Raw genomic sequence first — 129,026 nt, forward strand, 5'->3', positions numbered from 1 at the left:
AGGACTGAAGAAATAAGAGGAGAACTACAGCACTTAGAAACATGCAGGTAAGCTCAGCTGGGTAAGCATCTGACTCTTGATTTCAGCTCAGGGCATGATCTCAGCGCTGTGACCTCAAACAGTCTGGGGCTCTGTGCTGGGCATGGAGTCTGCTCAAGATCCTCTCTCTTTTAAAAAAAACAGCATGAAGGTTAATATCAAGAAACAGCAGGGTTGCCAGGGGCCGGGGGGCAGGGAGAGGGTGGTTGGGTTATGGACATTGGTGAGGGTATGTGCTATGGTGAGTGCTGTGAAGTGTGTAAACCTGGCGATTCACAGACCTGTACCCCTGGGGCTACTAATACATTATATGTTAACTTAAAAAAAAAGAAACAGCAATAAGTAAATTTTTTTTGACTTTTGTATGTTCCCAGTATTATTTGGGTTAAAGTTAAATTTTTGAGAGTTTGCCCTAAGCTAAAGCTATGCTTATAATATATTAGTGTTTCTAGCCCTTTTCCAGTGAAATAACTGAAGAATGAGGAGAGTTTTCTAGAACTCCAGGGGGAATCTAGAGGGATAGATCAAAAAGAATCTGTTCCAAGCATAATGATCTTTTAAGTCTCCTACTGTTTTTTTTTTTTTTTAAAGATTTTATTTATTTATTTGACAGAGATCACAAGCAGGCAGAGAGAAAGGCAGAGAGAGAGGAGGAAGCAGGCTCCCTGCTGAGCAGAGAGCCTGATGTGGGGCTCGATCCCAGGACCCTGGGATCATGACCTGAGCCGAAGGCAGCGGCTTAACCCACTGAGCCACCCAGGCGCCCCAGAGTCTCCTACTGTTTTTAAATGTTTACACACATTTTGCATTCTGGTGGCTTTGTTGAGAAGCAGGACCTGAGTGCAATCAAGAGCCAGGTGAGCACTGATGGTGGCCTGGGTGAGAGGATTAAGTTGGGGTCCTTTCTGGGCGGTGGGTGTAGGAGGGGGTTCCCAAGGAAACCATCAGAATTTGCTGAACTGGTGGGAGGGAAGGAATGACATGTCAAGGGGACTCCTAGGTGCTTGCCGAGCAACCAGGTGCTGCCCCTCATTGAGACGAGCAATTTTGGAGAGGACGAGACCACTAATTTTGAAATGGCCTGCTTAATCTGGGCCTGCTAGACTTCAGTGGGTCTGAAATGTTGAACACACCGTTGGATACACAATTCTGTGCTAGACATCCAACTTGGGACCATAGCCTGTGATTAAAGCCAAGAGCTTTTCATGAATTCACTAGAGTGAAAGAGGGAACGAAAGGGAAAGGACCCTTCTGGAGGCATCAGCAGGGCTACTTCTGCTCTGGAGGTCTGCTCCAGGAGCAGGCACCGGCAGAGAATGAGAAGGAGGGAGGCTAGGAGAGTCAATTGAGACAAAAGCTGTTTCAATTAGAATTTAGTTCTGCTGCAGAAAACTCAAAATAACTGTGGCTTAAACAAGATAAAATATCTAGTCAGCAGGCCCCGATCAGAATGGTGATTTCACAAAATCATCAGGGACCCAGGTTCTTTTCAGCTTTTAGCTCCACTACCCCCAGGGTATAGCCCTTGTCCTTAAGATCCAAGATAGCTGCTAGAGCCCCAGCCATCACACTCAAGTTTCAAGCAGCTGATGGAGGTCAGGGTACAGATGTATTCTTTCCCTTTAAGGAGATTTCCCAGAAGCCCCACATAGCACTTTCCATTTTTTTCCTCCCTAAGAGCACTCTATGCCTTTACAACAACCAAGCAGGCTACTTGAGGGGTTTGAAGCAGGAGGAGGGGGTGGCCCCAAGGCTAGGCCGACTTGCTTCCCAGGATTATAGGTGGTGACTGATCATCTTGGGATGATTCCCACCTGGTCGAGGGTCTTGCTCTCGTAGAAGCCCACCATGTCCATGTCCATGTCCATGTCCATTAGGATGATCTTGTCCCGCAACACTTGTGTTTTATGGACAAAGTTTTGTCATCTTGTCACTCTTAACTGCAGTGGAAGCTGGGAGTTCAAGCTGGGTGTGCGGCTGCCTCAGAGACATCCGGGGACCTGTTCCAAGCGGGGAGGGTAGCAGCAGAATTGTGCAGGGGGAACGGTCTGCACACTCCGCCATAGAAGCCAAGAGAAGAAAGAACCTCAAAGAGAAAGTGGTCCTGACCGTGGTTGAGAGGGGAGCCACGGGGTGTGTGCTTTCCTGGAACAAGTCTGTTTGCAGGTGAGAGACGGAGAGGGGCCTCCAAGAGAAGGATGGCCCTGGGGGTCCCAGGGGGGTCCCAGGGGGACGGGCTGACCTAGGCAAGAGCAGGGACAGCTAGGCCACTGCACCTGAGGGGAGGCAGGGCGAGGGCACAGAGGGCCGGGAGGTCTCTGCGGGAAGGGGGTGCCAGCGGGAGGGCCGGAGCTGCAGGCCGGGGAGAACTCGAACTCACGGCCCAGCTGAGCGGTGCCGCAGTCAACAACTGTGCCTCCTCGTCTGCTGCCAGGGCCGCAGCCGTGCGACAAGCTCTCTGCTGGCTTCCGCCAGGACCAGGGTGCTGCTGGGTGACTCGGCCGACTGGGGCAGTTCCGGGCTCTGGGAAACAACAAGCGGGACGGGCTGTGGAACGTGCGCTCCGCCCGAGAGAGCGGAGGCGGGGAGGGAAGTGAGGAATAGAGGTGAAGTAGATGCATCTTGTCTGTTCGGAGGCCGGTGGTGAAGCGTGTGGTCTTGGCCGAGACCCGGAAGTGGGGGGCCAAGCGGACCGGTGGGGTGACACTGGGGAGGGTTGGGAGGGGGACAGACGGGTCTGAGAGGATTCGAGAGTGACTGGGTTGGTGACTGAAGCGGGGAGCCCCGCCGAGACCCGGGTCAGGCTGGGGCGAAGGGATGGGAGGGCCGGTGCGGAGGAGCCGGAGGCGCGGATGCTGGGCAAGATGGCGGCTTCGCTAGGGTGTGTTGACCTTGAGAAGCCCAAGCCTTCTGAGACGACCTTTGCTCGGGAGGCAGGCCCCAGATCTGAGGCTCTGAGGGAAAGCCAGGGCTGGGAGTAGGGATCTGGGCGTCACCGTCCTGTTGAAGGCAGTGACATTGTGAATGGAAGCGGCCCCGAGATGACTTGGGCGGGTTGAGGAGCGAGGAGGGCCACGGCAGATGCGATCTCGTAGGGGCAGAAAGGCCAAGCGGAGGCAAGCTCGCCCGGGGACTGGCCAGCTCTGGAGGCCAGTGTGTGGGGAGGACAGGGACTGTGAGGACATAGGAGGGGAGGGGGAGAGTTGCCACCCAGGCCCTGTCCTTCGGGGAGGGAGGGTGAGCGCTGAGCGTGCCCCTGGCTGGAGGGCAAGGGCGGGGGCATAGAGAACGAGGTCCCGGGTGGGCAGTGGGACTGCTGGTCATGGCCTCTACTTCCCAGTGAGGCCGGAGAGACTTTCGAGGAGTGAGGGTAGCACAGCCCCAGCCTGGGCACTCCTGGGCAGGTTTCATTCCCTCCAAGCTTTGGAAAATTCCACTTGGGAGTCCATAAACAGGAACAGCCAATCCTCGCTCAGAGATAACGACTCTGACTCACAGACCTCCATCCTCCTGGGTCCTCCCAAATTGAGGCCCATTTTATAATTGAGTTCGTCGCCTTCAGTAAGCTATCAGGGCAGTGGGTGCGGAAGTCGGTCCAGCTGACTCGGCACCCTCCTGCTCACTCACTAGTACTGCCCCTTGGCCTCAGAGGTAGGTTCTGTTAGCATCTCCAGGGGAAGAAATTGAGGCTCCAGGGGGGAAAGAATGTGCTCAAGTAAGAGGCAAAGCTACTTTGGGCCCATGTCTCTCCTGTAAAGGAGCAGACAGAAGCTCCAAGACGAATGTACCTGCTCACACTCTTAACTGGTGGCCACTGGGCGGGGCTGCTCCCCTCCTGTGGGATGGGCCAGCCGGGGTCAGCCACTCTGCCTTTTCTCAGGCCCAGGAGTCCTGGGCAGAAGCATCCAAACAGCAGGAAGCCGGGGCAGTGGGGAACATGAGCTTCACTATGGGTGAGACTCTTACCCTAAGCTGACTGTTTCCCCAACCACCCCAAACAGTCCTTTGGCATCTCCTCTGCACCCAACAGCAGAGCTTGGCCCAGATCCCGTCTCTGCACGTGGTCTAGAGGGGAGGCAGACCCCCCCCAGACCTGGAGAAATGGCATGTGAAGGCCCAGAGGAGAGGTCCTCACCCCGCAAATATTTACCCAGCGAGCACCTTCCACGTGCTACGCTCTCTGGGTGCTGGCATAGAGCAGGAACCAAACACACAGAAAGTGCTGCCCTTAAGGGGCTTGAATGTTAGTGGGAGAGAGAAATAAAGTAATTTTTGTAATAATTTTACGCCATATGGAACTTAAACCCACAATGGGATACCGCTGCACACGCCCCAGTGTGGCTAGACTTAACACAACCGGCCACACCGAGTGTTGGCAAGGATGCAGAGCTGCTAGAACTCCCATACCACGTGGATAGGAATCTAAGGTGGAACCACAGCTGTAGAAAAAGATCTGGTAACTTCTTATAAACACAAGCCTACCCCATAAGCCAGCAATTCCAATCCCAGATCTTTGTCCAAGTGGAATAAAATGAGTATGTCCATGCGAAGACTCTTAAAGGAATGTTCATAGCATCTTTATTACAATCGCCAGAAGCTGGACAGTCCGGGTGTCCATCGGTAGGAGAGTGGATAACCAAACCAGGTACATCCATACGATGGAAACTACACAGCAATATAAAGACATGGTCTCCTGGTGTGTGCGGTGACAGGAACCTCCAAATGTTTCTATTGAGGTAAAGAAGCCAGATGCAGAAGCATGTACTGTGTGGTTCTGTTTATGTGAAGTTCTAGATCAGCCCAGACTAATCTTTTCTAAAGAGGTGATGGTGGTGTTATGTCTCTTTGCAGGAGTTTGGGTTGTACAGGTGCCAATACTCCTCAAACACACACTTAAAATCTGTGCTTAGTTGTATGTAAATTTTATCCCCACAATGGAAATAAAACAAAACAAAACCACACATTGATATGGATGTGAAGGGTTTAGGGATAAAGTGAACTGAAAGGTAACTTACTGGGGTTTTTCCTTTTCTCTATTGAGACATAATTGACATATAACATTTCTATTACTTTCTGGTGAACAATATAATGATTCAATATTTGTGTATATTGTGAAATCACCACAGTAAATTTGGTTAACAACTATTAGCATACATAGTTACAATATTTTTTTTCTTGTGATGGGAACTTTTAAGACCTATTCTTTAGCAACTTTCAAATATACACAAATATACATTACTAACCACAGTCACCATGCTGTACATTACATCCCCTTGCCTCGCACCCCGCCTGCCCCCACTGCATATTTGCGGCTCGATCTCATGACCCTGAGATCATGACCTGAGCTGAGATCAAGAATCGGACCCCCTGGGGCACCTGGGCGGCTCAGTGGATTAAGCCTCTGCCTTCGGCTCAAGTCATGATCTCAGGGTCCTGGGATTGAGCCCCACATCGAGCCCCACATCGGGCTCTCTGCTCAGCAAGGAGCCTTCCTCTCCACCCCACCTCTACCTGCCTCTCTGCCTTCTTGTGATCTCTCTCTGTCATAAATAAATAAAATCTTAAAAAAAAATAAAAAGAATCGGACCCCCAACCAACTGAGCCACCTAGGTGGCCCCCCCTTGACTTATTTATAACTGAAAGTGTCTTTGACCCCTTTCACTCATTTTGCATGCCCCCCCACTCTTTAGCCTATGACAACCATCAATCAATTTTTTTTTAAGAAGAGAATCTTTTTTTTTTTTTTTAAGATTTTATTTATTTATTTGACACACAGAGAGAGAGATCACAAGTAGGCAGAGAAGCAGGCAGAGAGAGGGGGGAAGCAGGCTCCCCACCGAGCAGAGAGCCCTACGGGGGGCTTGATCCCAGGACCCTGAGATCATGACCCGAGCCAAAGGCAGAGGCTTAACCCAATGAGCCACCCAGGTGCCCCAGCAACCATCAATCTATTCTCTGCAGCTATGAGATTGTTCCTTTTTTAAGATACCACATATCAGTGAGACCACGATCCATCAATGTCACAAATGGCAAGATTTCATTCCATAAAAATGGAGTAATAATATTCTTGTGTGTGTGTGCCACATTTTCTTTATCCATTCATCTATCAGTGGACACTCAGGTTGTTTCCCTATTTTGGCTATTGTAAATAATGCTGCAATAAACATAGGGATACATACATCTATCTTTTCTGGAGATTTTCATTTTCCTTCAGATAAACACTCAGAGGTGGAATTGCTAGATTTTTATTTTTTAATTTTTTGAGGAAATTCCATACTGTTTTCCACAGTGGCTGCACAAATTTACCTTCCCACCAACAGTGCACAAGTGTCCCCTTTTCTCCATATCCTTGCCAATGTTGTTGTTTCTTGGCATGATAGGTAGTCAAGTGTGAGGTGGTATCTCATTGTGGTTTTGATTTGCATTTCCCTGCTGATCAGTGATATTGAACATCTTATCATGTGTCTATTGGCCTTCTGCATATCTTCTTTGGAAAAGTGTCTATTCAGGTCCTCTAATGATTTTTAATCAGATTGTTTTTTTTTTTTTCTGTTTGTTTGTTTTGTTTTGTTTGCTGTTGACTTGTATGAGTTCTTTATATACTTGGGATTTTAACCCCTTATCAAATATATGACTTGAAAATATTTTCTTTTTCTTCTTCTTCTTTTTTTTAAAGATTTTATTTGTCAGAATACAAATAGGGGGAGCAGCAGGCAGAGGGAGAAGTAGGCTTCCTCTGCAAGGAGCCTGATGCAGGACTCAATCCCAGGACCCTGGGACCATGACCTGAGCCTAAGGCAGATGCTTAACCAACTGAGGCACCCAGAGGTCCTGCAAATGTTTTCTGTTCGGTAGTAGGTTGTCTTTTTACTGTATTGATGGTTTCCTTTGCTGTGCAGAAGCTTTTTAGTTTGATGTAGTCCCACTTATTTTTGCTGTTGTTGCCTTTGCTTTTGGTATCAAATCCCAAAATCGTCACCAAGACCAATGTCAAGGAGTTTACCACCTATGTTTTCTTATAGTTTTATGGTTTCAGGTCTTACATTCAAGTCTTTAATTCATTTTTGAATTAGTGGTCATCGCGGTGCAAGTAGTGCTCCTTTACTGAAGGGACTGTCCTTTGCTCCATGTGCATTCTTGGCTTCTTATAATTTCATTGATCATATATGCATGGGCTTATTTCTGGGATCTCTATTTTACTCCACTGATTTATGTGTTTTGAATGCCAATACCATACTGTTTTGATTACTGTAGCTTTGTAATATAGTTTGAAATCAGGAAGTGTGAGGTCTCCAGCGTTGTTGTTCTTTTCCAAGACTGCTTTGGCCATTCAGGATCTTTTGTGGGTCCATACAAATTTTAGGATTGTTTGTTCTATTTCTGTGAAAAATGCCATTGGAATTTTAATAAGGATTGCATTAAATCTGCAGGTTGCTTTCAGTATAGACATTTTAATATTTTCTAATCAATGAGTACAGAATATCCATTTATTCATGTCTTTGATTTCTTTCATCAATGAAGTATACAAGTCTCTCACCTCCTTTGTTAAATTTATTCCTAGGTATTTTATTCTTTTTGATGCAATTTTAAATGGGATTTTTTTCTTAATTTCTCTTTCTGATAGTTCATTATTAGCATATAGAAACAACAGATTTTTAAAATTTTTATTAACATATAATGTATTATTAGCCCCAGGGGTACAGGTCTGTAAATCACCAGGTTTACACGCTTCACAGCACTCACCATAGCACATACCTTCCCCATTGTCCATAACCCAACCACCCTCTCCCTATCGCCCTCCCCCCTACAACCCTCAGTTTGTTTTGTGAGATTAAGAGTCTCTTATGGTTTGTCTCTCTCCCAATCCCATCTTGTTTCATTTATTCCTTTCCTACCCCCCAAACCCCCCACGTTGCCTCTCAACTTCCTCATATCGGGAGATCATATGATAATTATCTTTCTCTGATTGCCTTATTTCGCTCAGCATAATACCCTCTGGTTCCAACCACATCATCACAAATGGCAGGATTTCATTTCTTTTGATGGCTGTGTAGTATTCCATTGTGTATCTATACCATATCTTCTTTGTCCATTCATCTGTTGATGGACATCTAGGTTCTTTCCATAGTTTGGCTATTGTGGACATTTTGCAACAGGTTTTTTTATATATTGATTTTGTATCTTGCGACTTGACTCTTCAGGACTTTCTATATATATAATATCCTATCATCAGGGGAACCTGGGTGGCTCAGTCAGTTACCTGCCTTTGGCTCAGGTCATGATCCCAGGGTCCTGGGATTGAGCCCCACATCGGGCTCCCTTCTTAATGGGGAGTCTGCTTCTCCCTCTCCCTCTGCTTGCTACTCCCCCTGCTTGTGCGCTCTGTCAAATACATAAAATCCTGAAAAATAATATCCTGTCATGTATAAATAGTGAGTTTTATGTCTTCCTTTCTGATTTAGATGCCTTTTATTTCTTGCCTAATTGCTCTGGCTAGAACTTCCAAGATGGTGTTGAATAAAGGTGGAAGAGTGGGCATCTTTGTCTTGTTCCTGATTTTGAAGGAGAAGCTTTCAACTTTTTACTATTGAGTATGTTAGGTGTTAGCTTGTCATAAATGTAGCCTTTATTATGTTGAGATATGTTTCCCCTATAACAACTTTGTTGAGTGTGTTTATCATAAATGGATGTTGGATCACAGCTTACTCTGAAATGCATAAAAAGGATCGGGTAGATGGTTGGATGTACAGATAAGGCAAACAGAACTAGCATTAAGCGTAGAATGTAACTGGTGGGTATATTGGTGATCGCTGGACAATGACTTCAGGAGTACCGTGTACCTGAAAGCTTTCACAATGCTTAGAAAAATTCCGGCAAAATATTAAGCAAGGCATTTGGAGGGAGAATAGGGAGTGACTGGGGTGGGGGCCGCAACATTATAAATAAAGTCATTCAGGAAATCCTCCCTGAGGAGTTCTGGGAAATGAGCGAGTGAGATGCAGAAATCCTGGGGAAGAATGTTCTGGGCAAAGGGAACAGCAAGTATAGAAAAGCCGGGGGGCGCAAGTATGTCTGGGCCTCCCAGAACAGCGAGGAGGCCAGTGTAGCCGAAGCCGAGGGGTGAGGATGAGGGTAGATGAGGCCCCAGGAGTAGCAGGCCCCGTGGGCCTCGTGGGGCACTGTTGGGCTTTGACTTTTGCTCTGAATGCGTGGGGTCCACAAACCACTGACCCAAGTCCTGTGCAAGCAGGAAAGCTGCTGTTCCCTGTAGGGAGACCAAACGGGGGCTCGCAAAACCAAAGACAGGAAACCAGAGGGGAGCTGCCAGCGACAATCAGGCAAGCGAAGATGGCGGCTCTGGCCTAAGGGTAGTGGTGGAAGTGGTGAGAAGTGGTCAGATTCCGGAGCTGTTTTGAAATGTTGGACATCAGGGTTTGGGTGTGGGTTGGGTGTGTGGGTAGTGAAAGAAAGGAAGGAGACAAAGATGACAGATGGAGACCGGGACGATTACAAGGGGAACACATTTTAGAGGAAGGACCTAGGTTCATTTAGGGGAGGTTAAATTTGAGATGTCTGCTGGGCTTTCAAGTAGAGACATGGGGTAGGCCAGACCTTTGCATTCGAGGGAGATGGGGGTGAGGACGACGTCCTGGAGAGAAAAACCAGAGCATCGGAGGAGGGAGCGTCGGTCCTGCTGACAGGTCAGGTAAGAGGAAGAGGGAGCACAGATCCTGGGATTTGGGGGATGGGCACCTCCCCCACTGTAGCCTCAATCTAGGGCTTAGTCAGACGAAAGAGAAGTGTAACCATTTCCCCAAGGCCATGGCCAACCTAGTTCTTTGAGCCGCACTTAGTAGTTCTGACCACACTATCCTGTAACTTGGTGAGAAGTGTCCATTTTGACACTGCTGTAGATCAAGAGTCAGTGAACTAAGGCCTGAGGCCAGATCTATTTTAGCAAATTTTTATTGGGATACAACCATGCCCATTCAGGGCCTAAGGCTGCTTCCACACTCCAACAGAATTGAGCAGCTGCTGGGAATCAAATGGCCTGCAAATCCACACCTATCTGTCTGGCCGGTCAAGAGGAAGTTTGCTGACCCCTGCTCTCTCACCGTGCGTTGCTCTGTTAAAGGAATACCCAAGACATTCAGTAGGACAGTTAGATGGTCCCAATTTTCTGCTCTTGTGAAAATGCTCCAATAAACATACTTAGCTGTGCTCCCTTGAGTTCATATGGTACACACAAGTGGCATTCCTGATCTGGAGGATACAGGCATCTTCCATTTCAGTAAATTTTGCCAAATTGCTTTTTAGTGTGGCTAAAAAGATTTATACTCCCATCAGCAGTGTGGAGAGTTCCTATTTCCCCATCTTCTTCTAAGACATGGTATGATATTAGTTCATATGAGTTACCAGTCTTCTATTGTTAGTGGATTTTTCTAAATCTTCTGGATGTGAGTGATCATTATGTTTCTCCTTTCTTTTTCTTGGCCTGGGGCTCTGGCTGGGACCTTGATACAATGTTGCTATGTATTCAGTGACAAAATTCAGAATTTTGTTCCTGGCTTTAAAGAGAATAATGCTTAATTAACACTTTACCATATAGTATCTAAGTACAAACATTAAGTATGATGTTTGCTGTGGGGTGTTTTGTGTGTGAGTGTGGGGTGGGGGAGAACTTACCTAGAAAGCCATCTGGATTAGCTTTTTGAAGATCGTGGCTACTCATTTTGTCTATTTCTTTTTGAATTAGTCTTGGCAAATTACCTTTTTCGAGGAAATTGTCCATTTCATCTAAGTTTTAAATTGGCATAAAGTTTGTAACATTCTTATTTTTATCACTTCTGCTAGAAACAATAGTTATGTCCCTTTTGCACATTAATGTTCATTTTATTGGTCTCTTCAAAGATCCCACTTTGTTTTGTGGGACAAACAAAGTGCTTTTGTGTTCTATTCCAATTTCTGCTCGTCATTATTATCTTCTTTCCACTCTCTTTGGGTTGACACTATTACTCCTTTAAAAAATTATTTAGGGGCACCCTACTCCTGGGGTGCTCGTGGGGCCTCGTGTGGCTCAGTCCGTGAAGCATCTGAGTCTTGATTTCAGCTCAGGTCATGCTTTCAGGGTCATGAGATCAGCTCGCATCAGGCTCTGTGCTCAGCTGGGAATCCGCTAGAGATTCTCTATCTCCCTCCCTGCCCCTACACTTCACCTCTAATAAATACATCTTTTGATTTATTTGAGACTGTGTGTGTGTGTGTGTTTGTGTGCATGAGCAGGGGGAGGAGCAGAGGGAGGGAGGGGGTAGAGGAAAAAAGGGAGGGGGAGAGAGAATATGAATCTCTAGCAGACTCCCTCCTGCACGCAGAGCCCAACACAGGGCCCAGCAGCAGGACCCTGAGATAGCAGGACAGCCTGAGCTGAAACCGTAAGTCAGCTGCTTAACCCACTCAGCCACACAGATGCCCCTCTAATAAATAAATCTTTTTTTTTTTTTTTTTTTTTTTTTAGATTTTATTCATTTGAGGGAGTGTGCGAGCAGGGGGATGGGCAGAGGGACAGAGAATCACAAGCAGACTGCACCCAGTGTGGACTCGACGTAGGGCTCAATCCCATGACCCCAAGATCATGACCTGAGCTGAAATCAAGAATCGAACACTTAACCGACTGAGTGCCCCAAGTGCCCCTAATAAATAAATCTTTTAAAAAAAATTCTTTAAGAGGCACCTGGGTGGCTCAGTGGGTTAAAGCCTCTGCCTTTGGCTCAGGTCATGATCTCAGGGTCCTGGAATCGAGCCCCAAATTGGGCTCTCTGCTCAGCAGGGGGTCTGCTTCCCCCTTTCTCTGCCTGCTTCTCTGCCTACTTGTGATCTCTCTGTCAAAGAAATAGATAAAATCTTTAAAATAAATAAATAAATAAATAAACAAACAAACAATTCCTTAAGGGGCACCTGGGTGGCTCAGTGGGTTAAGGCCTCTGCCCTCGGCTCAGGTCATGATTTCAGGGTCCTGGGATGGAGCCCTGCATCAGGCTCTCCGCTCAGCGGGGAGCCTGCTTCCTGTTCTCTCTCTCTGCCTGGCTCTCTGCCTACTTGTGATCTCTGTCAAATAAATAAAATCTTTAAAATTCCTTAATCTCTGCTTGTAAATTTTCTGTATTGCTTGCCTACTATAATAAGACTATAAATCTGCCAAATGCCGCTTTAGTTGCCTTTCCCCTATCATGTGTTTTTATATATATTTTATTTTTTGATCTAATAGTTTTCATTTCTATAGAATTTCATCTTTGAGTAAAAAGCTTTTTAGATGTTTAAACATCCAAGCAGGGGCACCTGGGTGGCTCAGTGGGTTAAGCCGCTGCCTTCGGCTCAGGTCATGATCTCAGGGTCCTGGGATCGAGTCCCGCGTCGGGCTCTCTGCTTAGCAGGGAGCCTGCTTCCCTCTCTCTCTCTCTCTGCCTGCCTCTCCATCTACTTGTGATTTCTGTCAAATAAATAAATAAATCTTAAAAAAAAAATCCAAGCATTTGGAGTTTACTTGGCTCTGGTCTGTGGTCACAGAAATTTGGTCTGTATGAAATGGATGAACTACTTGATACCTTTGAGATTCATCTTGGGGCCATTTTTCAGGTCATTTTTTGGTAAATGATTCTTGTGTGCTTTAAAGTAATATTGGGTTCAGGGTTCTATCGGTTTCATTTATTAATATCTTCTATACCCCTTTGTTTTGGCTATTGGGTATATCAGCTATTGAAAGAGGTCTTCTGTCTCTCACTGTGATGGAAGATTGGGCAATTTCTCCTTGTATCTTACCCCTTTTGTTGTATACATTTTTAGCCTTTTAAATCTCTAACTTATATGTTTTATAAGACATATTACATCTTCTTAAAAGTTGTACTTTTTATCATTTTGTGGTCATCCTCTTTATCTCTAATAATGTCTTCTGGCTTTAAGCTTATTTGGTCTGATTTTGCTATAGAAACACCTTCTGGTTCAGTTTTCTCTAGTAGACCTTTCCCCATCATTTTACTGTTGGTGCACTTACATTGTAAGTGTCCTCTTGTAAACAGGATATACAGTTGCATTTTGTTGTTCTTGGCCAGTCTGATCATCTGTTTTAATAGGTGAAGGTAAAACCTTTTTTACCTCTGGTTTTGTATTATACACCATTCTTTTTACTACCTTTTTCTCCTTCTCTGCATTGGCAGGTTCACTTTCCATTCTTTTAATGATCCCTTGTAAGTGTCTGAAATACACACTTGGATTTACAAAGCTGGACAATTACCAGTGTCTTTATCCTGCTCCCTTAAGTATGTCAAGCCTCGGAGCACTTGAAATGATTACCCTCTTCAGCCTGACATGTTGCTGTGTCCTCTCCTCCTTGTTTTGTACTCCACAAGTTGATCATCACTGTTCATGTTCTGCCTGTTTTAGATCTACTAACACATTTACCAGTTGCACTGGTCACCATTTTCCTAGCTTCTCTTTAGAGTTCTGCAGATTTTTTACAATGTGCCAAGATGCTACTTTTATACTGCTCTGCCTTTTATGTGAGGATCCTGGTCTTTAATCAAGTTTGGAAGCTCTTCTCCAGGAACTGCTTCTCCCACTTTTTTCCTCTCCTTCTGGAATTCTGACTGAACCTGTGACTCCTCTCTCTTCACCAGTCCTTCCCTTCCCCTTGTACATTATCCATCACCTTGTTTATCTGCTAAGTTGCTTCGATCTTTCCTCCAGGTCAGTGACTTATCTTCTGCTGTGTCTAATCTACTTTGTCTCATCCTTTGAGACCTGAATTCTAATGGTTTTTCTTCTAGAATTCCTTTCAAAACCCGTGTTCCTTTTTAGCGTCTTGCTCTCTCACGTTTTGATCCCCGCTCCCAGCCTTCTTCCTCCTCTAACCATAAGCTCCACGAAGGTGAGGAGGTCTTTAGGTTCACTGCTGTCACATTACCCACCCCCCCACCCAGTGCTTCGCACCATCGCTGGAAAGGAGCAGACTCCGAGTGTGCTGTGGGATGACAGCACCAGTGGGAACAGAAAGATGCTGGGCCCGGGACTGGCCCACGCACAGCGATTCGGCCCGCTCAACTGCCTGCAGGCCTGCCAGTCTCTCAGCCCCGACCTCGAGGAGAGGGGCCGGCGGCCCGTGACGTCACAGAACTGTGACGCGCCGGGAAGCCCCGCCCCTTCGCGGCGTTGGCTCGGAATCCAGCTCTCTGCGCCGTGACGTCACGGGTCCGGGCGGGCGGGTTTTGCGTCGGCCCAATGGGAGCGGCGAGTCGGCCTCCCCTTTAAGGAATGTTGTGACCTGACGTCACCCGGGCGAGTTACCTCCCCGAGCCACCGCCGCCAGGCTCAGCTCACAGCCCCGGAGCCCTTGAGCGCGAGGCGCGGAGCCCCCGAACCTCAGACAGAGCCCCAAGCCGCGCGCCCCGGAGCCCCGGCCTGCGCGCCCCGCCGGGCCCGCGCGATGCCCTCGGACCGGCCTTTCAAGCAGCGGCGGACCTTCGGTGAGGCCCGGCGGGCGGTCAGCGGGCGCGGGGTGGGGACGCTGCGACTGACCCTGACTGCCGCAGGCCACGTCAGCCCCGTGACGTCAGACTTGGGCTAGACCCCCGGTCCGGGAGGCAGGTTCAGGCCTGGGCCGGGGCCTCGCCTCCCAGCCCGGTAGGTGCCAGGCCCTGGGGCCTGACGGCCCTGGGGGCGGGGGCTCGGGGGGGCGGGGCCGGGGACAGGCGGGGCGAACGCCGAGCGGGACCTCTCTTGGCCTCACTGCCCGCCCGCTGTCCGCAGCCGACCGCTGTAAGGAGGTGCAGCAGATCCGCGACCAGCACCCCAGCAAGATCCCGGTGAGTCCCGCCGCCCCCTCCCATCCCCGCGGCCCCAGGCCCCGCACTGCTCACGCATTCGCCCCCCACACCCCACCCCTAGGTGATCATCGAGCGCTACAAGGGTGAGAAACAGCTGCCGGTCCTGGACAAGACCAAGTTCCTGGTCCCAGACCATGTCAACATGAGCGAGTTGGTCAAGATCATCCGGTGCGTGGGCAGCAGCAGTCAGAGGGGACTTGGGTCCGTTTGGGGAGGGCGGGGCCTTTGCCAGGCTGGGCTGAATCCCTGTTCTGGGGAGGTTGTGAAAAGTCAAGGTCAGGGCTCGGGTCAGTGTCAGGTCAGAGGTGAGGCCTTCTAGCAGGGTCTGGGATGGGTGTAAAGCGGCCTCAGAATCAGTTTGGAGAGCGGTAGGTGGGGGTCAGGGCTCCACCCACCCAGCAGCCAGGCCCCCTCACCATCAGCTTGCTCTTCTGCCCACCCCAGGCGCCGCCTGCAGCTGAACCCGACTCAGGCCTTCTTCCTGCTGGTGAACCAGCACAGCATGGTGAGCGTGTCCACACCCATTGCGGACATCTATGAGCAGGAGAAGGACGACGACGGCTTCCTCTACATGGTCTACGCCTCCCAGGAAACCTTCGGCTTCTGAGCCAGCAGTAGGGGGGGGTTGGCTTGGGAGTGGGGGGGGCCCTGTCAGGCTATGCCCAGGGAGCTCCTGGCTCCTGGACTGAACTGCCTCTGCCCAGGATGGGCTAGGCAGGGAGGCCTCCCCCCCTAGTCAGGGGGGCACCAACCACGCCTACTCTGCCCCTGGGTGGATGTGTGCCAGCCATTGTTAGGGTTGCCCCCCCCCCGCCCCCTGGGGTGCTGGCTGGGATGGGGGAGGGTAGGGAACAGCCCCCAGCACCCCTGCTCCCTGTGATTTGTCTTTTTTTTAGGCCCCTGCCCATCTGCCCCTCCCTCACCTGAGGCGCTGCCCCCCCTGCCTGGACCTGCCCACCCCTGAAGGACTGGCCCCTGGCTCACCTGGTCTTGATATGGTGTATGGATCTGTGGTCATTGTCCCTCTGCAGAATAAAGATTGCTCAGGCCTGCCTGGCCCTTTGCCTCCAGCTACTTGGGCATGGGGAGGGCTGCTGATGGGGCTGTCTCACACGTCTCAGCTCACCCGGGAACAGATTTGCGTGCTGTGGACCTGGGGCTCATTCTAGAAACCCACAGCAGTGTGTAGTATACCCGGGGGCGGGAGTGTGTGGCGGGGGGAGGATGTTTGAGGCTAAGCCCACCCTTTCCAGGAGTTCAGTGTGCGCCCAGGACCGATTTCTTCATAACAAAAAACATTTATTAAGTAACCACAGCTTAACAAATCCTGCTCCCCTGCTTCTTCCCCTCTCCATCATTGGAGGGGGCTCCCCGGTATGCAGAGCCAAAAATTGGGGGCCAGGGGGAGGTACTCCTGGCTATTCCCCACAGGACTTGCTGCCAGCCATGGTTCCCCTCTGGTGCCAGGGATTCGTAACCCTGGACTTGAACCTCGTTTGCCTGTGGACTCCTCTGCTTGGCAGCTCTGGCTAGAGGGCTGGGCCCAGCTTCCGGCCCTTCCATCCCCTGAAGTCCATGCAGCCCTGTGCCCAGCCTGGCCTACTTGAGCACGAGCATGGCCTCTGTGCCGTCCTTGGCAGTCAAGTAGAGCCCATGGGTGAGGTAGTACTCCCGCCGCAGGAAGGCATAGAAGTAATCCGAGATGAGCAGGATCTGTTGGGAGACAGAGGGGTGAGCAGTGCTGAGGAACCGCCCCGAGTCCTGGGTCGCTGAGGGGCTAGGCAGGTGTGGGGGAGAGAGACCCTGCAAGGTCTTGCACTTCAGAAGCTGCCTGGACTGTTCCATCCCCCCCGCCCCACCCCTTGGGGTTCTGTCCCCCTCCCAAGCTCTGGGCTCAGAACCCCAGAATGGTCCTGTGGCAGCCAGAGGCCTCTCCTCCGCCTCACCGCTTGGGTGCCCTCCGGCTCCTCCGCGGTACAGCCGAGCCTCCATCAAAGCTGCTGCCCCCACTGGGAGCCCAAACCCCCCGTCCTCCTTCCAGGTGCTGAGGCCACAGAATCACCCGATGCTTAGCCTGCCAGACAGGCTGCTAAGTCCTGGCGGTTCTCTCTCCCAGACTCTCTCGGATCCACCCATTTCTGCTTGTCCTTAGAGCTGCCACCCTGGACAAAGCCACTGTCACCTAACAACAGCAGTCTCCTCTTCAGGCTCCCTGGTCCAAAGCCTCCAGCCCCTCCAGCAACCCTCCCCCACTCCTGCACCCACCCCCACCCCACCCCCTTCCCGGCCCATTCTCCCTAGCGTCAGAGTTTGCTTTTCAGAACAAATCCTGTTACTTCCCACCTGAAAGGTCCTCTAAAGGCTTCCTAGGGCTCTTAGGTAAAGATCAAACTTCACGAGGCCTTGTGCCTGGTCCCTGCGCATGTGTGTGCCTCACCGTCTCTCCTGCTCCGCCTCACTCAGCTCCAGCCACGCTGGCCTCCTTCGTCCTGCTGCAGCATCTCTGCAGTACCCTCTGCCTGGAATGTTCTCTTCCCTTTCATCTGCTGGTCAACATCTCCTTACCCCTTCAGGTCTCAGGAAGGATCACTTCCTTAGAGAAGCTCCCCCAGTGCTCCCCAGGTTGGGTCTTGGCCCCCAATTAACCTCTATTTCTTAACATAAATTCATCCAAATTAGTTTTTCATCTGTGCGACTGCCTGGTGACTGTGGCTTCCTCCCCTGGGCTGGGAAGGGTCCCCAAGGGGTTCTGTCACCCTGGTACCCATGCCCAGTTCAGTCTGCCTTTCCTGTATGGGCCACAAAATCAAAAGGGCCCTAGAAGCTCAGGCTACCTTCCCCCTCACGGAGGCACAGAGAGAAACAAGGACTTGCACCGCCTTATAGTAATCCCATTACCTCCCAAGACTCCCACGGCCCAGGACAGGAGGGGCAGGAGGAGGGCAGAGGGGGTCATAACCCCAGGTCTCAGGCACTTAGAGGCCTCTTAGACCATCAGCACCAACCACCTGTTGGCACAGATGAGAAGATGGAAGCCTAGAGCAGGGGGAGCACCGGGCTAGGGTCTACAGAGCAGATGACTGGCTGAGCTGATTCTGGGATCTTGACCTTTGACCCCCAGGGACCCCTGTCCTGGGCAGCCTCATACTGTGGGCAGGAAGAACACGGAGGGGCCTGAAGGAAGAGCTGAGGACCAATACCGAGGCTAGCCTCAGGACAGGGTCCTGCCATTTTATCACCATCTGGAAGACTCCATCTGGAAGGCTGATGGTCTCCATCTTATAAATAAGGAAACTGAGGCACAAAGGGTTTAACAGCCTAAGGCTACACCAGGAGAGCTGGCCTAGTGGCCATGGCCCTGCAAGGCGACGCACTGGGGGCCCGGTCTGCCATGGGACATAGAACTTGCAGCTGAGGGTATCAGTGGAGCAGATAGCACAGGGAGCCCCAGAGGCCTTGCCCCACAGCCACAGGTGGGGGGCAGTCACCAGAGCAAAGGCTGGTCTCACATTGTGCAGCCCCTTTCTCACACAGGCCTAAGGTGCTGGGCCTGGGGATGGAAAGCCTGGCGCTCTGGCTGAGCTGGTGGGGGCTGACCCACCAGGTCTGATGAGACCCAGACCCAGGTCTGATGAGGGTTAAATCTAAAATCACAATTCACAATAAAACAAAAGGAACCAACTCCAATGTCATGGTCATCTGCGTTAAGGATTAGAAAAATCAAAATAATACGTATTAGGTTGAACCTTATGAAATGGCCATTTCTGCAGATCAAAAATGGCTGAATACTGAAAATTTCATACGGTTCAATCTAGTATAAAATGGAAAAAAAAATCAAATACAAATAGCAGAGTACACGTGGTATTTAGAAGAACCAGAACAAATAACTCTAAGGCCTTAGGGAGCTATTCCTGTTCCTTATAATCCTTAACATTGTAAAGTATGTATATGTATTCTATTGATTAAAATATCAATTTTTAAAAACCAGCCAATAAATGAGTAAATAAATAAATGAGGGAGAATTCCTTTTGGAATCCTTACAGAATAATTCCAGATAACATACACAGACTTTCTTCCTCCAGGAGTTGGAGCTTAATTCTTGCCTGCCTCCCCCCGCACGCCCCACACCCTGGCGGGTGGGCCAGATGCAGTAGGTCACTTCCAGAGAACAGTGCAGGGAGAGAGAGAATAGTAACTTACACCGCGGAAGCCCCGCAAACACTGTCTTGAGCAAATGACGAAGGGTAACATCCGTATGAGATCAGGAGGTTAGCATGTACTACCGGAGCATTCCAAAAATCCTAGCCCCAGTCTTATGATGGGAAAAGCATTCGGCAAACCCGAAGTGGGGACACTTTACGGGCTACTTGGCCAAGTGCTCCTCAAGACTATCCAGGTCATGAGAAATTAGGACAGAGTAAAAAAGTGGGCAGAGGACAAGGGAGAGGCAGGACACTTTAATAGAGTCCCCTAGCTTGGATCCTGGGTGAAGGGCATATGGGAACTTTCTGTATCTAAAGTTATTCTGAAATTTAGAAGTTTATTTAAGGGGCACCTGGGCGGCTCAGTCAGTTAAGCGTCTGCCTTCACCTCAGGTCATGATCCTGGCTCCTGGGCTCCCTGCTCAGGGGGGAGTCTGCTTTTCCCTCTCCCTCTGCCCACCCCCAGCCCCCAGTTTATGCTCTCTGTCCAATAAAATCTTTTTTTTTTTAAGTTTATTTTAAAAAAGCAGTGTACTAGAGTGCTTGGGTGGCTCAGTTGGTTAAACATCGAACTTTTTTTTTTTTTTTAAAGATTTATTTATTTATTTATTTGACAGAGAGATCACAAGTAGACAGAGAAGCAGGCAGAGAGAGAGAGAAGCAGGCTCCATGCTGAGCAGAGAGCCCGACATGGGACTCGATCCCAGGACCCCGAGGATCATGACCTGAGCCGAAGGCAGCGGCCTAACCCACTGAGCCACCCAGGCGCCCTAAACATTGAACTCTTGATCTCAGTTCAGGTCTTCATCTCAGGGTTGCGAGTTTAAGCCCCACACTGGGGTTCCCTCTGGGCATGGAGTCCACTTTAAAAAAAATTTTTTTTAAACCAATCTACTATTGTTATTTGCAACAATATAAATGAACCTCAAAAAATATGTTGCTGAATGAAAGTCAGCTTTGGAAAATGTACATGTTAAGAGTCGTGTTTCTCACTGTATGTAAATTTCATAAGAAAAATATAAGTAAGTATTGAACTCGGTTAATGATATACATGCTGAGATGTTTAGTAGGAAACGTAGTGATATCTGTACTTCACTTTGAAGTATATTTTAAAAATAAGATGGACTGAGGAATGGATAATTTGTGATTACCAAAGTATAGTACAATGTTAATGGTAGAGTCTAGTTGGTAGGTATGTTTGTGTTCAATGTTCAGTCTTTCCACTTTGCTGTGTCTGTGAAAATTTTCATGATGAAGTGTTGGGGGAGAGTGGCATGGAAGGAAAGAGCCCTGTGCCCTGTGTGGGGCTTGGTCTGTGTGGAACCAAAGTCACTAGTCCTGACTGGGTGCCCTGCCCCCACAGGGAAGGCATCCTGTGGACACCAGGTTGGCCTGGAGGCTCGGCCCTTTCAGAGAGATGCCCCCAAGCTGGTAGCAGGCTGGCCGAGACAACCTCTTCTGACCTAGAGGCTTTCCATCTGGGCTGAGGAGAAGGGATTTCCCAGAGGCCCTGAGATTCAGGCAACACAACAGCTGTGGACACAGAGCCCCTTCACTGACTGAGCCCCCCAGGCGCCCCAGGCAGTGCATTCTTTAAGCTGCCCCCAAGGACTATGACTGGACTCCTCAGCCACTCTCCTGCCATCAACCACCAAGTCCTGCCTCAGACTTACAACTCTGCCTCCTCGTCTCCTTCCCACTGCCAGCTCTCGCTAGAAGGCCCCCTCACCACCCTGGCTTCTCTTGACCTCTGTGTCTGTCTCTCTCAATCTCTTGGTCTCTCTCTGGGAGTCTCTTACAGTCTCTCTCTCTCTCTCTCTCTCTCTCTCTCTCACACACACACACACACACAAGTGCACATGAACCCTTCACTTGACTGCTCAGAAGCCTCCAGTGCCACACGCTGCCCTGCCCGCCCGCAGGCCCCCCCCCCACGCCCCAGGAGCCTGACAGCCTGTCCTGCAGACAGCGCAGGCCCAGCCTCACTGCCTCTGCCCCCGCTCAGCCCCTCCCACCAGAGCTCCTGCTTATCCCTGGAGAGGGATCCTCTGCGTCTCCTGCCCAGTCTCCCCTCATCCCGTGCTCAGTCATGCCATGCGTGGGATGAAGCCACTTCCTGCTGGCCTCACATCCAGATGGGGCGGCACCTGCTCCAGCTCTGGGACCCCGGACCCGGCCAAGGGCTGGTGCTCTGGGAGCGACCTGTGGGTCCCCGGCCCTCAGCGTGACCCCAGCAGGGGCCCCAGGCCGCCCTCCTCTCACTGGCGGCCGTGAGGGTTGCAGGACTACTTTCTGGGCCACAATGAAGATGGAAAGAGGCAGCGGATAAAAGGCCGGTCAGGGACAGGGAGGGCGGCTTCACACGTGGAGTAAAAGGGCCAGAACGTGTTCCGTCACGGGCTGCAAAAGCGGAGAGACTGGGAAAGCAACAACTTCTGGGTAGCTGCCCTGGCCTGGCCCTTTAGCAAAAAAACATCATGAGGGGGATAAGGGATGGACAGAACAGGTGGAGGGGAGGGGGCAGGCACAGGCCTCCCGCTGGGAGCAGGTCATGAAGGGTCGCTGCCCCCACCCCCACCCCCACTGGTGGTACTGCAGGAGCGCTGTGCGGGGACAGATGCCAGATGCCCTGGTAGTGGGCACAGCACAACAGATCCGGCCTGTCACACTGTACACCTGAAACCAACGTGACCCTGTGTGTCAACTATACCTCAATTAAAAAAAAAAAAAAAAGTGTATCGCTGAACCTTCACAACATTCTGGGGTATGGTTTACAAGCCCCACTTACAGATGAAGATGAGCAAACTCCAAGGTCAAGGGTCTTGCTCAGGGTCACGGTGGGGGGCGGGTAAGGGAAGCTTTAGGCTGCAATGCTAGTCCTGCCTGAGGCCCAAACCTGAGTTCTCCATCGCCCACACAGCCCTCACCCCCCAGTTAAGGATTCTGGGAGGGGGTGAAAGGAGTGCACCACACATGTGGGTCCTGTTATGGGCCCATGCTAACTAACCTGTGACCCACAATGACAGCCCTGTCACTAAGCCAAGAAGACTGCGTTTTTTGGGGAAAAGGCAAAATAAGCATCAGAGACCTCCGAGCCAACGTAGGCTGCTAATTTAGTATGTCTAGAAGCTGGGGGTCTCAGAACAGCAGCCTCAGCCGACACGGCCCCTGGGCTGCAGCAGCTTCCCAGAGAAGCGGGTGCTCTCACTGTAGATGTGCCCCAGTTCCCAGGTCTCTTGCTGGGGCTGGAGATGCGGACCCTCGATAGCACAGCTGCAATTGGGGGAGCTCACGTGGTCGTCACCATGAGAAAGCAGAGCACAGCACCCTCTGCCCGTCTCGGATCTCGGAATATGGGAGCAGGAGGGGCTGATGGCCGCCCTGTGGAGCGTGATGGGCTTTGGCGTGACCCAGCTCCGGCCTGAATGGTGCGTGTGGGAGGTGATGGTGGAGAAACCGAGCTCCACCCTCTAGCTCTAAAGACACAGAACAGTGGGAAAATCACCGGACCTCCTCTCAGGGTCTAGAGGTCACAACGTAAGATCCAGGTCGGTTTGATGGTAACTGTCACCTATGCAGCACTTTTCAATTCACAGACGCTTTGTCCCCCCCAACTCCTTACTGAGTCCTCACAGCCATCCTTCCAGGCGGAGGAAACAGAAGCCACCAGCACCTCTCGCCTGCTTTCAACAGCCTTCCTGTGCTCCAGATTCTGGCTCACACCCCTCACCTTCTCCCCTCCTGGCATGAGGAGGTTTTCCAAGCAGGAATGGGATCACAGTTATCCTCAGTCTTGTCCTCGGCGTAACAGGGCTCCTGCTCTCCAGCGGCGCACGGCAGGCCTGTGGGACGGCCCTCCGCACCCACTCGCTCCCACCTTCCTCCCCACAGGTGTCACCCCAGAGAGCCCAGTCAGCTCCTCCGGCCCCCAGGCACCCTGTGTACGGGCTGCCTCCCCACAAAGGCAAGTTGCCCTTACCCACGGCAACTCCAAGCGCCCCGGCCTTTTTACCCCATTCACAGCGCCCCGGGGCTGCCCCGGCCCTGCTGGGTTCCTTTCCTTTCTCTCCCTCAGACCATGGGCTCCTAGGAAGCAGGGCTGTTTCTCCTTCACTGCTAGCAGAGTGCCTGGCACATTAGCAAGCGCCCAATACTGTAAATAAATCAATTAGGCCCAAGGAGTTAGGAGACTTGCCTAAGGCCAGCGTGCTAGGAGAGATGGGGCTGAGAGTCACTGCAGAGGCCGGGCCTCCACAGCCCAGGCTTTCTGCTGGCCTTGCCTCCCTATATGTAGCTCAGGCTTCTCCTGTCACTCTGGTTGCAGGCAGGGAAGAGCCTGGTGAGAGCCACGCTTGGGATGCTGGGTACCGAGCTCAAGGTCTGAGGATAGGAAGGACAAAGGAATGAACGAAGACCTGGCCAAATGCCACCAGTGCGGAAGGCAGAGCCCAGGCAGCTGGACGCGGGCAAGGCCTCCAGCCTGGCCGCTGGCGCACACCTCTTCCCGCACAGCATTAAGCCTGAAATGCGCCCTGGCTATCCAGAAACGGGATACGCACCACCTCACCACTGATGGTCTGCCCCACGTCCCCATACATCTACTTCCTCAGTGTCCCAGTCCCCAAAAGGACATACCAGACCAACTGGAAGGCAATTCCAGGAGACAGGACTATGCATTCCTGTGTGGAGTAAAGAAGCAAGTCCTGAGCAGGACGCAACACGAGAGGCTGGCACCCAGATCCCAGGGCTCCAGGGCTCCAGGGCTCCCTGGAGACTGAAAGCAGAATGGCCAAAGCAAGGCCAGCTTGGATCTATAGGGTCTGCACTACAGGGAGAAGGGATCAGAGCTGGCACCTCACGGTGAGGAGGTAGCAACTCATGGAATGTTCCAGACACAGCTGGAAGACTCTTTTGGACAGTATGGAATCTATTTTAGACACAGAATAGAATAGGAGTGGGGCTCTCAGGGTCAGCTACAGGGGAAGACGGGAAGGGGGCTCTGGCTCTGGCCCCCTACGAATCCAGCAGGCCCTGGCACAGGCGCAGCTCTGTCCTAACAGATGCTAGAACTGGGAGGTTAGGGTACACAGGATTAAATGGGATCACAGGTCACAAAATACAGTTCTGGATCCCAGCTCATTCCATTCATTCATCAATAACAATCAACTGAATGTTCTGGGTGCTGGGGATACAGTCCTGAGCAAGAGAGACCCGGGGCTGCCCTCACGGAACCCGCCGTCTAGTAAGAGAACATGAGAAACAAGGGCATGAAACCCCCCCCCCCCCCCCCCAGAGCGTGAGGACGTGCAGGCCTCCGCTCCCTCACGGGTGCCGGGAGAGGAGAATACTAGTACTTCCTTCAAGGGCTGTTAAAAGGACTAAGTGAATTCCTCATGATAAAAACAAGGGAAGAAGCTTATAGGGCCCTCAGGAGGGGGTAGCTGTGTCAACTGTGGTGAGGAGCCTCCTTACAAAACAGGGAAAGATCACCCAGATGTTTTATTAAAAGGAAAAAGTCCTATTCTCATCATGATGCCAATAATAAAACACACACAATAAACCTGTTTTCCAGGAGCATACGAGTACACACGAAGGCAGAGGAAAAGGTTCAGAAGGCCACACAAGCACATGATCCAGAAGATTAAAGGGCCTGGCCCCTCGCAGGCATTCTGTATACATGAGCCACTATTAATTATAATTTTAGGAAGAGATTTCCTTGTGTTCCCTATTTTTAAGATAAAAGGGAGTGAGTGGGATGGTGGATCTTACCCTTTTAAAAAAGCTCAATTTAAACAACCTTACTTTTTTGTTTGTTTGTTAAAGTCGGCTCCACCACACCCAGCATGAAGCCCAACATGGGGCCTGAACTCACAACCCTAAGATCAAGACCTGAGCTGAGATCAAGAGTCAGATGCTTAACCAACTGAGCCACCTACGTGCCCCTCAACATATTACTTTTGGTTTATATGTAATCCATGAAGACTATTTTTCTTCCGCTGGTCACTGACTTGCAGGAGAAAAGAGTTTTAAAAAAGGAAGAAGTTTGATCTCCTTCCTTCCGTTGGTCGGTCTGAATGTTTCCCTGCGCATTTGCTCTGGCTGTCTGAAGAGCAGGTCACTGGCGCTACTTTTCATAGCAACATATGGGTAATAGCAACAGGACCCACACATGCCCAGTTCTTTCAACAGCTAGGGAGGGTTATCAAGCCTGGTTTTAAGAAAATTGCAACTCAGAGAAGTCACGTGCTAAAGGTCACACAGAGAAAAAGTAAAAAAGGACCTCAACTAACAAATCTATATCAATCCCTCCTTCTCCCTAGCCTTTCAGTGCACATGCATGCACGTGTGCACACACACACACCCATGGGTGTTTTACTGTTGTCATTTCCTGGTTCCTGACTCTGAGGCACAATTCTAATTAACAAATGATCCACGCCACAAGCAGCAAACTACTTAGTGGCCCCAGGGGGAAAGGATGGCGTGTAAGTCACTGGTTTACCTGCCAGTACGACTAAGACTTTATCAGTAGTTTGTCGTTTCACAGAGTGCGGCACTGACCGACTCAGACAGAGCAGGACTTAAAATCTGTGGATCAAGATGTTCTCCACGCTCAGTTCCGTGCTCACAGCGACAGACCAGGCTTCAGAGGCCTCCTGCAAATCCATGCTCATCTGGTCCCCAGGACAGCTCTGGTCTGTCCTGCCCACAGAGGGGAGAGGGAGTACTGGGGGACTTTAAGGCATTGTCCCAGCTATTAGAGCTGAGAAAAGCCAGCCGTGGGACTGAAGACAGGTCCCCAAATGCCACACATCGCCATGAGAGCAAGTCAGATGGAGGCAGCGGCTGGCTTGATCTGGGGAGGACACTCTGTGGAGCCACAGAGACCAGGCTCTGACAGAAGCCAGAGAAGGGTTAGGGAGAGAGCTGTGACCACTAACCTCAGCCGGTGGGGGCAACTTGGCCCCCCACCTGCCCACCCCCGGACCTCTCGTTCTCCAAGTCTGGAAGGCCCAGCTGCTTCTCCTTGCTCCCAGGGCTTTCCCTGACCACTCACAACAGGAAAGGCCATCTCGTTCCTGCTAGATTCTTCCAGGGGTTACTCTGCACACTGGGCCCTTCATCATGCCATGTTCTCCCTGACCATCTCTGGTTCCTTCATTCATTCAGCAACTGTACAACTGCCCTATGCCAAGCACAAAGCTGGTAGCTGGGGGCCCCGTAGCGGGAAGGACGGGCCAATCCCTGCTTGCATGAAGCTCCCAGGCTCGTCAGGGAGGCAGAGAAAGAGACAATAATATAAAGGTATAAACTGGGTGAGTGCTAGGAGGGAAACACACCAGCTAAGGAGGAGACAGGGGAGCAGGGAACCTCATGGAAGGCCTTTTTAGGGAGGGGACACTTAGCAGCTACCAAAATTCGAACTATCTCATATTCGCACCCTGGCTCACAACTGCCTGAGGCAGGCGTGCCTAACCTCATGACGGGTGCTCTTCTGCCTCAGTCAACGCTCTGGGACAGTGACAGGACTTGAGCGACTGCCTTGGTGAGTAAGTGACCCCATGTGATATGTCCCTTCAGTAATTTGGCAGCAGCCACCACAGAGCCCAAACAAAGCCAGCAGTCCCCGAAAACATCTGACCCAACAAAGCTGTCTGACTCAAGAGTCCAGACACGAGGTGGCCGATGACACAGGTGTGTGATGTCCACACCAGCTGACGGGCACTTGGGCCACAGCTGGGAGGCCTGGAGGTTGGTAGGACCCGCCTGAAGGGTGATGTGGCAATATCTATCAAAATGCACAAGGCCATGTCCTCTGACCCAGTAAATCTCACCACCAGGAGTCTGTCCTGAGAAAACGCTGGCCTGTGTGTACGAGGTTACGCAGAGGGACACCCAAGGGCTCTTCCACTTATAGCAGAACCACCAGAAGCAGCCTCGATGTCCATCAGTGGGGGCCTACCTAGTCAAATCAATCAAGTTCCTCCTGCCACAGGCTCTCAGAACCAGCAGCAAGAGGAGATCATCAAGGAAACACTGCGAGTAGGAGCCATTTCTCCATCTATCTGAGCAAGCTTGAGGTGCATGCATGCGTACTGACAGCCATGGTAAATGCACAGACAACATCTGCAAAGACACCCCACATTGATCCCCGTCATGATGTCTGCCCTGGGGCGGGAAGAGACGGGGACCCTGGTAGCCCTTTTCATTCCGTACACTTTTATGTTGTTTGATTTCTTTTCCCAGCAATAATGAATTCATTTATTACTTGTCTGATTAAAAGCACATTTTAAAAAGAGATTAAAAGGTAAAAAGACAACACCAAGAACTCAGCCTGGTTTTTTTCCCACAGCTCAGCCACCAACTAGCACACTCCATCTAGCTGGCCTTTCGTTCCCACCCCCAGCCCCGTTTTCCAACAGCCCAGTCTCTCGTCCCTCCGATGGCCCGAGCACTTGCAAACGTCTCCCCTCCCATCGATGGAGACCCTTCCCTCATATAGGCAGGCAAAGGGAAAGCAGCTGTTATCTGGTAAGTTCCAGGAATACCTCAGAAGCACTGCAGCTGTATCGCTGACCCACACCTGACACTCATGACCTGACAACAAGCTGTGAACCATTTCAGAGGAGCTTTTGCCAAGCCCCATAGGGGCTCAGGGCAGGACCGATGCCCTCACATGCCAGCCATCACTTTCCAAGGATAATTAAAGATATTTCAGCAAGAAGAAAGGGCGAGAACAACTTTTTGGATTTCCTCGAGTATTAAGTTGAATCCTGTGCATTTCCGTTTCCACAGGACACAGGAGGATCTGAGCGTCCACCGCGAATAACCTGTGTGTGACAGATAGGATGGACCCTCTAGGACAGTCCCTCCCAGGGTACAGGGCCCCCCATCTCCCTTCCTGCTGTTCACAAACCAGGATAAATAGCCAGGCTGAACATTAATTGTCCAGAAAGGTCTGTACAGGAAATACCAGCCCCATCACTCACTCCGACAGCCCAAACTCCTCCCCTCTTCTTTCCCAGCAGCTAACCTTGGAGGCAAGGCTCTCCCTGGGGACCAGTCACTGGCATCATTAGTCTCTCCAGCTCGCCTGGCTTCCCATCCGGTCCATCAAGCACAGGAAATGCCTGGCTGTGCCAACAGCAATTGAAATGGAAATGGTACAACTGATTCTCATAAGACCCCACATGGAATATGGAGCTGACCCAAGGGGGCTTCAGGGAAATTTGCTGGGCCACCTGTAGCAGAATCACTGTGGAAACTTATTAAAACAAATTCCTGACCCTGTTTTCCATATCCGTTGGCTCAACATTCTTGGGATGGGGGTCAGGGAATCTGGTTGGTTGGTTGGTTTTTTTGGACAAAGCCACATAATTGTGATAGTCACCACCTAACTATAGGATTTACACATTAACAGGGCATCTGCACTCTTAACAACTTCCCCTTCACCCTGATGCTCAGAACCACCGCTCTGTGGCCCCCAGGGAGGAAGCCCCTGGGTCAGAGGAAGATCGGAGCTCCTAGCTGGTACCTGTCCTCTGACACCTGCTGCCTCCTCACCCACCACTCCCAGCCCCACGATTTGTGCTCTGACAGACCCAACAGCTAGACCGAACTAGTTCTCGTCTCCCTGCCTTTGCTCCTGCTGTCCCAGTCTCGGAAGTCTCTCCTCCACCTCCCCCTACCCTCCGAGCGCACTCCCCCTACAGTGCCACGCAGCTCAGGTGGGATTACAGAAAGAGGGTAGCCTCATAAATGGAGACTTCCCTTAATTTGGTTCTTGACTCCTCCAACGACCTTGGGCAAGAGACAACCTGTGTGAGTGAGCCTAGGTTGCTGTTTGTAAAGTCGTGATAACACTATCTCACAGGTTTGCTGGGAGAATTCACGGGGGTGATGGCTCAGCACGGGGCCCAATAAATGCTGGCTGAATTCAGCTTTTCTACTGTTCTCTTTTTTTTTTTTAATATTTTATTTATTTATTTGACAGACAGAGATCACAAGTAGGCAGAGAGGCAGGCAGAGAGAGAGAGGAGGAAGCAGGCTCCCTGCCAAGCAGAGAGCCCAATGTGGGGCTTGATCCCAGACAGAGGCTTTAACCCACTGAGCCACCCAGGTGCCCCCACCCCACTTTTTTTTTTTTTTTTTTTTTAAGATTTCAGTTATTTATTTGATAGAGAGTGAGAGACAGAGAGAGCATGCACACAAGCAGGGGGAGGGGCAGAGAGAGAGGGAGAAGCCGAGCAAGGAGCCTGATGACTGGGGGTTCCATCCCAGGATCCTGGGATCATGACCTGAGCTGAAGGCAGCCGCTTAATTGAATGAGCCACCCAGGCGCCCCCTACTGCTCTCTTCTTTAATCTCTGCTGGACCAGGAGCTAATTCAGGGAAAGAAGGGTCCTCTCCCTCACATCCAAACACCTAGTTTGCAGAACCCATGGCCTTCGTTGTATGTCTGAAGCTACAAAATGAATCCCCGTGCCCGTGCAGCGCTGGACTCTTACCTGCCCAACGTTGAAGGTCAGCGTGATGGCATAAAAGAAATTAGAGTTGGCACTTCCTGCATAAATCCAGAGGTGCCACAGGACAGGGAAGAGCAGGGAGCAGACGATAATGATGCAGGCAAGGACAAAGATGTTTCTCAGGACTGCAAAGACAGACGGTCACAGTTAGCCCAATGCCGATTCTTCTTGGCACCCTTTCTTGGGGGGATGGCCCCACAGGACAGAGAGGCCCCAGGCAGAGCCTGGTGTAGCTCAGAGGCAGAAATCTCTCCAACCCTCCGACCCCCAGACTCAGAGGCTCCGGGGTGCCAAGATGCCCGGGGTGCCCTTGAGTTAATGGCTGTCCAGGCCCAAAGCCGGTAGGAAGTCCTAGGTTTGGTCTCTGCACCTTCCAGTGGTGCAGAGGGCTAGATGGGCCTAGATGGTTAGAGTCCGTGAGTCTGTGATGGCGTCTGGAGACCTCAACTGGGGCATTTCAGTGTGACAGTGCCCTCTACCCCCCCACTCTGGGAGTCCAAGGGTAATCGCTTCCCTCCACCGAAGCAGGGTGCTGTCTGTCCTTATGGTATCACAGACGAAACAGCAGCGGGAACGCATGGAAATTAGAGCACCTCGCCGCCTCCCGGAGCATCTCTACGGTGCCACAGCCCTGGGTCTTAAGAACACGTTTTTCCATTTTCCTTAATTCATGTCTTAGGTTCCCTGCCATTCTCTTCAAATGTCCTTCACTTTTCCTTACATGATTTGAAAAACTCTTCTGATACCCTCTCTGTCTGACTTGGTCCCCCAACATCCCCAGAGGGATTACAGAATTCCCACCAGGGAAGAAGCTCTCTGAGAGGCCCAGACCCTCCTGTTGGTACCCGCAGGTGGAGGGGAAGGATCAGGACAGCGTGCCCAAACTTGGCCTTAGAAAGACAAAGACTTTGGTTAAAGTCATTGCTCTGACACTAAGCCTCTCTGAGCCTCAGTTTCCCCATCTCCAGAGTAGGGCTAAAACGCCTACCCTCCGGTGGCTTACAGAGATTGAACAAGATGTGCAAAAAACCTGGCGCAGATGTATTCCTGAGTATTTTCTATGGCTGCTGTAACAAATCATCACGACCTAAGTGGCTTAAACAGTATACAGTTGGGGTTGAGTTTGAGCCCCACATTCAGTACAGAAATTATTAAAAAATTAAAAAAAATGTATAGTTTATCTTACATTTCTGGAGGTCAGAAGTCCAAGATGGGTCTCATAGGCTAAATTCAAGGCATCCGCAGGGCCCTGGGCCCTCTTGGAGGCTCCAGGGGAGAAGCTATCCGCGGGCCTGCGCAGCGAGGAGGGGCCGCCTGCATTCTAGCCTCACAACCCCGTTCCCGCTTCATCTAGCAAGGCCAGAGTAAGTCCTTCCTCTGCCACAGCAGGCTGACCTCTTTTGCTTCCCTCTTCCACTTTTTTTTGGAAAACAGACTTTAGTTTTTGGAGCAGTTTTTGGTTCACAGCAAAACTGTGGAAGAGATCCCCACCACGTGCCCCCTGCCTCCAAGCCCTTCTACTTTTTTAAGGGCCCTTGTGGATTACACTGGGCCTCCCTGCAGATAAGCCTCCAGGCTAATCTCCCCATCTGAACATCCTTAACTTTAAATCCTTTTGCCACATAAAGTAATATATTCACAGGTTCTGGGGACAATGTGGATATCTTTGTGGGGAGGGGAGCATTAATCTGCCTGTCGCACTGCGATCCCCCCCCCTTTAACTTATTAAGGGGAATCTAACAGTAGGATTATATGCTATGTTTATCTTTTTCTTTACACGTTATTGTATTTTTAAAGAAACTAGTAAGTATTACTTAAACTAATGAAAAGAATGCCTTTAAAACAAACAAACAAAAATTTACCAATGGATCTGTATCCCAGCAGACACTTAATGTACAGAAGTTCCCTTCCCCTCTCTGACCCTGACCTTCAGGAAATCCCTTCTTCCAAATCAGAGTTTGGGGAGATTTCAGAGATGGGGAACCTCCCAGAACATTTAGGTTGTTTGTCTTGGTTGTACAGACACTTGGTAGAACTGCTATACCAGGGGTTCATGCATCGGAAGGGGGACTGGATTGCACATGCAAGGCTCAATTCTGGCTGCAAAGTAAGATCACGGGGGAGCCCCACCTGGTCTGAGTCAATCAGAGTCTCTAGGGGTGGGGCCTGGGCATCCATAGTCCTTTGTAACAGCTTCCCTGGTGATTCCAATATGCAGCCAAAGCTTCAAACCACGGGATTACAGCTGCAAACCCTTGGCAAATAAGAGGCCCAGACCAGTCTGCAACAGAGATTTCACTGGTCTGTGTCATGGTGATGATAACCAGAACTAAGTAGTTCAGAGTTCTAGTTAAAGGTGAATGTTTCGAACTCAAGACTCAGGAGAAGGGACAGGTATCTCTTTGTTGCTGGTTGTTGTTCTTGTGGAAAAAGTCTTTTCTTTCGTGAAACAGGGATGAATGGCTGGCAGTTGACTAGTCTAATGTCTTCAGCAAAATAAGAAGTTGGCAACTCTGTCACCAGAGTTTTAAAAAAAGTATTAGTGGTCTGTGAACTCCCACAATTTGGAAACACTGGCCTGGAGGGCTTGTGGGGTCCTCTTTTCTGTCCTGAGCTGAGAGGGTAAAGCCCTGACTCAAGCCTTCCTGAGACTTATTTGCTCCCATCGGGAAGTCTGGGAAAAGGGATACTTGCATTGAGAATTACTATTAGAAAACACGTTACAATCTCAAGAAAGGAGAACAAACCTTTTTGCCATTCCTCTACTCCCACATCACTATGTACAGTTCTTAGTGGTTCCTTTTTTTTTTTTTTTAAGATTTATTTATTTATTTTAGGGGAGAGGGCTAAGAGGCAGAGGTTTTTTGTTTTTTGGGTTTTTTTAATGATTTTATTTATTTGACAGAGAGCACACAAGCAGGCTGAGGGAGAGGAAGAAGGGCCCCTGCAGAGCAGAGAGCCCTGAGCTCCATCCTAGGACCCCAGGATCAAGCGCCGAGCTGAAGGCAGATGCTTAACCAACTGAGCCACCCAAGTGCCCTGGCAGAGAGTCTTAAGCAGACTCCGTTATGAGTGTGGAGCCCAAGGCAGGGCTCAATCCCACGACCCTGAGATCACAACCTGAGCTGAAACCAAGAGTCAGATGCTCCTTTCATCGGTTCTTTCTGACCCCCTGGAAATTAGTTTGCTGAAAAAGATATATATTACTCCTCAAACAAAACTCCTGTGGCCTGACCGCCCAGGTAGGTCATCGTTCCTTGCCTCTAGTCACTCTGGATTTCAGACAGGTCAACGAGAAGGTGACAAAGTGCACAGAGTCTGGGAGAGGCTCCCATGCAGCTCCTGGCTGCAATTACAGACAGCTGCAAAGATACATTCCCATGTGCCTGGAGGAACTGTCACCAGCATCCAGCTGGCTTCTGCCCTGTGGTGACCTTTGCAGGAACAGGGAGCTGCTACTCACTCTTGCTGGCTGACAGGCCAGAGGATTAAAGCCATACGCCAGAGCACACGGTGCTGGGGGCCTGGGGCACAGGACAGCTTGTTCCAGGCACCAGGTGTCAGAGATGTCAGAGATGACCTGGGCCTAATGAGACGGAAGGCTCACCCTTCATTGGACTTATGGGGTCAGATGGAATCGGAGTCCTCACCACACTTGCAGGGTGGCTTATCCAGTCTCTGCCTCTGTCACTGGCAAACTGAAACTTCAGGCAAGTCCCCTTCCCTCTCTGAGCCTCAGGCGTTTAGGAATAAAATTCTAGGGCTCAGTGGGTTAAGCGGCTGCCTTCGGCTCAGGTCATGATCTTAGGGTCCTGGGATGGAGCCCCCTGTCAGACTCAGCAGGGAGTCTGCTTCTCCCTCTCCCTCCCATGCACCACTGCTCGCCCGCTAGTGCTCACTCATTCTCTCTCTCCTCTCTCAAAGAAAGAAAGAAAGAAAGAGAAAGAAAGAAAGAAAGAAAAAGAAAGAAAGGAAATCTTCTAACAAAAAAAATTCCACTTGAATCCAATCCCACTGGGAGGAGCACAGAAGGGACCTGGGAGCTTCAAAGGTGCTTATTGTATTATTATTATTCTCTAGATTTGTATGTTTTTTAATCCATATGCTTTTATCTTTATACAAAAGTTAATAAAAACAAAACAAAACACACACACACATACACACAAGCTCTTTGAGCCGGACCATCGCAGGCCAGCATGGGCTCTGCCAGCAGGCTGCTCCCTGACACCACGATTGTGTGTCCCTATGACTCATCCTTGCCCCAAGCACCAGAGTCCCAGCCTCTGGGGCCTCCATTCCTGGCAGGGCCCACACACCTCTTCTCCTCCCACTGGCTGGGATAGGAAAACAAAAAGGTGTGTGTGAGCAGGCCTGTTAGCACTGGCAACTAATGTTTAAGCTGAATTTTAACCACACTGTAAGTCCAGCCTAGACTTACAGACTGCTCCAAGTCTCGGCGCACAGGTCGGGAGGACTCGGCTGGCGGTGCTCCGGGCTGAATGCAAGGCGCATGGACGTCCTGCCCCACACGGGTACCCTGAGCACAAGTATTCCCTGCCACATGGGCCAGCCATCGAGGCGGGCAGCCAGTGCTCTGTGTGGGACCTTCTATCAAGCTGAACTGTAGACTGCTTGCCCAACCAGCCAGCTACAGCAGCGATTAGATCATCAAAGTTTCTAGAAACCTCATCCTTATTTTCTCTGCCTCAACCCCGAGGGGCATAAAATAGCTTATTTCAAGTTTTGAAAAAATATGTTTATTCCAGTGACTTGGAGTGACTCTGACTACTTAGCTTGAAGCTTTGATCATGGAAGAACGCAGGGGGCCCCTGCATGATTATTATCGGAGATAACCGGAGTGCTCTCTGTACATATATCCTTTCTCAAACTTAAAACACCCATGGAAGATATTCTCCCTATCTGACAGATAAAAAAACCAAGAGACTCAGAAAGGTTAGGTGATTTTCCTAAAAACAGATAGCTAGTAATGCGAAAACCAGGATCCAGATTCAAGTCTTTCTGGCTCCAGGCTGTGTTCAGCAATCAGGGATGAAGGATTAACCAAGGGCAAGAAGTATCCTGTGTGGGACAGACAGCCAAGAAAACAAGGACTCTACTTTTGGGGAAAGAGGATCAATGTACCCAAGACCCACCCTGTCACAATCTGGGGCATGTTGACATGTTTGGTGGCCTCATGACTTGTCACTGGCCACTCTGCTGAGGGGCACCAGGCTGACTCTGAGCCCACTGGACTGGATGATTCTTATCTGTGCAATGAGGATGTCACAGGCAGAAGATGCCACTTCCTTCTCCCGGTCAGTCCAGACTGGTCACCGCCCCACAGATCACCACCTGCAAGGGCAGCCCAGGCTTAGCCCGCCCACTCTGCTGTTTACCTTCGCTCAGAGGCCCCGACTTACAGGTAAGTTTCTTTCTAGCAGTTGGTTGGTTTCACTTCCTGGTTGACACCGAGACAGCCCCAAATAACAAGGAAGATTTACTTCCTCTGAAGCCAGCCTCCCCAAGTTCATTCTTGACATCTTGCGGTGCACCCACTATAGGCAAGGAAAATCCCACAGCTCTTCTCCCATTTTAGTTTAGAGAATCAAGTGGCGTTGGGCCACTGATACTGCTTCTTTATTAGGGGGGGCCTAAAAATCCATCCAGAAACACCTGCTGAGCTGTGTGGGTCAGGTCTGATCCTGGGGGGCTGGGGACACAGAGTAGAGTGAATCATAAGCCTACCCTCAGGAAACTCATTACACTGAAAAGAACCCTCACAGAGGTCTAAGAATCCAACTGCGGGGAGCACCTGGGTGGCTCAGTCATTAAGCGTCTGCCTTTGGCTCAGGTCATGATCCCAGGGTCCTGGGATTGAGCCCTGCTTCAGGTTCCCTGCTCAGCGGGAAGCCAGCTTCTTCCTCTCCCACTCCCCCTGCCTGTGCTCCCTCTCTCACTGTGTCTCTCTCTGTTAAATAAATAAATAAAATCTTAAAAAAAAAAAAAAAAAAAGAGTCCAAATGAGGAAAATACTTGGGGTCTAGGGAGGAGGAGTAGCTCACTGCACACCCTCTTTGGGGGAGGGGATGGCTAGAGCCAAACAGGTCTTCAGAGCAGGCAATGGGTAGTGTTGTCATCTGTCTTTTGTGGACATTTTAGATGCAGTGCTGGGAAATGGTTCAAAGCCCAAGATCTAGTGTTCCACTATCCAATACAGTAGCTACCAGCCAAGTGTGACTTCTTAAATTTAAATAAATTTCAATTAAAAATTGAGTTTCTGAGTCACACCAGTGGCTGTTCTATTGGACTATGCAGATACAGGATGTTTCCATTATCACAGTCCTACTGGACAGGACTAGCTAGAGGCTCATAGCCAGCCCTTCCACTTACCTATCACATAACCTTGAACAAGTGACAATATTTTCTTTCTTTTTTTTTTTTTTAAGATTTTTATTTATTTATTTGACAGAGAGAAATCACAAGTAGATGGAGAGGCAGGCAGAGAGAGAGAGAGGGAAGCAGGCTCTCTGCTGAGCAGAGAGCCCGATGCGGGACTCGATCCCAGGACTCTGAGATCATGACCTGAGCCGAAGGCAGTGGCTTAACCCACTGAGCCACCCAGGCGCCCTAAGTGACAATATTTTCAACCAAGGCTGGTGTGAAGATGAATTGACCTAATGCACGTAACACTCTTAGAACCACAGTGGCCAGCTGGGTACCGAGTAGGTGCTCAAAAAATGGTGGTTATTTTGGGGTGCCTGGCTGGCTCAGTCAGTTAAACATCAGACTCTTGGTTTCAGCTCTTCTGCTCAAATCATGATCTTATAGGTTGTGGGATCTATACTCAGTCTTTGACAGGCTCTGTACTCGGCACGGAGTCTGCTTAAGATTCTCTCCCTCTGCCCCCCCGCCCCGCTCTCTCTCTCTCTCTCAAATTAATATTTTTAGAAATAAAATAAGCAGCATTTTAAAAAGGATTTATTTATTTGAGAGGGGCGCCTGGGTGGCTCAGTGGGTTAAAGCCTCTGCCTTTGGCTCAGGTCATGATCTCAGGGTCCTGGGATCGAGCCCTGCATTGGGCTCTCTGCTCAGCAGGGAGTCTGATTCCTCCACTCTTTCTCTCTGCCTGCTTGTCTGCCTACTTGTGATCTCTGTCTGTCAAATAAATAAAATCTTTAAAAAAATTTTTTTTAAATATAAAAAGGGTTTATTTATTTGAGAGAGAGAGAGTGAGCATGAGTGAGCTCGAGCAGAGGGTTGAGGGGCAGAGGGAGAGAAGCAGACTCTCTGCTGAGCAGGGAGCTGACCCGGCCGATCCCAGGACCTGGAGATCATGACCTGACCAGAGCTGAAAGCAGTTGCTAACCGACTGAGCCACTCAGGCGCCCCCGAAATGCTGCTTACTATTATTACCAACACAAGTCTATCGTACCTAGCAGGCAGACAGACACTCAGGTCACTGTTGCTCTCCTGGTGCTGCTAGCACAGCAGATGCTAAGCAAATGCCTATCAATTTCTTTTTCCCTGGCCATTTCATCCAGGGACCAGGCTGACACAAATCTTCCACCAGAGGTTTGGAGGTAGGAGTACTCACATCTGTAGAGATGGTTCCACACGGGGAAGAAGGCCATGTAGAGGGCCACATCCCCCACCGTTGGGTAGGACTTGAAGATGGAGATGATAGCAATCTGGATGAACATGAAGAAGATAGGGTGCTCCCTGGGGAGGGGCAGGGCAGGCAGAGAGAGAGGGAGAGATGAGTCAGGAACCAGGTCCACCCCAGGGACTCGTAACCCCATCCCTTGAACCCAAAAATACTCTCCAGGGAACTTCAGGCTGGGGCTGGCTCTGCTGCCCACAAGACATGGGGGCCAGACTGAGTAGTACAGCAGAAAACCGTGGGGACCCAGAGATATCCAGAAGTGGGGGTATGAGGGCCCAGCAAACACTAGAGAAACAGCCCATCATCCTCCTACCCCCATCCCAGCTCCGGGCCTTCCCCCAGGAGCCACTGAGGAAGAAAACAAATGAAGTCAGCTTCATTACTGGGCTCTAATGGCTGCTTGTCAGAGTCATCCAGCAGCCTCCCTCGCCAGAGGCTTCTCCGACAACCGGACCAGGGCAGGATGTGCCTCCTTGCTGACACTCTTCTCCTCTAACAGTACCGTCAGTCTAGTCTCCAGACGCTTAGCTATGAAGAACTCCCTTCCAGAAAGAGAACTGATTGCTGAAGGCAGCTTTTCAGCCCTTAGGTGCCGGAAGATCTTGCTACCTTAAACTAACAAAAATGGCTACCATTTCCTAAACCCTCACTCTGCCAAGTTCCGTCCCAGGGGCCCTTCCCTTGTGCCATCACGTGTGATCCCTATTGTGCATCGGCTACTCCTCAAAGTAGGCAGTACCGTCACCCACACTTGGCAGACGAGGAAACGGAAGTTCCGAAAAGGTAGGGGAGTTAGTAAGCAGGGGGGCTGTTTATTTCCAGAACTCTTAAGCATCACCAGTACTGTTCTCCTGAGTGCCTAGCCGATCACAGCTCTCGACAGGAAGGGTGGGGACAGAGCTCCATCTCCAGTGTTCCGCCGAGAGCTGACCAAGTGCTAAAAGGAAGCCAACAGAAGAGGCCAGATCTACATCCTCCTCAGCTGTACCTGAACAACTGCATATGGCCTGCTTCTGCGCAGTAACCTGGGTGTCCAGCTCATTAAGGTTTTCTTCAGAGATTAGTGGTATTCTTGTCTTGCAGGTCAAAGGTCAGGGTGACTCAGTGGGTGTCAGTCTGAGATGTGGAGACAAACATGTCCACACCCTAAACACTTGAGCAGTTTTACCCAGCAAATGCCTCAGACTCAGCTTGGCGAAGTCTCACAGTCCTGTAGGCTCTAGAAGGGTCCAGCTAGCTCAGTGAGCATCTTCCTAAAGATAAGCCAAATCACTGGCTGTGGACTTTTTAGATAGCTGGTAAGAAAGAATTGCAACATTTCTATGAAAGGGCCTGTGAAAATACAGTGACAAGAAATATGGAGACCCAAACCTCCTGCAGGATTGTCTGGAGAGAGGCGGCCCGAAGGGCTCTGCTCCCACAAGGCTGGCACTGGAAGCAATTACCACAGGGGGCTGGAGAGTTAGTAGAGCTTCCGTTCCAGGCTCAGGAGGGCGACAACAGGGGAGGTCACTTCATACTCTCTGTCTGTCCCTACACCCTTGAAGCCCTGACCAGGGGCAGGTTGCGGTGGGGGTCACATGCCAGTGGTGCAGTTGTGTACCCAGGAGCCGCCTGTGGCCTTTCACATGCAGACAATGAAACGGGCTACACAGAGTGAGGAGAAGTGTTCCGGGCTCCTTGCTTCTCTCAGCCCAGCGGCTAGCCCTGACCAAAACAAAGGCAGCGACTGGGGACAACAGACGGCTGGAGAGCTTGGCTCGGCAAGGCTGCCAGAGTTCTGGAAACTGCAAGGCCAAGGAAGGTTTTCTGTCAGATGCCAGGCCAAGGCTATATTACGGGAAGGAGGCATGAGCTCTGAGCTTTTATAGAATGGGAGCCATGTGCATTGGTACACTGGCCAAGAAGACTGGCAGGAAGGTTAGAACAGAGAACTCAGGCTCTTGAACTCTAAACCAAATTCCCTTCTAGGCTCCCTGGACCAGGAGCCAAGGACAACTGCCCCCACTGAGATCAGAAGGTGAGGGGCTCTTCAGGCACCCAGGACCATCATCTGGACTATGTGTCAGCGCCTGTTTTCCCTTCTCTGAAGCCAGGATAATAGAGAAATTTCCAGGGGCGCCTGGTGGCTCAGTGGGTTAAAGCCTCTGCCTTCGGCTCAGGTCATGAGCAGGGTCCTGGCATGGAGCCCTGCATTGGGCTCTCTGCTTAGCGGGGAGCCTGCTTCCTTCTCTCTCTCTCTGCCTGTTTCTCTGCCTACTTGTGATCTCTGTCAAATAAATAAAAATCTTTAAAAAAAAATAGAGAGCAATTTCCAGATGCTAAGTGATCTCTCTCAGGAGTTTGGCACGGTGCAGGGAGACGAGTATAGATTTTGGAGATAAACAAACAGAGGTCTGAATCCCAGCTCCCCTACTTCCTAGCTGTGTGACTCTGGGAAAATTGTTCCACTTCTCTGAATGTCCATTTCTCAACTATAAAATGGAAGTGATGATAATAAAATGATGCCTACTTCCAAGAAATGCTTTTCAGAAAGCCTAAAAAGGGGGCACCTGGGTGGCTTAGTCGCTTGGGCTGCTGCCTTCAGCTCGGGTGGTGCTCCCAAGGTCCTGGGATGGAGCCCCGCATTGGGCTCCCTGCTCAGCGGAGGGCCTGCTTCTCTCTCTCCCTCTGCCTGCTGCTCTTGCACTTATACTCTTTATTTACTTGTACACTTCATCTCTGTGTCAAATAAATAAAAACCTTAAAAAAAAAAAAGCCTAAAAAGGGCTGGGCTGGAGTCAGGCTCAATACATGTTAGCTTTCTTACACTACAAAAGAGAGCTCCACAGACAAACTTTTTGAAGGACATTGATCAGAAGATTAAACAGAGCTACAGGTAATACATCCTGAGTCCCCACTGTCCCTGGGATACCGATGGAGGACACCCAACAAGATCCATGTTTTCCAAAGACATTTTCCAACACCAAAGCCTTCCTCTTATCCAAAATAAGAAGTGGGCTCAGTAGCACATGGGCTCAGAGTGAAGCCTGGGGAAACACCAGGGTGCTACGAAGCATCCTTCCTGCAGCCTGTACTTGTGTGTGGCTCTACTGCTGGCTATGGCTATGGGAACCGGAGCCCATTAAGGGCAGGGTCCCCTGGACAGAGATGGCATAACCCTGACAGCAGATGCTCCCCGGTTAGAAAGGCACCTGGTAAGACTACCAATGGCTCATGGACAAAGCAGCAGCAGGTCCAACCACTTACTTTAGCTTTATGGCTAAGGGGATGGTGTAGAAGAAGACGTTGATCTGGAACACACATACAAAGAAGAGGCTGAAGTGCTCAAACATCTCCGCAAAGAAGTACCAAAAAAGACCAATGTTTGGAGTGAGATCTGGAACAGAAAGTCTGGAATGAAGAGAACAAAGGGAGAGAAAAAAAGAAAGCCAAATTGTAAATGGTTTGCTTTGACCTGGTCTTCTCCTAAAGATTTTGGTCACCACTGGGCAGCCAAGGATGACTGTCCCCACTGAGATCAGGATGTGAGGCGCTCTTCAGGCACCCTGGATATAGATAATTAATAAAAACAAGAGGCAGAGAAACAGAAAATAATAACCCTTAACAAATATCAGCTGAACCAAACTCTGGTGTGCATCAAAGATCTGAAATGAGGCAGCATTCAGGCTAGAACTCAAAAGACCAGTCCTTCTTTTAGGGACTAAAATACATATGTTTAAATTTAGGAGATATTCAGGACTGTAACAAAAGAGGAATGGGTTTTAAGCAAACAATCTCTATTTGGGGGCATTCCAGAGACTTCTCTACAGGAGCAAGCTCAAGACCCTGCTGCTCCCCATTTTTGCTCTGCAGCCACACGGCAGGAGCCAGAAACCGAGGGCCTGATACCACAGTGACTTCTGGGGCCTTGCAGAAGCGTCAGCAGGTTCCAGCTAGGATCCCAGATTTCATTTGAGGAAAAAAGGGTTTCACTGGAAAACTTTTTGTCTAGTTATATCAGATAAAGACTGGTTGTCACTCTGGCTCTTCTAAAAATTTACATGATATGTTTTATTTTAAAAAACAGAGCTGAAACTAAGGTCAATTCACAATTTTAAAAGGGCAACAAATAGAGCACAGAGAAGGGAGAAATATGCCCTGGCTCATGGTCAGAGTTCACTGACCCCAAGGCCTCCACCCAAGGCAAGTCTTTGCCTCCTGCTGTGACCACATTTCCTTTTCTGTAAAATGAAATAAAGAATACAGTAAAAAAACAAAACAAAACAAAACAAAAAAACCACCGTTTATGGGTCAGCAAAAAACTAGGGAATGCTTTTTACCAGCAATACAAATTCCTATCTAAGAAACAGAATGGAGAGCTAATAGTCATGCTCCACCAGGATTTAACACAAATTAGCAGTCCAGAATCCCAAAGCAGAGTCTGCCACTCCATATACCTTCCCCACCCTGACAGGTTTAACTGTCTAACACCTAACTGGGCTGTATGTTCCCTGAGGTCTGGGCAGCGACCATCCTCCTCAGCATACCATACAGAGAGCACTGGGAAATGTCTGCAGAATTCATACTTCATTCTGATTCTCTCTACAAGTTTGGTGCATGGGAGGTGGCTTTATTTTAAAACTGTTTGAGACCCTCTTGCAGGAGAGGAATACATCCATTCCTGTTGGGGACTGAACCAAACCCTTCCAGGCAGAGGCTGGTCGTTGCTTCAGATGTTGCTAGAGAGTGATCTTTAATCTCACTAGATTGAAGGTGGTTCTCGAAGTGTGTTCCAGTATTAGCATCACCTGAAAACTAGTCAGAAATGTAAATTCTTGGTTCCTATCCCAAATTTACTTAATCAGAACCTCTAGAGTTTGGGCTCAGAAATCTGGTGTTAAGAAGCCCTGCAGGTGATTCTGGTGCACGCTGAAGTCCAAGGACCACTGTGTCGAGATGCTCCCTGTGGTTGCTCACCCTCTGACTCCAGCTGGAGCTGAGAAAAACAAATTAGCTTCTAGAGTTTTCTAATGAAATCATTACTTACATGAAGCCGTAGACTGCAGGGATGAAATCCCAGGAGCTGAGAAGGAAGAAGGAGAGGCAAATGATTACCACTAGACTTCCCACGTACATCATGGCATATTCCCAAGAGAAGATCCAGAAGGCTTTGCTCTTCACTTTCACAGGTATGTACTGCCGCTAGGAGAGAAGGCAAAATGGTCTATTTAGGGATGTCAAGGGCAGAAGGAAAGTATCAGCTTAAACTCCAAAATCCCTTCTGCAAAGCACAGGACACAGAAAAATTTTGAAAATCAAAGGACTGAAAAGGGGGTTGCCTGGGTGGCTCAGTCGTTAAGCATCTGCCTTCAGCTCAGGTCATGCTCCCGGGATCCTGGGGTCAAGCCCTGCATCGGGCTCCTTGTTGAGCAGGAAGCCTCCTTCTCCCTCTCCCTCTCTCCCTGCTTGTATTCCCTCTCTCACTGTCTCTCTCTCTCTCTGTTAAACAAATAAATAAAAAATCTTAAAAAAAAAAAAAAGACTGAAAAGGATTTACTTATGCTAGGTAAATACTAACCAAAAGAAAACTAGTCTAGTTATACTGTTACCAGATAAAATAAACTTTAATGTATAAAGAACTGCAAAAATAAAGATGTTCCATAGTGATGAAAGTTTCATCAGAAAGATGTAACAGCTCTAAACTTGTATGTACCTAATAACACAGTCTAAAAATATATAAAACCAACACGGACAGGTCTTCAAAAGAAAAATAGACATAACCATCATCAGAATGGTAGATCAGATAAAATCAGTAACCAAGTAGGAAATACGAATAGCACATTTTTAATAAATTTGTAACTTCCCTGAAAATGAGTCAGTAAAGAAAAAAAGAAGAAAAGTCTATATATCTACATAAAGAAAACGTGGCAAAATAGGAACTGGGTCATCTAAATAAAAGGTACTCATTATATTAGTTTTTAACTTTTCTAAAGCATGAAATAAAAGATTATGGAAAAACTAATTCAAGAAACAGAAAATTAGAACAGTCCTATAAACATTTAAGAAATTGAATTAGTAATGAATAATTCTCCCATAAAGAAAAGAGCAGGCCCAGCCAGTTTTACAGGAAAGTTCTACCAACATTCAAGAAGCAGGTTATCCTAATCTTACATTAACTCTTTCACAGCAAATATCATAAGCTTTATACCAAAACCCTTTACCAACACAAATACAGAAATGCTAATGAAATATTATCCATCACAATTCAGCAAAACATGATAAAGTTGGGTTATGACCAGGTTGGATTTATTCCAAAAACTCAGGGTTATTTCAACATAAGAAAAGCTATTAATATATGTAACACAAACTGGTTAAAAATAAGGAATCATATTAGTGTCTAGATATATGCAACAACAACTTATGACAAAAATAACAAGCAATAAAAGAATTCAGTGAAGGAGCAGAGTACAAAATTAACATACAAATAACCTTTATCTGCACTAATAATAAACAATTAGAGGACACAATAGTAAGGAAAACCACATTTACAGTAACACCAAGGAAAAGAGAACTTAGAATTAAGCTTAACAGGAAATGTGTAAAAACCGATTCATGGAAAATTTTAAAACACTACTGAAAGACACTAAGGTGGACTTGAACAGATGGACAGATATCCCCTGTCCTTGTTTAGGATGACTTAATATTATAAAGAGGGCAGTTCTTCCAAATTTAGTTTATAAATTCAATGTAATAATGCAATACCAATAAAAATGTTGCAAGCTATTTATGGAATTATACAAGATTAAAGTTCAATAGAAATACAAACATGCAAGGAATGAAGTACTAATACATGTTATAACAGGGATGAACCTTGAAAACCTCATGCTAAGTGAAACAAATCAGTAAAAAAAGACCACATATTGTATGATTCCTTTTATATAAAATTTCCTATAAAGACAAAAAGCAGAATATTGATTGCTTACGGCTAGAGGGGGAAGAGGCATTGGGGAAAAACAGAGTGACTACTTAATGGGCATGAGGTTTCTTTTTGGGTGATAAAAATGTTCTAGAACTGATTGTGGTAATGGCTGCACAACTTTGTGACTATCCAGAAATCACTGAATTATATATTTAAAGTAGGTAAGTTGTATGCTATGTAAATTGTATCTTGATAAAAATAAAAGCTGTTAAAAGAAAAACACCATAAGTAAAAAGACAAATGAGAAACTGGAAGAAAATATTTGCAGACAAAGGGTTATAATATATAAAGGATTCTTAAAAATTGAGGAAAAACAGACTTAAATCCAACAGAAAAATGAAGAGGAAAAAATGAAGAGGTAACCCACAAACATGAAAAAATGTTCCAACTTATTCCTATTTAGAGAAATGCAAATTAAAACAACACTGAGATACCATTTCTCATAATCAGATGGCAAAAATTTTGTAATGTGACAATACATTCTATTAGCAAGGCTGTGGAAAAACAGGCACTATCCTACATTATTGGTGGGAATAAAAAATTTGTACAATCCCTGTGGAGGGAACTGTGAAAAGACCTAAAAAAAACTACATATATACTTACCTATGGATCAGTAATTCTACTTCTAGAAATCTACCTTGAAGATACCTTTCTGACAATATGAAAATACATACACACAGGGTTACTCATTAAAGCATTAATTGTAAAAAAAAATAATAATAATAAAAATAAAGCATTAACTGTGACTGTAAAATAGTAGAAACAATCTAAATTCCCAAAAGGAAAAAGCTGAACAAACTAAGGTATGTCCATATAATGGAGTACTACGCTGCTGTAAAAAAGAATGAAGATCTCTATGTATCAATCGGCAGTGACCTTCAGGAAATAAGAGTAAAAAAAGCAAAGCACATTTGTGCAAAAGAAACACACGAAGGATAAATCAGAAACTAAAAACAGTTACTTAGGCTGACAGAGAAAGAAGGAAAAAGGAAAGAACAAGATAGCGGGGATGAAGGTAGGGTAATATTTCTCTGAATATATTTTTTCTGTAGTTGATTCTTAGAACCATAGCAATTTCTTAGTCCTTTCACATACCCCATAATAAAAAATTAAAACTAACCAAGGTGTAGGGGAAATCCCAAATCATACAAACAGTAATACATGAGCTTAACTACATCACAAATTAGATAACTACGCTGAAGGACCACACAGGAGAAGAAAACAACTAACCTTAGTGAGTGATTCTGAGAAACAGTAACCTGACAGAACACTGTCATGCTAACGACAGAAAGGACCACACGTACATGTTATAATCAAGTCAGGAGATAATATCTCTGATACGGGTATTTCTCACAGCAATTCTAGAACAACTTTGCGCGTGTTCTAGAACTGAACATACTAGCAAATGAACTGCAAATAATGAAAGCTGGGCTTCTAAGCATTAGAGGAAGAAATTATACACAAGGAAAAGGAAGACTCTCTAAAGTGAACTCTGTGGTATTGGACAGAATCACAGGTATCAGTATAAACAGATACTGGTAGGAAGAGACAGAAAGATAGAGAATTACAGATATGTTGGGGGGGCAGTTAGTGTACATGCATGTAATTTCATAGCTCTGTTTGCTAGAAGTATACCTATAACCTTGGGTTTCTAAGTAGCATCCACCAATAAAAGGAACCAGGAGTCCCCGAAGAAGCAGTTGATTCCAGGGATGGGACAGGAAAAATGCAAGATGAGCCTGGGACGTCTTGCGGTACCAGAAAGAAAGGAAGGAAAGGCTCAAAAAGATGAGGCTTGTCAAAAGAACACAAGAACTGATTTTTTAAAAATTTTATTTATTTATTTGACAGCGAGAGATCACAAGTAGGCAGAGAGGCAGGCAGAGAGAAAGAGAGGAGGAAGCAGGCTCCCCGCCAAGCAGAGAGCCCGATGCTTGACTCAATCCTAGGACCCTGAGATCACGACCTGAGTCGAAGGCAGAGGTTTAACCCACTGAGCCACCCAGGCGCCCAACAAGAACTGATTTAAAGAAACCCCTTTTTCTAGGTCAAAGCCAGAAAAATGTGAGCAATGGGCTAATATTAGTATTGGATTTTGTGTGTGTGGGGTGTGTGAAAGTTACACAACATACATTTAAGTATTTGGAAGTATGCAGTTCAGTTGCTTTAGTGGTTGCCATGAAATAAGTTTGAGGTGGATGAGGGTTAGCTCCCGCTCTAGACTCTGGCTGCAAAGAAAGCAAGTTCTAGACCAGATTCTGGTATACTTAACAAATTTATTAAACAAATATTCATCAGCAAGTAGGCACAAAGCACTTCACACAAATCATTCTAGAAGGTCCATTAAGTCCCAGCTCCCTCCCCTTTTAGCTGTTTCAGTTACCCACTATAAAAAAGCTTCATTTGGGGAGCCAATCTGGCTCAGCTGGAAGAACATGTGGCTCTTGATCTCGGGGTTGTGAACCCCACGTTGGGTGTACAGCCCCTTGTTGGGTGTAGAGATCACTAAAAAATTAATAATAAATAAAAAAAGCTTCACTCAAGGCAGAAATGACAGTATGATAACATCCCAGAGGCGAAGATCTGTTGTCCTTGGAGTCACACCAGGCAACCAGAAATCCTCCCAAGAAGGTTAGAGGATGGATTAGGAATGAAGCCTCGGGCACCATGTCCAAGGGAAGAAGTTACAGGCCTTCCTAGATTCTTTTTTTTTTTTTTTAAAGATTTTATTTGTTTATTTGACAGACAGAGATTACAAGTAGACAGAGAGGCAGGCAGAGAGAGAGAGAGGGAAGCAGGCTCCTCGCTGAGCAGAGAGCCCGATGCGGGACTCGATCCCAGGACCCTGGGATCATGACCTGAGCCGAAGGCAGCGGCCTAACCCACTGAGCCACCCAGGCGCCCGAGGCCTTCCTAGATTCTTATACCCCTTTTGTGCAAGTACAATAAGCATCTCTAAAATAGTTCAATCAGGGGCGCCAAAATAAAATCTTTAAAAAAAAAAATAGTTCAACCAATTCCATTTCTTTTTTTTAAAAGATTTTATTTATTTCTTTAACAGAGAGAGATCACAAGCAGGAAGAGGCAGTCAGAGAGAGAAGGGCAGGCTCCCTGCTGAGCAGAGAGCCCAATGCCCATGAGGGGCTCGATCCCAGGACCCTGAGATCATGACTTGAGCTGGAGGAAGAGGCTTAACCCACTGAGCCACCCAAGTGCCCCTCAATTCCATTTCTTTTGAATACTTCAACTGCACCTACTTCTTTTTTTAAAGTTTATTTATAATTTTGACAATGGACAATATACAGATACAGAACATTTCCACCATCCCAAGAAGTTCTATTGACAATGCTGCTCTAAAACAACAAAGTTTCAAGAGAATGTTGTATTTTCTAGGGATGGAAAATGGATTCCATAAAGGGGAGACATCCACAGATAAAGTCAAAGAAGAAGGCACTTCAGGTTCTGAGTTCCCTATAGAGGGGATCATCCTCGTCCTTTCTTCCTGAAAAACACTGCCCTCTAGCATAGAGGGAAGGGAGGAAGCGAAGGAGGGAGGAAACCACAGCCCAGGGATGGAGGGAAAAAAACCCTCAAAAGTGAAAACGTTCCTTTGATTTGTTTTTCCCTTCTTCCCTGCTTAATGGTATTTAAGAAGGGAGGAGGGAAGTGAAAAAGACAGCCATGAAGAACTGATCAGGTAGACTGTTAAAAGCCACTCTCTGAGGAGAGTCCTAAGCACAGACCCAGAAGACAAGGTTTCACTTTTCACAAATCCATTAGCAGCCCCCCAATTTTGGTTTGCTGCCATGTTCTCAGGGCTTTATTGGACCTTAAGTGTTACTGTCGATGCTTGAGTGGAAACCGATTTTTTTCCAGGCAAATCTGTGATGTAAAAATTAATGTATAATTTTTACATTTCACATATTTTAGGCATTAAATTTTAGGTATAACTTTGTTTAGACTTGGTCTACGGGTCAGGTTTGCTTTATGAAACAGAGAATACAATGTCATGTGGAATGTTTCCCGAATCTACTTATAAAACCTGGGTCTGATTAAAGATTAAGTAATCTTTCAGGACCATTCCCATTACACCAAGTGAGGCACGCCGGTGAAATGCTTAAAAAAGAAACTCAAGTGATCCTTCCTTTGATGGCTTGTTATTTATAAACCCTGGAGCCAAACTTAATCTAGAAGTCCACATTGCACAGTTCCCAGTGAGCAGATAAGCATTCATTTTCCCCACCTTTTTTTCTCAATAGCAAATGCTGACTTAAAATGAAATGATTAAGTTGAAGAGTTGGGAGAATGGTGCCTTAAACATTTGGATCATTTTTTTTTAATCTTTTCATTGTAAAATAAAATACAAAATACAGAAAACCACATAAAACAAATACATAACCTAGTGAATGAGACAAACATCCATACGGTTATAACAAAGAACTATCCTGCCACTCTCCAACTCTCTCTCTGGTGCCCTGCGCCAAACATAGTCTCTTCCTGCCTCCAAAGTCACCACTGATCCTGGCTTGTAGAGTACTCACTTCCTTGCATTTCTTAATGGTTTTCTATCAAAATGTACATCCCTTGTCTATTTTTTTTTAATTTAATACAACTTCTTAAGTCTCTCTCTCTCTCTTTTTAAAAAAATTTATTTATTTGTCAGAAAGAGAGAGCACAAGCAGGCAGAGTGGCAGGCAGAGGCAAAGGGAGAAGCAGGCTCCCCGCTAAGCAAGGATAGCCCAATGTGGGACTTGATCCCAGGATCCCTGGGATCATGACCTGAGCTGAAGACAGCCACTTAACCGACGGAGTCACCCAGGTGTCCCAATTTTTAAGTCTCTTAATTTACAGATCCTCCAACTCATTCCACTCATGCCCCCCTTCAATTCATAGGTTGAAGAACCTGTATTTAACCTAGAACTTCCCACAGTTTGGTTTTTGCTAATTACATACTTTGTCTTTGTCTTCAGTATTTCTTGCAAGTTGGCAGCTGGATCCTGAGGCGTGATCAATTTCAGATTTTATCCCTTTGGCAAAACCCTGGTGGTGGTGTGTTCTTTTCTCAGGAGGCCTGATTTTTGTTTGTTTTTCATGTTAGTAGCTATTAACACTCAATGCCTAGATCCACTGGTGTTGGAAAATGATGCTATGCTATCAATCTGTCTCCATTTGCAAGCTCCGAAATATACAGTAGCTCACCTACTATATGGTTGCCTAATGGTATAGGAAAGACAGGATAAATGCTTAATTTTTTCCTTTTCGTTTCAGTTTTCAGAAAGGTAATGAATTGGTTCTCTATCAATTCTCGTAATTTGACCAACTGCCAATTGATCTTTTTAATATCACTATGAATATCTGGATTTAAGTGTAATTATGGATTTCAATCCATTGCACTTCTAATCCTAACGAAACTCAAACTGTCCATCTTTGGTCAGCAGGAGCCTCTTCAAGCTGGATCCTGAGTTCTTTTGAGATGACCCTAGAAGCCTTTCATAGCTTCCTTATTATCTGGTCTTACAATGGTCTAGGATTATCCTATGTATTTCCTGCCCTAACACAGAATCAGCCATTTCTCTGAGAAACTCATTTCTTTTAATGGGTAAAAATGATATTGTAAGGTCACAATCTGAACCCCAAGGATACTCATTGACACTGGGTTGGTCATTGTTTCTAAACCTTTTAGAGGACATAAACACACACACACACACACACACATTCAAACTTCTACAGGAGCCATGTAGGTAACAAACGAGTGAAGGGTAATAGAAATGAAGCATAGGGCCTATGCCTAACTGTGAAGACGGCATACCTTGTCTAAAGGAGACAGATCTCCCAATTTTCTAAAAGAAGCCAGAAATATAAATTTTTAACATGAATTTTTAAAATGCTGACAACTAATTAAAATAATTAAACAGCATGGTCGAATAAAACACCTCTGTGGGCCAGATGGAGTCCATAGTCTGTATCCTCTCAACCTGCAAAATATAACCTATAGTTATGTCCCAGAAGTTTTATGGTTGCTAATGTATAAAGAAATTTAGGGAAGTAAGAGAGTTCTCAGACTGCTTAAGAAAAGCCTAACTGTAACAAGAAAGGGGAGAAATGTGTAATTATCTCCCTCCCCCAACTCTCTAAGGCACTAGGAAGAAAAGCATTTTCTAGGGGCGCCTGGGTGGTGCAACTGGTTGAACATCCGACTCTTGGTTTCGGCTCAGGTTGTGATCTCATGGGTCGTGAGATTCAGCCTCGCATCGGGCTCTGTGCTCTGTGCCTAGTCTGTTTCAGATTCTTTCTTCCTCTCCCCCTACCTCTCCTGTTCATGCTCTCTCTCAAATAAATAATAAATCTTTAAAAAAAAAAGAAAAGAAAAGAATTTTCTATACAGAAACCATTTCTTTCTCAGATATGGTGAAAAAGGCAAAAAGTCAATTAGCAGGAAAAAAATTTCAAAACTCTTAAGGAGGTTGAAATCTAACCAAAGTTTTTATACCTAAGTTCTTAGACTAACAGGAGGAGACCCAAGAGATGTCTTTTACATGATAGGTATATTAGAGGCAACAAAGCTGGTGGAAAAGTTCATTGCAATTGCATGGTCACGCACGCACACTCATTGTCATCTGTTCTAAAGAGAAAGGAAGCTAACAGCATTGCCACCTTTGCCTTGGCCCCCTCCTGGAAGCAGCAGAGACAACAGGATGTTGCTGGGGAAAGAGAGTAAGATATGAAAATTCCAGATAAGGTCCCAAAGAAGGCTTGGGGAAGGACACAGTTATCAAGAAAGAGCTGGTTGGGGGCCACCCAGGCGGCTCAGCCAGTTAGGCATCTGGTTCTTTTTTTTTTTTTTTTAATTTTTATTTATTTGTCAGAGAGAGAGAGAATGAGAGCGAGCACAGGTAGACAGAGTGGCAGGCAGGGTCAGAGGGAGAAGCAGGCTCCCTGCCAAGCAAGGAGCCCGATGTGGGACTCGATCCCAGGACACTGGGATCATGACCTGAGCTGAAGGCAGCTGCTTAACCAACTGAGCCACCCAGGCGTCCCAGGCATCTGGTTCTTGATTCTGGCTCAGGTTGTGATCCCAGGATCATAGGATGGGGCCCTGCATTCGGCTCAGCTCACAGCGTGGAGTCTGCTTGGGATTCTCTCTCTCCCTTTGCCCCTCTCTTCCCACCTTCTCACCTCCTCCTGCCTGTGCTCCAGTACACACCCACACTCTGTCCCTCAAGCAAATAAACAAAACATTAAAAGAGAGAGGGAGAGAGAGAGAAAGAAAGGAACCAAGAAAAAAAGAAAGAAAGAAGGAAAGAAAGAAAAGAGAAGAAAAAAAGGAAAGAAAGGAAAAGAAAGGATGGAAGAGAAAAGAAAAGAAGACCTGGTTGGGTCTGGCTCCTTTGGTGCAAGTTAATATCATGTGACCTGCTGCTCCAGGCTCCAGAAAGTATAGAAATCACAGGACTTCTGACACAGTTCAGACAAAAGAAGGTCAGATTGGGTTAAAGCACAAACCATAAGAACACTCATAAGCAATTTCCTCCTGGTTTCTATTACTTTCTTTCAAACAAACTAAGAACCTCAAGCCATTGAAGGGGGGCCCAAGACTTAGGAATCCCAAGCAAAAGGAAGGAGGGAACAAGAAACTTCCCAATTTGCACCATCAGCCTCCCTCTGCCAGCCCCATAGCTTCAGCCTGGAGGTCCTATGCACTTGGCATATCCTTCACTGTAGCCTCTAGGTGCTGTGCCCTAAAGTGACTCTATTTTATTCTGAATGCTATCAAATCATAACAGTTTAGCTTCTCTCCAATTTGAAACCAGGCCATAAGCCAAGGTCAGAAATAAAGTTGTTGGGGACAGGAAGAGATGAGCGTAAGCTACCATTCTCATAAGTGACCCACCAGGGATCCGGATGCAGCATCCCCTGCCTTTGACCCTGAAGCCTTCCTGGGTCTCTTCCTGGGAAGAGAAAAACAACTTTGCCTCTGGCACTGATCAGACATTAGCTTGTCTGCAACCTGCCTTCGGTACCCTCTAGAGATTTCCACCAGAAGAATGGAGGTAGGTTTATAGTATCAAAGGAAGAAATACAAACTAGTTTTTATAGTTTCTTTGACTCTAGAAAATGAATTATTTTCTTTCCCTCTCTTATCACCCCACATACCCTCAGACTGATGACCATGTCCTTTCCATGAACTCTTATACTCTGTTTTACTACTTGATGTGTTAACCCTCTGCAGTAACTAGTATTATATTATCCCCATTCTAAGGCACAGAGAAGAGACTGAATAAGGTGACTGACTCAATTCCATGACTCAGCTGTACTGACTATTGATGTCAGGAGGAAATATGAGTTTTAAACAAAAATGATTTTACAAAAGGCAATATTTAGAAATTGGCTTAACAAACCATTTTAAGGGGCACCTGGGTGGCTCAGTCGTTAAGTGTCTGCCTTCGGCTCAGGTCATGATCCCAGGGTCCTGGGATCGAGCGCTGCATCGGGCTCCCTGCTTGTCAGGAAGCCTGCTTCTCCCTCTCCTACTCCCCCTGCTTGTGTTCCCTCTTTCGCTGTCTGTGTGTGTGTGTCAAATAAATAAACAAAATCTTAAAAAAAATTTTTTTAAATTTTTAGTCAGTTCATGCATACAAATAAATATATTTTTAATAGTATTTATTTGATAACTAGTGGCACAAAAATTCTGGTTATATGCATTCCTCTTAGGGCTCGGACTTTGTAAAGAATGAACTGTAAATATGAATAAAGGAAATGCAAACAGCATATTGTTATGTGGAAAAATTCTTGGATTCAACAGAATCAAGAACAAGAACAAAGCAAAACTTCACAGTGCAATGATACATCTAGTAGACTAGCAATCATAAGTCAAATTTGAAGAGCCAGTGCTGGCAACCTGAGAGGAAATGGTTCACTGAATTTCATTTCATTTTTTTTTAAGATTTTATTTTTAAGTAATATCTACACCCAACATGGGGCTTTAACTTACAACCCAGAGATCAAGAGTCACGCCCTACCGACTACCAGCCAGGCGCCCCTGATTTAAAGCACTCTAGACGCTGATGGTGGCACTACGGATTGGCTCAGGCTTTCTGGTGAACACTCCAATCTTATGTAATAAGGACTATGAAACTTCTCACACTTTTGGGTCCAGTGAGTCAGCTGGAGGATACACCTTAAGGAAATAACTTAAAGAAAACCAAATTACTCTACTATTTATACCAGTGACAACCAGGGCACATCTCGAATTCCCCAAACAGGACAGAGAACAAGCTAATCATGTATCACTGTGTACATCAACACAAAAACATATTATAAGTCACTTAAAATGACAAGTAGATAGCCTATTTCAATAAATGAAGGTATATACCCAGTTTTAGCAACAGTGTTTATAATTAAGAACAAAGGCTTGGGACGCCTGGGTGGCTCAGTTGGTTAAGCAGCTGCCTTCGGCTCAGGTCATGATCCCAGCGTCCTGGGATCGAGTCCCACATCAGGCTCCTTGCTCAGCAGGGAGTCTGCTTCTCCCTCTGCCTCTGCCTGCCATTCTGTCTGCCTGTGCTCGCTCTCTCCCCCCACCCTCTGATAAATAAATAAAATCTTAAAAAAAAAAATGTTTAAAAAAAGAACAAAGGCTCTGCCCTCCTCTCTCTCTGCCTGCTTCTCTGCCTACTTGTGATCTCCGTCTCTGTCAAATAAATAAATAAAATCTTTAGGAAAAAAAAAAGGGGGGCACCTGGGTGGCTTGGTGGGTTAAAGCCTCTGACTTTGGCTCAGGTCATCATCATCCCAGGGTCCTGGGATCGAGCTCCGCATCGGACTCTCTGCTCAGCAGGGAGCCTGCTTCCTCCTCTCTCTCTGCCTGCCTCTCTGCCTACTTGTGATCTCTGACTCTGTCAAATAAATAATAAAATCTTAAAAAAAAAAAAGAAGAACAAAGGCTCTGAAATCAGACATTTCTTGGTTTGAATCACGGCACTGTCCCCTGTATACTTTCACAAAATGTTTCTCTTTTAAGAATGAACTTGGACCACGCAAGACCTGCAAGTGGTCACTTGCTCTTGAGGAGACGCGTGTGTTCTCAGTGACGTGGAAAAGAGAGACCGATGGCAGGCTCTTGCATCGGGCTGTCCGAGTTCATATCTCAGCACTGTCACTTGCCAGCCATGTCACCTTAGGCAAGTGACTACATTGCCCAACACTTCAGTTGCCATTCATGTGTCTAATATGGCTAATATTAGATGAACGCATGCCTAATAATATGACCTGCCCCATAAAGTTCTTATGAGGCTGAGATGAAATGATGCCTGCAGAGTGCTCAGTAGAGTACCAGACACAGTGGGTTCTCAGTAAACACCAGCAACCTGTATTCTTCAATTACTAGGTACTGATCACCCACCATGGTCTTATTAGCACTGCATGAGGGACACCCACTACATTTAATCCCTAGAAAAACCTTACAAGGTGAGTATCCTTATACAGAAGTTTAAAAAAAACAAACAAACAAACAAAAGGAGTTCATGAGTGTTGCTGGGGGGTTGGGGGGTGAGGGATGGAGTGGCTGAGTGATGGACATTGGGGAGGGCATGGGCTACGGTGAGCACCGTGAATTGTGTAAGACTGATGATTCACGGACCTGTCCCCCTGGGGCAAATAATACATTTTATGTTAATTTTTAAAAAATGAGCTCAGAGAGGGGTCTATGAATATTAGAGGAGAGAAGGAGAATGCAAGATGGTTGGTAGATCCCAACTACAAACATGTAAAATGAAATACGCTCAGACCTTGGCAATGATATGCATAATTGGAACTTAATGGTCACAAGGCCCGTTTTGTTTCAAGTTAGTCAAGTATCTTTGTTCATGCTTTCAAGTAGAAGCAAGTAAATGTGAGATAGGGACCCAGTCCCACTGCTTTAACTGAGCCATGCCCTTCCTTCCCGCAGGCAGTGACCAGGGGAGGTATTAAATGTCACTTGAGTGCTGGCTTCCGACCAGCAAGTGCTTACCTGGAGGAGATAGAGGAGTCCTGGAACGAACAAGGTGAGTGGGTATAGAGACTGGTATGTTGCTAAGGCAAGAAAAATAGCACTGAGGAAGGCACTACCTGTAAAAAGAAATAAACATAGGCAATAATTCAGCCTCAGCAATCAAGATTAGACTTGGCAAGTCCCCCAAACGAGAAACTTTTCGTAACTGGTCAAATAAGTTCTTGTCATGTGTCTCCCTGTGTACAAGACACTATGCAAACTCACACATTGAGAGCTTCTCTGTTTGATTTCCCATGAAAGGAATCTGAGTAAGTCCAAACTATTTACCTTTAGCAACCTAAGACACCTCAATTATGTTTCCTTTACATTTTCAGACCAAGAAAGATTTCACAAAACTTTGGCCTAGGAGCACCTGGGTGGCTCAATGGGTTAAAGCCTCTGCCTTCGGCTCAGGTCATGATCCCAGAGCATGACTTTCTGCAGAGACTGGGATGGGGAGAGAAGAGGCCCTTTGGTGGAGGAGGGAGGCTAACGGTCCAACTCCATCCATTCTTACAAATGTATGGAAAACAAACACGTGACTTTCACCCCTCTCTCTCCCGGGAGACGCCAGGGAGCCAAAAAAAACACAGCCCCCTTAATTGCCGCAGATCAGTAATTACTGTCTGGAGCAGCTGACTATCTATAAGGCCCAAGAGAGAAGAAACGGCTCATAGCATCATCGAATGGACTTGTGAGTTTCAGAACACCTCCTCCCAAGGTCGGGAAGAAGCAGTCTTCCTTCTTTAGATGAAATCATTTGGAAGGAAAAACCTGTTCCTTCTGCCATTCTCTACCGTAAGTGGCATCAACATTGCCCTGGCCCCCACACTCCCTCCAGCAGTCATCACAGCCTGCGGATGGACGTCTGGAACACCCACCGAGGCAGTCCCTGCTCTCATCACCTGTTGCTTCTTTCCTCAGTGCTCTCCGCGCCTCCTCCCATCTAGTTCTCCAGAGAAGTACCAGAAGGACCCTTCTAAAACACAGATTACATTGTGACAAACCCCTCTTTAAATGCTTCTGATGCTTCCATTTCATCTAGTGGATTAAGTCCAAACTCTAGCTGCAAACAAGGCTTCGCTCTCTGGGTGTTAATTCTCCAGCTTCGCCTCTCACTGCTCTCCTACACTCACCCCATCCTCCAGCTACTCTGGCCCTTTCCCTAGTTTCTGAAAACACCATGACCTTTCATTCCTGTGTCTGTTTCATTCTGTTCTCAGCCTATTCCTTCTGCCCAAGTTGTCCTTCCTTGCCCCTCTGATGGAGACGCAACCTCCAGTGGCCAATTGAAATGTTACTTCCACTATGAAGCCTAAGCAGAGAGGATAACAATGGTGATTATAGCTAATGGTGGTCACTTATAGGATAGGCCAGGTGCCTACCCTCTACATCCAGAACAATGCTGGACTTAAAAAAAAAAAAAAAAAAAAGCCCTTAGTAAATGTCACAAGTACCTTGTGAAAGCTCTATTTTTCTACCCGTTTTTATTCCACCCATTTTACAGGTAAAGAAACCAAGGTACAGAAACAGAAGGTTAAATAATGTATCGTCTTAAGTAATGGAATCATTCATGATTCCAGTGCCCATTCTCTTAGTTTATTCAATACCCTCATTCAATGCTGAGATTGTCTCATAATAATTTGCTAATGGTGCTCTCTCTCCCCATCTGTTTGTAACTTTCTCCAGGGCAATAATCTCTCTTCACTCTAAACCTCCAGCACCTAGCACAGTGCCTGGCAAACTTGATGAATGAATGAGTATCATTCACTGATACATACGAATAAATCCCTTTGAAAAATCCTGGCACGTTAAAGAAAACCAGTGTTTCTTTTTTACTGAGATATAACTGACATATAATATCGTATCAGTTTCAGGTGCACAGTACAATGATTTGATACTTGTGTATATTGCTAAATGAGCATCACCATCAGTCTAGCTGAAACCAAATTCTTGAGGAAGGAAAACTCAGCAAGTGTTAAAACACAGGTAATGGGGGCGCCTGGGTGGCTCAGTGGGTTAAAGCCTCTGCCTTTGGCTCAGGTCATGATCCCAGGGTCCTGGGATCGAGCCCTGCATCAGGCTTTCTGCTCAGCAGAGAGCCTGCTTCCTCCCCTCTCTCTCTGCCTGCCTGTCTGCCTACTTGTGATCTCTGTCTGTCAAATAAATAAGTAAAATCTTAACCCCCCCCCCAAACACAGGTAATGAAACATGGGCAAAGCACAAAAGAAATCTGACTCTTGAACACAGCTGAGCCTGCTGATGAGAAGTTGAGGACTTGTGGCAGGGGGCTGGGACCAGAGAAGGCTCAGTGTGGAATAACCTACTGGAGGGCAGAGGCCTGCGGTCTGGCAGCAGAAACGCAGTTCTCCGACAGGCAGGAGCCTGGTTGTGGGATGCCGGGCCCAGTGTGGATCGTGTGTGTGCACAAAGTGAGGGGGAGTATGGAGACCCACAAGAGACTCAGGGCTGTATTGTTTTGAAAAAAGCTAGAAGGGGCAGGATGAATGGATTAGGAAGGCAAAGGGATGATGATATGTGCTTAAAGCAAGGTCAAGAAAGACAGAGAAAAGTAAAAGGCAGGGCACCTGCCTGGCTCAGTTGGTAGAGCAAGCAACCCTTAATCTCAGGGTCGCAAGTTCAAGCCCCATGCGGCGTGGAGCCTACTTAAAGAAAAAAAAAATAAAAGAGGGAGAAAAATGAAAGGTGACTTCAAATATTTTAGATAAACTGTGCAATGTGCAAACCTGCTCTATGCCAAGCCTGTGCTGGGTGCCAGGAAGACTGGTAACTGAGATAGCTTCAGCCTTAGGGAGCACCCAGTAATCAAGGGCAAAATACAGAGGGAGGTAAGGACGAAGCTAGCCCATCCGGGGAAGCTGACACCTAAGTTTTGAACAATGATAGGCAAGGCCCAGCAGTCCTAGGGAACAGTGAGTGCATAGGCAGGAGGGCGACGGACAGCAGGGAGGAGGGGGGCTATAATTAGCTCGATGGGCAAAAACAGGGCTAGAGTAGGGAGGAATGACTGGGAAAGGGCACAAAAGAGACTCTTGTGGATGTTGGTAACATTCTGTTCCTTAATCTGAATGCTGATTACTCATCGTTTTGTGAAAATTCATGGAACTGTACACTAGCAATTTGTGTACTTTCTGTATATATCTTATATACACTTCAAATGAAAAGCTGTAATCTACGATGTCTTAGCATGCAGGCAGGTAGGGGTCAGGCGGGAAATTGCACAATTATCCCAAAGCATTGACCCACAGGGCCTAGAATGACGGGTCAAATAATGCCTAAAACTGCAGCCTCATCTTGACCAGAGCTAGGGGACCCCACTCATCTAACCGGGAGGAGCTACGCCAAAAGGACAGTGAGTTTTACCAAAACAAGATAACCTACTATTTATCTGCTAGGATGACCCAGATACTGGGATACTAGGTTTTCTGGCCAAGCCCTAGTCTTCGGCCTTATCATGGGACTATTAAAGGAAATCAGTCACACATGTATGTGCCCTGGCTATACTAAGAATTTCATTATCTACTCATCTAGCTTTGAGTATGTTTTCCAACCCTCTATTTGTATCAGGGTGGGGGCCAAAACAAGCTGTGGCAAGACCTGGAGTAACAATGCCTCCAGGGACTCCACCTTGAAGCCATATGGGCCCAGGGAGGTGGTGGAGCTACAGGACAGAGGAGGAATGCAGCCGAGGTGGGGCTCTGGAGGCTCGTTGAAGATCAGGTCTACAAGTGGAATAAGCAGAGAGGGGTCACAGATAGTGACCTGTACTAGGACAGGCAGTGGGACAGACTGGAACGTGATGGGAAGGGCTGAGATCCCACAGGATACTCAGAAGAGGAAGTTGCACTAGAACCTGGGCAACAAGCAAGATCCCTGGGAAAGAGGAACTGATGCTGGGGGCGGGCCCATGGACTACGTTCCTTGCCAAGTGCTCTGTTAACAGGGCAGGCGCTCTGGGAGTAAGTCCTTCCCTATCAGTGATGATGATCATTTATTGAGCACATACTCTGTTCTGACATAGCTGTAAGCACTTTACATGTACTAAGTCCTTCCAATAACTCCATCAAGTGGGTACTATTACTCCTCCCATTTTACAGAAAAGAAAACTGAAGGACAGAAAGGTTGGTTTGCCCAGGGTCACAAAACTCATGAATCCTAATAATAGGATTTGAATCCAGACAGTCTCGATTCTAAACCCCACACTCTTTAACTACATCACTATGCTACCTTCTTGATCTCTATCCATAAAAATGACGATATGCAGAGCAACTGTTTCTTGAATGGATTCTGCTAAGGAAGCATGCTAAGCAGTTTATATTTCTTGTTTATTCTTTCACTAAATCTATGAGGCAGACATGATCTCATACAGAAGTTCCAGAGGCCTTGTGATTTGCCCAGGGCTACAGAGCTGATAACTAGCAACTAGCAGGTTTTGGAGCTGGGGTAATCTGACCAAACCTCAGGCTGCTTTGTCATAGGGTCCTCTGTGACTTTCCTCATGGGTGGGGCTTTAAAAGTCCCATATGGAAGTGGTGGGCTCAGGCCAAAGGATGGTTGTTCTGCCATTGCTCTGCCAGGGCTGAGCTCCAGAAAAAGACCCTCTCATTTTGATCTCCAAGTCCTCCCCAAAAGGCTCAGGGAGCCCCTATCAATCCTAGGGGATCTTTTAAAAAAGAGCGCATTATTAAGAGTAATAACCAGCATCACTATTCACTGAGCTCTTAGTACCTCCCCCACACTATGCTGTGTTTTACACGCACCATCTCATTGTTCATCATCTTTGTTCTGCACAATAGGGACCTTTCAATCCCCATGCTATACCTAAGGAAACTGAGGACCAGAACAATTAAGTGACTTGGTCAAGGGGATATAACCCGGAAATGGAGGAGCTGGGATTAGCTACCAGATCTGTGCCACATCATAGTGGCCTGAGCTCTTAATCTTTGAAAAGCAAGTCCTGTCACACACACACACACACCCTCTTGGTGGAACAAGGAGAGTTGGAAGGGTCCTTAGGTGGCAAACCTCAAGAATTCCTAGTTTGGGACATCTCATTATTGACAAACACCAACAGTGAACAAGCAAGACTAACCATTAACATCTGTTTGTTTTCTTTTTTAAAGCCTAATGAAGATTATTTCACAGGGACGGAATATTTTAATTAGCCACTGAAAGGCAGACTACCCCTTGACCGAAAGCCCCAACCTTTGAAGTGAAACCCAAACTGCTCCACTAAAATAACATCAACCCTGACCTTAGACCTGTTGGCTGGCCAACTCCACAAAAAGGACATCACGATACAATGGCCTTGGCCTTGTCCTGGCCTGTAGCTCTTGATGTGTCCCAGGCAACCCTGGACTGCCACAAAGGAGGCCATGGGAGGGGACAGAGCCAATGAAGACACTCTGTTCTGTCGGACACTAGCTCCATGGAAATCTGGGGAGACAGTTGCCAAGTTTACTTCCACTATCCCTAACTTCTTATCAATCAAGTAAATTTGTTTTTAATTATGTGCTCATTGAACCAATTTTGGGCAAAAAGATATGAAAAGGAAACAGAAACATGAGCTTACTCTACAGAAACAAGTGTTATGCTTTAGGAATCTATTTTCTATCTATTTTTGTTGTTTTAACATAGTTAGGATTATATTTTATTTAAATATACAATCTTATATTCTGCCTTAAAAAATAAGTATCCTCACATAGTTTGCAATTAGTTTTTTTAAAGATTTATTTATTTGAAAGAGAGTATGAGCAGGGGAGGGGCACAGGGAGAAGGAGAGAGAGAATTCTCAAGCAGATTCCCTGCTGAGGACGGAGCCTGACCCAGGGCTCAATCCCAGGACCCTGAGATTGTGACCTGAGTCCAAATCAAGAGCCAGTTGCTTAACCAATTGAGCCACGCGGGCACCCCTACAATTATTTTTAATCATACGGGCAAACCGTGCTTTATGTAGCCATTCTTCTATTTTGAGATTTATTTTTTTCAGGGAGAGAGAGAGAGAGAGTAAGAGAGAGAGTACTCTCACTCACATGCAGGCCTATGCAAGTGGGGGGCAGGGGCAGAGGGGCCTCTCTCTGTTTTGAAGTATTTTCCATTTTTTTCTAGTCATAAATAATCCTGCAGTTAATGGCTTTGTATCATAAAGCTTTGTCTATATTTCTGCACTGCTTTTGGATAAGTTCTCAAAAGTAGAATCAATAAATCAAAAGTACAAACATCTTAAGACTATTGCCAAACTGTTTCCCAAGAGGCCTGTACTAATTTCTAAGTCAACTCCCCATGTAGGAGAATGCCTATTTGACAGCACCTTTGTCAGCACTGAGCAATTATCTTCTAAAATCTTTGCCAAATTGAAGGGGAAAAAAAATAAGATAAGCCACTCCTGTGTTATTCCAATTTGCTTTTATTGATTATCTATGGAGATGAATATGTTCCCATATTTTTTAGTCATTTATATCCCTTCTGTGGGAATTCTCCCAACTGTTTCTTTTTAAAAAATGTTTTAAAGGGGCGCCTGGGTGGCTCAGTGGGTTAAAGCCTCTGCCTTCAGCTCAGGTCATGATCCCAGGGTCCTGGGATAGAGCCCTGCATCAAGCCCTGCATGTGTGTGGGGGGTGTAAGGGGATGGGGGGGTGTGTCTGCTCAGCAGGGAACCTGCTTCTTCCTCTCTCTCTGCCTGCTTCTCTGCCTACTTTTGATCTCTGTCTGTCAAACAAATAAATAAAATCTTTAAAAAAATTTTTTTTAAAGATTTTATTAAAAAAAAATTTTTTTTAAGATTTTATTTATTTGAGAAAGAGAGAGACAGAGTAGGGTGGGGGTGGTGGGGAGAGAGAGAAGCAGATTCCCACTGAGCAGGGAGCCTGATGCAGGGCTGGATCCCAGGACCCTGAGATCATGACCTGAGCTGAGGACAGATGCTTAACTGATTGAGCCACCCAGGGGTCCCCTAACTGATTTTTTCTTTTTTTAAGATTTTATTTATTTATTTGACAGACAGAGATCACAAGTAGGCAGAGAGGCAGGCAGAGAGAGAGGTAGAAGCAGGCTCCCTGCTGAGCAGAGAGCCTGATGCAAGGCTCGATCCCAGGACCCTGGGATCATGACATGAGCCGAAGGCAGAGGTTTGAACCCATTGAGCCACCCAAGCACACCCCAACTGTTTTTCTTCCTTAAATAAAGAGTGAATTATTCCTTTATAAATGTTATTAAAATTTAATTATGTGGTACAAATATTAGATGTAGAAAAATGACTCGCAGATTTAAGTGAACCAACTTTATTGTATATTCTGTTGGTAGAGATTATTAATACACTCAAAGAGAGTGGTTCAGAGAACCAACTAAAATAGAATTCTTCAAATATTTAGACATATTTTAACAGATTACTACTTGTGATGGTCTCTGTTTATAGCTGCCAACAATGGAAAATAACTTAAATGTCCAAAAAAAGGGAAAGTCTGGGACCCCACAACAAATATACCAAGGAATGGAAGTGGAGCTGGGGCTGGGTGATAAAAGACTTTTACTTCTCATTTTACACGTTTGAATTTCTTTTATTCTACCAAGTACTTCAACTACTTATATGAACTACTCCTAAAAGTTTAAAAAAAAACCCAAAAAACCTAAATTTAGATTTAAAGAAACTGACATGTGACCAATGTCACACAATTCACATGAAGTAAGTGATAAAAGTAAAACAAAATGGGAGTGCCTGGGTGGCTCAGTTGGTTAAGCATCTGCCTTCAGATCGGGTTATGATCCTAGCTAGGGTCTTGGGATTGAGCCCCACATTGGGCTCCCTGCTCAGGGCTCAATCCCAGAGCTTTGGGATCATGACCTGAGCCAAAGGCAGATGCTTAACCGACTAAGCCACCCAAGTGCCCTTAAATATTCTTGTAGAAAAGTAAAATAAAATTGTGTGTATAACATTATAAAAATGTCTATGCATTCATCTAACAGAGATCTGGATCAATATAACAAAAAGGTTTTGTTCTGTGGAACCAAAAACAAAGTGGCCACAAAAGGGATACGCAGTTGTTTTTTTTTTTCATGTTTCCCCCCAAAACAAAACCTTTCCATTGACCTAAAGAAACATAAAAAAGACATTTTTACAGGCACCTGAGTGGCTCAGTGGGTTAAGCCGCTGCCTTTGGCTCAGGTCATGATCTCAGGGTCCTGGGATCGAGTCTCGAATCAGGCACTCTGCTCAGCAGGGAGCCTGCTTCCTCCTCTCTCTCTCTCTCTGCCTGCCTCTCTGTCTACTTGTGCTCTCTCTCTGTCAAATAAATAAATAAAATCTTTAAAAAAAAAAAAGACATTTTTGTAAATGGAATATTTCACATTCTTGTGTGAGACTTTTATTGCGTGCACCTTCAGAGCCCATGTCTTCTGTCTTTGCACTTGGCTTATTTATTTATAAAGTTTATTTATTTAAAACATTTATTTATTTATTTATTTAAGAAATCTCTACACCCGACATGAGGCTCAAACATGACCCAGAGATTAAGAATTGCATGTTCCAGGCTTCCTTGCACTTGGGCCTTTTTTTTCCTTTTTGAAGATTTATTTATTTATTTATTTATTTGAGAGAGCATGTACATACCTATGCACGCATGTGTGCATGTGGGGGGATGGACAGAGGGAAAGAATCTTCAAGCTCACTCCCTGCTCAGCATGGAGCCCAACATGGGGCTCGATCCCAGGACCTAGATACCAGGACCTGAGCCGAAGTCAAATGCTGGACTCTTAACCGACTGAGACACCCACGTGCCCCTGCCCTTGGGCTATTTTCAAGTGGCATTTCCAAAGGCTGGTGCTCAATCCCTTCTGCCAGGCTGCAGCATAGAGTCCTTATTTTAATGAAGGCCAGGCACCTTGATGAATGGGTCTACCAGAGCCTGGCATTCTGGAAACAGGGACCGAGAGAGGGAGTATTCACAGACAGCAAAGAGTCCTCATTATCTTGAAGTTGTTTCTAACAAAATGATCACAATTTCCAGAACAAGAAAATTCAGGTTATGCAGTATCTAGTCACGAATAATAAGTTAAATTAAACAGCCTACAGAAAGACCACCCATGACCACTGCAAGAGAAACAATGTGTTAGGAAGACCTTGTTGGGAATGAAGTCATTCCCATGCCACCTTAGAAAGGAAAATGTAAAATGTAAAAAATGTAAACTCTAAGTAAAAGGTTCTATGTGTAACTTTTGATTTTCTATTTCCTGAGTGTGCAAACTATTCAGCAACAAGGTAGCAAAATAAAGACTCTCATACACTTGTTATGGGAGCATAAGTTAGTAAAAGTCTTAAGCCAATTTAGCAACAAATTTCAGAAATCCTGAAGAAGGTACATACCCAGTGATATAATAATTCTATTGCCAAGACTTCACTGTAAGAAAATAACTGTATTTCTGTAAGAAATAATCTGTATTTCTGTAAGAAAATAATTTCCACATGGGTGTGGAAATTACTATACAGCAGAAAATTGTATTATTTAAATAGCTGAAAACTGAAAAACTAGCTAAGTATTTAACAGTAAAATTTGGTTAAAGAATTTCTAAACATTTCATCCATATAATGGAATAGTATGCAGCCATTAAACATGGCTGATCTATGTGTAGATTATATTATTGACCCCAATTCTCCACCCTCCCGGCTCTTTGTCACATAACTTTGCATTTCCTATTGTGGACAGGATGGAAGTCTCCACCACAAGCTCTGCCATGTGTTGTTTTTATTCATGGGACGTTAGCATGTGTGATGCAACCAGAAACTTAAAAAGTGCATGCCTGGTAAGGCTTGTTCATCGTTGTGCCTCAGTTATCACTATGAGAAGACCATGCCTAGTTTAATCCCCTGGTCCAGGAGGATGACACACATGTGGAAAGAGCCCAGCCTAGATGAGCCAACTATAGCGAGCCACTGATGGATGAATGAGCTCCAGTGAAACCAACAAACTGCCTAGACGAGTCTAACCTAGATCAGCTGATGCCTAGCGGACTTAAAGATATATGAATCAAGTAAAGACTTATTATTGTTTTAAGCCACTGCATCTTGGAGTAGTTTGTTAAATAACAGTCTTGTGGCAACAGCTGATTGATAACAGTATTTAAAAGTCGGAAAGAGGAGCACCTGGGTGGCTCAGTGAGTTAAGCCGCTGCCTTCGGCTCAGGTCATGGTCTCAGAGTCCTGGGATTGAGCCCCACATCGGGCTCTCTGCTCAGCAGGGAGCCTGCTTCCTCCTCTCTCTCTGCCTGCCTGTCTGCCTACTTGTGATCTCTCTCTGTCAAATAAATAAAATCTTTAAAAAAAAAAAAAGTCTGAAAGAAAAATGAGGGAAAAAAATCTGGAACTACATACCCCAAATGCCAACAGATTTCCTGTTAAAGCCAGTAGATTGATCACATGCATATCCCTCACTAACATGACAATAAAGGAATAAAACTTGTCTTAAACAACAAAGCAGAGGAGATTATAGCAAAATAAGGTTTAATGCAATAGAGGAAACATAAAACAATGAAAATCAATCTGAAAGTTTGTATACAGACCAATCAGAACCCCAGGTCATATCTCATTTATGTGCAGCCAGTGGACAATCCCTACATAACTCATCTTTCTATCTACTACTTCACCTCCCCGACACTACAGTTCTGGAGAGCACCCACTAAAGAGGCACAGATCTAGAAGATACTATGCACAGTAATGGGCTAAGGTGAAGTGTAATGAGATTACATAAACTCTATTGTAATCAGCCACATCCCCCATTCCTGCTCTCTCAACTCTAGCAATTGGTCACATGAGCCCCCTACCCCGCCAAAACTCCATCTTGGTTATTCTTAGGCAAGACGCTGGAGGAGTCCTCTTTGGAAAAACTAAATCATTTCAGAGAAAAAGAAAACCTATAAATGATGACATTTAGGGTTACCTCCAAGAAAAAAGGCCAGCCCACTGCCTGATCTCCTTATAGTAAGACTGATTCCGCTCATTCACAGCGTCTCAAATCAACACGTTAGTGCCAGTTTTAAATAAAAGACAGACAGCCAAGGATCATTATAAATAAGAGAAAACCGGGGCACCTGGGTGGCTCAGTGGATTAAGCCTCTGCCTTTGGCTCAGGTCATGACCTCAGGGTCCTGGGATCGAGCCCCACATCGGGCTCTCTGCTCAGCAGGGAGCCTGCTTCCCCCTCTCTCTCTGCCTGCTTCTCTGCCTATTTGTGATCTCTGTCAAATAAATAAAATCTTAAAAAAAAAAAAAGAGAGAGAAAACCCTCCCATGTGAAAGACAGACCCCAAATCAAACAGGAAACAAAAAAGGTGGTGGTGGGGGGACAAGGAAGACAAAGGGACTATTTGTAGATTTGTAGAAATGATGGGAACTAAAAACAACAAAAACAAAAACTCAGATAAAAGAGGATATTGTGGGGGCACCTGGGTGGCTCAGTGGGCTAAAACCTCTGCCTTCAGCTCAGGTCATGATCCCAGGGTCCTGGGATAGAGCCCCACATCGGACTCTCTGCTCAGCGGGAAGCCTGCTTCCCCCTCTCTCTCTGCCTGCCTCTCTGCCTACGTGTGATCTCTGTCTGTCAAATAGATAAATAAAATCTTTAAAAAAAAAAAAAGGATATTGTGGTGATAAGATAATAATAGGATGCTTCAAAGAAACAACTGGAGATGAACAAAGAACTTCAAAATATAATTAAAAAATCAAGGGTGCGGGGCTGGCTCAGTCCGTAGCGCATGCAACTCTTGATTGTGGGGTCATGAGTTCGAGCTCCACACTGGATGTAGAATTTACATAAAAAATAAATGTAAAAATATAAAAACAGATTAAAATATATATACATATAAAATTTTAAAATTTTTAAAATTCAGTAGAAGAGTTGGAAGATGAAAACATAGTAGTGTCCCACCAAAAGGAAGAGGAAGTCAGCAAAAGATAAAGTCCACTGAAAATAAAATATGCAAATTAGGTCAGTCAAGAAAGGCCAATATCCAACAGAGGTCCCAAACATGAGGACAGAGAAAACAGAGAGGACAGAATTGAAAAACAGTAAAACAATACCTTCCAGAACTAAAGGACACTGGTGTCTAAACTGAAAGGGCCTATCAAGGGCCCAGCATAATAAATGGAAAAAGACCCATGTCAAGACATGGCATCATAAAATTTCAAAACACTGAGGATAAAAAGAAGATTCTAAATCTTTCAGGAAACATTAGATTACACATAATGGCATCAAACTGCTTAAATAGCAACCAGGATACTAGAAGACAGTGAAATGAAGCCTTCAAAATTCTGAAGGAAAAGTTTTCCGGTCTAGAATTCTAGCCCTTGCCCCAACTATTAATTTGGTGCTAAACTAGAATAAAGACATTTTTCAGACAGAGAATAACTGAAAATAGGACCATCTGGCTCCCTGTGCTAGCCACCGATATTTGGAGTTCTTAACAACGTGGCAGACATTGACAACAAAGAACAGTCTGAACCTGATCAAGATTTGGATGATGTTGAAGAAGTAGAAGAAACTGGTGAAGAAACAAAAATCAAAGCGTGTCACCTGACTGTTTAGATGATGCAAAATCCTCAGATTCTTGCAGCCCTTCAAGAAAGACTTGATGGGGTGGGGGGTGCCTGAGTGGCTCAGTGGGTTAAAGCCCCTGCCTTCGGCTCAGGTCATGATCCCAGGGTCCTGGGATCAAACCCTGCATTGGGCTCTCTGCTAAGCAGGGAGCCTGCTTCCCTTCTCTCTCTGCCTGCCTGTCTGCCTACTTGTGATCTCTGTCTGTCAAATAGATAAATAAAATCTTAAAAAAAAGAAAGAAAGAAAGAAAGAAAGAAAGAAAGAAAGAAAGAAAGAAAGAAAGACTTGATGGTCTGGTAGAAACACCAACAGGATACATTGGAAGTTTGCCTAGGGTATCTAAAAGACGAGTGAAAGCTCTCAAAAATCTTCAAATTAAATGTGCACAGGTAGAAGCCAAATTCTAAGAGGAAGTTCATGATCTTGAAAGAAAGTATGCTGTTCTCTCTCAGCCTCTATTTGATAAGTGATCTGAGATCATTAATGCAATTTTGGAACCTACAGAAGAAGAACGCAAATGGAAACCAGATGAGGAGGATGAAATTTCGGAGGAGCTGAAAGAAAAAGCCAAGATTGAAGATGAGAAAAAGGATGAAGAAAAAGAAGACCCCAAGGGAATTTCTGGATTCTGGTTAACTGTGTTTAAGAACATTGACTTGCTCAGTGATATGGTTCAGGAACATGATGGACCTATACTGAAGCAGTTGAAATATATTAAAGTGAAGTTCTCAGATGCTGGCCAGCCAATGAGTTTTGTTTTAGAATTTCACTTTGAACCTGGTGAATATTTCACAAATGAAGTGCTGACAACGACATATAGGATGGGGTCAGAACCAGATGATTTTGATCCCTTTTCTTTTGGTGGACCAGAAATTAAGGGTTGTACAGGGTGTCAGAAAGATTGGAAAAAAGGAACGAATGTCACTGTGAAAACCATGAAGAAGAAGCAGAAACACGAGGGATTTGGGACAGTTCGTAGTGTATCCAAAACAGTTTCCAATGACTTTTTCTTTAATTTTCTTGCCCCTCTTGAAGTTCCTGAGCGTGGAGATCTGGATGATAATGCTGAAGCTATCTTTGCTGCAGACTTTGAAATTGGTCACTTTTTACGTGAGTGTATAATCCCAAGGTTAGTGTTTTACTTTACTGGAGAAGCTCCTGAAGATGATGATTATGATGAAGAAGGTAAAGAAGCAGATGAGGAAGGGGAAGAAGATAAGGAAAACAATCCAGACTATGACTCAAAGAAGGATCAAAACCCAGCAGAGTGCAAGCAGCAGTGAAGCAGGATATATGTGGCCTTGAGGATAACCTGCACTGTAATAGTCTAAACACAACTATGATTTACTTACAGCCTTATGTTTTTGTATTTTCTTGGTAGACTCAGTAACTTTTTTTAAAGGAAAGGAACTGATAATTTTAAAGATCAATTTGTTCTACTTAGCATTTTAACTCTAGTTTTTCTTCCAGACCTGTTGATTTCACAAATTCTTTCATACATGTTCATTTATTACTAGGTGGTTTGGTTCTTCTGGAGTAATTTTTATCATGTAACGAATATTTTAGATTACAGCTATGAAAGTGAACAGAACTGTTAAAAGAAACTTTTTTTTTTTTTTGGCTTTGCTAATTTTTTTCCTGAAGAACCAAAGTAAAAAAAAACAGTTTTTTTTCAACTGGGTTTACACTTGCTTGCACTAGCCGTGCTTTTCATTACTTTGTTTTAGAAATGCAGTGACTAAGACAATTCCTCATTTAAAAAACAGAAACAAAACTTGTTGAGACAAATATATGGTTAAGAATTTCCAGTAAGGGCGCCTGGGTGGCTCAGGGGGTTAAAGCCTCTGCTTTCAGCTCAGGTCATAATCCCAGGATCCTGGGATTGAGCCCCGGATCGGGCTCTCTGCTTGGCAGGGAGCCTGCTTCCTCCTCTCTCTCTGCCTGCCTCTCTGCCTACTTGTGATCTCTGTCTGTCAAATAAATAAAAAAAATCTTTAAAAAACAAAAAGAATTTCCAGTAAGACCACAACTGATAACTGGGATTACTAATGGTTTTTTATTTTAGGTGACATAGTTAGAAACCTAGTAAGGAAACTGTAGTAAAGAAACCTAACTCATAGTGTGGTTTTTGATTACTGTAGGGAGGTGAATAAAACCTGTTTTCAGAAGAAAAAAAAAAAAAAAAGAGTAACTCAAAATATGTGTCTCATACACCTCCCTCCCTTTTTAAAAAAGATTTTTATTTTTAAGTCATCTCTACACCCAACATGGGGGTCAAACCTACAACCCAGGATCAAGAGATGCATGATCTGCTGAGGGAGCCAGCCAGGCACCCCTCATACACCGTTTTATTGGAAACTACTAGAGGAAATACCTTAGCAAAACAAAAATCAAAGGAGAGAAGGAATCCAGGAAAGAAAGAAAATGACATAAAAGAATTATAAAGGGAAGTCCCAGTATGACAGCTTTGCACCAGGCCCAGAAAACACCAGGGTAGACTGGGGCATGATGGTGGATGTGTGAGAGAGGTCTTTGGAAAAATAATGGAACTGAAAGACTCTTTGATGTATTTAAACATTTTTTTTTGAACTGTTCGGCACTAGGGGCGATCGGGTGGCTCAGTGGGTTGGGCCTCTGCCTTCACCTCAGGCCATGATCCCAGGGTCCTCGGATCGAGCTCCAAGTTGGGCTCTCTGCTCAGCAGGGAGCCTGCTTCTCCCTCTCTCTCTGCCTGCCTCTCTGCCTGCTTGTGATCTCTCTCTCTCTGCCAAATAAATAAATTTTAAAAATATATTTAAAAAAAACAAAAAAACCTGTTCAGCACTTGATAGTCTGCCAGAACAACTGGGGGGGAGGGGAAGGAATTGTTACAAAAAAGACTAAGAAAAAACAAAACAAAACAAAAGCAAAAAAAAAAGATTAATTATTAACCCCAGGAAAAAGAAAAGGTTATACAAGAAAGAGAAAGTAATCATAGTTATTACTATAGTTATTACTTTGCCCAACAATGAACAATATATACAGTATCATAAACTATAGGTACTGACTACTGATTAATCAAAGCTGTGATATAACTACTCTAAGAAAATTAGGCAAAGGGGAAGTGATAATAAAAAGAGCTGAATCTTTATCTCCCATTAGAGGAGTGCAATAAATAATGTCTAATATTTATAATTCAGGAAATAGCAATATGAGCTCTTACTTAGAAATATCAAAGTACCTGTACCCCTGGGGCTAATAATACATTATATGTTAATAAAAAATTCAAAAATTATTAAAAAAAAAAGAAATAAAAGTAGGAGAGACTGGGTGGCTCAATTGGTTAAGTGTCTGCCTTTGGCGCAGGTCATGATCCCAGGGTCCTGGGATCAAGCCCCACATCAGACTCCCTGCTCAGTGGGAAGCCTGCTCCTCCCTCTCTTTCCCCCTCCCCTCTGCTTGTGCTTTCTCTCACTATCTCCCTCTCTCAAATAAATAAATAAAATCCTAAAAAAATATATACAGAAGTAGGGCGCTTGGGAGGCTCAGTGGGTTAAAGCCTCTGCCTTCAGCTCAGGTCATGATCCCACAGTCCTGGGATTGAAACCTGCATTGGGCTCTCTGCTCAGCAGGGAGCCTGCTTCCTCTTCTCTCTCTGCCTGCCTCTCTGCCTACTTGTGATCTCTGTCTGTCAAATAAATAAATAAAATCTTTTTAAAAAATGTGTATATATATATGTATATATACACATGTATATATGTACATATATACATATGTATATGAGCTTATCTGAGCTTATCTAAATTTCCTATAACAATCTCGTATTACTTGTATAATTAAAAGAATATATGCACATACATATATACATATACATGTGTGCATATATATATATATATACATATATATAGAAGTAAATACCAGCAAACACCAGAAAGTAGTTCTTTCGAAGTTGAACTAGGCATGGGAAGAGAGTCAGAGGGCTACTATTTTCATAACCCTTTTCCCAGATTTTCTGTTTGTTTTTTTAACTTTTATTTATTTATTTATTTTTTAAAAAATAATCTCTATACCAACTCAGGGCTTGAACTCCCAATCCCAAGATCAAGTGTCTCATGCTCTTCTGACTGCCCAGCAGGCATCCCATTGTTTATTTTTTCCATCTCTATTAACAATAACTCTCTGAGTAGTAGAATTTCAGCATCTTTTAATTAAGTTTTTTCTCTGAGCTTATCTAAATTTCCTGTAACAATCTCGTATTACTTGTATAATTAAAAAAATATATTCTTAAACATTTGGATGGTTTAAAAAAAAATCCACAGCAGTAGTATTACAAAACCCTACACACACCAGGGACTGAGATTTGTGTTTTCCTTTGAAGCCTTACCTTTTATCGTGGTCAAAATGAAGAAAGCAATGAGGGTGTTGTTGATGGCACAGGTAGACTTGGCAACACAAGACAAGACCGTGTAGGGATTTAAGAGGTAGCTGTGGAAAAACATGCAATGTTGGCATTAGTAATCTCAGTCAGAGCACCAGGGAGTCCTGGCCACCACAGGCCACGATTCAAGAGATTTACTAAAATTGAACTCAAGGGAAGGCAACTTCTTAGAAATGAGTTAAGTAAAAGAGAACAAAATGGGCTTGGGACCAATGAGTATAAGATGTTGAACATCCACTGCCTATCCTGTGCTACACGGAAGATCATCATAGAGATCCAGTAAGCTAGCAACACCATTATTCCTCCAATGGAAAAACTGGGACTCAGTGGTTAAGAAACTTGCTCAAGGTTTTATAAGTTAATCAATACATTCAAAATTAGGACTTTCTGGCTCGAAAACTTATGTTCTTTTTATTACTTCAGATCTCATAAATGATAAAATTTTAGCAATTCCCACAGAGTCATATATTTTTAGGAATGGCTACAGTTGTCTTTGAAAACCAGGAAAGTAACTTTTCTTCAACCAGGCTCCTAAGCTCTGATGCAGGCTACCCCTCCCTCTTTCCTCCAAGAGGTCAAAGCAGCTTGGGGTTATCCCTCTTGATGGTCAAGCTGTATCCACCAGTCAGACTCTAAGGACGGGATATGTATCTGCTGAATTCAATAAGCTGGTTGCCACAAAACTTCAAGACAGGACACCTTGAACTTTCCCTGGGAAGGAATTAAGCTAGGAAAAACCTAGTCTCTGCTTGAGATGGAAAGGAATGGACTGAGAAATGAATTTAAAATGCTGATTAGGGAAATTTTATATCATCATAATGGATGATTATTTTATTTATTTCCATCCTGCTTCCACAAAAGATTTGAGGAAGCTCAAATGAGAACAGATAATAAAAACTAATAGCAAAATAAAAATAGAAATAAAAAAGCAAGACCAGGAAAAATGTAGACAGAAAAAAAATAAGGGCCAAGGGGAAAAAAGACTAAATGGGTCTTCTACAGCACTGTGATAATCAGCTTCAAATCTGGCTCTGAGTTTCCTGGCAGACAGAGTGAAAAGGGAGACCAGTTACATAATTCTGATTGTTAGATAGTAAGAAACATACCAGCGTCTCAGGGACAGATTATAATTATTATTCACCAATAAAGACCTTAAATTCAATACCTCCCAGGGCTGTAAGATTAGCAGCTCTAAAGCCAAAGGCCCAAAATTGTTGGTATTTTTTTTCCAACAACCACAGATAGGCCTGTTACACAACCTTTAAAGAAATGGCTGCTGCTATTAAAAAAGAATCCCCAGGAGATATATGAGTCCATAAGGGATTCATAATGTTGCTACACCTCTGGTTCTATTAGGCAGTTCCTGCTAATATTTCTGAAATACATAGCTTCGAAAGTTGGTGGGAGAGGGGGAAAAAGCCATTTCCAAATAGCAGGTGGATGTTCGAGAAGCAGCTGCTTGGCCACCTATACGGAATACTGAACAGGAGATTCAACACAAAGCAGAGGGTTGAATAAAATGTCCTCACAAGGCCCCTTCTAATTCTGAAGTGCCAAGGTCAGGTTTTCCCATGCAGAAACCTGTCCGTCTTGTTTATGGTGTATCCCTCAAAGCTAGTATATTATTAATATTCAGTGACTATTAGTTTGACTGAATAATTATTCAGATTTGCCTATCTCCAGAATATAAACGGGAATAACCTGACAGAATTAAATTTACTGTCAGCCCAGAGCAAGTTCAGAGAAATCTCTTACAGAGCTTTGGTAAGTTCCACTCTCCCACACTGGTCTCCCAGCTGGGATGGGTCTATTTGGCTCTAGTTTTCTAAACTACAAATGCAGGACTTATGGGGTACATGAACTCCTCGAGCTGCTCAAAATAATGGCCACGTAAAGCTCAGAATTTTATTGAATCCAAATACACAATTAAAGAACTTTTTTTTTTTTTTGAAACACTGGTTACAAGTAGGCTGGAGCCCAGATCAGCATAGAGTGAAAAAGCGTTTGTGAAGGGTTGATTGTGCATGTCCCTGTGTGAGGCTTTGTCCCAACAGAAACAGAATGCCTCTGTCTCCTTTGCTGGCCAGGACCCCAGTTGTGCAACAGAACCACAGCAAGTACTTGATGACTAAGACTGCAAATCTCCAAAAATACAACAAACAACATGAGAAAGTCTCATCAGATTTTCCTTGCGTTCATTGGCACTGAGCCCTGTTTTGTCAAAGAATACTTACAACAGGGCCACTTTCAGAGGGATGTAACGCATTTCCATCGGGGTTCGGATGAGCTCGGCCACATCTGGGGCATACTGGTCTAGTTCAAGGAGGAGTTTCTGCTTTTTAAACTGGCAAAAAGAAATGACAAAACGTATTACTTCCCCTTGCTTTTAGAATGAAGACAGCAGTCCTTCTGTGGCCCACATGGCCCTACCTGTCCAGGCTTACCTCACACCCACCTCACTCCCTGGGTTCCAGCACCATGAACATGCCGTAACTGCTGTGAACAACCTCTTCTCTTTCCCTACTTAGCTCCACATCGCCTTTAAATCTCTGTTAAATCATTTCTTCCTCAGGAAGGCACACTCACCACCCCTTCCAGTGAAATCTCCCTGTAACACCTTCTTTCACAGCACTGTTCATGGTTACAACTTTCTTATCTATGTGACTAATATCTGTCTCCCTCACTAGACTATGAGTTCCATGAGGACAGGGACAATGTTTATTTGCCAGGACCTGGTACAGTGAGCAAACAGTAAACATCTATTGAATGGCTGAATGAATAGTGGCAAATCAATGTTCTTGGCCATTCTGAATGGTTATCACTGGGGAGCCTGGGTGTGTGAAGCATCTGCCTTGGGCTCAAGTCACTGGGATCAAGGCCTCCTGCTCAGCAGGGAGTCTCTTTTCCCTCTCCTTCTGCCCCTCCCCCTGCTTGTGTTCTCTCTGCCTCTCTCTCTCTAATAAAATCTTTTAAAAAAAAAAAAAAAAGAGTTATCATGAGTGGCCAAAGGACTCCAAAATTCTATCAGCAAAGTGAAATACTTTCATACAAAATGAAATGATCCCCTGAATGTCACCGTATCCCGGGTTTTCTTCCAAGCTCTCCTGTTTCAAGTTTTTGCCTTCCACAGAGGAAGTGGGGAATGGCCAGGATGAAGAGAAGTAGGAGGGCTGGGTATGGCTGGGCAGCTATAGAGTCTAGAGGGAGTGAGATGGGGGTGGAAAGCTCTTGTCTTCTCCTGTTGTGTCCCAACAAATTCATGGGTGTGCTCCAGAATGAAAAAAAGTTAGGTAACCCTATAAGCAAACACGAGTCAGCCTATAGGCGGAAAAAGCCTCTGAACCCAAAATGGGTAGCTTTTATGGTAGATTTAATTTAATGGTCAGAGAATCTTATTTCAAGAGTATAAAACCAATGCTGCAACCAATTATAAAACAGTGTATTGCTGAGGAGCTAAATGAGCAAGGGCTTCACTCTCTGTGCAAGACAGAAGATTTAATAATGAAAAAGCACATACAGAATACATATGGTATTGTGCCATTCATACAAAGTTCAAAGCATACAAAATAATACTACATGTTATTTAGGATCCATACAAACAGCAAAAGTTAAGGCCACGTGAGGTAACAATAAACACTAAATCCACAACAGTGGTAACTGGTGAGAGGAAGAATAAAGAGATGAAAATTGCAGAAGTGAGTACAAGTGTAATATTTAATTTATTTATTTATTTATTTATTTATTCGCGACAGCGTGCAAGCATGAGTCGGGGAAGGGCAGAGGGAGAGGGAGAGAATCTCAAGCAGATTCCCCACTGAGCGCAGAGCCCTACACAGGGCCCCATCCCACAACCCCAAGATCATGACCTGAGCTGAAACCAAGAGTTGGACACTCAACCATATGAGCCACCCACGTGTTCCATGTAATGTTTTATTTTTGAACCTGAAATAAGTTCACAGTAGGTATTATTCTTTACATATTTCTGCATGTCTTAGGTATTTCAGAATTTTTTTTAATGGAAAAGTTTTTTAGAAATGTTAAAGATAGATCTTTCAGTTCAAAAGAAAATTGAGGAGTTATCACAGGAATACAGGTAAGTCCAGATTTCTTGCACAGATTTAGAAGCTTAATCAGAAAACATGAACCAACTTCAAAAACCTCCTTTGATCATCTCTGAGAGTTCAGGTTAGACAGCAGGGAATTATCATCTGTAAGAGTTAGGCTACCATTCACAGGTGGGGTTGTGTAATTAAAAAGACAATATATAAAGTAGGTGCTTTTATCAGAAGGGCTGGCTGGGCAGATAAAGCACTTACTGAGGTCAGCTGCAGCAGTGGTTGAAAAAGGAGTCCAGGCCCCGCTACCTAAGGGTCCTGGAGTTCCTGCAAAAAGGCGGCCACCTGTATGGGCTGAGACCCACAAAGAAGGCTACTGAGAGGAAACAGGGGTTGACCCAGGAGGAGCCAGAGGACAGGTGGAAAGACGGACCTATTCCGCAAGCTGGTCAGCAGGACTACAGAAGGAGAGGGGGGCAGCTCAACGGACACCTACGCAGAGGTGACACTGTGCCAACGACCAAAGAAAAGTACTTCCTTGTCACCCCACTCTTCCAAAATAATTTGAAACAGGGAGATTTTATAAAAGGAGAGTCTGCAGGTGAGGGCAGTCAGGTCAGCATTCCCCAGATTCTCTGCTACATCTCTTTTTGTCTCCCCCCAGTCTCTCCAGCAAAGCCCCCATTATGCCTGGCCTCACAGGCCCAATATTGACTCAGCTCCTTGAAGAATAACAAAAATTCCTTTAAAAAGCCCCCACTGGATCCAGTCAGAGACAAGCAAATGGCTAAAAGTCTAAGGAAAAGTGAACACACACACACACACACACACACACACCAAGAAAATATTAAAAGTATAACAATAAATGAGGTTAAGGAGTATAATTTAAAATCCAAAGATAAATATTTCTAGGTATATTCAGCAGCCTTGACAATGATGAGATTTAAAGCTACCACAGGAGAGGTTAAAAGTGGCCTAAAATTAAAGGTAATGACCTGGGGGCGCCTGGGTGGCTCAGTGGGTTAAGCCTCTGCCTTCAGCTCAGGTCATGATCTCAGGGTGCTGGTATCGAGCCCCAGATCAGGCTCCCTGCTCAGCGGGGAGCCTGCTTCCCTTCCTCTCTCTCTCTGCCTACTTGTGATCTCTGTCAAATAAATAAATAAAATCTTAAAAAAAAGGTAATTACCTGGCTGCACTGTCTCCATGATCATTAATCACCTTATACACAGATGCTTGTTATATTTCAATATGCATACATGTTATATTTCAATAGAAATTTTTGAATTAAAAAAAATTGGGGTGCCTGGGTGGCTCAGTGGGTTAGGCCTCTGCCTTTGGCTCAGGTCATGATCTCAGGGTCCCAGGATGGAGCCCCACATCAGGCTCTCTGCTCAGCAGGGAGCTTGCTTCCCACCCCCACCACTGCCTGCCTCTCTGCCTACTTATCTCTCTCTCTGTCAAATAAATAAATAAAATCTTTAAAAAAAAAAAAAATCTTGGGGCACCTGGGTGGCTCAGTCGTTAAGTGTCTGCCTTGGGCTCAGGTCATGATCCCAGGGTCCTGGGATCGAGCCCTGAATCCGGCTCCCTGCTCAGTGGGAAGCCTGCTTCTCCCTCTCCCACCCCCCAACCCCCACGTGTGTTCCCTCTCTTGCTGTCTCTCTCTCTGTCAAATAAATAAAATCCTAAAAAAAAAAAAAAATTCAGGGTGGAGCTAATTTATCTCTGCATGCCTCAGCTTGTGAGGAGACCATGACCCAAGTGAAGGCAGACACTTAACTGACTTGAGCCACCCAGGCACCCCAAGACATACTCTTTTAGCAACTTTCAAGTATACAATAGTAACTATATTCACCATGCTGTACATTAGATATCTAGAACTTACTCATCTTACAACTGGAAGTTTGTACCCTTTGACCAACATCTTCCCATTTCCCCTACTCCCTAATGCACACCGTCCCCCCGCCGGCCTGGCAACAGCCAATGTACCACCAATGTACAGTGTCTGTTTCTGTGAGGTTGATTGATTTATTTATTTTAAAGTAAGCTTCCTGCCCAATGTGGGACTTGAACTCACTTCCCCAAGATCAAGAGTTGCATGCTCTACCAACCAAACCAATCGGGTTCCCTGGTGTGACTTTTTTTTTAAAGATTTATTTATTTATTTGAGAGAGAGAGAGAGAGAGCACACATGCATGTGAGTGTGGCAAGGGAGGGCATAGGAAGAGAGAGTCTTCAGCAGACTCCGGACTGAGCATGTGCTGACACAAAACTCAATCTCATGAGCCTGAGATTAGGACCTAAGCAGAAACTAGGAGCCAGACACTTAACCAACTGTGCCACCCAGGCACCCCCTAACAAGCTGACTTTTTAAGATTCCACATGTAAATAAGATCACACAGTATTTGTCTTGGTCTGACTTCAGTTAGCATAATGCTCTCAGGTTTATAAATGTAATCCCAAATGCTCTGCTGATTTAAGATGTACACTCCCTGGGTCTCAATGATAAATCTCTAAAATGCAGGGTTTTTGTTTTTTTTTTTAAACTAATTTCAACACCCAATGTGGGGCTTGAACTCACAACCCTCAGATGAACAGTCACAAGCTCTGCCAACTAAGCCAGCCAAGTGCCCCAATTCAAGGGTTTTATAGGCCTATTAAGCCTATAAATGGACCCCAAGTTAAAAATTCCCAACCTAGATATCTTATAAATCTCTTTGAGGTCCGTAATTCTAGAATTCAACAGCTTTATTACTCATGACCAGTGCCATAGAAAGGCAAACTGCTCCTTCTGGTTCTATTACCGAGTAACAGAAGTGAAAATGAAGGATAAACAGACAACACAAAAAGGATGTGTCCTCCTCTCCCTTGAGTCTAAATCCTCTCAGTGGCTCCCAGCCAGTCACGGAGGACTGCAGCCAATTTTTAAAATAACTACATGGATAGTGCATATGGTTAATCTGTTAACTCTTTTAGAACCCAGGAAAATGGAAATGGTCACAATATACCTTTCCCCTTGGCTACTGCATAGGGATTAAGACTAAGTTTACATCAATACTTTCTACAGACATTTACTACATGCTAAATTTTCCAAATAACAGGGTGCTTGGGTGGCTCAGTGCGTTAAAGCTTCTGCCTTCGGCTCAGGTCATGATCTCAGGATCCTGGGATCGAGCCCCGAATCGGGCTCTCTGCTCAGCAGAGAGCCTATTTCTCCCTCCCTCTCTGCCTGCCTCTCTGCCTACTTGTGACCTCTGTCTGTCAAGTAAATAAATAAAATCTTTAAAAAAATAAAAAAATAAAAAATAAGTTTTCCAAATAAGATTGCTCTCTGCAGGGAAACAGAATCTACGTTGGGAATCCAATTTTACCTCCAATAGGCATAACAGTTAAAATCTGTATTCATGAAAGGAAGATTTTTAAGGGTCCTCATTAATAATTGTAGTTTAGCTCTGGTCCAGAAAGTCTGAATTTTGGCTCAGTGGGTTAAAGCCTCTGCTTTTGGCTCAGGTCATGATCCCGGGGTCCTGGGATCAAGGCTCGCATCGGGTTCTCTGCTTGGCGGGAAGACTGCTTCCCTCTCTCTCTCTCTGCCTGCCTCTCTGCCTACTTGTGATCTCTGTCAAATAAAATCTTAAAAAAAAAAAAAGTCTGAACTTGCACAGGTGGATATTAAGCTACACAGATTAAATTGATCCCTTTGTATCTATTAATAAAGCTGTCTTGTTGGTTCGGGTTTGACCATTGCAGGGCTGGCTTCACAGGCCAGAAGCTTCTCTCCCACTCCTTAGTATTTTTAAACAGTTGAATCCTTAAGTACATGACCTTTGATTCTTTGTAGCAACACAGACCAGAAGACTACCAAAAACACCAGTTCTGTCTCCCCCGCTGTCTCCCCCGCTGACTACTTACCACAACTTTATTGAAGTCCTGGATTGCAAAATACAGAGCAATGGCGGTGAGTGCATCAGTGATCTGTCAAGAGAAAGAGAAATAATAGTGTAGGAGGGATGGAATGCTGCCAGAGCCTAGAGTTTTGGGATAGTGGTGGACTGTTCGGTAATGAACTCTTACAGTCAGGCAGAACCTCAACTCTCGCTTTGACTACCCAAAGGTAAAGCCCTACAGGGAGATTAGACTGGAAATCCCTGAGGACTGGCACCCACCAAGATTTATGTTAGCCTGGTGGACCACATCTGCTCTTTAATTATAAGTTACTTAAGTTTTCTGTAAAACAGGAATAACACCCAATGCTTTGCAGGCCTGATGTCTGTCAAGTGCCTAACATGAAGTAAATCCCCAGGAAACAGGAGCCATTATAATGATTAAGAAAGATTTCAGTGGGCCTCCTATTTGACCCAGATTTTCATCCCGACATAGGCAAGTGTTTCAAATTACTTTCTCTCAAAACAGCCCTGTCATCTCAAGTTTGAAGGTTACTGCCCCTAAGAGTCGCATCAGACCTATGTCCACTGCATGGAATCTCTTGGTAGAATGCTTGGGAAATTCAGGATGCCCTCTACACTGGCACCACAATTAAAACCAATCACAGAATCTTGGCACTACACAGTTTGAGACTACACAGTCCAGAAACCAAGTATAAGGAATTGGAATTGGTCAAATGTCAGAGACTACTTACTCCCTATATTTCCATAATACTATCACAGTATTATGGATTATACGGTATTATCCACAGTATGGAATTCAAATTAAGGATAGGGCTTTGCTTTTATACTCTCAGAAACTCCTAAGCTCTTATAAGATAATTTTTCTTAAAAACAAGATAAAAGACCCTAAAAGGTATATATGTATTGACTTTATGTGGAAGGTTACTTACCATAAATACCAATTCAGCATAGTCAATCAGGAAATGAAAGAGGTATATTATTAATGGAGTCTGTAGGAGAAAAACAAGCAGACAAATTAACTTAAATCTTACCGTTATCAGTTTCCAATGTAGGGAATGGGGAAGAAGCTAATCTCTCAGCAAAAATCTCTTTCTTTTCTGGAATACTGTTCTATGCTAGTTGGCCAGTATATTTGGGGGAGAATAATTTAGTGTCACTGGATCATTTTTTGCCATGGGGCCTATCTGAGCTGAGTAAAGAGAACAAAATATGACATTGGCTAAATATCTGTTGAGGAACACATTAAAGGTATGAGTAAACTTTAGTTCTAAGCCATACAGAATAGCTAAGGGGAACGCCACAGAGGACTAAGATTGCTGAAATCATAAAATAAATAGGGAAATGTTTTTCCGCCTTTTGTCCCCTGAGATGTTTTATATCATTAGTGTTATTGCCTCCTCAAATATTTGGGAAAATGTGCTCACTGTGAAGTCATCGTGGCATGGGTTTTCTTTAAGAGACGACTTTAATTACAGATTAAATTTCTTTCTTTTTTTTTTTTAAGATTTTTATTTATTTATTTGACAGAGAGAGAGAAAGCACAAGCAGGGGGGAGTGGCAGGCAGAGGGAGAAGGAGAAGCAGACTCCCCACAGAGCAGGGGGAGCCTGATGTGGGACTCAAACCCAGGACCCCAGGATCATGACCTGAGTCAAAGGCAGTTGCTCAACCAACTGAGCCATCCAGGTGCCCCTATAGATTAAATTTCTTTCACAGTTTCTTGCCTTAAAGTGTTCTTTTTCTGATGTCAGTAGAGCTACATCAGCTTCTTTGTGTTCATGTTTGCTCAATAAAACTTGTCCCATATTTTTAGGTTTTACTTTTTTCTGCATCTTCATATGTAAGATGTGTTTCTTAAAAGCAGCATATAATTACTTTTCTTTTTTTTTAATGTATTTATTCATTCTAGAGACAGAGTGTACACACAAGCAGGGGGAGGGGCAGAAAGAAAGGAAGGGAATTTCAAGCAGGCTCCTACTCCCTGCTGAGCACAGAGCCCGATATGGGGCTCCATCCCACCACCCTAAGATCAGACCTGAGCAGCAATCCAGAGTTGGCTGCTTAACCAACTGAGCCACCCAGATGCTCCACTTTTTAAAAAGAAAATTATTTTAAGTCTTTATTTGACAGAGAAAGAGAGGGGACAAGCAGAGGGAGCAGGGAAGGGAGAAGCAGGATCCCTGCTCAGCAGAGAGCCCAATGTGGGGCTCAATCCCAGGGCCCTGGGATGAGGACCTGAGCCAAAGGCAGATGCTTAACCAACTGACCCACCCAGGCAACCTAATCTGACAACTGTTATCTTTTAGTTGACTTTATAGTCTATTTACATTTAGTGTAATTAATGATGTTTTTGTGTTTAAGTTTACCATCTTACTCTTCTATTTTCCATTTGTCCCATTTTTCTCTTTCTTGCTTGCTTCCTCATTATTTTTTATTATTCTATTTTCTCCTCTACTAGTTTGTTGGTTATACACTTAGCTACTATTCTTTCAGTGATTATAGAAATTATGGAATAGGTCTTTGACTTCAATTAGCATATAATATAAATTACATCTTTTACCACTTTTTAGATTAATAAGGACCTCTGAATACTTTAATTCCATATAGCTACTCCCAGCCTTTTCTGTTATTCATGCTACAGCTTTAATTCCACATGCATTTTAAACCCATAAGGCATTATTATTTTACATAGTTAATATTTATTTACTTTACTTACATATCTACCTTTTTCACTATTACTTATTCCTTCCTATATTCCATGATGCTGTTGAGAACCATAATCCTGCCTTTTTATAATTTTTTAAATGCTGGCAACAAATTCTATCAATTTTAATTTGCTTGAAAATGTCTTTACCTTCATCTCTGAGAGACAATATCCCCTTTGGCTGTTTGTAATCTGTAATCTGTCTTTGATATTGGGAAGTTTTATTAAAATGTATGTTTTTCTTTGAATTTATCCTGCTTGGGTTTATATAGCTTCTTGATTTGATATATTTCATAAATTTTGAAAAAAAAATTTCAGTAACAATCTCTTCAAATATTGTTTCTGCCTCATTCTGTCTCTTCTCCCATTCTGGAACTCCTTTTATTTTATTTTATTTCACTTCATTTTAAAGATTTTACTTATTTATTTGAGAGAGAGAATGAGAGGGAGAGCAGGAGAGGGGGGAGGATAGGAGGGAGAAGCAGACTCCCTGCTGAGCAGGCAGCCTGATGCATGACTGGGTCTTGGGACTCCAGGATCATGACCAGAGCCGAAGGCAGTCGCTCAATCAACTGAGCCACCCAGGTGCCCTGGAACTTCATTTATATTGTATGTTAAATCTTTTTACTATATCTCATAGACCTCTTCTTTTTTTTTTCTGTTTTCTATCCTCTTGTCTCCGAACTTTAGTCTAGGAATTCTCTACAGATCTATCTTCTAGATCATAAATCCTCTCTTCAGCTTTGTGTAATCTGCTGTTATATTTGCCTATTGCATTTTTAATTTGCTGTTATGTTTTCCCCAGTTCTAGAATTTCCATTTGATTCATTATTATATATTCCAGTTCCTTGGAGAACTTCTTTTTTTTTTTTTTAAGATTTTTATTTTTATTTATTTGACAAAGAGAGATCAAAAGTAGGCAGAGGCAGGCAGAGAGAGAGGGGGAAGCAGGCCCACCACTAAGCAGAGAGCCCAATGCAGGCCTCGATCCCACAACCCTGAGATCATGACCCAAGCTGTAGGCAGAGAGGCTCAACCCACTAAGCCACCCAAGCACCCTCTGTGGAGAAATTCTTGACCTTGTCACTTATTTTTTTATGCATATTAATCACTGACCACTGTTATCTTAGAGTCCAAGTCTGATAACTCCAATATCTGAATCACCTGTGAATCTTTAGTATCTATTTTTTCCTGTCTTTTATTATGCTTGGTAACTTTTGAATGAATGGTGGACATTGTAAGGGAAATTTGTAGAGGTTCTGCATGAGGTATTTTCCTCTGAAAGGATTGTTTTTTTCTTTTTCTTTCAGAAAGAATTTCTTTAAACTTCTGGCAAGCAATTAGAACAGAATTATATCACCTTAATCTAATTAGAGTTTAGCTAATTAAGCTGAATTTAGTTTTTTGTAAGACTGGTCTATATGTGGTCTACCCTTTCTTCAGTGTAGTCCTTCAGAGGACCCAACCAGAAGCCAAAACCTTTACCAGGGCCCTGCCACCTTGGTTGGCCATGCACTTAAATCTGTATTTCTCTAGCACTATGAGACTGCCAATAGCTCTGCTTAGCCCCTTGGCCTCTTAACAGCCCACTTCTACTCTCTTTCTCTGCTCTCAGCAGAGAAATTAATACATTGATAAAATTGATACATGCATTAAGGAGAAATCAGCTTAGATGGTCAGCCTCACATTGTACCTTCCTCTCTGGGACCTCAAACCCTCAATCCTGGCTATCTTGATACTTTCCAACACCATCAAACAGATGTTTTTTCCTATTCATCCTTCTTTCCTAGCTGTCCTGGCAGGAGGGTTGGTCTGTTACTATAAGCCAGTTCACCAATCCACCAGAATCAGAAAGATAATGCATGACTTGGTTTTAGTGAACCGTTGCTGGTGACTCGGGAGCACCTTTTCCCAACTCCCAACCACATGCAAAAATGTGTTCTATAATATTGTAGAGGTCACTAACAGACTTTTTAGGGACAGCAAGCTGGTGTGGTAGAAAGACCAAGGCTTTGGGTTCAAACTTGGGATTTCAAACCAGTTCCATCTGTGTACCTTTTCTCTCTAAACTTTAGTGTTCTCAGCTATAAAATAATAGTGACCTATTGGGGTACCTGAGTGGCTCAGTTGGTTAAGCACCTGCTTTCAACTCAGGTTGTGATCCCAGGGTCCTGGGAAGAGCTTGCTTCTCCCTCTCCCTCTCTCAATCCCCCTGCTCTTTGTCTCTCTCATTCTGTCAAATAAATAAATAAAATTAAAAAAAAAAAAGAATAGTGACCTATTTCACAAGGTTCTTGGGAGGAATAAATGGTAACGGGCACAAAGTGCTTAGCACAGTGCCTAACATACACACAGTAATCCTAATATGTTAGCTACCTGAGACCAACTTTTTACCACCTGTTTTCAAAACAGGGCATCAACTTTGCCTTTTAAAGTTCTAAAAGAATTAAACCTTCTACAACTCTCTACTAATGGATTCTTTTTTGCTTTTATCTTTGTCAGTAAGAGGTAGTAACTTAGTACTTATATTACCAATGGCCTGCTTTCAAAGCGTTTTGATGCTTCAGATAGTTTAGAATGGCACAAGTAGGTCTCAGAAATGACAGAACTCACAGTTCTCAAAAAGCCTATCAGCAAATGGGCTGGTTTCCATAATAAGCTAACATGTACACAGTAGTTAAATTGTGTATCATAATATTATTAATAATATACAGTGAATATAATTTGTCTTCATGTTATGTTTCCATGTGGGTGACCGTTCCCAGTCAGGATAGGGCAAATATTAATGAACTCACAATTTTATGATCAGTACTTGGCTAACCAAAGAAAACAGAAACGTCTGCTGAAGGTAGTCATAAAATCTAAAGTGGTTGCCTAATTCTTTTTCTCACCTGTGCAGATTTTTCTTCTCCACTTTTACATTTCCCTAAGAACTAGATAATAAAATCTGCTGAAGATTTATAAAGAAAAAAATGCAAAGCAACGATGAACTTCCTCTTCCAAAGTGTTCTTTTCACTTGGCTTGACATAATTTGATTTCTTTAAGTTTTATTACTTAAAGAAATTGTGTGGAAATACAGATTGCTCTGGATTTAGGAACTTTGAGCTTAAAAGCGAATAAACCCATATGCAAGAAAGGAGCAAGGGATTCTGACTGTGAGGTCACCTCCACTGTGTTTGGGGGAAGCAACTGCTCAGTACTAAAGCGGTTGTCTTACACAGATATAGAGACTTACCACGGCTTCTTGTAGCTGGAAAATACTAACTCCTGCCATTCTCTCTCTTTACTTACACTGAGACTTACACACACACACACACACACACACACACACAAATACACACACACTGGTGAGGAGTAAGAATGCATTCTGGACTCCCTCATTGCAGCTAAGAATGCATTTTCTCACAGAAGCATTTTAAATAAAGGTTAAAGGGCTAGATATGGCTCTTCCATTCATTCATTTGACATATTCCTTCTGAAAGGACTATTTCACATCTTCCCCTGTCCTTAACCTCCAAATTTCCTTCCCGCTTCTCACTTTCATCTGAAAACCTCATTTCTTATTTCACTGAGAAAAGAAGCAATTAAATGAGAATCACCTTTATTTCCCACTACCCAGGTAACCAACTTCCTGTATCTGTACCTACATTCTCTATCACCTATTAACAATGGATGGACTTCCTTTCTTCTTACCTGAAGTCAAATTCTCCCCTTGTGAACCATAACCCATTTGTACTTGGCCACTCAAAGACACTGCTCATTCAATTATCCTCTTTCTTACATCACCAACCTCTCTATCCACAGGATTATTCCCAGCAGCAACCAAGTATGCACAGTCTCATTTTTTTTTTTTTTGCTATTTTATTATTTTATTTTATTAAGTTTTAAGAGTTGTAACATGTTATTTCTTTTTTTAAAATTTTGTATTTAAATTCAATTTAGCTAACATATAGTGTATTATTAGTTTCAGGGGCAGAATTTAGTGATTCATGAGTTGCATAGAACATGCAGTGCTCATAACATCATGTGCCCTCCTTGATGCCCATCACCCAGTTACCCCATCTCCCCCCCAGCAGTATTTATGTATGTATGTATATATGTATGTATTTTAAGTAGGTTCCACACCCACCATGGACCTCAACACAGGGCTTAAATCCATGACCCTGAGATCAAGAGTCAGACACTTAACCAACAAAGCAACCTAGGCACCCCCTGCTTTGTTTTTTTAGATTCCACATATAAGTGAAATCATATGGTAACGGTATTTCTCTGACTTATTTCACTTAGCACAGTGCTCTCTAGGTCCATCCATGTTGTTGTTTCAAATGCCAAGATCTCATTTTTTATGGCTGAATAATATTCCACTGTGTGTATGTGTGGGTGGGTGTGGGTATGCACACATCCATTCATCTATCACTGGATACTTGGGTTGCTTCCATATCGTGGCTATTATAAACAATGCTGTGTTAAATATAGGCAGATTCTCATATTTAAAACGTCTTTATGAGGGCAACCAGGTGGCTCAGTGGGTTAAGCCTCTGCCTTCAGCTTGGGTCATGATCTTAGAGTCCTGGGATCAAGCCCTGCACCAGGCTCTCTGCTTGGCAGGGAGCCCACTTCCCCTCTCTGCTCTGCCTGCCTCTCTGCCTACTTGTGCTCTCTCTGTGTCAAATAAATGAATAAAAATCTTAAAAAAATAAAAATAAAACGTCTTTACAGGCCACCTAGGTGACTCAGTCAATTGGGCATCTGTCTGCCTTCAGCTCGAGTCATGATTCCCAGTCCTGGGATCAAGCCCCATACTGGGCTCCTTGCTCAGTAGAGGGTCTCCTTCTCCCTCTCATTCTGCCCCTTCTCTCCCCGCTCCTATGTGTTCTTGCTCTCTCTCAAATAAATATCTTTTTAAAAAATAAGAAAAAAATAGGGCACCTGGGTGGCTCCGCTGGTTAAACAATGGCCTTTGGCTCAGGTCATGATCCCGGCATCCCAGGATCGAGTCCTGCATCAGGCTCCCTGCTCAGCAGGGAGTCTGCTTCTCTCTCTGACCCCTTCCCATCTCATGCTCTCTCTTTCTCCTAAATAAATAAAATCTTTGAAAAAATAAGAAAAAATAGCATGTCTTTACTATACAACTGCCTTTAGCTACTATACCATTTCTCTGCCCTTCTTTAGAACCAGAATTCTCATAAAGGTTGTCTATCCTCTGACTTTTCAAGATAGACAAAGTCCAAGATTAAGCCACAGGGCCTTTTATAACCTAACCTAGGAAGTGACATACCATCATTTCTGCCGTATTTTACTGGTCACATAGGCCAACTGTGGTACAATGTGAGAGAGGACTACATCAAGTGTGAATACCTGGAGGTAGATATTTTGGGGGGCCATCCTGGAGGCTGGCTATCACACCAGGTGATCACATCAAGCCCATTTTCAAGTATCATCTATAGGCTGACAGATCCCAATTTTATATCTCCAGCCTGAGCCTCTCTTCTTGAGTTACACATTTGTATAGCCAGTTACCTTAACATTGTCATTTGGATGTCTTTAAACTTAATATGGTGAAATCTAAACTCTTATTTCCAGCCCCACTAAAACCCACTCCTCCCTCAGTAACTCATTTCACGAAATAATGCCACCATTCACTCAGTTGCTCAGGATTAAAAACCTGCTATCTTGAATCATATCTTGGAATCCTCTCTCACCTTCATACCTCATATCAAATCTATTAAGAAGTCTACTCCTAAAAGTATTACTAGAATCTAATTAGTTTTTTAAAGAATTTAATCATTTTTCACCATCTTTGTTGTTACCACACTAGTTCCAAGCCAACATCATCTTGCTTAGACTAGTGCATGAGCATCCTTCTTATTTTCCCTTCTTCACCTCTCGCCCCCACAGTCAATTCCCCTCACAGTATTCACAGCAGTATTTATTAAATGTAAAATAAGTATAATCACTTCTCTCTTGGCTTAAAAGTTTCCATTTTTTCATCTTAGTAAAAACAAAATCCACTTGCTACTATGGGCCACCAGAGCTGGTGAAGGATCTCAAAATGGCTGAGCAAAAACTTGCTCTAATAGGTATTTAGGGACGCCTGGGCTGGTTCAGTCTGTAGAGCATGCAACTCTTGATCTTGGGGTTGTGAGTTCAAGCCCCACACTGGATGCAGAGATTAGTTAAAATCTTTAAAAATTATAAATTTTTGTATTTATAAATTATAAATATATATTATAAATAAATAACAATTATAAGTAAATTATAAATATATTTATTTAAATTAAAATTATATTAATATAATTATATATTATAAACAAATAAAAATAAAAGGCATTTACTCATTAGTCCTTTGAGAGATCATACCCCAAGACCAAAAGGTCACTGCTAACTCCCTAAAGTCCTGGAAAGAGGCCCTTACCACCAAGCTAGCTACTCTACCTAAGAATCTACCTGCTATTGACTGGACTTACACAAGGCCAATGTGGTAAAGGCTGGCTTGGCAAATGACTTTGAGAAGTTTAATGCCCTGCAGTTTCCTGTGCCAGGATGCTGAAGAAAAAAGATGTGAAAAGTCATGCTCAGTTTTTGTCTCTCATCAGGTCTGAGGAATATAAGAGAGCTGAAGAAGATGAAGAACATAATTCCATTTGATCAAATGACCACTGAGGACTTGAATGCAGTCTTCCTAGAAACCAAATTAAATAATAAGTATCCCAAATGGCCTCACCAGCCAATTGAGATTTTGAGTCTGGGAGGAAGCTCTTTCCCTCATATTATAAATTCTAGACATTAATAATAATTATACTAAAAATAGATAAATGACAGATAGACAAACAGATGATAGATAATCTGAACTCTTAACCATGTCTGTAAAAACTGCTACATAATCTGATTCCTAACTTCTCACATCTTGTCTTTTAATATTTTCCTCTTTGCTCATTCTGCCTTAGCAAGACTAATGCAGAATTTATCCAAATCACAAATGCCAACCACATTCCCAAATCTGCACCATCTTATCTGGCCTGCTAGCTTCATTTAGATCGCTTATTCAGATTTTACTTCCTTGGAGTGCCTTCCTTGAACACACTACCTAGAATACTGACACACACATGACCATCACTCTTTATCCCTTTACCCAGTTTTATTTTTCTACATGTACTTACTTATCATTTAACTGAAATCCCACTTTTCCTTAACTTTAGTTTTATGGAAGTCTAATTAATTAGTATAAAATAAACTTCACATATTTAAAGTACATAATTTGATAAGTTTTGACCTATGTATATACCCATGAAACTATCAACCAAGATATTGAATATATCCCCATTCCCAAATGTTTATCAATTTTACTGTTCATCCCAAAAAACCAGCTGTGTTTCAGTGTTTTTCACTATTGTTTTTCTGTTTTCTGTTTAATTTGTTTCCACTCAGATCTTATTTCTTTTATTCTGTTTACTTTGAGGTAAATTTGTCTTCTTCTTCTAGTTTCTTAAGGTAGAAACAGGGGTCGTTAATTTGAGAGCTTTTTTCTTTTCCAATATATGCATTTAGCACTACGCATTTCCCCCAAGTACTGCTTGGTGACATCCCACATATTTTGATAGGTTGTGCTTTCATTTTCATTCAATTCAATATACTGCCTAATTTCCCTTCTGATTTCTTCTTTGATCCATGAGTCATTAAGGAGCATGTTACTTAGTTTCCAAATATTTGGGGATTTTCCAGACATCTTTCAGGTATTAATTTTTTATTTAATTCCATTGTGGTCAGAGAATATACTTTGTATGACTTTAATCCTTTTAAATTTATTGGGCCTTGTTGTCTGACCCAGAATATGGTCTATCTTGCAGATGTTCCATATACGTTTGAAAAGATTATGTACTTTGTTCCGTTGGATAGAATGTTTTATAAATGCCAATGAGATCAAGTTGGTTGACGTCCTACTCATGGCTTCTACATTCTTGCTGATTTTCTGTCTGCTTGTCACATCAGTCCTTGAGAGAGGGATATTGAAATCTCTGACTATAAGTATGGATTTGTCTGTTTCTCCTTATAGTCTGTCAGTCTTCGTGTACTCTGAAAGTCCGTTGTTGGGTGCAGAAACATTAGGACTATTATGTTCTCTTGATGAATCAACTCCTTTATCACTATGAAATAACTGTCTTTACCCCTAGTAATATTCTTTGCTCCAAAATCTGCTTCCTTTTTACTAACTTACTGTTTATCACTCTCAGAAATAAGTACCATGAGGACAAAGACTGTGCCTTGTTTTGTATCCCAAGCACCTAGCAGGGTAGCTGGCATTTGGTATGTACTTAACAAACCTCTATTAAAAGAGAGAAGGAAGAAAGGGAATGGAATACATATGTAGATATAGAGCTAGGCACTAGGAATACTTAATGAAAAGGTACCAGTACTTGTTCTGAGGAACATATAATAGGTAAAACAAGTACAGAAGAAATGCCAAGAGTATTATATGAGCCATTAAAAGGATAAGCACAAGATGCTTTAGAAGATGTTCGGGAAGAACATCTAATTGGGTCTAAGGTGACAAGGAATGGCTTTTATTTTTTTTTTTTATTTTTTTTTTTAAAGATTTTATTTTATTTATTTGACAGAGAGAAATCACAAGTAGATGTGGGGCAGGTAGAGAGAGAGAGAGGGAAGCAGGCTCCCTGCTGAGCAGAGAGCCCGATGCGGGACCCGATCCCAGGACCCTGAGATCATGACCTGAGCCGAAGGCAGCGGCTTAAACCACTGAGCCACCCAGGCTCCCAGGAATGGCTTTTAGAGGAAAGTAAAATCTAAGCTAATATCTAAATAGTAAAGCCAACCACAAAAAGAGAGAGAAACAGCCCTGCATAAACAGCCCTCCATAAAGAAACAATAAAATGAGTGAAAACACATAGGTAAGAGAGAATATAGTGTTGTAGAATAATGAAAATATGTGAGAACTCTCTCAGGGGGTTCCTAATCTGTCTAGAAAGCATACTGCCCACGGACGGCTAGACACAGCCCTCATGGCTAGTGTGCTATGCTTTTATGTGCCCACACACATCTGTTCCTAGTAACTGGTTTGTGTGCTTCTTCAGAGTCTTAAATTGTCCCTGTTTCTGCTAGCCGTTCTTATTATTGTGGTTCAACTAGATAGTAATAAAAACTAATGAAATATGAATGCAAAAGCCAGTTGTTATCTCCATGAGAACCAAGCTGAATGCTTTTAAAAAACAAGATAGAAGAACCAAAGGAAGAAAGAAAGAAAGAGAGAAACAACTGTTCTCCAAGTAGGTATGAAGGAGACAACTGTAAAATTGAGGGGTTAAGAATTCAAATAGAAGACTTCTACTTTAAAATGCTATAACCAACAGTAATGGGGAGAGGAGAGCAGAAGGAAATGTGGTTCATGTAAGTGGGCCCACATGGCTTTGTATGCCCTGTAGGGTGTTTGGGTTTTATCCTGAGTTCAGGGTGAGCAAAGGTTCGAAGCAAGACACTGACAATATCAGATTCCCATTTCAGAAAGATGAGTCTGGCTGCAGAATAAAGAGTAAAAGAGCAAGACTGAATGGAGAAAGAGTTGTCAGGAAGTGGTTGCAGGAACCCAAGCAAGGGATGATGGTGACCTAAGAAGGATTTCACTATTTTAAGAATCAACATTATGGGTTAAATAGGCTTTGGTGGGCTTTCTAAGAAACCAGCATTGCTAACATAGTTTTCATGGGAAAGCATGTTCCAAAGAACCAATTACATGACCATTAGCATACAACTTATTTGTGGGCTGGGAACTGTTTACAATTTATTTGCCAATAAAAATGGTAACTTCTACAGAAGTCTCATCTGCTTCCCCAAATTACAATCTTAATCTGGATCATTTCCACTGCCATTGTGAAATCTCCTTCTTATGCAGAGGACATCTAAAAAAGGTCTGTTTCTAAATATGATTTTCAAAAATAGATCTGTTCAAATGTTTGTACAAAACAGAGGTTAGACTTTGGTATTTAAGACTACAAGCTACTCTTAGTACTCAGAAAAGAAAACAAGAACACTTACTTCATGAAATACTGCTCCAGAATACGGAGACACTCCCAAGTCCAACAGTGAGAGGCCTTCAACCACTGAAAGGTAAGACATCCAAGTTCACTCTTACTTCAGAGACATATGCAGATGGCCAGAGCCCAAAGTGTTAGATACTCCCAGAAACAAGAAAGGCCTCAGTTTGTCCAACCCCCTTTACCTCAACCCCAGCAAGTGGTTTTAAATCTTGATTTGAACACTTCAGATGATGCATAACTTTCTTCCATACAGAGCATCCCTTTCCACTGTGGGGCAGCTCTCAGGAAGAAGTTTTCTGTTAAACTGTGAGCTTTCTCTGATTTCCTTGTGATTTCCACCCACTCTAAAATGTGTTCTTGCCCCATTCCCCAAAATATGACAACAAATTAGAAGCTGGTGAGAAATGCTGTCCCTAGTGTGGGGAAGCGGGCAGTCACTCTCAAGTGCTACTTGAGTGGCATAGGTATTAACTTTTCTACAGGGAAATATGTACTTTTTAAGTATGTGTCTTTTGACATGGAAATGATTGTTCGTACAGCAATTTAGCCTAGGGAAATAACTGTATGTTCATCACGGTGCTCAAAGTACTAAAAAATAATCCCAATGTCCATTAATATTCACCTAAATGAATTATGATATGTATATATGTGTACATGTAGATACATAGACGTTACAGTTAAAAATCATACTGTCATATAAATAAATAAGTGGAAGAGAAAAGAAAGCTCTTTCTCATAGAGATCTGTTAAGCATCAAATGTTGAAGGAAAGATGGAAATAGAAAATCACCACTTGGCAGACCCCACAGTAATAGTGGTGAAAGACAAGATTGTCAAGGGATACTAAGATCAGAGAGTAAAAATATGATGAGAAACTGTATTTGCAAGGGGAAAAATAATTTTATGTGGACAAACTTGGCCTTCACTACTTTAATCGTGTGACCAAAGTTGGTATCACCAGCAATATGTTGAACAGTTCACACTATTAACATCAAGTAGCTCCTGAAATGATTCACTGAGATGGGGATAAAAACACTTCTGTGGTCCTCGTGCCAAAAATGTAATATCCTTGCCAAAAAAGCATAACTTCAATCTAATCATAAGAAAACACTAGGCAAACCCAAATCGAGACGAAATAACCGGCTAGTGCTCTTTAAAAATATCAAGGGGCGCCTGGGTGGCTCAGTTGGTTGAGAGCCTGACTCTTGATTTTGGCTCAGGTCAGATCTCAGGGTCCTGGGATGGAGCTCCAGGCCAGCTCTGGGCTCAGCAGGGAGTCTATTTGAGATTCTCTGTCCCTCCCTCTTCGGCTTGTGTGTGTGTGTTCTAGAAAGAAAGAAAGAACTGGAAGATCAGAACAAAAGCAAGAAAGAAAGAGAGAAAGGGGGAGGGAGGGAGGGGAAAAGGGAAGGAAGGAAATATTAATTCTGAGGAAGTGTCCCGGATTGGAAGAGACTAAGGATACATAAAAACTGAATGCAGTGTGGGATCGTGGACTGAATCTTGAACCATAAAAAAGACATTAGTGGTCCAACTGATAAAATTCTAATAATAGATTAGTTATTAGTATTGCATGAATGTTAATCTTCTGGTTTAGGTCAGAGTACTATGGTTATATAGGGTGTTAACATTAGAAGAAGCTAAGGGAAGGGTAAACAGGAATTCTCTGTACTATTTTTGCAACTTTTTGAAAATTTAAAACTATCTCAAAATTAAGAGTTAAAATTAAAAAGTATCTTACAGATATTCATTTATGAAAAGAAAGATGTTCATGAAATACTTTTTTTTTTAAAGAATTTATTTATTTGACAGAGAGAAATCACAAGTAGGCAGAGAGAGGAGAGAAGCAGGCTTCCCACTGAGCAGAGAGCCCGATGTGGGGCTCGATCCCAGAACCCTGAGATCATGACCTGAGCCGAAGGCAGAGGCTTTAACCCACTGAGCCACCCAGGCGCCCCCCATGAAATACTCTTAAATGAAAAGCAGGACATAACATAGCATGTCAATATGACTGAATTTTATTTTAAATATTTATAAGCATTAACCCATTTAATTGAAAGAAAATATGTATTCAGTAAGAAATGCCTCCACATAAACATAAATTCAGACATTAAATAAAATATATAAAAATTTAAAAATATAAGTGGCTCAGTCAGTTAAGCGTCTACCTTTGGATCAGGTTGAGTCCCACAACTGGCTCCTTGCTCAGTGCCTGCTTCTCCCTTTCCCTCTGCCTGCCACTCCTCCTGTTTGTGCCCTTTCTCTCTGACAAATAAATAAAATCTTAAAAAAAATACAGCGATCATCTCTGTTGATAAGATTACAGAAGATGTGTGGTTTACCTTTTCTCCACTTTCTGAATCACTAGCAATGTGTATTATTTCATAATTATTAGAAAGAAATAGGAAAATTAATTTTAAAAGAAACTGAGTGAAGGATAAAAAATATATAAAATAGACACACAAAAACCTGCAAAATGTATGAGCTTATATATGCCTAAAATATCTCAGAATTATGCATAAGAAACCGATATAATAAGAAACTGGTCCTTCCAGGGAACACAACTGGATGGTTCTAAGAAAGTGGTGTGGAAAGGTCCCTTTAATCATATAGCCTTTTGCACCTTTGATTTTTGAAACCTGTGATTGAATTAGCTATTCAATGATAGGTAAAATCAAAGTTACAAAGCCTGTTCCAAAAAACCTATGCATTTATAGTGAGTGGGCCTTAATTATGGCTTTAAACTTCATGGACCCACCCTAGAAGGAAACTTATCAGTTACACAGTTCATATGGGCTGTAAAATAAAACAAACTCCATTGCTCAAGACAGCTATAACTGGTCCTTATATTAGGACCAAAAAGAAACTTCCGCCAAGGAGCCACATAAAGAGGTTGCTGTGTAACACAACTATTAAACCCTTCACTAACAGCTTTACTGGAGACCCAAGGACATGATTCATCAGGCCACTTCACAGGGTAAATCCCCAGTTAACCCAAAGGCATCCCACCACAGAGCAGTAAAAGCAACTCAACAGAGGACCAGCAAGATGCTATCCAGGGACATCACTCTCCACTGGTTTAATCCAGAGGAAACAGATTCTTCAGTATGTAGCTAGAAGAACAGACTGTATACTTTTCAGGCAATTGTCTAAAACGTAACTTCTCTCAGATATGCTTTTGCTGGATATTGTACACCCGCAAATTTGTTAATGTGTTCTCTGGCAAGTACTTGGAATGCAGCTCTGCTATCTTGATGATTAAATATGATCTAGGGACACCTGGGTGGCTCAGTTGGTTAAGCAGCTGCCTTCGGCTCAGGTCATGATCCCAGCGTCCTGGGATCGAGTCCCGCATGGGGCTCCTTGCTCCGCAAGGAGCCTACTTCTCCCTCTGACTCTGCCTTCCACTCTGTCTGCCTGTGCTCGCTCTTGCTCGCTCTCTGACAAATAAATAAATAAAATCTTTAAAAAAAAAAAAAAAATATGATCTCATATGACTTAATTGATCCGAGGGAAGAGTCAACTTCATGTAAAAACATTTTTAAAGAAACCCCTTGCCATTTACTACCACCATCTATAACATTAAATTAAACATTAAAGGAAGAGAATAAACTCAAAATATTTTCACCTGAATACATTGATCTTTATGATAAACTTTTCATAATGTCCTTATTTTGGTGCACATGATTGAAAACTTTGGCATGGTCCACAGTACATTGGGAACATCTGAGTTATAGAGTAATAAAACCCTCTAGAATATAAAAGTGAATCTACTCATGTATAAAAGAATAACCAGGGCCCCCCAATTCTAACATATATAACAATGTCCCGATAGTATTTTATTGGGAAAATTTTAAAATAGGTTTCATAAAATGTCTGCTTGGGGAAAAAAACCAAAATACTCAATAAACAACAACACAAAGAACCCATAGCTTTAAGCTATTCTTCTTAAAGTACCTGCAAAATAACACCTGTGAAAAGTGCAGAGAAATTGAATAAAATTTCTGCTTCATGGGATTCTTATCCAACAACTAACATTTCAGAATAGTTGACCACAAAAACTAATTATTGCCAACCAGTCTAAAATATAAAGGGTTTTTTTTTTTTATGAAGTGTCTCAACTTTTTAAGATTTTATTTTAAGTAATCTCTACACCCAACAAGGGGCTTGAACTTACAACCCCAAGATCAAGAGTTCTTATGTTCTACTACTGACTGAGCCAGCCAGGCACCCCAATAAAGTGTCTCAACTCTTAACTGATAAATCCCATGAGGCAAAAAGTCTTAGTTACCTTGATATACTCTTCCTATGGGTGATCATAAAAGCATATCATCTAGCATAAGAGAAACGTCTTTGAGCTTCCCATAATGTCAAGAAGGACATGCATTCAGCTTGTTCAAAAGAAGTGGTATCCTTATATTTCTAGTCCAGAAGGTCGAAGATACAGTGTCATTCCCATAGCAATGAACACACCTAGCATCCAGCTCTTGCTTTCTAAGTAACATTCTCCCATAAAAGAAGCCAAGGATTCTTGGAGAAGTGGTTATTCCACTTCTTCCATTCCATTCCTTTCCTTTCCATTCCATTCCATTCCATTCCATTCCATTCCATTCCACTCCACTCCACTCCATTCCATGGCTAAACAACAGAAAATAAAAGCAAAGCCAAAAGAAAGCATCTTGTGGTTGCAGAAAGTGTCCCAATAGCCAAAGATGGAACAATTTGAGCATTAAAATAAAGATAATATAGATCATAATCCAGAAAATAAAATAAATACCTATGAATCCATACAGATATAAACTAAATGACTGAATAAATATGGAAGAAGGGACAACTCCTTCTTGCAGAAGAATTTCAACTCATAAATGAAGAAGGAATGAGGGAAATAGAAAAGTCACCATTAGAACACCACAGTGATGACTGGTGCAGGCAAATCAAGTAGTGGATAAAAACTTAAGGAGAAACAAGATATTTACAGAGCCCCTACATACAGCCCCCAAATATTTACAGATTAAAAAGGGAGGGTAACTTTACAATGGAGAAATCAGGCAGATACTATCATAAATAACCAAGGGATTAAGGATGACATCACCAGTAATAAGACCTTGCAATATGATGTACCCCCGATTCAATACATTGAGAGGATCACATCACTTCAATGGGATTCTTCTCCAAAATCTTTGGTTTGAGATCCAAAAGTTGATCTCAATCTGAAAGAAAACATTAGATAAGCCCAAGTTGGAGGACATTCCACAAAATACCTGACCAGTATGTTTCAGAAGTGTCAAGGTCATAAAAGATAAGGAAAAGCTGAGGAACTCTCACCGATGGGAGAAGAATGAGGAAACACAACACTAAAGACAATATGGCAGCCTGAATCAGGTGCTGGAACAAAAAGGAACAGTAGGAAAAATGGTAAACTCTGAACAACTACGGCTTGTTCAGTGGTATTAGAACAATGTCATTCTCTTAGTCTTAAACACTGTACCATGATTATGCAGGATGTAAACATTATAGGAAGCTGGTTTATGGATCTTTCTGTACTATTTTTGCAAATGTTTTGTAATTCTAAAATTATTTCAAGTAACAGGCTTAAAAAAAAAAAAATAGCAGTATCCAGTCTCTAGATCCAGCTGCCAACTTGCAGGAAATACAGAGGATGCAAGAACATGATAAACTATACCATGAATATACAATCAGTCAAATACAAACTATAGGGAACTACAGGTCAAACAGTCTGGGTTCTTTAACAGGTAAGAAAAGGATGGCATGGATGGGGATCTTAATAGTTAAGGGAGACTTAAAACACATATATAAAAATTTTTGTTTCGGGGCAAGACTAAGCTGTAGTAACTAGGGACACTCATTTGGGCAATAAAATAAAAAGAATGTAAAGATGTCATGACTATAATATAAAAGTCAAGATAACAGTTACTTAATGAAGGGTGGGCTGTGACTGGGATGGGGCATATAGAAAGCTTTTATAGTAAGTAGAAAAGTTCTTATTCTTGATTTGAATGATGGGTACAAAAGTGTTTGCCTTCTAATAATTCACTCTGTAACACACTATTGTGTGTGGTTTACTAATTCTCCACTTCAACAACAGAGGTTTGATTTTTTTTTTTTTTTTAAAGTAGTGCTATCAGAAGTGTTCTTCCTGACCCTGACCCTGACCCTCATGGCTACACTGGAGGTAGGTTTCTAAACAAGAGTTAATAGCTTGGGATCTACCCTGAACTCACAAGGCTAAGCCTATACTGATTCCTAATCACTAGGTCAAGGCTGAGGAAAGACCAAAATATGATTAAAAAAAACAAAAGTTCCAAAGTATTTCCAACAGATTACTATACAAGATGGTATATATAGAGTAAACTGTGGGGGAACAGCAATGTCTAAAGACTGCCAGTTATTCAAGTTATTCACATTAAACACTCTTTGACTTAATCTCTCTGTGCTTCCATTTTCTCTTCTATAAAATAGGGTATTCACTTGTAGGGCCATTTATAGCTTAGGGCTATTGTGGTGATTAAAATAGTTCTTAAACATATCTAGAATGCTTAGATCGGGGCTCCTGGGTGGCTCAGTGGGTTAAGCCTCTGCCTTCAGCTCAGGTCATAATCTCAGGGTAATGGGATCGAGCCCCATGTCAGACTCTCTGCTCAGCAGTGAGCCTGCTTCCCCCTTTCCCTCCGCCTGCCTCTCTGCCTACTTGTGGTCTCTCTCTCTCTGTGTCAAATAAATAAGTAAAATCTTAAAAGAAAAAAAAAATCAGTCCATGAGGGGCACCTGGGTGGCCCAGTCAGTTAAGCATCCCACTTTTGATTTAGGGCCAGTTCATGATCTCAGGGTCATGAGATCAAGCCCCAAGCTCAACTCTACACCACGGGCAGAACCTGCTTAAGATTCTCTCTCCTTTCCCTCTGTCCCTTCCCCCCTCCACTAATGCACGCACTCTATTTCTCTTAGGAAAATAAAAATCAGTCTGCCAACCAAAATCTACTTGGATCCACAGCCCTTCACCCAAACAACTGGGTACTCAAAAAACTCATGTGAAATGAATGAATGAGTGTCATGTGAAACCAGAAGGGCTCCTACATCAATATTTTTTAAATGTCTGCCTGTTAGGGTTAAATTCAATCACTTGCTTTTTAAAATATCCCATCTTAAAGTATACTCTGAAGACAAGTGATACTTACAGATGTTGTACCATCCCTCTACCCACTATTCCTGTTTAAAACAGGACAAACAATTATCCTGACCCAATCAGATTCAGATGGGTGTCTACCAAATCTCTCTCTAGCTCTGACACTGACCCCAAGCTCCAGACCTAAACCTTTGAATATCATACTAAATATCATACACACATCAAACACTTACTGCTGTCCTTTCTGACTCACCTATTTCAGTCAATATCACAACGGTTCTATTATTTAAATTCAAATTCCTAGAATTAGCTATTTTGGCTTTCAATATCGTGCTAAGAGCTTCAACAGGGATTATCTCTTTTAACGGGGTACATATTACAACTTCCTGTTTTCCAGATGAGAAAACTGATGTTGGGGATCACACCAATATAAGTGGCAAAGGAAAAAAAGATTTAAACCCTTTTAAAGATCCCAGACCTGGGGCACTGGGGTGACTCAGTAGTTAGGTGTCCAACTCTTGATCTTAACTCAGGTTTTGATCTCAGGGTGGTGAGTTCAAACTCTGTGTTGGGACGCCACACCGGGCATGGAGCCTAGTTTAAAAAAAAAAAAAAAGATTGCAGACCCTGTGCTCTTAATCACCGTACTACATCGCCTCATCTTTAGATCCTTCACCCTGTCCATCCTATATGCAACCAGAGTTTATCTTTTCTTTTCTTCAATATTTGTTCAACAGTAATGATGCAACTATTCTATGCCAGGCATAAAGGATTCAGGAATAAATAAAATAGTTCTGGCCCTCAAGGAACTCACAGTACAGTGGAGAAACCAGATATAAACAAATAAATATAATAAAAAGTGAGAAATGCTCTCAACAGAGGTATGTATAAGGTGCTAAGAGAACAGAGGAAGGAGGGCCTAATATTGCCCTGGGGCTTCTGGTATCTAGAAGAAAGCAGGAACCAAGTGGCTTCAACACAAACAATTTAGTTTGTTCAACAAATTATTATATGCACATATTATATTCAAGGATTATCAAATCTAAGCTCTCACCATCACACAGAAGAATTACTATTACCTTTGTTACCATTTGTCAACTGGAAAACCTGGGCATATTACTTAACTTCTCTAAATTTCAGTTTCCTCATCTGTAAAATGGGGGAAATAACACCATCTAACACAGAGAATAACTGGAGGATAAAAGAGGCTTACCATAGTCTTTAACATATAGTATTCTTAGAAACCTAAATTTGGGGGTGCCTGGGTGGCTCAGTGGGTTAAAGCCTCTGCCTTCGGCTTGGGTCATGATCCCAGGGTCCTGGGATCGAGCCCCACATCAGGCTCTCTGCTCAGCAGGGAACCTGTTTCCTCCTCTCTCTCTGCCTACCTCTCAGCCTACTTGTAATCTCTGCCTGTCAAATAAATAAATAAAATCTTTAAAAAAAAAAAGAAAGAAACCTAAATTTGAATTATTCATAAAACAACCAATCATTATCCCATTCCCCCATTCAAAAATGTCTATGGGATAAAACTCCAGTATTTAAAGTTCAAGGATATGGGTGCTTGGGTGGCTCAATTAAGTGTCTGTCTTCGGCTCAGGTCATGATCCTGCAGTCCTGCAGTGGGCTGCGGTTGGGCTCCCTGCTCAGAGGGGAGTCTACTTCTCCCTCTCTCTGTGCTCCTTCCCCTGCCCATGCTCTCTCTCACTCACTCTCAAATAAATAAATAAAATCTTAAAAAAAAAAAATTTAAAAGGAGCGCCTGGGTGGTTCAGTCATTAAGTGCCTGCCTTCAGTTCAGGTCATAATTCCGGGGTCCTGGAATCGAGCCCTGCACCCGGCTCCCTGTTCAGAGGGGAGACTGCTTCTCCCTTTCCCTGTGCCTGCTTGTAAGCACTTTCTGTCTGTCAAATAAATAAATCTTTAAAAAGAATTTGGCGGTATATAAACCAATTAATAACAAAATCAAAGAAACACATCAACAACAATACAATAATAGTAGGGGACTTTAACACTCCCCTCACTGAAATGGACAGATCATCCAAGCAAAAGATCAACAAGGAAATAAAGGCCTTAAATGACACACTGGACCAGATGGACATCACAGATATATTCAGAACATTTCATACCAAAGCAACAAGATACACATTCTTCTCTGGTGCACATGGAACATTCTCCGGAATAGATCACATCCTGGGTCACAAATCAGGTCTCAACCGGTATCAAATCAGATTGGGATCATTCCCTGCATATTTTCAGACCACAATTCTCTGAAGCTAGAACTCAATCACAAGAGGAAATTTGGGAAGAACCCAAATACATGGAGACTAAACAGCATCCTTTTAAAGAATGGGTCAACCAGGAAATTAAAGAAGAATTGAAAAAATTCATGAAAACAGATGATCATGAAAACACAACGGTTCAAAATCTGTGGGACACAGCAAAGGCAGTCCTGAGAGGAAAATATATACCGGTACAAGCCTTTCTCAAGAAACAAGAAAGGTCTCAAGTACACGACCTAACCCTACACCTAAAGGAGCTGGAAAAAGAACAAGAAAGAAACCCTAAACCCAGCAGGAGAAGAGAAATAATAAAGATCAGAGAGAAATCAATGAAATAGAAACCAAAAAAAAAAAAACAATAGAACAAACTAGGAGCTGGTTCTTTGAAAGAATTAATAAGATTGATAAACCCCTGGCCAGACTTATCAAAAAGAAAAGAGAAAGGACCCAAATAAATAAAATCATGAATAAAAGAGGAGAGATTACAACCAACACCAAAAAAATACAAACAATTATAAGAACATACTATGAGCAACTCTACGCAAACAAATTTGACAATCTGGAAGAAATGGGTGCATTTCTAGGGACATATAAACTGCCACAACTGAACCAGGAAGAAATAGAAAACCTGAACAGACCCATAACCAGTAAGGAGATTGAAACAGCCATCAAAAATCTCCAAACAAACAAAAGCCCAGGGCCAGACAGCTTCCCAGGGGAATTGTACCAAATGTTTAAAGAACTAATTCGTATTCTCCTGAAACTGTTCCAAAAAACAGAAGTGGAAGGAAAACTTCCAAACTCATTTTATGAGGCCAACATCACCTTGATCCCAAAACCAGACAAGGATCCCATCAAAAAAGAGAACTACAGACCAATATCCTTGATGAACACAGATGCGAAAATTCTCACCAAAATACTAGCCAATAGGATTCAACAGTATATTAAAAGGATTATTCACCACGACCAAGTGGGATTTATTCCAGGCCCGCAAGGTTGGTTCAACATCTGCAAATCAATCAATGTGATACAACACATTAATAAAAGAAAGAACAAGAACCATATGATACTCCCAGTAGATGCTGAAAAAGCATTTGACAAAGTAGCATCCCTTCCTGATCAAAATTCTTCAAAGTGGGGGCACCTGGGTGGCTCAGTGGTTAAGCCGCTGCCTTCGGCTCAGGTCATGATCTCAGGGTCCTGGGATCGAGTCCCGCGTCGGGCTCTCTGCTCAGCAGGGAGCCTGCTTCCTCCTTTCTCTCTCTGCCTGCCTCTCTGCCTACTTGTGATTTCTCTCTGTCAAATAAATAAATAAAATCTTAAAAAAAAAAAATTCTTCAAAGTGTAGGGACAGAGGGCACATACCTCAATATTATCAAAGCCATCTATGAAAAACCTACCACAAACATCATTCTCAATGGAGAAAAACTGAAAGCTTTTCCACTAAGGTCAGGAACATGGCAGGGAAGCCCATTATCACTACTATTCAACACAGTACTAGAAGTCCTAGCCTCAGCAATCAGACAACAAAAGGAAATTAAAGGCATCCAAATTGGCAAAGAAGAAGTCAAACTATCACTCTTCGCAGATGATATGATACTATATGTGGAAAACCCAAAAGACTCCACTCCAAAACTGCTAGAACTTGTACAGGAATTCAGTAAAGTGTCAGGATATAAAATCAATGCACAGAAATCAGTTGCATTTCTCTACACCAACAACAAGACAGAAGAAAGAAAAATTAAGGAGTCAATCCCATTTACAATTGCACCCAAAACTATAAGATACCTGGAATAAACTTAACCAAAGAGGCTAAGAATCTATACTCAAAAAACTATAAAGTACTCATGAAAGAAATTAAGGAAGACACAAAGAAATGGAAAAATGTTCCATGCTCCTGAATTGGAAGAACATATATTGTGAAAATATCTATGCTACCTAAAGCAATCTACATATTTAATGCAATTCCTATCAAAATACCATCCATTTTTTTTTTCAAAGAAATGGAACAAAAACCCTAAAATTTATATGGAATCAGAAAAGACCTCGAATAGCCAAAGGAATATTGAAAAAGAAAGCCAAAGTTGGTGGCATTCACAATTCCGGACTTCAAGCTCTATTACAAAGCTGTCATCATCAAGACAGCATGGTACTGGCAAAAAAACAGACAAACAGATCAATGGAACAGAATAGAGAGCCCAGAAATAGACCCTCAACTCTATGGTCAACTAATCTTTGACAAAGCAGGAAAGAATGTCCAATGGAAAAAAAAAAAAAAACAGCCTCTTCAATAAATGGTGTTGGGAAAATTGGACAGCCACATGCAGAAAAATGAAATTGGACCATTTCCATACACCACACATGAAAATAGACTCAAAATGGATAAAGGACCTCAATGCAAAAAAGGAATCCATCAAAATCCTTGAGAGGAACACAGGCAGCAACCTCTTCGACTTCAGCCGCAGCAACTTGTTCCTAGGAACATTGCCAAAGGCAAGGGAAGCAAGGACAAAAATGAACTATTCGGGTTTCATCAAGATCAAAAGCTTCTGCACAGCAAAGAAAACAGTTAACAAAACCAAAAGACAACTGACAGAATGGGAGAAGATATTTGCAAATGACATATCAGATGAAGGGCTAGTGTCCAAAATCTTTAAAGAACTTAGCAAACTCAACACCCAAAGAACAAATAATCCAATCAAGAAATGGGCAGAAGACATGAACAGACATTTCTGCAAAGAAGACATCCAGATGGCCAACAGACACATGAAAAAGTGCTCCACATCACTCGGCATCAGGGAAATACAAATCAAAACCACAATGAGATATCACCTCACACCAGTCAGATTGGCTAAAATTAACAAATCAGGAAATGACAGATGATGGTGAGGATGTGGAGAAAGGGGAACCCTCCTACACTGTTGGTGGGAATGCAAGCTGGTGCAACCACTCTGGAAAACAGCTTGGAGGTTCCTCAAAATGTTGAAAATAGGACTACCCTACGACCCAGCAATTGCACTACTGGGTATTTACCCTAAAGATACAAACGTAGTGATCCGAAGGGGCACGTGCACCTGAATGTTTATAGCAGCAATGTTTACAATAGCCAAACTATGGAAAGAACCTAGATGTCCATCAACAGATGAATGGATAAAAAAGATGTGGTATATATACACAATGGAATACTATGCAGCCATCAAAAGAAATGAAGTCTTGCCATTTGCGACGATGTGGATGGAACTAGAGGGTATCATGCTTAGCGAAATAAGTCAATTGGAGAAAGACAACTATCATATGATCTCCCTGATATGAGGAAGTGGAGATGCTACATGGTGGATAAAAGGGGTAGGAGATGAATGAATGAAAGAAGATGGGATTGGGAGGGAGACAAACCATAAGGGACTCTTAATCTCACAAAACAAACTGAGGGTTGCTGGGGGAGGGGGTTTGGGAGAGGGGGGTGCAGTTATGGACATTGGGGAGGGTATGTGCTATGGTGAGTGCTGTAAAGTGTGTAAACCTGGCGATTCACAGACCTGTACCCCTGGGGATAAAAATATATTATATGTTTATTAAAAATTAAAAATTTAAAAAAAAAAGAATTTGGCGGGGTTGGGGGAGGCTCGGTGGCTCAATGGGTTAAGCCTCTGCCTTCAGCTCAGGTCATGATCTCAGAGTCCTGGGATCAAGCCCCACATCGGCTCTCTGTTCAGCAGGGAGCCTGCTTCCCTTCCTCTCTCTCTCTGCCTGCTTCTCTGTCTACTTGTGATCTCTGTCTGTCAAATAAATAAATAAATATATAATCTTTTTAAAAAAAAATTTTTTTTAAACTACAAAGCTCAAGGACACAAACAGTATTTCTGGGGTGCTGTCACTTCTGTAATGTTCTGTTTCTCGATCTGGATGCTGACTACATGAGTATACAGTTTGTAAAAATTCACTGAGCCCTACACTTACTATATGTGCATTGTACGTATACTGCACTTCAGTAAAAAAGTTTTTTTAAAAAATCTTTAAATTCTGTCCCTAACCCATACCCCATTACTACCCCACTTTGTACATTTCACACTCTTCAACAACATTTTCTCGATCCTGTTTACCTTCTGCTACCTGGAACTCTCCTTTCTGTAATCTCCCTTTCCAAATTCTACATTCAACTGTTAGCTCAGAGCCCACATCCTCAGGAAACTTGAAAAGGAGAGGGGCATTTTCTTCACAGCTGAAACTCCAGGTAAGGAACTGGATGTACAAAGAACATTTTTCAAAAACGATTACAACTGTCTCCCCCACTAGTCTGTGGATCCTTCAGCATAAACTCTATCTCATTGGAGGCGCTGGTAGAAAATTGCACCTGAGGAAGAACTTAAGAAACAGTAAGTGGGTAGGAGAAGAATCAATGAAACAAGATGGGATTGGGAGGGAGACAAACCATAAGTGACTCTTAATCTCACAAAACAAACTGAGGGTTGCTGGGGGGAGGGGGGTTGGGAGAAGGGGGATGGGGTTATGGACATTGGGGAGGGTATGTGCTTTGGTGAGTGCTGTGAAGTGTGTAAACCTGGCGATTCACAGACCTGTACCCCTGGGGATAAAAATATATGTTTATAAAAAATAAAAAATTAAAAAAAAAAAAGAAAGAAACAGTAAGAAATGCTGCACTGCAAGTTCCAAACTGAGAACAGGAGTCTAAGCACACTCACACACTCTACTCTCTGAGGCAAGACTGTTCCCCTCACGTGGGGGCCTCCTTCACACACCATACCATACCCCCGGGGGCACCACAAGCGACCCCTCATCAAATCCCAACCCCTCCGCAAATCCCACTCCATTGACTATTCCCTTTTCTTAAACCTAGCCTTCCTCAGACCACGCCCCTCTGCTCAGGACCGGAGGGGGACACACCCCCTCATCTCCCCAAAACTCAGGTGTGCCTGCCCCTAAGACCCAAAGCTTGCCCCACAGTCCCAAGACCCCTCCCTCTGGCAGCCCCGCCCTCAGGCCCCGCCCTCTCGCCCTCTCCGACGTCGCCAGAGCGGGTCAGTTCCCTTAGAATCTTGAGCTTGAGGCCACTGCCCCCGCCTCCCATTCACTGAGGCCAGGAGAGCACAGGCGGAGCCTGGCCACCTACTCTAGCCAGTGGCCTCACCTCTCTTCCAAGAGCTCAGTGGGGACACCACCTCGACCCGTTCGGAAATGAACTCGGCCAGACTGGAGCGGAACAAGGCCGCCCGCACGGTCACGGCCACCACCAGCACCAGAGCCAAGGGAGCCGCCATGATAGCTGGGGCGGGCGCGCAGGCGGGAGGGAAACGCCAGGCGGAAAAGTCTTGCGACCTGTGCGCCACCCTCTGTAGTTCCGCGGCTAAGCGCGCCTGGCGGCTGCCGCTGGAACACCCAGACTGGGGACTACCGCTCCCAGGAAGCCTTGCGGCGAGATGGGGCGGGACGACGTAGAGCGGGGCGTCTCAAGCTCCCAGCGTAGGCTTGGGCAACGTCTCGTAAGACCGCAGGTGTACTGTAAAAGCACTGGGTGCTACGGGAAGTAGACCAGTGAGGGCGTTATCTTCCTAAAATAAGGAGCAAGTTTTCTTAAGAGTTGTTAATTTTACTCTTGTGGAAATGCCTTTTTTTTTTTTTTAAGTAAATGTGCTGCGGAAGCGAGCAGTTGTGTAAATGCTTTTAATGTTCGGATGTTTCCCTTTTATGTTTTTAAAGATTTTTTTTTAAGAATTTATTTATTTATTTGACAGAGAGAGAGAGTAAGCAGGGGGAGTGGCAGGGAGAGGAAGAAGCAGGCTCGCACTGAGCAGAGAGCCGGACTTGGGGCTGGATCCCAGGACTCTGGAATCATGACTTGAGCAGAAGGCAGGCAGACACATTATACTGGGCCACCCAGGCGCCCCTCCTTTTATGTTTTTAAAGGATATTAAATATGTATTCACTTACGTATTCTACACTTGTGTAATGAACACCACCTGTATGCCAGGCACTATATTGGGTTCTGAAGATATATTTTGGAGTAGTAGATAGGTTTATTTGCTCTGCAGCCTTGAACGAGTTGCTTAACTTTTCTGTGTTCTGTGCTTCAGGTCCTTCATCTGAAAAATATGCTGATTGTTAGCCCATGGGTCCTATGGACTCACTAGAACTGATCAAGGAATGCTTAGAAATTTTGCTAGTTGCTTTTTAACATAATTATCAAGAATTAAATTATATAGACTTACAATACTAAAGGTAATAAATACTCAAAACTCATTACTTCTTATTTTATTACGTTTTTTATTTGTGCTCTTGAGGTTACTTATCACTAGTAATATACTGTGGCACATGCTGTATAATGGTATGCTACTGCCCCTTAGTTCCCAAATTGGTGTTCAGGAACTTCGGGTTGGTAGCTTAAAAACCCTCCCCGAGGAGAGTGTTTACACACAGAAATTAATAAGCACTACAAATCAGAGTTTTGGACTTTGGAGAGCTCATTGATAAGCTTTAAGTAACACACCACTTAATTAATGTATGAAAAGTGCTTATCGTGAGTGCTTAAGTGTTAGCTATAATAATTAATATCAAATAAAATATAGAAGGGGGTGCCTGGGTGGCTCAGTGGGTAAAGCCTCTGTCTTCAGCTCAGGTCATGATCTCAGGGTCCTGGGATGGAGCTCCACATCGGGCTCTGCTCAGCAGGGAGCCTGCTTTCCCCTCTCTGCCTGCCTGTCTGCCTACTTGTGATCTCTTTCTCTCTGTGTGTGTCAAATAAATAAATATTTTTTAAAAATAAAATGAAGTATAGAAGGAACTTTCAGATCTGAGAATAAGATGAGACAGTTTGTATGATCAATAATAACTTGGTGGGGGGCTCAATTGGCAAGTGGCTGTCTTCCCCTCAGGTTGTGATCCTTGGGTCTTGGGATGCAGCCCGTCTTGGGCTCCTTGCTCAGCGGGAAGTCTGCTTCTTCCTCTCCCTCTACCCCACCTCCCAGTGGTGTGCTCACTCACTCTCTCAAAATCTTTTTAAAAAGCATAACTTGGGGGGCGCCTGGGTGGCTCAATGGGTTAAGCCTCTGCCTTCCGCTCAGGTCATGATCTCAGGGTCCTGGGATCGAGCCCCGCGTTGGGCTCTCTTCTTGGTGGGAAGCCTGCTTCCTCCTCTCTCTCTGCCTGCCTCCTTGCCTACTTGTGATCTCTCTCTGTCAAATAATAAAATAAAAAATAAAATCTTAAAAAAAAAAAAAAGCATAACTTGGTAGAAGTGTGTTGGTAACACTGTTCAGGCCATCAGGAAAGGCTCTGGGAAGAGGTGACATTTGAGCTGAGATCCAAAGGGTGAGAAACTAATCAGAGCTGACAACTGGAAGAAACAGACTCTGATTCAGGAAATAGCAAGATGTGTTTGGGAAAGAAAACAAATATGTTCCAAGTGGAGACAGTAGTAGAAGGTGTGGGTGGAGAAGCAGATAGTCGCCAATCAGGTAGGGACCTGTTTGCCATGACTGGGAGTTTCGACTTTATTCAAAGTGTAATCCACGTACCACTGGAGGATTTTAAACTTCCAATGGTGCTTAAAGTGGCGTAGTCAAGCGTATATATTTTTTAAAAGATCACTATATCAGGTGCCTGTGTGGCTCAGTTGGTTAAGTGGCTGCATTTGGCTCAGGTCATGATCCCAGAGTCCCCGAACTGAGTCCCGCACTGGGCTCCCAGCTCCACGAGGAGCCTGCTTCTCCTTCTGACCTTCTCCCCTCTCATGCTCTCTCTCACTGTCTCTCTTTCCAAAAAAACCAAAACAAAACAAAACCCCACTATATCCCCCAGCTATATACTGGGTGTTGGGGAATATTGCGGTGACAAAATTGCCCCCCCCCCGCCTTTGTGAGACTTGAAGAGGAGTTGAAGAGATGTGATAGTCTTGAGAATAACACAAATAAAAGTAAATCATAAATCATAATAAGACAAAGAAAAGGGGGATCAGGATGCTAGGAAAATACAAAAATGAGCCCTGGAGCTGATAGCTTTCTTGACCAATGGGAGGGGTAGGTCTGCAGTGGGACAGGCAATCATAAAGGAATAGGAAGAGGCACTCTCATCCTTTGAGCCCTGTTCTGCCAAACACTGGGCCGTACTTTTAACACACATGAACTTATTTAGTCCGCATTGCCTTCCTTCCTAAAGATTGCTTCCTCTTTTACATAAAAGGAGATCTATGTATTACATCATCATAGGGTGAAGCTATTACATCATGAAAAGTGGAGGTGATTCTAACACAAACTACATAATGAAGATTGAACAAGATTATGCAACATAAAATGGTTAGCACATACCATGTGCTCGATATACGTTCATTAACTGTTTCATTATTGTTTACATCATCCTAACAGAAGGCTTAAAAATTCTCCTTAGGCCACGAGGAGAAGGAGGTGCAGTGTTCTCTCCTGAGCTTGAAGCTGCCTTTAGGTGTTGTTTCCACAAGTACCAATTGCCATCGATGATCATTCTTCTCCTCCTTTGGAGGAATAAGCGGGAGGGGATGCAGTATGAGTGCTTTCTCGATAAAAATAAGCTGTACAATTAAATGCATTTTCACAGATGTACATACCAATGAAACTACTGCTCCATTCAAGACACAGCACATTTCCACTAGCTCACAACTTCCCTTGGGTCCCCTTGCAGTCCCTCTCTGCCTCCACCCTCAGCCCAGGCAACCACCCGCACTATAGGTGGGCTTGCATTTTTAACAACGTTAAAGGAACTCTTTAATGCCTACATTCCCTTGTGCAGCATAAGGATTCTTAAATCTATCCAGATTACTACATGTATCACCAGTTCGGGCTTTTTTATTGCTAAGTTGTATTCCTCTGTATGGATATATCCTGTCTGTACATTCACCAATTAATGGGTATTTGTGAAGTTTCTAGGTTTTAGCCATTGTGAATAAAGCTATGATGAATATTTTTAAAAAATTCTTCTTAAGGGGTGCCTGGGTGGCTCAGTGGGCTAAAGCCTCTGCCTTCGGCTCAGGTCATGATCCCAGGGTCCTGGAATCAAGCCCCGCATTGGGCTCTCTGCTCAGCAGGGAGCCTGCTTCCCCTCTCTCTCTGCCTGCTCCTCTGCCTACTTGTGACCTCCCTCTATGAAATAAATAAATAAAATCTTTAAAAAAATTCTTCTTAAGGTGAGGATTGTCTTTGGGAAAAACCATTATAGGTAGACCCAAACTAGTGCTTCCTAAATATGAGTTTGCATGGATCATAGACTTAAATATTAGACCTAAACCTCTGAGACACCTAGAAGAAAACCTAGGATTGAATCTCCACGACCTTGAGTTGGGCAAGGTTTTTTAGATTCAACACCAAATGCACAGACAACAAAAGAAAGAAAGAAAGAAATTGGGTCTCTTCAAAATTAAAAACTTGTGCTCCAAAGGAAACCATCAAGAAGTAAAAAGAAAACCCACAGAATGGGAGAAGATATAACAAATCACATATCTGATTAGGGACTTTCATTCAGAGTATATGAAGAACTTTTATAACTCAATAATAGAAGATAAAGAATCCAATTAAAAATGGATGGAAAAGGACACCTACGTGGTTCAGTTGGTTGAGCGGCTGACTCTTTTTTTTATTATTTATTTATTTATTTATTTATTTGACACACAGAGATCACAAGTGGGCAGAGAGGCAGGCAGGGAGACAGGGAGGGGAAGTAGGCTCCCCGCTGAGCAGAAAGCTGAGCAGGGCTCCATCCCAGGGATCATGACCGGAGCAGAAGGCAGAGGCTTTAACCCACTGAGCCATGCAGGCACCCCAGAGCGGCTAACTCTTGATTTCCATGGGTTATGATCTCAGAGTCCTGGGACAGAGCCTTGAGTCAGGTTCTGTGCTCAGGGAGAGTCTGCTTGAGGATTTTTCTCTTTCCTTCTGCCCTTACCCCTGCTCATGTGTGCGCATAGGCTCCCTCCCTCTCTCATAAATAAATAAATTCTAAAAATGGGCAAAGGTTGGGGTACCTGGTCAGTGGAGCATGTGAGTCTTGACCTCAGAGTTGTAAGTTTGAGCCCCAGGTTGGGTGTAGAGATTACTTCAAAATAAAAGCTTAAAAAAATAGGCAAAGGATTGGAAAAGACATAGCTCCAAAAAGAGACACAAATGGCCAATAAGGATGTTAAAATATGCCCAATAGCATTAGTCATTAGGGAAATACAAATCAAAGCCACAATGAGATATTACTTCTTACCCATGGGGGTGGCCATAATAAAAGGCAGGTAATAAGTATTGATAAGGAAGCGGAGAAATTGGAACCCTCCTGGTGGGAATGTAAAAGTAGCCACTTTGGAAAATGGTTTGGTAGTTCATCAAAATGTTAAACCTAGAGTTCCCATGTGGCCCAGCAATTCAACTCCTAGTTAATATCCAAGAGAAATGAAACATATATCCATGCAAAAACTTGTACATGACTGTCCATTGCTTGTTCATAGTTACTATTCATAATACCTAAAAAGTAGAAACAAGACAAATATCCATTCTGTTTGTTATGAATGGATAAACAAAATGTGTTCTATTCAGTGAACTATACCTTAGTAAAAAAAAAAAAAAAGTGTTGATACATGTTACAACATAGATGGACCCTGAAAACATGCTAAAATAAGCCAAACACAAAAGATCACATATTATATAATTCCATTTATGTGAAATTTCCAGAATAGATAAATCTATAAAGACAGAAAGCACAATAGTGGTTGTCTAAGGTTGGGGTGATTGAGGGGATATGGAATAGGAAATGACTGCTAATGAGTACAGGATTTCTTTTCAGGAGATAGAAAATGTTCTAAAGTCAGATTGTATCATTCTATAAATATACCAAAACCACAGAGTCATACATGTTAAATGGGTGAATTTTATTGCATGTGTGTTATGTCTCAATACCTTTTTTAAAAATTAGCAATCATTTGGGAGATATATTTTCAAATGTAAATTTCCGAGTTCGGCCCTAAGAACTGTGATTTGCTAAGTCCAAGAAGGAGCCCAGGAACGTGCACTGTCCATCTCTCCAGTGTATTCTGATGCTGGTGGTTCAGGAACTGTACTTCAAAGAACATTACCCTGAAAGTATAGGTATCCAGTCTCTTATGCAACAAAAAGATGAAAATAGTGGCTCACTTGGTTAAGCATCTAACTTCAGCTAGGGTCCCAGGATCAAGCCCTGAGTTGGATTTCCTGCTCAGCACGGAGCCTGTTTCTCTCTCTCCCTAAGCCCCTCCCCCTCCTCATGCTGTTTCTCTCAAATAAATAAATAAAATCTTAAAAAAAGAAAATACTAATAATAGCTACCAAGTATTCAGTGCTTACTATGTGCTAAGCATCGTTTTAAGTGTTTTACATGTTTTATCTCATTATCTCTATGTACTATTACAGCTACTATAATTTCCCATCACCACCTGCCCATGAGGAAACTGAGGCAAAGGAAGTTTATTAATTTGTTTAAGGTCACACAGCTAGTAAACAACATAACCAGGATCTGAATATCAGACCCAGACATTGTGGTTAAGTGGCTCTTCCTGAGAAAATGAGAGGAATTTGGGTTGAGTTGGATTGAGTTGTTTTGTTGTTGTAGCTGAGAAGGAGGGATAGAAACTTGAAAGGAAGGAGGCAATAAAGGAGCAAGCAGGATGGTTTCTGCCCAGAGATCCCAGATGATATGTGGGCAGGAGGAAGAAATTGAGGCTCTGTGATATTAAGCAACCAGCTTTAAGCCACACACCTGGGTACGTTTATTGAACACCTACCTTTGTCAGGTCCTGTGCTAGTCTGTGGAGATACAGTCTATACAGTACATTTATTTCATTCCAAGCAGCAAACTGATTCTGGCCATCTTCAACACTAATGACGTTAACTAGGAGGCTTTGAGGGAGCTCATAGGACCAAAGAGAAGACTAGGGAACCAGACTCGGAATGGTCAAACCCAAGTAAACAACACAGGGTCCAGGTAGCAGGAGACACCTGTCAGGTCAGCTAGGTACCACCAATGGTATGAGTGAACGTTAACTAGTTTTTAAGGTCTTGCATTGCGTCGTTTAAGATTCAATGTTCTTGGGAAGAATATGAGGTGGATTAAGATTAGGTCCCATACCTGCCTCTTGGCTGTGTGTAGGACAGCAAGAGAAAAGGATCTGTGAGAATTCAGATGATGAATTTACTATGTTTGTCTTAGGACAGGACACCCTGAAGGCAGCTGGGTGAAATCATTTGAGTGAAGGCAGAAGGTGATTGGATGCTGAATGGGAAGAAAAAGGCAAATGGTGGTGAGAAAGACACAATCCTACCTGTATTGGAGTTTATAGTCTGGCAGGGAGTCATACAAAATAGAAGCAGTCAGACAAAATAATTAGAAGGTATGATTAGACTTATGAGGGCAACAAACGAGGATCAATGACAATGAGTAACAGAGGACCTGCTATTGACTAGATGAGGTAGTCAAGGAAAGCCTGTTCAAGGAAGTAATATTTAAGCAGAGACCTAAAAGATGAGAAGAGAACTGACAATGGTAAATGGTGTGTATGGGGAGGAGGGGATTGGGTTTGCAATACAGGAGGCCAGTGTGGAGTAAAATGAGCAAGAGGTGAGACTAGAAACATATGCAAGGGTCAAATGGTCTTTGTGAACCCTGAGGCTAACTAAGTTGGATATGGGGTTTCAAGTAGAATTGAAATGTGATCACAATTAAAATTCCCCTCTGACCACTGAGTAAAGAATGGATTGAAAGAAGTCAAGGTGGTAGCAAGGAGACCAGTGAGAGTGCTGCCATCCAACAGGCAAAAGATGATAATGGATTCAATGATCAATGATCATTCATTCCTAAACGATCAATCATTTCCTAAGTCCCTCCCTAACTTGTTCCTGGCACTCTGACCCTGGCTCTTGCAAAAGTCTAAAGGACAGTTCAATGAGGCTTTCATTAACACAAATTTGAGAGTCCAAAATGTAGAGCAACAATCTCAGATCAACAAGTACATAAAATATCTAAACATGACTGAGGACTTTCTCCTTCCTGGTGGCCTGATGAGCAGCCACTATTAGGTATGACACACATAACCAACCAGGCAAGGACGTTCATGACATCCTAACTGTTCCCGCAGGAACAAATGGTCACAGAGGTCCATTACGCTAGGAAGGAAATAGTACCTAAGCCAGAAATTCGAGAAAAACTAACCAAAATGTACAGGAACACACGAGACAACTATCCTTGCCCTCGGACTGAAACCCATTTTGGCACTAGCAAAACAGAGTTTGATTAAATTTATAATTCCTTGGATCATGCAAAGAGAAATCAACCCAAACAGAGATTTGCAAGATACACCCTAGATGAGAAGGAAAGAACTCAGGAAAGTCAGCAGAAGACACATAAGAATGGAGTGGGGGAAAAAAGCAAAAAACAAAACAGAATTGTTATAAAAACAAAAAGAAGAGTTAAAGATACAGCACTGATTTGCTTGTGTTTGTGTTGATATTTCATCAGGAAACAAAATATATAAAAACTTAAAAATGAATAATAACAACTCATAAACAGGGTGAATGGAAGGCAGTGGCATGTAGGGAAAAGTAACTGAAGGCATCCTTAAGATTGAAAAAGTAGGAAAGGCCTCATCTAGTTCATTGTACAAACTGGGAAACTAAGTCTCAGAGAGGAGCAGCTCCTGCCCCAGGATCACATAGCAAGTCAGTGGTGGTGGCACTGGGTCCAGAAACTGGGGTACGCATTGCCTGTCTCCTATATCAGCTGCTTCTTGTTCCTGGATGTGGTGTCTGGTAAGACCTAAAAGGAGACCCACACCAGCTCCGTCTTCAACCCTTGCCCCCAAGTGTTGTAAGGACCCAAAAGGAATTTGAAATCTGGCTTTCATAATGTCCTGAAGACAGATTTCTGGGACTCTGTGTCTTCAGCTCTCTCAATTTCCTTTCTGTCCCCTACCCACAAATGCCCACTGTTGCAAAAGCCATCCTGTTAGGAAAACGAGACAAGATATAAACTAGACCTACAGCTTTAGGGCTAATGATTGGTTTTCTCTTGCTCAGCTTCCTGTTTCAGAATCCCTCTCCTGCCTCTGGAGCCATACCCTCCACAACTATGCATTCAGACCCCTTGTGCCCTTCCTGACTTCCCTGATCTGGCAAAGCAAACAGGGATAGCGGGCTTTGCTTGCTGCTTCTTGGCCTCCATTCCACCTCTCTTTTCTCCTTTCCTAACAGGACCCTGAATTCTCAGCCATATGGTTTGAATGGGATTGACCTCAACCTCATTTCCAGGGTTGGGCTCTCAATGGCTCAAACTAACCAACACATTCCAAATCCCTAGCCACAGTGATTGGCTCAGGGATGAGCATATGACCCAAATCTGGTCAACAAGAGCTAAAACAACAACAACAAACAAACAAACAAACAAAACAACAACAACAACAAAAACCTTCAATTCTGAAATTTTGCATTGAGCTCTTTAGAGAAACGGGAATTTTCTTTCCTGCCAGGTTTGCGCTTGGAAGCACCCAGACCTAGAAGCAGCTGGCAGTTTATAGGTACAAGACAAGACAAGATAAGGCCAAGGCAAAGGCCAAGGCCTAACTAATTCTAGTGGTAAAGATACAATGAGCCACTTTTCAATTTAACCAGTTCATTACTCACATACACAGCAAGAATAGCCAGCTCCCGATGATCTTTGTTCCACACACCAAAAAGGATAACACTGAATCAAAAGAGGCTGGGCAATTACAACACAAGTTGTAGGCACCCTGTTGTCAAGGAGCCAGTTCTAGACCGCAATTAACAAGTTGTATATTCCACAGCTCCCTTCTGAGTAGGGTGGGGCATAAAGTTCCAATAGCTCCTCAGAACCTGGGAAGCAGTAAGAAAACTGTCTCATGATAGTCTTCCAGGGGAGAGAGGGAAGCAAGTAGAAGATGGCTTGTCTTACAAGCTTCACATCCTCTCATCTTCTGGGAGGGTCACAGTCTCAGATAAGCTTTTTAAACTTTTGCCCATGTGGCATATGTGAATGAATACATGCAAGGTCACCAGGGTGCCAAGGCAGAGCCATTCTCTACACTAGCATGTGGTCACAAAGAGAGAGCCTGTCAAGAATTAAGCCAACTCTTAGGAAGTGTTTTGGAAAAATCAGAATAGACTGGATCTTAGTTCCATTATTTGAGACACTGGATCAAGCCTTGCCTGAAGGCAATTATAGCTAAACAATACAACCCAATTTCTTTTCTAGTTTAATCCAATTTGAGTTGGGTCTTTAGGTAACTGTAATCGAAAGTTCTTAACCAGGGATAACTGGGTGGCTCAGTCGGTTAAACATCTATTTAACATTCAGTTAAACATTCAGTTCAGGTCATGATCTCACGGTCCTGGGGTCGAGTTCCACACTGGGCTCCTAGTTCAGACGGGAGCTTACTTCTCCCTCTGCTTGTGCTCTCTCTCTCTCTGAAAAATATATAAGTAAAATCTTTTTTAAAAATTTCCTAAAAATATAAGTGGCTTTAACTGCCACTTATATTTTGGTGACTCTCAGATCTTTATTTCCAGCCCAGGTTCTACTTACTGATACTCAGACATTTGTGTCAAACTAGATAAGGCCGCTTTAAACTCCAAATATCTAAAACTGAGCTCGTGATCTTTAACAACTCGTTCTTCCTCCTGAATTCCTTATCTCTGTTAACGGCACCACCCATCTTCCAGTTTCTCAGCCAAAAACATGGGAATCACCTCCTACTTCCCCATCCCTTGTAGACAATCCACCTTCAACCTTTGACCTAATCATCAGTCAGATCAATCTATTCTTCTCAGTAATCACTGCCACCACCCTGGTCTAAGCCACCAGCATATCTCACCTAGATGTCTGCTAAACTCTCCTGATACCCTGCTGCATTCTACTCTCCAAACTACAATCCATTCTTTATGCCTGATGCCCATTGTTGAATGAATGAATGAATGAATGAATGAATATCACTAACTGTTCACTTAAAACCCTTCCCTGGCTTTCCTTAGGATGGCTTGCAAGAGCCAGCATGATGCATCCGTCTACCTACCTCCCTTGCCTCATCCCACAATTTTCTGCCCTATTTGTGCTTGAGAAACTAATAAATAGCCATTTCCTTGGTATGTTCTACTCTGCACAGCCCACTGCCTACCCTAAGAGCACCTGTCCACACTTGGGAAAGTCCTACTTATTTTTCAAAGCGCATTCTTCAAGTTTCCAGCTCTTTTAAGACTTTCGTTGTATCTGGGAGTCAGTTTTTTTTCCTATACTCCCAAAGCACTTAACAGCTGTCTTTAAGCTGCACTTAATAATCACTGTCTGATAATTCTGGTACCTGAAGTTTTTGGCAGTCTGATTTGTTGTGTCTACTGGATCTTACTCATGGTGGATTGCTTCCTTGTGGATTACTAGCTAATATTTGGAAGGGCTTTATATAAAGGAATTCTGTGTAGCCTGCAATTGGGTGTGGGAGAGATCCAAAGAGGATTTCTATTTCTTTCTATTAGACATCTGAGAGATGGTTTTGGAGTAGGTCTCCTTTTATGTTAATTTCTCAGCCTTGGGGATTCCCAGCCATGCAAGTGACATAAATATGAGCCCCAGACTTGCTGAGAGCAGGCATGTGGCTTCAAATTCTTGAGAGATAGTTTCTTTCCCCCACCCAAATACCAGGTCAAGATGGACACATATCTTTTTGTCTCCTTTGCTAGTAGTCAGAAGTTTGTTTTCTTCTAGTCTAATCTTTCACTGTGAGTGCAGTACTCAAAGGGTCTCAGTTCTAACCCCCAAATTCATGTAAATCCAAGTCTTCATCTCCCCAAAGATCTGTTAAAACCCAAACTTTTGCAGGTTCATTTGTGCATTTAAAAGGATGTTTGTTGGGGACGCCTGGGTGGCTCAGTTGGTTAAGCAGCTGCCTTCGGCTCAGGTCATGATCCCAGCGTCCTGGGATCGAGTCCCATATCGGGCTCCTTGCTCCGCAGGGAGCCTGCTTCTCCGTCTGACTCTGCCTTCCACTCTGTCTGCCTGTGCTCGCTCTCGCTCACTCTCTCTGACAAATAAATAAAATCTTTTATAAAAAAAAAAAAAAAAAAAAAAAGGATGTTTGTTGTTGGGCGCCTGGGTGGCTCAGTGGTTGAGCCGCTGCCTTCAGCTCAGGTCATGATCTCAGGGTCCTGGGATCGAGTCCTGCATCGGGCTCTCTGCTCAGCAGGGAGCCTGCTTCCTCCTCTCTCTCTGCCTGCCTCTCTGCCTACTTGTGATTTCTCTCTGTCAAATAAATAAATAAAAATCTTAAAAAAAAAATTAAAAAAAAAATAAAAGGATGTTTGTTGTTTTTGTTTCTGGCATTTCCAAGTTTTATGTAGCAGGAAGTACCAGATATTGTCAGAAAAGGAAGTCCTACTAAATACTTAGTAGACAGAATTATCACGGTTTACTTGTATATTTTCTCCATGATTATCAAGCTCTGGGAAGGCAGGAAATGGGTCTGACACATCTCTGAGTCAAGACACCCAGCCCCAAATTTGGCACAGAATGAATGCTCAAAGCATTTGTTGATACCAAACCTCCACTTGGACACTTTTAGTGATGAGGAGCTCACTCCCTCCCAAAGTAGCCTTGTCTTTTCTTTGAAGAGGGTTGTGTTACCTGGTTGACCAGCTGGCTCATGGGGGGATAGACTGACCCTAGTCTGGGTTCATCCTTCCCAACACTCAGCTTGTCCACTCACATAATGCGGAGGGGAGCTCAGGGCCCGGATGATCCCAGGGACCATCCCTTGGGATCCCAGTGAACCCTTAAATTGGGACTTCAAACCTTGATTCAAGAGGAAGCACATAGGCCGCTTCTAGATGTAAATCTAAAGCTCTCACACAACATTGGTGGAAATCTAAACTGGCACATTTTGGGGAGAAAAATTTGTCAGCATCTATTGAAATTCAAAATATGTGTACCTATCAGACTTACAAGTCATTTCTCTGAATCCATTTTTATTCACACAAGAATAGTCATTGTAGCATTGTTTGTGGCAGCAAAACCTGAAAACCAACAAAACATCCATCCATAAGCTATCTACAATTAAATAAGCTATGTAAAGCCATACAACAGGAAACAGTAAGATAGTATTTTTTTTTAATGAGGTAGGTCTATTTGTCTATGTGCATTTGTATAGGTAGAACTCCAAATCATATTGCTGAGTGAAAAATGTGAGTGTTCAGGACCGAGTATATAATATATTTATGTAGAAATGAAAAAACAAACCCATAAGCAGTAAAATTCAGTACGTCCTGGAAGCTATTTGGTCATATCAATCAACACTTAAAGTACTAGTTAAACTTCTAAAATAACCTCACCTTACTAATCCCTAATAGTAGATATTCATCTTGGGGCATCTGGGTGGCTCAATTGGTTGGGCATCTGACTCTTGATTTTGGCTAGGGTCATGATCTCAGGGTCATGAGATTGAGCCCCACATCAGGCTCCATGCTCAATGGGGAGTCTGCTTGGGATTCTCTCCCTCTCCCTCTGTTCCTCCTCTCCCCCCATTATGTGCTTGCTATCTTTCTCTCAAAAGATTTATCTTATAAATAAATATGCAAAGTAATGGATAAAAATATCAATTGCATCATTGTTTGTAATAATAAAATATTGAGAACAACCTTTCTTTCCTTAGGGGACTAGAGAAATATCAGGTATACATACAATGGGATACTATGCATGGGTAAGAAAGAATGAGGCTGCTCTCCATACTGATAAGGAAAGGTCTGCAAGATATACTTTAAGGTGAAAAAAAAGGTGCAGAACAGTGTCTCCATTTGTGTGAAAAATACATGTATATATATCAATATATTAAATATAATATACAATATAATATATGTCTATACACAATTATATTATATATATACACATATATACATTATGTAATATAATACATATATAATGTAATATATACATTTGTGTGTGTGTGTGTGTATATATATATATATATATATATGCATTGAATTTTAACTGCATAGAGTGCCTCTGGAATGAATAACAGGAAACTAGAATTGGTTGCCTCCAGGGAGGAGACCAGATGATTGGGAACAGGGGAGGGAAGGACACCTGCTTTTCACTGTATTCCCTATTGAACCTTTGGAATTTTGAACTATGTCCCTATAATTAAGTAAGTAAACACAAAATGTAAAGCATAATTCTAAAACCAGAAGTAATACAAGCCCTATGAAACAAAACATTTCCTATATGTATATATACATGTTGTGTAAGAGAAAGAAAGGATATACTCCAAATTAGAGGCATGGTGGAAGGTCTCTTGAATTAGACAAGAGATGATCAGGGGACCCTGACTTTATCTTGTTTGAATTTTATATTTATAATTTTTTTAATTACAAAATTTGGATTTTATACAATTTTATACAATTTTATACAATTTATGTAAATTGCTACATCATCTAAAATACATTGTAATTTTATTTTTTAAAGATTTCATTTATTTATTTATTTATTTATTTTGAAAAGATTTTATTTATTTATTTGACAGACAGAGATCACAAGTAGGCAGAGAGGCAGGCAGAGAGAGAGAAGCAGGCTCCCCGCTGAGCAGAGAACCTGATGCGGGGCTCGACCCCAGGATCCTGGGATCATGACCTGAGCTGAAGGCAGAGGCTTTAACACCCTGAGCCACCCAGGTGCCCCTACATTGTAATTTTAAAAAATAGACTTCAGGTGGATAGAAGACAACCACCCCAAGGCCAAAGATTAAGGTTGACTCTCCTTCTCAGAAAAGGATTCTTGTCGTGCCTGTTGTCCCACCTGCCTTTCCCTAAGGATACCTTGGCTCTTAAGGTACCTGAGCTACTCCCAGCATAATTTCCAAAGAGCCTCTCCTGTCACCTCTCACCCACTTGGCTCCCTGTCTCTAGAGTTCTGGGCCGAGAACCAGAGCCAGTTGGCCATAGGGTTGTATTTCCAGAGGGCCCCATTGATCTGAGGTCGAGCAGGGCCAGCCCAGGAAAATTGGGACATCTGGCTCCAACTACTTACCTCTCTGTTCATCCCCTTCAAAGTCCTGCCCCTTCATTCCCACCTCCCAATCTGTGTTTCTCTTTCAGTCCATTCAGTGGACCGTGCAGTGAAAAACCGATTTGATCAGATGTGTAGGGATTTGGTTCCTGCTCTCTTAACTAGCTTTAGGTTTTTTGTTTTTTGTTTTTTTTAAGTAGGCTCCATGTGCAGCATGGAGCCCAATGTGGGGCTTGAACTCATGAACCTGAGATCAAGACCTGAGCTGAGATCAAAAACCAGACACTTAACAGATTGAGCAACCCAGGCACCCCAACTAGTTGTGTTTTAGGAGGTATCTAAAGAGGGCAATGCTTAACTGTGAAGGAAGAAGGGATAATGGTGCCATTTCTGGTACCAGTGAGGAAGGGAATCTGAGGCAAAAGGGCTTCACTATCACTCTTGAGTCATGTTGATTGTCAATGCCAAATAGTGCTTAAGAGCTAGATAGGCTTGGGGCACCCAGGTGGCTCAGTCATTTGGGCAGCAGACTCTTGATTCCAGCTTATGATCTCAGGGTCCTGGGATGGATCGGGAAGTATTGGGCTCACATCGGGCCCAGCATTGTACAGAGAATCTGCTTGAGATTCTCTGTCTCTCTCTCCCTCGGCCCCTTCCCCCACCTCCCTCCTTAAAAAAATAAATTAATTAAAATAAAAAACAAAAAATAAAATAAAATACAGACTTTCTTTAAAAAAAATAAAAGAAAGAGTACATGAAAAAATTTTAGATTACCACCAGGAACATTAATAGTCAATAAATGTTAGCCATGATTGTTATTACTCGTACAAGTACTTTTTCTTTCTTGAAGACAGAACTGAAAAGCTTTGAAGGCCCTGCAAGAAAAAAATTAAATCTGGGGCGCCTGGGTGGCTCAGTGGGTTAAGCCTCTGCCTTCAACTCAGGTCCTAGGATTGAGCCCCGCATCAGGCTCTCCGCTCGGCAAGGAGTCTGCTCCCCCCTCTCTGCCTGCCTCTCTCCCTACTTGTGATCTCTCTCTGTCAAATGAATAACTCTTTAAAAAAAAAGAAAAGAAAAATAAATCTGTTGAGCCAATAAACAACCCAGATATAGAGTAAAGAGGTATTAGTCACTAGCTTTTTCTTTTAAGATTTTATTTATTTATTTATTTATTTAAGAGGGAGAAAGAGAGAGAGAGAGAGAGCATGAGGGACAGAGGGAGAGGGAGCAGCAAACTCCTGGCTGAGCAGGGAGCCCAACCTGGAGCTTGATCCCAGAACCCCAAGCCCCAGAGATCATGACCTGAGTCCAAAGCCACAGCTTAACCAACTGAGCCACCCAAGTGCCCCTAGTCACTAACTTTTTAAAATCTATCCCATGTCTTAGGGCGCCTGGGTGGCTGCCCCCACCTTTCCCTCCAGTCTCTGTCATCCTGTTATCCCATCTCAAAAGAAAGTAATCAGACAAGATAAAACTCTCTCTAGAAAGCCAGGGCAAAAACAAAACAAAAACAAAAAACAAAAAAACTAGTGAGTACGCAAAGGAATTCCCCCATGAAAGCTCCATTGTAGAGAGTCCCACAGAGGGACAGAGAGTTACCCAAAGTTACATAGCAAGTCAGAAGCAGAGTCAAGACAAGGGTGCCGGGCTCCTAATTTGAAATCATATTCCAGGCCATTCAACCCATTTGCCCCAAGGCAGGCTTCTACTCATCCTTCAAAGCCTACCTTAGATGCCCTCTCTTCCCAGCAGCCTTCCTTGAATCCCTCTTTCTCTTCTTCAGTGAAGGAGATTCCCAAATATAGAAAAACGTGTCTGTCACTCAGAGAGAGTAACTAGGTATTCCTGAATGTGGTGAATTAGAAAGTGTGTAATGCTCTAAGAGACAGGCAGACAATGTGTTTTGGGGATTCTGAGCAAGGAGAGGTTACTTCTTTCCAAAGAGATCTTGGAAAGCTTCATAGAAGAAGTGTCATTTGGCTGATACACACCCTGGAGTTTCGTCCCGCAAATTCAAGTTACTCAATTTCAACTACATGACTTTGACCAAAAAAAAAAAGAGAGAGAGAGAGGGGTACCTGGGTACTGGGGGGATGTCTGGGTGGCTCAGTTGGTTAAGCAGCTGCCTTCGGCTCAGGTCATGATCCCAGCGCCCTGGGATCAAGTCCCACATCAGGCTCCTTGCTCGGCAGGGAGCCTGTTTCTCCCTCTGCCTCTAGCCTGCCACTCTGTCTGCCTGTGCTTGTGCTCTGTCTCTCTCTCTCTCTCTCTAACAAATAAATAAAATCTTAAAAAAAAAAAAGTATCTGCCTTTGAATCAGATTGTGATCCTGGGGTCCTGGGGTCGGGCCCTATGTGCCCTATGTTCAGCTCTCTCGCTCAGTGGGGAGGCTGCTTCTCCCTCTCCCTCTGCTGCTCGTCCTGCTTGTGCTTGCTCTCTCTATCTCTCTCTCTCTCTCCCTCTCTCGTTCTCACTTTTACTCTTGTTCTATCAAATAAATAAATAAATAAAATCTTTATAAAAAAAGAAAGAAAAAACCATTTTCCCCCATTTATAACATTATGAGTTGCACAAAAATATTTGCACAAAAACAAAATGTACTAATGTACTAGTGTTAAGATTAGTAACTCAAGCTACCTTTTAACTTTCATGCAAAAAACCTTTTCAACACACATCGCAGTCTTCTATAGTTGTGTTATGAACCTCCACAAACACAGGGGCTCAAGACAACACCCATGTATTAGCTACAGTTCTGTAAGTCAGAAGTCCAGGCACAGCCCATCTGGGTTCTCTGCTCAGGGGCCCACAAGGGGAAATCAAGGTGTTGACCTGCTATGTCCTTATCTGAAGGCTCAAAAAGACAAAGCTTGGCTTCCAGGCTCCCTCAGATTGCTGCCAGAAATTTTATTTATTTGACAGAGATTACAAGTAGACAGAGAGGCAGGCAGAGAGAGGGGAAGGGAAGCAGGCTCCCCACTGAGCAGAGAGCCCGATGTGGGGCTCGATCCCAGGACCCTGGGATCATGACCTGAGCCGAAGGCAGAGGCTTTAACCCGCTGAGCCACCCAAGTGCCCCGAGATCCCCATTTTCTTGCTATCTGTTATTCAGGGGACACTCTCAGCTTCTAGAGGTCCCTCTTGGGTCCTTGTCCTGTGACCGTCTCCACAACATGGTGGTTTGCTCCTTCAAGGCCAACATAGGAGTGTTTCCTACTCAAGAAAATGATTTTATGATAGGGAAAAAATGCTATTTTTCACACATAGGCTTTATAATTTCTATGCTGTTTATTATTATGTGTACATATATGTACTTAGACTATTTCTATACACAGTCGCATATACAGAAACATGATCTTGGGCCTCAGGAGTCTGAGCCTCAATTTCCTCATCTGGAAAATGAGGATAACAGTGTCCCTCTTGGAGAGTTACAGGCATACAGTAAATGCTCAATAAATATAAGCTGCTAATTACATTAATCCTGAAGAATCCTACAGAATCCTTGGGTCTTGACCCAAGGAGATTCAGCTGGGGGAGAAGGAGGAGTCCCTAGGCCAAGGAAACTGCCAGAACAAAATCCTGGAAGCAGGAAAGCTGGTGGTGATTCAGAGTAGGTCATTTGCATAGTTGTGACAGAGAAGGCTAAATGAGCTGTTAAGGGCAGCTGTACTCACCTGTCCAGTCAGTACTTACTGAATGTTTACTGGGTTCCGGGTACCATGAGAGCATGGCTTGGTCCAGATGGAAGGGAGCCAAGGAAGAGTGGGGAGCAGAAAAGGGCAGTGGTCTGAGCTGCAGGGGGCCCATCTGCTTCTAGAAGAGAGGCTGCCTCAGCAGGAGGGAACCCAACTGTCTACTTTCTCCTTCCCAGCCTCAAAGTTGGAGGCATGCAACCATTTCCCTCAAAAGTTCTAAATGTGGGAATTCATATAGGGCACCCGAGCAGCTTACTTGGGTATTTGTCCACACTCAAACATACCCAAGGGACCCCAAAGTCACCACCCTATCCTCACACTTTGGGCGGGTGGACTTCACTTCCTGTCACCTGCCTCCTGTTCCAGAAATGAATCCTGTCCTGATTATCCCCTCCTCCAGGGAGGACAGACACACACACAAATGGCTGCCTGAAGGAAGGGACTGGAGGCAACGTTTAGGAAGCCAGGAGCCAGCCACTTTGCAGATGGGAAAACTGACTCACCCAGGGCGCCAGGCAGAGAGCCCAGGATAGACCCAGGATTGAAATTCGAATTTACTCATAATCCGGCCAAGGTTTTTTCATGGTGTTCACACACACACACACACACACACACACACACACACACCCTCAATTTAAACACCTTTGAATTGAATAACAAATCTGAATAGAAATTCTGGAGGTATGGCCCCTGGTTAAGGTATAGGCCAGTCTGTTGGTGGGGAATTGGGGAATTATGTCTACCCTAGCTGGCTTTACCAATTAAATTTTTCCCCCCATCTGTCTCTGTTCCTCCACCAGTAAAATGGAAAGAATAATATCTACATGAGAAGGTTGTTGTGAGGATTAATTATCAACAGGGGTAAGGACTTTGAATAGTACCTGGCCCATAGAAATCCCTATAGTATCATAATTAATATTTTCATTTAACTATAGTTCTGGGGCTAGTGGGGGATAGGGGGAAGGCTGTGTTTCTGGAGTGATCAGGGCTCTGGGTTTTGACTCAGATTCCAAACTACCCACTGGTCTTTGCCTCAGCCTTGCCCTCTACCTGAGAGGGGAAAGGGGGAGAGACCAGAGGCAGTTCTCCAGAAGACTCATCTTCAAGTACAGTCATAGTCTCGTGAAGGACACACCCAGGCTGACTCATCTCTGCCTTTTGAAGTGGGGGGCCCCAAGCCATTGGGATCCCCCAGGGTTTGGTGAGGGCAAGCCTCAGGCCCAGACAGGAATAGGTTGGCCTCTTGACCTCCAGTCCTGGAGCCCATGAAGTCGGGCAGGTGCTTCTATCTGAGCAGGGATTGGATAGGCACGGGCATCTGTTAACTCCATGGGAGCGAGCTCGTGTGCACATGTATGTTTGTACGTGTATGCCTTCATGTGTATGTAGACTTCCGTGTCTGTCCAGCAGTGGCATTCTCTAATTGGAAATGAGACTCCAGGATTACCGCTAGAAGGATGCCTACTGCCTCTTTTCACAGCTCTCAGGCCCAGACCAAGATCCCAGAATACTAAGCTCTCCCTCCACCAGCGTCAGTAGAGGACTCTGCTGTTGTATGATTTTAAGCAGTTGCCTTGACCTCTCTATGCCTCCGTTTCTCCACTATCAGATGAAGAGTTTGGATGAATTAAGATCTGGGTGTCCACCAGCCCCGATAATAAATCTGCAGTGGAGCATGATGGGTCCTGGGGTTCCAGGAGAGGACTCCACTGGGCTAAAGCCCCCTACTTCCCCAGGTCCCTCTAACTCCACAGAGAAAAGGAAGACTGGAATCTGCCCTAACAGCCTGCACATGGGGTTCAGCGAAGGCTGGGAGCAGAATCCAGTTCACTTAGGCTATCAGAATATACGCTTGGAGCCCCTTTCCTGGGCTTGGGGAACTCAAATCCTGTGCCCAGCAGAATGCTTGGTATAGCAGAGGAGAGGGTCCAGGTGGGGCAGGGGTAGTATATGGACAGAGATTACGCCCTTGGGTTGCCAACCACCTGTTTGAGAAGAAACATACACACACACGTGCACACACACAGACACAGACACACACAGACACACACACACACATGCATAGTCATCACCACTGCTTGTTTATCGAACAAATAAATTATTGTCCATCAAAGTAGCACTGGACCTATGGGCGGGAAAGACAGCCTAGAGGAAGAAGGGGTGAGTAGAGTCCTGAAGACAGAAAATACATGAATTCAGAAAGACCTAAGTGGGCATTCCAGGCTGTGGGAGAGTGCTGAAGAGACAGTGAGGGACACGCTGGCACTGCGCTGCAGGTAGGAGAAGGCAGGTGGAAGCAGAAGAGGGCGGGGCTGGCCCCTGAAAGGCTATAAATCCTGTGTTCAGGAGCGTGATCCTGAGGGAGCCACAGAAGTTTTTAGAACAGACAAACGGTGTGATGGGAGAGGCGTGTTAGGGATTATTTGGCTTAAGTCAACAAGGAGGTCAAGAGAGGATATGAAGCAAGCAGGAAGTAGGGGTAAAAAGCCAAGGCTCAGGGTTGCACAGGAGGAGGACACGTTGGGGACATCACTCCAAGGGCCAAAACACAGCTCTCCCCTCCCCTCCCCCACCTCAGAAGCCTCTGGGTATTATCTCCTGGCTCCTTCTCCTAGTTACTAGGGCTAAGGAGTCCCTCTGGAGCTTCAGACTAGGCTGGGACAGGATTTTATCACTAGAGCATGAAGCTCCCGCCTAGCTTACTCTCTGCCTCCTGCTGGGCCAGATGGGCACCCCCACCCGTGCTGCTCTACTGGAGGGGACCTAGAACCTCTCATGCTGGAGATCTGGAGGGAGTGTATTTGTGGTCTCTCCTCAGGTTATTT

The 129,026-nt window shown here is 44.0% G+C and overlaps 2 protein-coding genes and 2 pseudogenes across 3 annotated transcripts; 3 read left to right on the top strand and 1 right to left on the bottom strand.

Annotated features, from left to right (window-relative positions):
* The first annotated feature begins 14,318 nt into the window (after positions 1-14,318).
* On the top strand, positions 14,319-15,973 carry MAP1LC3A (microtubule associated protein 1 light chain 3 alpha). The gene is made up of 5 exons (XM_004746587.3): positions 14,319-14,555; positions 14,839-14,894; positions 14,977-15,083; positions 15,360-15,529; positions 15,812-15,973. Exons 1-4 carry the CDS (start codon positions 14,516-14,518, stop codon positions 15,520-15,522), a joined length of 366 nt encoding a protein of 121 aa, XP_004746644.1. The 5' UTR covers positions 14,319-14,515; the 3' UTR covers positions 15,523-15,529; positions 15,812-15,973.
* A 220-nt stretch (positions 15,974-16,193) lies between these two features.
* Positions 16,194-107,777, bottom strand: PIGU (phosphatidylinositol glycan anchor biosynthesis class U). 2 transcript variants are annotated; one of them, XM_004746585.3, is made up of 12 exons: positions 107,606-107,776; positions 93,033-93,097; positions 81,211-81,270; positions 80,286-80,348; positions 74,553-74,662; positions 72,265-72,365; positions 55,276-55,373; positions 42,333-42,487; positions 40,553-40,696; positions 37,235-37,359; positions 29,623-29,765; positions 16,365-16,628 (listed from the first exon to the last, which is right to left on the bottom strand). In XM_004746585.3, exons 1-12 carry the CDS (start codon positions 107,733-107,735, stop codon positions 16,515-16,517), a joined length of 1,308 nt encoding a protein of 435 aa, XP_004746642.1. In that variant the 5' UTR covers positions 107,736-107,776; the 3' UTR covers positions 16,365-16,514. The 2 variants fall into 2 exon arrangements, with proteins under 2 accessions (XP_012908829.1, XP_004746642.1); XM_013053375.2 differs by lacking the exon at positions 29,623-29,765 and having other exon boundaries at positions 16,194-16,628; positions 107,606-107,777.
* On the top strand, positions 67,734-69,304 carry LOC106005284 (annotated as a pseudogene).
* A 3,081-nt stretch (positions 107,778-110,858) lies between the features above and the next one.
* Positions 110,859-110,997, top strand: LOC123393150 (annotated as a pseudogene).
* The last annotated feature ends 18,029 nt before the right edge of the window (positions 110,998-129,026 follow it).

This window comes from Mustela putorius, unplaced genomic scaffold (genome assembly GCF_011764305.1).
Source record: "Mustela putorius furo isolate JIRA1106 unplaced genomic scaffold, ASM1176430v1.1 tig00000743_pilon_pilon_pilon, whole genome shotgun sequence".
NCBI classification, from domain to species: domain Eukaryota; kingdom Metazoa; phylum Chordata; class Mammalia; order Carnivora; family Mustelidae; genus Mustela; species Mustela putorius.

Excerpts from the sequence above, each read along its gene's own strand:
- MAP1LC3A (XM_004746587.3), top strand. The coding sequence starts at position 14,516 with ATGCCCTCGGACCGGCCTTTCAAGCAGCGGCGGACCTTCG. Across the intron at positions 14,556-14,838 it reads CAAGCAGCGGCGGACCTTCG|CCGACCGCTGTAAGGAGGTG; the intron begins GTGAGGCCCGGC and ends CGCTGTCCGCAG. Across the intron at positions 15,084-15,359 it reads GAGTTGGTCAAGATCATCCG|GCGCCGCCTGCAGCTGAACC; the intron begins GTGCGTGGGCAG and ends TGCCCACCCCAG.
- PIGU (XM_013053375.2), bottom strand. The coding sequence starts at position 107,735 with ATGGCGGCTCCCTTGGCTCTGGTGCTGGTGGTGGCCGTGACCGTGCGG. Across the intron at positions 74,663-80,285 it reads AGGACTTCAATAAAGTTGTG|TTTAAAAAGCAGAAACTCCT; the intron begins GTAAGTAGTCAG and ends TCTTTTTGCCAG. Across the intron at positions 40,697-42,332 it reads CCTGCAGTCTACGGCTTCAT|ACTTTCTGTTCCAGATCTCA; the intron begins GTAAGTAATGAT and ends TCTTCATTCCAG.